Source organism: Castanea sativa, chromosome 8 (assembly GCF_040712315.1).
Source record: "Castanea sativa cultivar Marrone di Chiusa Pesio chromosome 8, ASM4071231v1".
NCBI classification, from domain to species: Eukaryota; Viridiplantae; Streptophyta; class Magnoliopsida; order Fagales; family Fagaceae; genus Castanea; species Castanea sativa.
In genome coordinates, this window is record NC_134020.1 from 38381258 (window position 1) to 38525436 (window position 144179).

The window sequence follows — 144179 nt, forward strand, 5'->3', positions numbered from 1 at the left end:
CTCCATCAAGAGACTATGAATTCTATCTTGAGAATATATGTTCCATCAACACTAAAAGTGGCTGCCCAACATACTGAGGTTTTGATCGTCATTTTAGATCTCACTCCTGATATATCAAAGCAACCTACACCTCATGATCAGGTCCATTATTCTCTCAGGATTAAGAGTTCATGCAAATAGAAGTCGTGAGATTTGTTATTCATTTGACAGTCATTAGGAGAATAATAAATCTCACAGCGGTCCTGTTCAATATGTTTTAACTCTTAAAACATATCAACATATCAACTAGAAGTCTCCACTTCCATGATCAAGACAAATCTTATAGTCTTCGCAGATGAAATGCCCAATTTCATCACCGACTACGAACTATAAATTCTGAGTTTACAAAGAACTTGTGATTTACTTCTTCTGTGACTTTTCACATAAATCACATACAATGCATCTCATGGACTATATGATAATGTCCCATATTCATGTTACCATTATTTTAGATGATAATAAAATAACTTTATCAATCACAATATTAAGTCATACATCATGTCATACATCATGTCATACATAATATCATCAATAACATCATACAATAGGATTTAAGGGCACTAATCCTAACACAGGTGATCACCAAATTTCTGGAGTATGATCGCTTCTTTATCTTCAATTCTTGCAATACTTTAAGGGCTTCGAGCTTCTTCGTAGGTGGATGATGAAGCATCACAACCAAGTAGCAGACCTCACAAACCTTGATTTCGAAGCTATTGACATCGAGATCCTTGCCGAGGTGACCAAAGAGAAGGAAGGTGAAGCTATTGCCGATGCTGCCGAAAGAGATGATATAACTGTATGTGAAGTTGCGAATGAAGATCATATGAATGAGGGCCATATTAAAGAGGCCATCTAGGCTCCTTGAAAGAAGTTTTTAAGTAATCCTTTTTTTTTAAGAAATTGGTTGCCTCATGTTTTGAGGCTTTAACTTAGAAACAATGGATGTTTTCTATGCCTTCTATTTTGAGGCTTTTGCTTTTATGCACTTGTTTAGTGCTTTATTTACTTATTTCGCTTTTGGCCAAGAAATTTTGTTATGGTTTAAACCTCAAAGTTCCCTTTTAATATCGAACTTTGTAATTTGAGGTTCTTTAAACCATTACATAGTATTTCTTTGAAAATACATGACCTAAACTTGAATTTCTTGTCATTGATGGTGTACTTATGATTTATATTCATTGTTAGAGCTTATGATTTAAACTCATTATTTGCGTTTTTACCATCCTTATGATTTAAACTCATTATTTGAGTTTTTATCATGTTCTATGATTTATACTCGTCATTCGAGTTACTACCACGTTTATGATTCAAACTTGTCATTTGAGTTTTTATCATATTCATGGTTTTAAACTCATTATTTGAGTTTTTAACCACGTTTATCATTTGGTTGCAGATATCCCCTTCTTGTTTATGACCTTAAAGCTTTGTCAAATTTATTGAAAAAGGGATGGCTTATAGAGCCTTATTATTTCATGCATTCTCATATACGAGGGGATTACAAGGAAATTACTGAAAATAACTTGATCAAAATACTTGAAGGGAAAAAATACTTAAAGAAAAAACAATGAAATCTTGCTTATCTAATGCATCGTCAGGCGAGGTGCTCCTATAGATAGAGCTTATTAATCCAAGTACTTTTCATTGATAGTACTTCTTAAAATGTTCCACGTTCCAGGGGCATGGCAATGGATTGCTGTTGAGGTCCTTCAGGTAGTAGCTTCCTCTTCTGGAGTAACGGATGACCTTATATGGCCTTTCCCAAGTAGGGCCTAACTTTTCTTGAGCTGGGTCTTTAGTAGCTTGTGAGACTTTTTGCATTACCATGTCGTCGGGGTTGAACCTTCTAAGCTTTACCCTCTGATTATTGTACTTTGCCATCTTCTGTTGATACCGAGTCATTCTTAGGGCTGCCTCGTCTCTGACTTCAGGTAAAAAATCCAAGTTGAGTCTCAGCTCGTCATTATTTGTACCTTCATCATAACGAGCTCGCCTAAGATTGGATACTCCCACTTCAACGGGAATGACTGTTTCTGTACCGAAGACCAATTTGTATGGGATTTCTCCTATTGGTGTTCTCGCAATCGTCCAGTAAGCCCATAGTACCCTAGGTAACTCTTTCGGCCATGCACCCTTTGCCCCCTCAAGACGTGCTTTGATGAGTTCGAGCAAAGTACAATTGTTACCTCTGTCTACCCATTTGCCTGTGGGTGCTCAGGTGATGAATAGTGGTTTTTTATCCCTAGTTCTGCACAAAATTTTCTGAACTTTCAACTATCAAATTGTCGACCATTATCAAAGATGATCATCCTTGAGATTCAAAACCTGTAGACAATGTTCTTCTAAACGAAGCTCTGTATTTTGCGTTCTGTGATTACTACTAGTGGTTCTGCTTTGGCCCATTTGGTGAAGTAATCAATGGCAACAAGTAGGAACTTCACCTATTTCTTCCCCCGAAGGAGTGGGCCTACAATGTCGATCCCCTATGTGGAGAATGGCCAAGGTGAGGAGATGCTCGTCAGTAATTCCACAGGTATATGCTATACATTTTCGAACCGTTGACACTTATCACATTTCTTGACAAGTTTAATCGCATCTTTCTGCATAATTGACCAAAAGTAGTCTGCCCTGATTGTCTTTCCTACCAAGGAATGAGGTCTTGAATGGTTTCCACATACGCCTTCATGGATTTCTCACAACACATACGTTGCTTCCCCGGGGGTCAGGCATTTCAATTATGGCAATGAAAATCCTCTTTTGTAAAGTTCACCATTCATAATAGTGAATCTGGCTGCCCTAACTCTAACCTTCTTTGCTTCTGACGGGTCAGATGGGAGTTGGTCGTCTTTGATATAAGAAAGGATCGGGTCCATCCAAGTGCTAGGTCGCTGGATTGAGAGGGTATACAACCTGTCAATACTAGGACTTGTCTGGACTTCCATGAGCAACTCTGTCATTGCTGAGGTAGCTTCAATTAAAGCCAATCTAGCGACCTTGTCAGCAGCTGAGTTATTCTCCCTCGGGATTTGTTCGAACTTGTCGTCATCAAATTCGTCAGTAAGTTGAGTTGTCAGCTTGAGGTACTTCTTCATTCTCTCTTCCTTCGCTTCATATTCGTTAGTTATTTACCTAGCAACCAGCTTAGAATCAGTCCTCAATTTCAAATTCTTGATCCCCAAGGCTCTTGCAATTCTTAGGCTAATAAGGACTACTTCATTTTCTGCTTCGTTGTTTGTTGCTGGAAATTGGAGTTGAACTCCATACCTAAGGATATCCTTTTTAGGTGATGTCACAACGACATTGACGCCTCTGAGCCTTGCAAGAGATGAGCCGTCAGTGCAGATTGTCCAATACTCTGCTTCCTAATCTGTGTTTGGAAGTGTAAATTTTGCAATAAAATCTGTCAAAGCTTGAGCTTTGATTACTGTACTTGGCCTGTACTCAATATCAAACTAGCTTAGCTCGACAGCCTATTAAATCATGTGCCCTGCAGCATCTGGCTTGCTTATTGCTTTCAGGATTGGTTGGTCCGTCATTACCATGATGATATGAGCTTAGAAGTATGGATGAAGCTTCCTTGAAGCCACGATTAACGAGAAGGCCGTCTTCTCTATTTGTGGATACTTTGCTTCGGCTCCTTGAAAAGCCTAACTTGTGTAGTATATGGGTCGTTGTACCTTGGATTCTTCATGAATCAATGTCGAACTGATGGCTGCTTGTGATATAGCTAGATACAAAAATAGCTCTTCTCCTTCTATCGACGGACTCAGCAATGGAGGCTTGGCTAGGTACTCCTGGAGGTTTTGAAAGGCTATCTCACATTTGTTCGTCCAATGGAAGGCTTGTTTAAGAGTTTTAAAGAAGGGAAGACACTTATTAGTGGCCTTTAAGACAAACTTGTTTAGTGTTGCCACTCACTTTGTTAACCTTTGAACCTCTTTGACTATCTTTGGGGAAGTCATGTCAAATATGGCTCTAATATTCTCTGGATTGGCCTCAATTCCTCGCTAAGATACCATGAAGCCTAGGAATTTTCCTGACGAGACCTCGAAAACACACTTCACAGGGTTGAGTTTCATTTTATACCTTCTTAAAGTGTTGAACATCTCCTTGAGGTCTTCCAAATGGGTTTTGGCTTCCTTAATTTTTACAAGCATGTCGTCCACATAGACCTCCATATTCCTGCCTATTTGGTTGCTGAACATGTGGTTCACCAATCTTTTGTATGTGGCACCTGTATTCTTCAGTCCAAATGGCATGACTTTATAACAATATAGGCCATGGCTAGTAACGAACATAATTTTCTCCTGATCTTCCTTTTTCATTAAAATCTGGTTATAATCTGAAAAGGCATCCATGAAGGTTAGTAGCTTATGACCAACTAACGAGTCAACGAGCTGGTTAGTTCTGGGAATGGGAAAACTATCTTTAGGGCATGCATTGTTTAAGTCTGTGAAGTCCACACACATTCTCTATTTTCCGTTGGACTTTTTTACCATGACAACATTGGCAAGCAACTCGAGGTAATAAACCTTTCGAATGAATCCAAAAACTAAGAGCTTCTCCACCTCTTCCATAACTGCTTTGTTTCATTCTGGGGAAAATACTTTTCTTTTCTGTTGGATGGGTTTCTTTGTTGGGTCGACATTGAGACTGTGCTTTATTACTTATTTGTCAATCCTTGGCATATCTTCGTGACTTCATGCAAAGATGTCCAGGTTTTCTTTCAAAAACTTCACCAGCTCATCCTTTAAAGACTACTAGAGCTCCTCTCCTACCTTGGTGGTTTTGGATGGGTCTCCTCTCATCAGCTCTATGTTTTTCGCTTCCTCCGTGGGCTTGGGTGGTTCTTCCTCTACCATCTAGGTGTGATTTTCTCTAAACGCCAAGATTGCTTGGTAACATTCCCTAGCTAGAACTTGGTCACCCCATATTTCTCTAATCCTGTAGGGGGTCGGGAATTTTAATTTCAAGCAGTACATGGAAGTTGCATCCTTAAGGTGCTTAAGGGTTGGTTGTCCAAGAATCACATTACAAGATGAAGGGCAATCGACGACCAGAAAGTCTACCACCCTTGTCACCTGAGCGGGGTAAGTCCCTGCTGTAATCTGTAATGAAATGAGGCCCTTTAGATAAACATAGTCAGCACTAAAACTGACCAATAGGGATTTGAAGGGTCTAAGGCGTTTTGGATCCAACTTCATCTATTAGAATGCCGTCATGTACATTACATTTGCTGAGCTTCCATTATCCATTAACACTCTCTGGGTGTTGTATCCTTCAATGGTTAGCATAATGACAAGGGGATTATCATGTGGTTACTTGGTCCCTTTCACATCTTGCTCGGAAAAAACTATGTCGTCATACCCAGTACAATGATGTTTTGCTATTGGGTGTTTGATATAAACACTGTTTACTTGCCTTTGGATTGCCTTTCTCAGGGACTTGTATGATCCCCCAACGATTGGTCCTCTGGTGATTGTCCTTATTTTTCCCACGATCTGCTTGGGATTGTTTCGGTCTTCTTCCTTATGGTCGTCAGTGGTCTTTTCTTCCATCCACTGGTGGGCCTGATAATCTTTCTTGACAAACTTTTGAAGTTTTCCCCTCTGGATTAACTCCTCTATCCGCTCTTTCAAATCTCAGCATACGTTAGTAATAGTGACCATGGTCTTTGTGGAAGCGACAACATTTTTTTGTATCTCTTCGTTTTGAGGACGAGCTTAATGGTTTGGGCCATTTTAGTGCAAGGTTGTCCTTTATCTGCATGAGGATTGTCCATGGGCATCAGCAAAGGATTTCGTCCTTAATGAAATTCACCTTTTTCTTTGACGACGTCTCTAGACCACTTTTGTTGGCCTTGGCTTCTGTGAGATTATCTTTGCAATCCCTCTTCTTGCCCTAGGATTTAGCGCTTTCTTCCTTCTTTCGCTTACCCGTCAGTCCCTTTACAGTTAGTGCGTCTTCCCCATTCATGTATTTTTGCGCTTTGAACAGCAGATTCGTCATTGAAGTTGGAGGAGTCTTCCCTAGAGAGAATATGAGGTTAGGATTGTTCAACCCTGCTTGGAAGGTCGTCATTATCACCTGATCATCTGCTTCGTTGATTTCTAGAACTGCTTTGTTGAAACGTTTCACATACACTCTTAGAGTTGCTCCTTCCTGCTGCCTCACAGTTAACAGATATGAGGTGGGCCTCTTATGGCATTGGCCCCCAATAAAATGACGGACGAATGAGTTGCTCAACTGGTCAAAATTTGCAATAGACGCCGCGGGCAGTTTACTAAACCACACCCTTACTGCTCCCCTAAGGGTTGCTGGGAATGTCCTATAAATGACTTCGTCTGGGGTCTGTTGGAAGCTTAGAATTGTTTTGAATGCCCCTATGTGATCCAGGGGATTGTAAGCGACCGCAACCCTAACCCGCCAATTTTTTCTCAAACTGGGCCTAACCTGCGCGAACGGGTGGGATCGTGATGCTCAAAATGTACGAATTCACTGTAAAATGTACTCCCCCTAAGATCGAGGGTTTTACATGGAGTCGCCACTTATTTAATTTAAATGGAAAAATAAGAAAACCTTCAATATAAAAAATGCTTCTGTTGTATTAATATATATGACAATTTACATCAATTGTGTAACAAAAATTTATAATGCTTTTTTAACCTAGATACAATCTAAGAAAAATAAATTACATTGCTTTATTTCCTAGTTACATTCTAAATAATGTGAAATTGCATATACAATAGCATATTCTAGAACCCTTGATCTGAGTTCGGAGGCTAATTTACGAGATGGGAAGGGATTAAGCACCCATCTCGCCAGGTAAAACCGGTCTCCTAGGTTAAGGTGGCCAACACCATGTCATGTCAAACAAATACAAACAATATGTCATACTAACATGTTAATTTGCAAGAATTGTAAGCAAATATGTGTTAGGGGAATCTAACATAAAGATAAACAAAAAAAATGAAATTTGTTAGATAACAATTTTAATGTAAAGAAAGCATGAAGGTAATGGCATGTTCATCCAAGAAATCAATGTAAACAAAGAATTCCTAGCCTAGCCATGTTCATTTAAGCATGTGAAAAAAAGAAAAAACAAAGTTGTCATGTTATTTGTCATCAACATAATTGCAAAGAGAAAAAATAAAAAATAAAACATTTAAGCATATTTGATCATCTAAGCAATTATGAAAAGAAGTAAAGGAAATCCCTTAAACATGTTCATCTAGAGAAAATCAAAATACGTAGACACGTTTGTTCAAGCATTTGACAAAGTAAAACAACTACCTAGACATGTTCATCTAAGTATTCAAGAGAAAGTTGTGTTTTAGCCTATAAGTGTTCATCTAAGCATTCAAGAGAAAATTTGTGTATTAGCCTAGAAGTGTTCGTCTAAGCATTTGTGAGAGTCATTTTTTTTTAATTGTATCCAGGCTCAAGCTTTAAACAAGGACCTCGGACCCTCTAGTTGTAATTTGAAGGGACTGGGCTTGGTCTACCGGGGCTAAATGGGCCGTTTACAGACCAAGTGATGCACAATGCAAGACTCCTACAATACACATACACTAGCAAACGAGAATATATGTATTGATTAACAAGAAAAATAACAAATTCAGATAAATGTAATAAAGAAAACACAAAATAATTGCTCGAGATCCTCAAATTAGTAGGAAATATTTCATTAGTTTTCTTAGTTGTTGATTACAATGAGCTCACTAAGACTTAATACAAGGTTCAAATAAGCTCAAAAATTACATATTTAAATGGCCCATTAGGCCTCTAAGACTTGTAAAATTTGAATCCTTTTGAATCCAAGCATGTGCTATAGCGGCTGTTTTTGGGATACTAGGAGATATTTCTCTGTTTTTTTTGAGTTTTACAGAGCTTTTTCTTAATGATTCTATACGATTTATTTCTTGCTAAATCCCCTTTCAACGTTGGCTGCTTCTTCCTTTTATGGTGTCACATTAGGGTTTCGGGGTATCATTGATTCTTCCCTCTTGGCTCCCTGGACACTAGAGCCCCCTGTTTGTCTCAGCCCCTCTGTCAACTGATCTTTTCCTTATTTTCCATAGTTCTCTTCTTTTGGTGTTTTTTCTTCAAAAGTGTCTTGCTGACCTTCTGTTCTGAGGTGCCTTTGGGGGAGCCGAACCTTTAACTTTGCTCTTTCTCCAATCCTTTCTTTCTCTGTCTTCTCTTTTCGGGCTTACCTCCTTTTAGCCGCCCCCCCCCCCCATTTTGTCATTTTTCCCAGTAAGTAGAGTCTTTTTTTGCCAATCCAAAGGTTTCCCCAGCCATTTCCTTTTGTGGATCTTTTTTTTTAGGTTCCCTGAGGCATCGACTTCTTGCTCTTGAGTCGTTACTCTCCAAGTCCTCAGGTTTTGTGCTGCATCGCTAGGTGCTTTGAGAAGGGCCCATCTGTTTCTCATTCCTGGTGCCTTTTGATCTCTCTTTGAGCTGTCTTAATCTCCCTTTAGCCGTGCTGCACACCCAGAGATCCCAGGCAGCTTCCGGCGTCCTAGCCAAGCTCCCATTTTTTTTTTGTCTTTCTTTGGTTTCTTCTTCTTTTCTGATCAAGCTGACTTCTTTTTCCCTTTGTTTTATGGGCTCTAAGCCTTGCCTCTTAACGGATCCAGGGCCCTAGGCCCATCATCCTTCTTTCATTTGTAAGCCTAATTTTCTTTCCTCAATTCTTTTGCTCCCTATGGGTTGGCCCGATGTGCCATTTGTTTGGGCCTTTTATCATGATTTTTTAGACCTCAACAACATTTAAAAGGAATATCAATGAGACATATAGGCATGCTCATCCAAGCATATCATGAAAGAAATAAATGATGACTTGTTAAGCATTTATTCAAGCATGTGTGGAAAGTTAAGAACATAATTAACTACTTACCAGCATAGGACATAAATTAAAAGGGAGAAGTGATCACTTAAAGGGCTAGGGAGAAAGCAAGGAAGTACTCAACTACAACCAAAGTAAGAACAATGGTTGCATAGCAGCTTTTCTTTTCTGCTTTCTCACTAGCTCTCCAGAGGGAACTTCCCGGTCCAGAAAATGGAAGAGTTCTTCTCTATTTATAAGAGAAGGGATGGCTTAGCTTTAAAACTAAGTTATTAGTTTTATTCTGAAGCTAAGGGAGGAGATAAACCTGTTTAAATGAGCTGGAATGGATTTGGTGTTGATCCCCATTTGAATTTTGAAAGGAAGTTGAAGATGATGCTGAACTTGTGTTATCTTTTGCACCTGTTTCGTATTTTGGCCATAAATTTCTGTTCAAAAATCCAATTGATTCGGGATTGGTGTTTCTTGAAAGGAAATTTAATTCTCTACAACTTTTCTAGAAACAGAGAAAATCAAATTCCAACGTTTTCCAGGCCAAAAATGCGATTCAAGTTTCTGCTGAAGATAATAACGTTTTTTTGAGCTTTTTAAAAAAAAAAAAATTTTCATGCATCATATCTTTCTCTCTCCAAATTGTTTTTGAAAAGAGCAAGTAAGATGCCATAAAGGAAAATTTTTTTTATTAAATAAATAAATAAAATGAAATCCAATCAAAATTCACACTTTTAAATTAATTCTTGTTGGAACCAATCAAAATTAAGTGTTTAAGATAGGACGTGATCGGGCCCATCGTGTAGGTGAGCCATGATCATTTGAAATTCTTTGTATGATAACTTTTGATCAGGTGGTCCGATCAAAACCCATGACATATCATTATGATCGTTAGAGCATCAAGATTTGTTTTGTATCACAAATCTAAAGATCTACCGGTTGGTTAAATGCAAATTGTAAAATGGGGTGTCAATAGGGATCTTTAGTTCCATCGTAAATTTCTAGCTGATGGAGATGAAATTTGAAAGGCAAGGAGCACTCCAAAACGCTAGCAATGAAGATGAGTATGTCCTTTTGATCATGCCATCAAGGTTTACTATTGTCTTACCCTTCATGGTAATTTTGACTTCGTCTAACTCCTTCCTCATGTTCTTCATCATTTGATCACTGCCACGAGTTGACTGTGCGATGTGTTCTAACGTTTCCCTTCTGCTATTCCCTGGGCTCTGGGCTTCGTCGTCATTGTCATTGCAGTTACGTCGAGACTGCGACATACTCGTGCCCTTGGGACATGCCTTCCGCTTCAACTCTTCATTCTATTTCATCAACTCTTGCACATTAACTGTCAGTACTTGGATTTGTTGAGCCATTACCACCGAGTTCGGTGGTGTAGTCATGGTTGAGTCCATCGGTTCTAAGGAACTTAGTCAGTAGAGAATTCAACGGCTTATGGTCGTTCCCCACAGACGGTGCCAAACTGATGAAGTTGGATTTTGCCTCGTTAGTATGCGCTTCGTTAGTATGATGGATGACCCGGAGATCTTGTTCCAAAGAAAGCATTAAGCAGATGATGACACGGGTTTAGGGTTTGCCAAGGACACTCTGATGCTTAATTAGCTTAAACTCTTTAGAAATCTGAAATTTGTGGAGTAATTTGTGTGTGTGTTCAATATGAATCATTTACCTGTTTCTCTTGGCTTTTTATAGCCTTTGTGTGAGTAAATATTTAGTACAACGTTACACTGCAGCTGGAGGATTTAAAGCTCAATGATGGCCATTTAATCCCAATGTTTTCTTTTTTGTAACAATCCTTTAACTGCTCATTATTGGACGAAGATAACGGTTCTGTGCTTACTTATTGCTCGATCATTGAATGCTGTCTGAAATTAATGCACTTACACTCGTCCATACTCTTACTCATCATTGTTATGGACGGTTTGCAAGTGAAAGACGACCATTTATGGCTACTCGTCAGTTTCCTCCATAGCCTTGAAAGAAAATTCGTCATGTAGAGGCGCCTCTTCTGCATATTGTTTAAAACTCTCAATGACTCATTTTGCACTTTTTTAGGGTGTGTCATTTTTCAACTTTTTCTTCAATGCAAATAAAAAATAAACTTTCCACAATATCAAGTTTGAAAGGATGTGGGAGCAGGATTGGAAGTGAAGAGCGATGGAAAGTGGTAAAAGCCATAGCTTGAACTTTAACAAAAACAATCATCACTACGATAAATTTCTTAGCCATCATTCTTGTGAGGATAAACGAGCCGAGCAGTAGTGTTGGGCCTTGGGCCATGCCCGAGGATATATAGGAGCTCGAGGATGGTCAAAAGGATTGATAAGTGTTAGGGGTCAATGAGCCAAGGACAAGGAAAGATAATATCGAGCTGATGGTATCTCCCGAGGAGCCGAGCTTCCTAGGGAAGGTATTGTGAAAGGTTAGAACCCGGACGCCTAGAGAATACTGTGCAAGAAGTAACTATTCTTTGGAGGATAAGCTTTAGGGACAAAAGCCAACTATAAAGGAAGAAATATTTGAGAATAAGGCTGCTATCACCACATTATATGCACTGCATCTGACCAACTGACCTCATTTATGTGAAAATTATACTTGAGCAGTGATATCTCAATTTACAGCTATGCACAAAGCTTCCAAGAGGTTTTGGATGGGCCAAGCATCCAATAGATCACCTACAAGATTAGCAATTGGAAGGCTGAGATAAAAGAAGAGAGGACTATAAAAGGAAATGGCCCTCACAAAAAAATGGGGCATGTAATCGTTGGAAAAAGGGAGAAAAAAGAAAGAACACCTTGTACTTAGACAAAACTTGAGTAAATATAAGAACAATTCATCCTCGGACTTGACCGAGGAGTATCATTCTCAAATTGTGTTTTCTAACTAGTTTAATCCCTCTCAATTAAGACCCATATTTGACTTGCTGAAACACTCTCTCTTGTAAAATCCACTTTCTAACAAATATATTGTGTTGGGCTTGTTGGGCCATCATCTATTGTTAGCAGGTTAAAGGTCCAATTTGGGTCCTTACAATTCTTCTTCCACCAATTTTTAAAAAAAAAAGAAAAAAGAAAAAAAGAAAACAAGCTGGACCAAAATTTAGAACATTTATTTAGACTTAAACCCTTATGCCTTATATATAGCTCAATGATTAAAAAAGTTGAAAATAAAGAATGCAATCCTATATTCGTTCTTTTTCTATTTCCCACTCAAATAACTATTTTTCAGAGTTACGACTTCGAAATATATAAGCATTTTTGAAGTTAATTGGCTTCTAGTTCAAGTAATGCCTTTTTGTTAATTTTTTATAAAATTAAGTTTTTTTTTTAAGAATTGTGACCATTAGATTTAGGGTCATTGTTAAGTTAATTGGCTTCTAATTTAAGTATTGCCTTTTGCTTATGGTCATACGTTATCATGATTTATGTTAATTTTTATTTTTTGGCCAAGGTAAAAAATAGCCACAAGAGTGCAAGTACTTTTAAATGAATTGTGAGAAGGCATAATCCACTAGTAAAATAATTTGCATTAAATTGATCATCAATTTTTTAAGACTTAGAAGAATATAGTGGTCGTAAAAATGATAAATGAGTCATATAAGTGTATTTGGATTTCCAATAAGCTTTCTATTCGTCTTATGAAAAACAACCTATATACGCATAGTTATATGTTGTAGTTATTATTTAAAAACTTGTGTTTAGGGACAAGAAAACATATTAGAAAATTAGTTGTTGCAAATTATGATGTGACATTTAATTTGAATCCAATATAATAAACAAAGTTGATCAAATTGAAACATATTAATTGCAATTGTAAAAATTCTTTAAGTGTGTGAAAGATTGGAACAGGTGAGCTCTCAAAAGAGTATACGTTGTACCTCTTTGGGTTTAATTTATGTGGAGTCACCACTTATTTTTATTTACAAAAAATAAAAAAAACAACAAAATACAAAACTATATAATTGAATTGCCTAAAATATTTATTAGTCAAAATATATACAATTGGTAGAAATTACATTCCTTTGGTCCTAGTTACAATCTAAGTAAAAATTACAAAGCTTTGATCATAGTTACATTCTACCAAAGGAAATGATAAAACACTAATCTATGAACCTAAAATCCTAGATTCAGGAGCTAGGTTATAGAGTGGGAAGGTGTTAGACACCCACTCTACCCGAACAGAGTTCGATCTTCTAGACTATGAATGACCTTTTATGTACCCACATACAATATGCAATATGATATATGCAATTATGAGTGCAACATGCAATTTGTTAGTTCTAGATCTAAGATTAGATTTAAGCTTAGATTTTGTAGATTTGTTTTTTGAAAGATAGTTTTGAAAATTGATTAAAAGACAAAATAAATCTATATATGAAAAATATTCATATCTAGTTGTAGACACCTCATTTTGTTCCGACCTTTATCCGAGCCTCCCAGTCCTAATGTCGAGAAATCAAATCACTACCAAAATGATTAGCATCGTGTGTGGAGTCCGACAAGGATGAGAACCCTAAAAGTGGCCCAATACAATCCAAGCTGAAGCCTAACTATGAATTAGAATAACTCAAGTGCCAATTAGAAGCAAGATTATAGTGGAAAAGAAGGGTTATAAGGTTTTTTTGATGATTTTTTTTAATGAAAAAGAAGGGTTGTAAGGTTGTGAAGGAGCAATATGTTAGTAGAATTGGCCAAGCTGAGTACCAACTTTGTTGTGGAAAAAGACACTCTCATCACTATTGCTTCCTTCAAAGTAGGGGTGTAACCATAGCAAGAAACCAAGAGAGAGAATCGGTGCTGGAAGAAATGAAAAAAATAAGATCACGGTATGTGGATATCAAAAAAAGAAAAAGATGATTATTAGGGTTATAACTTATAAGTTTATAACTTATAAGATGTTGGGGTTTAAAAAAAATTTAAAAAGGCTCGAACTTGTGATTAAGAGGATGAAACACGCATGTCATTCCACTAAGCTACTCACTCTATTATGTTTTAAATTTACATAATATATATATATATATATATATATATATATATATATATATATATATATATATATATATATATATATATATATATATATATATATATATATATATATATATATATAGGTCGGTTTGGTCGGTATCGGGGTGAAAAAATCTAGCACTGAAACTGAAATCGAAACCGAAATATTTCGATTTCAAGAAATTTAAACCGTAATTGAACTGAAAAATTGGACTCAGTTCGGTCGGTTTCAACTGATTTTTTCGGTTTATTAGTTTTTTGCACACCCATACTTCAAGGCATTAAGGCCTTTCACCACCATGCACCCAAAAATTTCCCCAATATTGAATTTTTTTTTTCTACACAATGCCTAAGGATTATACAACTTCATTGGTAATGGATGATGGGGTCCATAGGGATGGTAAAATCCAACACGGCCTACAAACATGACATGAAATTAGCAGGTTATGTTTTGAGGCTTAACAGGTTTGTGTTATATCGAGTTGATACAGTTAACTCATTTAATAAACGGTTGTGTTCGTGTCCAACCAATGGAATTTGTTTGACCAGTCTAACTCGTTTAGCGAAATGTTATTTTACCAATATACCTTTCAAAACCATAAGTATATAAACTTATTAGTTGTTGTAGTTCATTTTGTTTGACATATTGCGATTGATTATTTGTGATTTAGGATATGCTTTAATTTTGAATGATTATTTGTGATGCAGTTAGTCATTAGTTATGAATTTTGTATAAAAAAAATCTATTTGTTTGGTTTTTCATAATTCAGATCAATTGGGTTAATACTAAAATTTGTATATTTTATTGTTTGCTTTGATAAAATCTGATAAATAGGTCGACACAATTGCCTCGTTTAATAAACATGTTGTGTTAGGGTTGAGAAATCTTGACTCATTTTATAAACGTGTCGGGTTAGTGTTGACATATATAATCAAATCTCATAAGTCGACACGACATGAATTTGACACACGAACACGAATTGACGCTCCAAGATAGGGATGACTAAAACTTATGCACATATATATTAGCACCAATGAAACTTAACACCGTTTATGTTGATGGGCATAGTGGGATATTAAAGTCGTTGAATGTATGTTGGAATTGTTAGAGTGAGATATGACTACCTATTGCTTGTCCACCGTTTGTGGAGTAATCTTTGTAGTGCCCCCTTTGCCCTTGGGTTAAAGGGCACCCTACCCGCTACAAGTGGGTAGCTATCTATAAATTTTGATGGGGAATATTCTTAATATCAATTGTGCTATTTTCCCCCCAAAACTAATTTGTGGTTAGGTTACTAGTCATGTTGCTCATTGCATCATGACTTGCATCCTTTCTAGCCATCACGATTGATGGTAATTTTGAAATCAAATGCGTTTAAAGTATGTTTTAATAGTGAGTTAGAATTAAATCTCATCAATGAACTTGGATTCCTTTGTATATGTCTAAAGACTTGGTCTTGATTGCACAGGTTTGACCGTGGCTGTTTTGGGTGATTATATGCACAAGTGAGTATTTGAGTAGCAAATGGTAGATGAATATCAGCAAAGGGATTGAGAAGTGGCAAACTTGGAGGAGCATGAAAACTTTAAAATACTGTTAAGTGTTGTTTATGCTTAGGTTCCAAGAGTCTATTTTGCTAAACTTTTCGAGAGCCTAAAATTACCTTTTTAAAACCAAAAACTCTGTTTCGCAACAGAATCCCCACGCAGTTTTTTTTTTTGTTTTAATGTTCGTTTTAAACCCAAAACACGGTTTTGCAATAGTTTATACAAATACCGCCTAAATTAGATATTTAAAAAAGTCTCGTATGAGATTAATCTAAGCCTCTATTTTTATACCTTATTAATAAACTATTCACTTGCCAAAAAATAATAATATAATTCGACAATTAGCATACCCAATAGACTTATTTCATGGATATTTGTTTCTGAATATTATCAATATAAAATAAAGTTATATTTTTTTATGGGAAAATAAAATATCATTTGTTTTATTATAAGATATTTTCTTTTTTTTGGGCAAATTTATTATAAAATATTTTCAATTGTTTATGTAAGTGCACAATTGCACCTGGACCCCAAAGACAACTACGGGCTCAGGCCCAATAAGCCTTAAACAATCAAATTTGTAGAGTGTGGGCTTGAAATCTGGGTTAGAGGTACTGAGAACTTGATAATAGGCTAAGAGTTACAAACACTTGTAAATAACAAAAAATAATTGCAAATAGGCCTCCTCGGACATAAGCCGAGGACTACTTCTGTATTATTTCTCTTTATTTCTTAAAAATTATAATTCTTAATTTCTTTCTTAGTTACAGACCGCCCCTTTTCTTTGGCGTTCATCCCCCTTAAATACTTCTTTCCCTGATGCTTTATCCACGTGTTGCTCCAACCCCCTCCCTCCTAGATATTTCTTTTCTTAGTGCCTTTGAATAGTGACCAGAAGTTTCAGTTCTACTGTTCAGGGGTCACTTCCCCATTAATGCGGCTAGGGAGGTAGGTGCAGAGTCTTTAATGTGAAGGTGGCAGCTTTTGCTTTTGGTATTTTTCTAACACCGGTGTACCTCGAAGGTTCAGGGTTTTCCCCTTTTAACCCACAGTCTTTCTGGAATATTGCCTTGACCTTCATAGTGAAGCTCCGAGTTCTCCTGGGTCTATCTGAGGAGAAATTTACCCTCGGATGTGTCCTCAGACCCTCGGCGTATGAGCCGATTCGCAGTACTAACAAATTCTTAGCCCAAGGCAGGTCGGCCCTCCTTGCTACAGTCCAAAGGCCCATATACCCACCTGGATCTTTTTACTCCCACAGTTTATTTCGTTATAAAATCTTAATTTTTTATTATTATTATTATTATTATAGAAGAAGGTAAGAAATAAAACCTTGGTTCAACTCTGAAATAAAACGCATAATTTGTTTGTACTGTCCAAATTAACCCCGACCCATTTGGAGCCCCGAGACTGGGCGTCATTGGATTGGACGATTGGTCATTGGTAGGCAGACCAAAATCCTGGGTAGTGTTCGATTCTCAGCCTTAGCTGTCACAGTGGGAGAAGATATAAAAAAAAAAAAAAAAAAAAAAAATTGTATGTATTTTTAAAAGCAGGTAAGAGAAAGAAAAAAAAACATTTATTTATTCATGATTTTTATAATTTTCAATTTCTTTCTGCCAAATCTTTAAAGCTTTTCTTCGCCTGGGTTTTGTGCTGTGCTAATCATCAGGGTTCTAGCTAGGTCTCTGGTAAAGCTATTGTCTGTAAGTTGTTTCTTTTTTTGGGCTTTCGGGTTTTGTACGTTTTGTGTTTGATAAAATGCCTATGAGAAACTGGTGGGAATTTTTTTTTTTTGAGGTATATGCTTGTTCATGCATGTTATGTTGTATGTCTATGTGTGTGCACAACCTGAGGTATAAGCTACCAACAGGATTTGATGGTGGGTATTGGGTATTTTTGATATGTGATAAAGTTTTGTTTTTGATAAATAATAAAATAGTTATCTTGATTTATGATAGAGTTGATTGGTGTTTATTGTGGACATTTGTTTTGAAACTTAAAGAATTTGGTAACATGGGTTTTTTTGATAGTGTGTGGTTGAGGCATTTGTTTGTTCCATTAGATAAATTAAACTGGTTGAGGTTGGTGGTGCCATGATAATGATATATGCAATAATGCAAGTGTTTTAAGTAGTGTGCTAATATGTTTACATTGGGTTCATATATATATATATATATATATATATATTTTATACATTTTGAGTAGGGGAGGGGAGATTGGAACCCTGTATGTATATGTTGGAAACATCAAGAGGTGCCATTGGACCTATCATTGACCCTGTTGGGTTCATATTAATTGCACAAGGAATATTGAGGGATCAGAAAGGATCCTTTTTGTCAGTGGAAGTGAAAATGAATTTCTCCTGAAAAGTTCTCATATGAGATTCTTCTGGTTGAATGATCTTTCACAAAATATTTGGAAAAATGTAGGTAGGCAGTTTTTACCTAACACTTCTCTTTTGGCAGAATTTTGTTTTCAGTTTCTGCTGTCAAAAAGGTTTCAAATCTGTGCTTATGATCATCGATCTTTAGTTAAGGCGTATTTGATGCTAAACACTGGTCTCTTCATGTCCATGAATGAAATGCTGACTTTTAATTTTAGGCTTTTATGGAAATAAAACTAAAATGTGAATTCCAAGGTCTTCTCCAGTATGCGTGTTTACTAGTGGCTTTTATGTTTGATAGGTCTCTCATTCAAGCTGCATTGTTAAGTTAATAGTAATGAGACGGCAAGGGCAGTATGCCGATTCAGGTGTCAATACATATGCTGGTGGTCAGATGCATCATATGTCCAGTCAGAGGATGGAAAACAAGCCTGTTCATTTCCAAGGGCGACTAGAGGCCTTCACTCCTGAGAGGGAGCATCCGTATGGGAACTCGAAAGCGGAGGGACAATGGAGATGGGAAAGGGATGAGTCCAAAATGTCAAATTCAATGGCATCTCATATGTTCAATGAAGGCAAGTGGTAATTGTTTTCTGTGTGTGTGTGAGCGCATTCCCATATGTAATAATAAGGCTCCCTATGGGATAGATGGAAATTTTGCTTATTTATATGTTTACCGTGAAGAGGACAGGAGTAAAAGTTTTTAATTACATTGAGATAAACTGTTAAATCTGATTTGTTTTTGGTTGATCTTTGTAGTCTTAGAGATCTGGGTTTTATCTTATTTAAGTCCTTGCCTAAGGCCAATGTATAACTTATTGCCTTTGAATTTTCTGTTTTAAGGGTTTATGTCAAGTTTTTTCTACCAAGAAGGCCAAATTGTGATGTTGACCCTATAAGCTTATAACATTTTTTACTTAATTGAGTAGTTTAAATACAGATGAAAGAGTAGAAATATATTTACATAAAAGGGAAAAGAATGTATTTACATGTGCATCCCATACACACCTATGTTGCTATAGAGGACCTGAAACCATTTGATTCTATCTTTAAAATATGGATACAATTTTTTTCCCTTATTGGTAAGTTACACTCGCACCCAGTGGGTTTTAAATCCAGGAACTCACCACCCACTCTTGTGAGAGGAGGAAGTGCCATTTGTGCTAAAGCTCGTTGACTTCAGAATATTGATGCCTTGCCACTGAGCTCTAGCTCAAATGGCATCTCCTTCCCTTAAAAGTTCAAGGCGGTGGGTGAGGTCATGGGTGCAAGACCCATGGGATGCCTATGCAACTTATCAATAAATAAAAAGATGCACTTGTATGAAAGTTTATCCTATCAATCTTCATGTATGCGTTCCTTATCTATATTGTATTCTTTGTGAGTAGGGAAATAAAAGTCTGTTGGATCCTTGTTTAAGGAGGTGAATCATGGTGTTTAAATTATAAATATAGCTGATTTACGCCAATGATCTATAGCTTGACCAACACTTCCTTCTCCCATAATAATAGGATGAAGGGTGAGGTCGTGGGTTCAATACTCAATTGATGTCTCTAATAAACGTCATACTCTTTCATTCTTGCAATCAATGTCACCTTGCATATTAGTTTTTTCATGCAGTCTCTGAGTAGATTCTTAACTCTTAAGAGTTCTGATGCAAATGTGAAGCTGTTGTGGTCTTGTCTCCTTCCCCCTGTTGGCCCCTTCACAGCCACTTTCTTGTCTACCGCATTACAGATTTACAGATGCTTTCCATGCATTTTAGTTCCATAGATGTTTTTTGTTTTTGATAACTAGTTCCATAGATGTTGAATCTAAATAAGACAATAATTCTTGCTCTTGTAGGACATTTAGATATGACTGTCACCTGTGGAAAATGGGAAGATGTGGCTATCATGTGGTTTGATTAGACAACAAGAGGATACCATTTTGCAAGGATTTTATTACTAGTATATATATATATATATATATATTTTTTGATAGGTAAAAATAAGTGCATTCAAAAAATACTACCTTATGCAAAAGACATAAGGCAGAGAGATAAGTACACAGGGAAGAGAAAGAGAAAAAAGAAAAAAGAGGAGAATAAACTAAGAACACAGAAGAGAACTAAGAAATATAGGGAGAGAATCACTAGAGGTGAGTCCCCAAGCCCTAGACCAATCAAACAGAGTACCACTAAGAGAGGCCAAAAGCTGGTCGTCTGAGCTTTCCATGTCCTCAAACGTCCTCCTATTGCGTTCCCTCCAGAGACACCACATCAAGCATAAAGGAGCTAAATTCCAAATGCTAGACGAATACTTTCCAAGCCAATTCCACCAACTGAATAGAGTATCCGCAATCGATCTAGGCAAGACCCAGGAAAACCCAAAAGATCTAAGAACCAAACTCCACAGTCTAGAAGCCTTTCCACAATGTAATAACAAATGATCCGCCGTCTCCCCATTACTGCGGCACATGATACACCAATCGACAAAATCCAACCCTCTTCCCCTCAAATTATCCCCTGTAAGGATCCTATCCCAAACGTGCGGTCCACACAAAAAAGAAAGAGACACGCCGAGGAGCCTTAACCTTCCAAACCCCTTTCCAAGGGGAGATAATAGGCGCGGAGCTTCTCAACTTATTGTAAAACGAACGAATATCAAAGACCCCGTTCTTTGTCAACTTCCATCGCATACGATCTACATTTTCGGTGTGAGGAAGATTGGAGCCCAATGTTTGAAGAAAATCATCCACTTCACGCATCTCCCAATCATTAGGACTCCGAATAAAACGAACATTCCAGCTTCTCCGCTCCTCAATCCCCAACCGTTCAAGAGAAGAGGCCACCGATGCCTCTTTATTGGATGCAATCCCATACACGCTCGGAAAAGACAACTGAAGAGGAGACTCCCCACACCAATGGTTAGTCCAAAGCTTCACTCTATCCCCCACCCCTACCTCAAAGTAAGTATTCTTGCTGAAATCCTCCCATCCCATGCGGATACTTCTCCACAAGCCACACCCATGCGCCCCTCTACCTAGCTTGGACTTCCATCCCCCCCAATCTTCCCCAAACTTAAGGGCTATGACCCTTCTCCAAAGCCTTGTCTCCTCAATCCCAAACCTCCATAACCACTTCCCTAGTAAAGCTTTATTAAAGGTAGTTAATTTCCTTACCCCTAACCCACCATTTTTTAAAGGTGCACACACCTTGTCCCATCCCACCAAATGAAGCTTGGAGTCCCCCCACAAGAAATCCCTTTGCAACCTCTCAATTTTATTGGCCACATGCGTAGGGATGGTAAAAAGAGACAGATAATAAGTGGGAAGACTAGACAAAGTGCTTTTAAGCAACGTTAGTCTTCCACCTTTTGACAACAGATACAACTTCTTCCAACCGGCCAACTTACGCTCAAAATTCTCCAAGATAGGATTCCAAACAGTAGGGGACTTGAAGGACGCCCCCAAAGGCATACCAAGATAGGTCATAGGCAAAGATCCAATCCGGTATCCCAAAAGCTCTGCTAAGACATGGATATTAGGAACCTCCCCAATAGGAACCATCTCACTTTTCAGCACATTAACCTTAAGACATCTTCACAGTCTGAAAACAAAGAAGAAGCATCCGAATATAAAGAATCGCTCCTCGACGCATCGCAAAAGCAGAATCGTGTCATCCGCAAACAATAGATGCGATACACAAACCCCTCCCCTCGTCTACCGTGAGCCCTAAAACCTCGAATTAAACCAGCCCCTTCGGCCCCGGCATCTTGCCTAGAACCTCCATCAAAACCAAAAACAACATGGGCGACGGCGGGTCCCCTTGTCTCAACTCCCTCGAACTCCCAAAAAAATCAGCCGGGGTCTCATTAAACAACACCGAGAATTGAGGCGTAGATATGCAAGTGCGGATCCACCTACACCACCTCACCCCCAAATCCCATTCTCCTCAACAAATCAAGAAGAGTCTCCCAATTCACATGATCATACGCCTTCTCAATATCTAATTTGCGAGATAACCCCCGAGAATCTTACTTTTCACCCTACTATCTACACACTCATTAGCAATGAGAGCGGAATCAAGAATCGTCTACCGCCCACAAAACCGTTACGAGACTCGGGCAGATATCAACTGATCCAAAACCTCTTTCATGCGATTTGCCAGCACCTTGGCCAAAATCTTGTAGACACTCCCTACCAAACTAATAGGTCTAAAATCTCGAATATTGGAAGCACCATTCTTCTTAGGGATTAAGGCTAGGAACGTTGCATTTAGAGATTTTTCAAACTTACTGTGTTGATAAAACTCTTCAAACACAGCTAGGACATCTCTTTCCACAGTTCCCCAACACTGGTGATAAAAAGCCAGAGAGAAACCATCAGGACCTGGAGCTTTATCTCCTTCCATCTCTTTGACAACTCGAAGAACCTCCTCCTTTTCAAACCTCCGTTCAAGCCAGTCCTTCTCCAACCCCTCTATCTGAACAAACTCCAATCCTTCCACGAAAGGCCTCCACTCCTCAGTCTCCTTGTACAAATTTTTATAAAGCTTCGGCAATGGTCGGCCATCTCGGATTCGTCTTCATAGGTAACCCCATTCACTTCCAACATACTAATATGGTTATACCTTCTTCGAGAATTGGCCATCTTGTGAAAAAATTTGGTATTGTTATCTCCTTCCTTAATACAAAGCATCCTCGATTTCTGTCTCCACGAAATCTCTTCCAAAGAGAGAAGATTCTGAATTTGGGATCTCAACCCAAACCCTCTCACCTAACTCCACTTCAGAAAGACCATGCTCCCCTTCCCTAACGTCCAATAATCTCAAAGCCTCCAACAATTCTTTTTTCTGACGCTCTACATTTCCAAACTCACTCCGGTTGCACTGAATAATATCTGCCTTCAATGCCTTTAGCTTCTTGGCAAGAACAAAGCTGGGGGTACCTGAGACGAAATATCGATTCCACCAAGAATGAACCCTCTCTTTGAACCCATCCGACTTTAGCCACATGTTTTCGAACCTAAAAGGACTTTTCCCCCTTACAATCCGTCCTGCCTCCACTAAAATGGGGAAGTGATCTGAAATAGGACGAGATAAAATCCGTTGGGTCACATCCGGGTAGTGATCCTCCCAATCGAGGGAAACCAGAGCCCTATCTAACCTAGACATCGAGGGCTGATCCGAACCACTCGACCAAGTAAAACTCCCTCCTTCCAAAGGCAAATCTATCAAGCTAAGCTCCTCAATGAACTCAGAAAAGTTCTCCATTGCCGGGGTGAGACGAGAACCCCCCAACCGTTCACTTGGGAACCTAACAATGTTGAAATCCGCTATGTAACACCATGGGACCTCCCAAAGTTGCTGAATACCAATTAGTTCATCCCACATATGCCCCCTCAAGTTATTATCATTCGGACCATAAACCCCAGAACAAGCCCAAATAAAACCGTCCCCCAAGCCCTGCCACCGGATTGAAACGGAAAATTGACCCACTAGAACCTCCAACTTTTCTAAAACCCTCCTATCCCACATCATCAAAATCCCACCAGCTGACTGATCCGCATCCAATCCCGTAATAAATTTCTAACTACCAAATGCTTCCGCGAGTCGTTCAAAATTCGCACATTCCATGACACCATTCTTAGCTTCATTAAAACTAAAAAACTCCCTACTGCAGCCTCAGACAAGCAATCAAGGAAAATAAAACTATCGTTCATCATAATTAACCAAGGAAATCAAATTCCTCAACTCCCTCTTCCCTTTATTCTTGGAAGCAACTTTACGGTGAGCTACATCTTTCCTGTGCACCAGCTTGGTTGCCTCAATCTCCGTCTCAAGTCTTTGTAGGAGCATAATGCACCTCTTCTCATGTCGACCCAAAGGAAGCCCCATCAACTTACTGAAACTGGGGAGTCTCTGTTTCACCCAATTAGACACCGCCAAAGTGTTATCCAAGCCCCAGTATTTTTATGGATCAGCATATTACTAGTATATATGCTGATCCATAAAACAAAGTGTCCAATATCATATTTAGATAAAGGAGAAAAGAGAGGGTTTTTTTTTTTTTGTTGGGGGGGGGGAGGAAAAACATCTGGGTTTTCTCTAGTCATTCTTAGATTTTCTTTCTCCAGTTACAGCTGAATTAGGAGGGCTGGGTAAGTGGGTAACTTTAACTTTTTCACCGCTCTTAGTAATTTGTGATTGTACAAACCATTGTTTGCTTAACTTGCCTTTCATTTTCTAAGTAAGTTTCCTCTTTAGCACTTAGAGACTCATGCTTCTTGTAATTCAGGTCAAGGGGGTGATCCTCCAAGATCCTATTTGCAGGGTCAGAGGCCTGATCCGAAACTGGCTTTGGAGAAACAAAGCAACAATGATCACAGATCTCAAACACGTGAAGAAAATATGGATATTGGATATGAGGGCAATCCTTTGCCACAGACTTTTGAAGTTCTTGAGCAGAAATTCCACAATGACATTATGAAACTAGCCAAGGAACAGAATGATGCTGAGGATTCTGAAAATGCTAGACATAAAGAGGTCAGTGCATATTTCAAAGTGCATTTTCTTTTTACCTATTGTGGTTGACTTATTCATGCATTTTGGGTAAAATTCACTTATGGTCTTTATAGTTTGGTGTTAGTTTCAATTTCTTTGCAGCAGTTGTGATTTTTTACAATAAATCTTTTAATTATTTAGAGGGGAAGTTATAGATTAGCCCTTGTGGTTAACCCATATTTCAATTTACCTTGAATTCTCGGAAATGTTACTAAATCTCCCTGAGGTTTGGACTAAATTGAAATCATGGGGTTTCAGTCAAGCATAACAAATTTTACCTGTAGTTAAGCCATATTTCTTAATAACATAGTACTTATAAAAAAAAAATTTCATAATAACATAGCACATGACTTAAGTCAGTACAAAGAAGAATTTTATTTCTATATTTTTAAAAGTAGACATATGACTTCATGTAGACTATAGATGATGTGTACACAGCAAGAGAGAGAGGAAGGGAGATGGGTTTTTTTAGGGAGCTCAAGTCCACGCTTCTCTGTGAAACTGAATGGGCTTACCTCAGCTGCAAATTTTAGTCGTCAGTTTAAGATGCAAAACTGATTTTCTAGGTAATGGATGCAGTTTAATTAATAAGATGTCGTTTCAGTGAAGCCACAATCCAATCCTGTATTAAACATTGGCTAATATCCTATTCTTTTTTAAAGAAGAATGCCCCTTTAAATTTAGTTTAAAATCATTTTGGGCTATTTTTGAGGCTTGATATTCTTTTAACTTCGAGGGCCTAGACAAAGTCAAGCAATGGGGTTGGAGCCACTCAATCTTGTCTCAAACATTAGGTGATTTGAGATGGATGTACCATCCCTACTCCCACCTGAATTAGAGAATAGTGCAGAGCAGTTCAGCAAAGGGTCCTACTCTCATTCCTCCATTGGAACGTGATGTTGGAATTAGTTGCTTTCCAAAGTGAAGGAAACATGTTGTCAAAACAGCCTAGTAAATTGTCATAGGCATACCTACATCAAAATTGTCCAGTTGTCCTCCTATAAGAGACTGAATTGCATCATGAGGGATGTAGTAAAAGTAGGAATTTCAGTATCTTAAAATGTTCTTTGGGCACAGTAGTTAGCATAAAATTCACAAATCCACAGTAGTTAGCTGCCAACTTCTTAGCTAAGATAAAACCTATTTGTTCCAAGGAACTCCTAGTTTTATCTTAGCTAAGAAGTTGGCAGCTTTGAAGTTGGATCTAAAAAAGTGGAATGAAACGGAGTTTGGCAATGTCACATATAAGAAACAGCAGCTTTGGAGCAAGTTGAATGATTTGGATGCTAAAAAGGAGACTCACTCATTAACAGCTGAGGAAAAGTTAGAAAAAGTTAATCTCCGTACGCATATTAAAAAGTTGACTCTTTTAGAAGAGATTAGTTGGAGGCAAAAGTCTAGGGTGTTGCACTTGAAGGAGGGAGACACCAATACCAAATTCTTTTATAGAATGGCTAATTCTAACAGAAGAAATAATAGTATTGAAAGCCTTATGGTTAATGACAGCTTGTCCTCAGATCAGGGTGAGATTGCAGATTGTTTTACTCAATTTTTCAAGAAGTTATATTCTGAACAGCAAGTTGATCGACCATTTCCAAATGTATTAGTTTTTCCAATGATATCCAATGACAAGGCGCTTTGGCTAGAGAGACCTTTTGAGGAGGGAGAAATATTTGATGTTATACAAAATTTTAATGGCGATAAAGCTCCTGGACCAGATGGTTTCCCAATGGCTTTTTTCCAAGCTTGCTGGGGGGTTCTCAAACCTGATCTAATGGCTATATTTCATCATTTTTTTGCTATAGGTCAGTTTGAGAAAAGTTTAAATGCAACATTCATTACTTTCATCCCTAAAAAAATGCAGCAAGTGAAGTTAAGGATTTTCGTCCCATTAGTCTTATTGGGGGGGTTTATAAAATTATTGCTAAAGTCTTGTCCAACCGTCTTCGCATGGTTATGGAAGATATAATTTCATCATCACAGAATGCTTTTGTGAAGAACCGACAAATCCTTGACCCTGTACTTGTTGCTAATGAATGCCTTGATAGTAGATTGAAGGCTGGTTTGCCGGGTTTACTTTGCAAACTAGATGTTGAGAGGGCTTTTGATCATGTAAAATGGGGTTTTCTCTTGAAGCTGCTAGAACGGAGTGGGTTCTCTGCTAAGTGGAGACAGTGGATTTTCTTTTGCCTATCTACGGTTCTTTCTCTATTCTGATTAATGGCTCTCCTTGTGGATTTTTTGAGAGTGCTAGAGGGTTGAGACAAGGTGATCCATTGTCTCCTTTATTATTTGTTTTGGTTATGGATGCCCTTGGAAGAATGTTGAATAAAGCTGTCCATGAGGGACGTATGTCAGGCTTTAGGGTGGGTGACTTAGAGGGAAGATCCTTAGCGGTGTCTCATCTACTCTTTGTGGATGACACCCTAATTTTTTGTGATGCTGATCTAGATCAGATTTTGATTCTACGTATGATTCTTATTTGGTTTGAGGCGGTGTCTGGTTTAAAGATAAATTTGGGCAAGTCAGAATTGGTCCCTGTTGGAACGGTACATAACATTGAATTATTGTTGACTGTACTTGGCTGCAAGCAAGGTACTCTTCCAATGAAGTACTTGGGTCTTCCTCTGGGTGCTAAATTCAAGGATAAGACCATATGGAACCCAATTCTAGAGAAGATGGAAAGGCGATTAGCGGAGTGGAAACGTTTGTACTTATCCAAGGGAGGTAGAGTCACTTTAATTAAAAGCACTCTATCTAATTTACCCACTTACTTTCTATCTCTTTTTCCTATGCCTGCTGTTGTGGCTAACTGGATTGAGAAACTTCAGCGGAATTTTTTATGGGGTGGCATTGGTGATGAACCTAAATTTCATCTAGTTAAATGGGCTACTGTTTGTTCCCCCATTTCTTCGTGTGGCTTAGGGATAAGGAATGTAAGACTTTTTAATGAAGCTTTGCTTGGGAAGTGGCTATGGAGATTTGGGATTGAGAAGGATGCCCTTTGGAGGCAAGTGATAGAGGTGAAATATGGATGTGTATGGGGGGGCTGGTGTACCAGACCTATTAATGGTCCATATGGTGTTGGTTTATGGAAAAATATCAGTCGGGGATGACCTTCTTTTTCACGCCATATTCTGTATGATATTGGTGACGGGTCTAGGGTGAAGTTTTGGCAAGACCGTTAGTGTGGTGAGACATCCCTTGCAGTCAGTTATCCTGAGTTATTTAGATTTTGCAGGGATAAGGAGGCTAGTGTGGCTGCACTTATGAAGTACACCAATGGCGTCCTTGTTTGGGATATCAGTTTCTTTAGGGGTGTGTATGCTCGGGAATTAGAGTCTATGTCAGGCTTCTTGGATACCATATATGGTTCTCCAATAAGGGGGTTTGGTGAGGATAAGATGTGTTGGAAGCCTAATAGAGATAATGGGTTTAAGGTTAATGATTATTATAGAATTTTAGTGGGCTCTACTGACTTCTATTTTCCTTGGAAAAGCATTTGGAAACAGAAGATTCCTTCTCGAGTAGCTTTCTTTGTTTGGACTGCTGCCTTAGGGAAATGCTTGACAATTGACAATTTAAAATTTAAGAAAAAAGAAGGTTTGGATATTGGATTGGTGTTACATGTGCAAGTGTAATGGTGAATTAGTTGACCATCTCTTCCTTCATTGTCCGATTACTATGGACCTGTGGGCTATGGTTTTGGGTTTATTTGGAGTAAGCTAGGTTATGCCCCAATCTGTTTTGGGGCTCTTAGAGTGTTGGCAAGGTAGGTTTGGTCATCATCGAAATGGTTTTATTTGGTCAATTGTACCCCATTGCTTAATGTGGTGTCTTTGGAGAGAGAGAAATAGTAGGTGTTTTGAGGATATTGAGAGATCCATACCAGAACTCAAGTCATTTTTCTTTAACACTTTATTGGATTAGTTGGTTGCTATGCAAAACTAATCATTCCCTTCTTATTTTGATTTCCTTGATTCTTGTAATTTTTGTCTTTGAGTTGTTGACCCCTTGTACACTCCCTGTGTACTAGGGTGATCCTATTTTGATATCAATAAAACTTATTACTTATCAAAAAAAGAAAAAAGAAAAAAAAAAAAGAATGTCTAAGGCCTTGGTCATCACCATCTACATTGTTATAGTAATGGAAAAGAAATAAATTGTTTTTTTGTACTTTCTTATTAACTAGCAATATAGCGGTGCAATCACGGGTTGATTAAAGGACACTAAGTAATTTCTATATTTCTAATAAAGCTTTCTTTAATATTATTAAATTGAATCATTAAATAATCTTAAAAAAGAAAAAGAAAAAGAATATCTTAAGTCACATAATGTAAATATATAAGACTGAGTATTTACCAAAACAAAAAAAAAGCTTATATTTGATGATTACTATGATTTATTTTAAATTATGAAACTTCTTTAATTTCTTGAAACATATGGTAATAAAGTTTTAATTGGAGTAGTTGATATAGGATAAATTATGGAGTCATGGAATTTGTTTATGCATGCATGTGGTGGGTGTAAGGTTAGGAGCATTTATGGACCTAGGATTTAGAGTTGAAGAAAGGGTCACAACTCAAAATTGATTAGAGAGTGATAAGATGGGGAAAAGGGAAAGAATACTATATATTGAAGCAAACAAGTTCCAGGACAGTGAATGTTAGGAATCATAGGGTGGTTTCATGAGTTATTTGATGGCTATTTGGAGGAGAAAGAATGAGGGCTTTTTGGGTTTTGTAGGTAAGAGGAAGGGCTTGATTTGGGTTATAAGGATGAAGAAAAGGGAGAAATTTATGGTGTTCAGTGGCTTCAGCCAATGGGTTCTAACTCCACTGACACTTCCTTCTTTCATTAGATGGATGGAGGGTGAGGTTGTGGTTTCAAAACTCACTGAGGTCTAGTTATATGTGTTCGATGGTTAAAATAGTTTTTAATTTGGGTTTTTATTTAACTAACAAGTTATGGTCAATTCTGTATTAAGGGGCAAAAGTTTAATCTTTGCAACCACTATGAATTAAAATGTATATTAGTTGTTTATTTGAGTCTAAAATTTTCTAGGAGATAAATTTTTTTTTTGATAAATAATTTTCTAGGTGATAAGTATATTAGGTTTTATTTTAAGTTAGTCTTTTATTAGTTATGATTTTATTAGGTTTTTAGTTTATTAATCAAACTTTTTTACTTATATAAAAGAAATAAAAATATTAATTTAGTATTAAGGCACATTAGCCTTATTATTTATTTTCTTGTTCTTCTTCTCTCTCGTGGTACTCTTCTTGAACACTTTAAATTTCTCTCCTTTCCTTACAAATCCTCCTAAACATTAACCCACCACAAGCACATGTAGACAAATTCTCTAATTTGTCCTACATCATTCTAGATATTAACTTTTTTCTAATAGGTCTAATTTTGACTAGTAAACTAAAACCTAATAAGGTAATAAAAGACTAACTTAGACTCAAAAGAAATAAACTTAAGATACTTAACAAAATATAACATTTTAAGTTGTCACCCTAGTTATAAGTTGATATAAAACGTATGTCCTAATTTTATGGAATTTGATTTTTTTATTTTTACTTTTTAAACCTTTTTTATTCAATCTTTTATTTTGAGAATATGGTTTTCTTATCTGTGTGTGTGTGGGGTTGTTAGTTCTTATAAAAAAAAGTGTGGGTGGGTTGTTGGTGGGATTAGATTGAACAGTTTAAAATTTCTTAATTTACCTTTTTGAACCTTAATTTGTCTTATTGCTGTATCACTTTCAATTAGGTAATAGGGTCATTTTCAGAAGTATAGAAAAGTGGGAAAATTTGAACACCAAAATTGAACAAGTCATCACACATATGTATGTACCTGAACTTGGGAAGAGACTCGACCTGGTCTGCATACTGCCTCCTACCAACCAAGATGCTGGCAATCTTTGCAGGAGGTCGTCAAGAAAAGGTTGGAGGACAGGATGCTGGACTCAGCTCAATTTACAAAGTCATATGAAATACGTAGTTCTGTTTCATTTCTAGCCAAATTTTTTAAAATTGAAGTGAGCATGTCAACACTACATTCATGGAATAGTTACCTAAAGTTTAGTTTGAAACGTTGTTTTAGTGTTACCAATCTGATACAAGCAACTGAAGCAAGGTATTCTGAATGTAGTGTGTAAAATGGCGAATTGACAATTTGGCCTCCAGTGACTCAATGTATTTTAAGTTTTGGGGAGTTTGTTATGCCCCGCACTACGAAATTGGGATGTCTATGGCCCATAGTTGTGAGCTTTGGGCTTATTGAAATAATAGGTGAGTTTTATTAAGTTTATCGGTTAATAGGGAGAGCCTTGTGGGGGGTGCTGTGGTGATGGAGAGTTGCTTTTGCCAACTGCTTTCTTATATGATTTTTGGAGGTGGAAAGGAACAAATCACAGTAGGAAATGTAGCTTGGATTTCACAAATCTTGGATCCTTGGGAGGTGACGTCTGAGCCATTGATGAGAGTTTAGAAAGTGGCTGTTGGATGGGAATTAGGAGTTAGTGAGGATCACATGTGGGTGATGTCTGATGGTGATTCATTACGGAGGTGAGCACTAAGCACCCTGTTTGATAGATAGCTTGATAAGAGTGGTAATAGTTATGAGTGGGCTATCCTTTTGCAATCTTTTTTATAGTACAATCCTATTTGCAATGTTTGGCTCTATTTTAATCTCTATTGACTTGTGTACTATTGCGGCAATACCGAAATAGTACACAAATATTGAAATATTTTGTTCTTGTGGCCAAATAGAAGCGACCGCTATAAAAATATTTATAATATGGGTTATAGTCCTATTAGAAAACAGTATTTATCAAGTTTCCCTCTTTCTTGTCCAACTTCTTAACAGCCCACCATTAAGGAGGCAAGGGGCGTAGTGACCTAAAAGGGGGGTCTTGCAACCCATGGAATCCCACATTGCCTAGAGAAGCACATGGGGATGTGTTTATAAGGAATGACTTCTCTTAAATGTGCAGAGGTCTTTTCCCCCCATTGCTGTGTGCCTTGGGGGGAGAACAAAACCGTGAGGGGTATGGGCCTCAAAGCGGACAATATCTATGCAGTTGGTGCAGGGTCGTTACAAGGGGTCTTGGTTGCATCCTTGCAGTTGAATTCAGCAGAAATTTTAACATGATGTTCTTGTTACCTAATTTTTCCAATATAGCTTATATTTTGTAAAATGGTCTTTCATTTTTCAGAAAATAAATGCAATAAATGCTCAGTATGAGGAACAATTAGCAGCACTTCGTGCTCGGCATGCCAGTCGTAGGGATGACTTCCTACGTAGAGAATCGCAGGGGCGGCAGCATCAGTACCAGCAAGCCATGATGGACCAGTACCCTAACAGTGGCATGGGCTCTGGTGATCCTCATGGTTACAGTGGAGTTGCAACCTCAGCTGCTGCAGGAGAAGCACATAGAGGCTACAATAGTGATAATTTTGATTCCAATAGAGAACGGGCTCGATTTCTTGGGGGTGCCAGGGATCATGGATTCGAGCCAAGAGGTTCATACCCTGGAGGTCGTGTTTATGATACTGGCTCACGCTACTACTAATTGAGTTGCTTAGATCAGAATTGCCTGCTGGTTTCTTGTGTCAGGTGTATGCCGCACTGTTTAGGATGCTTGTTCTAACATGTTACTGGTGTAATCTGTTTCTGTAGCAACTATTTCTTTCTTGTTTCTGTTGCTCTTATTTACGATATCAAGTTCTCTTTGTTTCAATCAATGGTATATGTCAGCATTGTGAAGCATATCAAAAGTCAATGACTTGTGTGTAGCATTTTCTTGAAATTGAATCGGTTGTTGTAAATCTGGCTTGTTGATAAAAGCTACCGATTTGCAAAATAGATAGTTATATTGGTTTTACCATCTAGTAGTTGGTAAAATGCTTTTGAAATGTGTAATTCTTTGAAGGCTCCAAAATTTAATATAACGAAAGAGTTGGAGAAATGTCATAATAATGAAACTGACTCCTTGAGGGTGTTTTGCATGTCTCTTGTGACAGGTAAGAAATTAGCTTTTAGATGAAAGATGTGAGATGTGACTGAACTCATTTGCTAACACAGAATTTTGACAAGACTATAACAAAGGTATCCTCTCATGTCTGATTTGCTTTATCTACATCTTTGTTAGCTGGTCTAAGGGTGATTTTTTTTTTTTTTTTGATATAAGATAGAATTTTTATTCTAGCTTAATTTAAGTGTATGTGTGTGTGAAACTTCTTTTTGGAGACTTGAACCCCAGCCTTAGTCTTCCACACCCCACAAGTATTTATACTTGTGGAGTGACCACTATACTAAGGGTGCACGCGGTGGTGAAGGGTGATTTTTCTTATTGTAACTTAAATTAGTTGCCACATTTATGATTCTTTACTGACACATAAATATTTTTTTACTCCTTTATTTTTTGTGAAAGATGTACAAATTTGCTTTTAATTCTTCTGTTCACTGTTTGGCAAGAAACATTCCTACATCTGCATAGGTCAGTTAACCAAAGAGTAACGCAATAGACACAATAATTTTTACAATAATTGAGTTGAAGATATTTGAGCTCACAATTGGCATCACTTTATTATTTACCGTTAAGAACTTGTCATCTTGACAATTGTGAAATATTTTGTGAAAAATATTATGTCTTTAGAATTATTCCTTTAACCAGACAATTATTTTGGGACAAAATAAAACATAAATCACACAAACTTACTGCTAGTTGCTTTTGTGAATTTTTCTCTAGGTATTTTCAAAATACAATAATGTGATACTCCAAATTAACCAAAAAAAAAAAAAAAACACTTATAAGTTATTTAATATAATTTTTTTTTCACACGACTTTTTCAGCTTATGTCATATTTTTGTATTTGACTTGTTTTTATTGATGTGGAGTAACATGTGAGAGTGCCTAATAATTACTCTATTGATGACTCAATACATTAAATGATGTTATCTTAAAACATTAAATTTGTGAAAGGAACAGTTAAACGAATTCCTAAACATATATATAAATAAAAAGGAATTCCTAAAGGCATTGATTTTGGAGTTAATTTTAGAAACATTTTATGATAAATGATAAAATAATTAATTTTTTTAGGCTTTTTATATTTCATATGAAAATGATACTAAAATTCTCTTAAAATGGTTTATTAACATTTGTACTAAGGGCATCTGTTAACATGAACCATTTTACTTAAAATGACAAAAAAAGAAAAAAAAGATAGAGGGTTTTATATATCCTATTAGGAGATCATGATTATGTAAGATCTATTTATGAATGAGTTGATCTCTTCTTAAAATAAAATGCAAAAATAGAAAAAGAAATAATCCTTGAGTTTAGTCATATACCACTATAGCAGTAGCATCTTTTAAATTTAAGGTTTATTCTTTTTGGTATATTCTTTGAATTTAAGGTAATATACGTTTTAACAAATCTTACACACCGTCAAATGGTAATTAAACTTTGAACGTTACTGAATTAAAACAATTAAAAATTTCAAAAGTGATATTAATAGATATTAGAATCCTTGATCAACTTTAAGGCAATACATACTATAAGATACACATTAAAAGATCTTAGAAAAATTCTTAACGTATCATCTTATTGTGAGTTTTTTTTTTTTTTGAAACAATATATTAAATGAATTTCTTCTTTTAGTAAGTTTCCCAAAAAAAAATACTATTATTATTTTTTATTTACACTCCAACTTGTGCTATAAATTAAAACTTACTAAAACAGAAAAAAAAAAAAAAAAGCTTCAAAGTCCTATCATCAAAAATTGTACCATGTCTCCAACTTTTTCTAAAAAAAAAAACATTTTACTATTATCGTGATCATCACCCTTCAAACAAATTAAACTGTACTCTTATTGTTAAATTTTTATAATATTTTTGGTCAAATTAATATTAAATTATTTTTCCATGTCTTAAGCAAGAAGCAAAATCAAAAGAAAATAAAATAAAAGAAAAGACAAGAAAAAAAAAGACCCCTTTTTCTTTGTTTCTTTTATTAACCCGTTGTTTTCTCCGCAGATTTTTCTCTCACAGTCCTCTTATGTGTGCCTTAATTTTTTTCAAAAAAATATTTATTATTTAACAAAAAAATAGAAATAATAATAATAATAAAAACACATGCACACACATGTTAATAATTATTAAAAAAAAAAAATATTTTATACATTTTTTCCCTCCTTGAATCCCCTTCACAAAAAAACACTACATTACATAACACACCACGCCTTTTGTTTCTGTCTGCAAATCCGCCATTCTCTCTCTCTCTCTCTCTCTCTCTCTCTAATGATGTGCATTTTCCAAATAAAATTCTGAAGCTTTTTTCTTTCTTTCTTTCTTTATCTGACTTCAATGGAGGGTAACTCCGAAGATCTCTCCGATTCCACTCAGCGACCCGACTCGGACAACAACAACAACAACAGCAACAACGACCAACGAGTCTACTTCGTTCCCTACAGGTCTCTCTCTAACTCACTCACTCACTCCCTTTTCACTTCTTTACTTCATTCATGGAATCTATTAACCCAAACTCCAATTGGGTCCTTGTGATTTTCAATATGGTAATCAGTTGGGTCTGAAAATTCCATTGCATTGTTTTCTTGCTGCAACCAAGCTAAGCTTTTTCTTGCTTTGTTTTTTGATCTGGGTGTGCCTGCATTGCTTTGTGTGAATTGGGTTTTTTTTTATAATGTTGGAATTGGATTTTTTTTTTTTTTTGTGCGTTGTTCTTATAGGTGGTGGAAGGATGCGCAAAATTCAATGCGAGTTGATTCGGATTCGGGTTCGGATTCGGAATCAAAGAAGGGGGTAGTGTACTCGGCTTCGCCAGCTTCTTCATATGCAGGTCCTCTGAAGCTCATTAACAACATATTCAGCTTGGATCTTGTTTTCAATCTGAGAAGAGAGGAAGATTCAGATTCAGTGCACAGGGAAAATGGTGAAGTGGGTGTCTCCGGCCGGGACTATGCCTTGGTCCCTGGCCAAATGTGGGTTCAGGCACTCAGATGGTGAGTGCTCTTGCTTGCTTGTTATTGTTGAACTTGTGTTTGATCATTGATGCAATGCCACTTATTATGGATACGGTTTGAGGGAAAATTTTCAGCTACTCCTTGAGTACAGCGACATTGTATTAGTAGCACCCTCTATCATGTGAGTGGAGGGAGTATCACGTCGGTGTACTTCCAGATTACTAAATATACTCAATCATGGTTAAGATTCAAGATGCTGCTGATTTTGAGTAATTTAATGAGCTGGCTTGATTGTTTCTTTGTAATTGAGGTACATTATGTTGGAAACTTGATGATTTTGGAAGTGCCTAATGAATTGATTAAATTTTCGTTTTGAGCAACTGCTATATGTTTTGTTTCATGTAGAGGTGACTACTGACTAACTAATGTCACTATAATTGCCAATTATTTCCCGAGTAATGCTAGGGTCACAATGTTTTTCACAACTGACATGGCATGTTGTGATTGGAGCAACATTACTTTTACTTGGTTCCATCATTGACACCACTTTTTTTATGCACCAATCATAACAAGCTATGTCTGCAGTTGTGGAAAATAATCTCTCTAGATTAATTGTAATTTCCCTTATCTAGGATTTTTAATTTGGAAGAGTATCACTCTTTTGCACATTGGTCACTGTTTTCATTCTTAGCATATGGCTATATCGATTTCTAGATTGGGAGCAAAATTTTTAAAATATTGAATCAAGCCGTTGTTAAATCTCAGCCTGCATGGTGGTTGATTAGTGTTATGTAAAATATAATGTGTATTTGGAATATTTAAGGTTCTGGTATGAGTGGAAAACCACATGTGTGGGATTCTCTCCTCTGAGCTGTCTACATTCTAAATTGGAATTATGTTTTATTTCGTTACATTTAGCATGCACCTTATGCTTTCAAATGTTTATGTGGTGGCTGTTGTCTTAACAAATAAGGTTTCCTCCACCTGACTGCTCCTGTTTTTTTACCAATCAGTAAAAACAGGCATTTGATGAGCATGTAATTTCAGTTGCCAAGGATATGGTATTCTGGATTCTCTTGTGAATTCTTGTTGGGAACTCCATTTTATGGATTCTTTCCTTTTTTGTTTTGTTGGTTGCTAACTTTTTCATCCTCAATCCATGGCACTAGATCATATTAGTAGATTTATGTTAAAATTTTCTTTTGGTTGATTAAACAGGTTGTCTGTTGAGCCCTTAGGTTTTGTGGCATTGGTTAATGAATCAATGTGATGAATTTTTTTCTAATGCTGTCTTACAATTAAGATGACATGAATGCCTTCATAAGCCATTGTGGAACATCATTTGTCTGTCTCTAGTAACTGAAGCTGCTTAGTATCTGAATGCTGGTTTTTTGTACTCTACTCTGTAGGCATAGTGATTCTAAAGTTGCCATGAAAAATGGGAAGAGCTTTTTAGCTTCCAAAGATGATATGACAGATGTCTATCCTCTAAAACTACGACTTTCTGTTCTGCGAGAAACAAATTCGTTGGGAGTAAGAATATGCAAAAAGGTCAGTCTATTCAACTAACCCAATCTTTCCATTTTTGATTCTTTGAGATATGGAACACCAATCCCTATTGATTTTATAATATTTAAACTAAGCAGCAATTCTATGTATATCATTATGGATCTATTGTTTATTATAATTTTTCCCCCTTCATGCGTGTGCATAAATGTGTCTATTAAATAAATGCAGTTTTGTGACTTTGATATGTTGACTGATATTAGAGTTTATTGAAAGAGTGAAGCTTGAGTTTTCAATAAATGAATAAGCCCTGTAGCTTTGTGTTTTGCTAAAAATGTAATGCTTTCAAAATTAATTTCTTTTTGATGGTGAACTTTGATAACATCTCCAAACATCTCTTTGACCTTTTTCCTTATGTTTGGAGGAATTTTTATCCTTCATTTATACATCTCTCTCTCTCTCTCTCTCTCTCTCTCTCTGTCACAAATTCTCTCATTTTTTTTGGAATGGTAATTTCAGTTGATGTATGGATTTGAGATTATATACCGTTTTGAAATATTTCTGCTGATATAGTTAGCTGAATAACAATGTCTCGATTTTGCTAATCTCTCATCAATCAGGGATATTACAATATGAGTATGGATGTGTTTAACTTTAGTTTACTAATTTTACACTAAAGTGTAAACATGTTATATTTATTTTTGTTTCTGCATCAAGGCAATTGAGGTAGTATCTTCATGTATGGGATGGTAATATACACTCTGGCTTTATGACATTCAATCTTGAAATGGAGGTTCTTTTGATTTCTTGCATAGTTTTTTGTTATTCTTTTAGGGTATGGAGTGCTCATCATGAGCATGAAGTAACCTGTTTATTAATAAATTTTATTACTTATCAAAACAAAAGAACTGGAGGTTATATTTTACTTATCCAAAAAAGAAGTTATATTGCTGAATTTGGGGGTTTAGCTCAATGCTCCAAACGTGTCCTGTTCAATCACTGGGCTTGTGCACACTATTTTTAGTAGGTTAAATGTTGAGGAAACAGATTTCATGTAATGTGCTGTAATAAAAGCAAATTACTGTAAGGAGGCTACTGTTGCATAGGTATAGCTTAATTTTTTTGGTTAATTTTCTTTTAATTAGCCTCTTTAGTCTTTACTAATGATGACCTCCCCTCTGTATCTTTACTATACAACTAATATTCACACCTCTCTTTCTCTCTATAAAGTAATGAGATAATTCTTGAAAGGAGGTTGGTCTTTTCACGTTTGTCTTCAACTGAAAAGCTAGTATTTGATTGTTCTGTACCACTGATTTCAACCCAATCTAAGGAAATCTTTAAGTTGACCAGCATTTCCTAAACTTGCCTAGGGGCTAAATTTCATAGTCATTAGTCAGGCGCTTCTCCAAGGTTACCAAGCTTTGACTCATGATTTTTTTTTTTTTTTGGGGTTAAAATCAGGCACTTTAATTTGTAAGGGCCTGCATCAACCTATCTTTGATTTAAAAAATCTGACTTCAATGGTGGATGTGACTTTGATGCGGGAAGCGCAAGCAAAGATTTATTTTAATTTAGTTTTATCTCTTTTTGGAGTCTATTGTAATTATATTGGTCAATTGTATTTTTATTTTAGGTCCTATCATTTTATTAGGTTTATTAGTAATTTTTTTTTTTATCTAGTCTAGGACCCTAGACTCTGGCTGACTCTAGGTGCTGACTCTTAGAGACAAGACTCCTAGGTTATCTAACTTTATTTTTCTGTTGTTTAATTTTCTTATTGCATTAATTTGGTTTGTCTTACGTCAGACTTGGTTGAACATAGGCTACAGATCTCGAACAAACATCCAACCCCTTTATAGCTGCCATCCAATACACACACACACACATACATAAGGAATTGAGCATTGTAGATATCATCATATCTTCTCCTCTCTGTTTTCCTTTATCTTTTTGGGGGTTGGGGATGGTTTGCACTTTGCAACCATGTTTTCATTCCACCTTCTCTGCTTTTGCTGATGAACCAGCTTCCTCATAGGGGAACACATTTAGCATTGAGTGGCACTATTTTCATGGTTTGGTTTGTTCCATAACCTAATAACCAGAAAATCAAATTTTAAATTGTCTTTTAAAGAAAAACTGATAGACATATGTATATTTTTAAATTTATAATTGCATGTGCATTTAGAGCTTGTTTGGCATCAGCTTCAACTTTTAGCTTTTAGTTTTCATGTACAGATTCTTAAAACCTCACTTTTCCTTCTTTTTTTCTTTTTTTTTTTTTTTTTTTTCAAAAATTTTCAAGGTACAAGTGTACTTTAGTACACTTTCAGCAAAAAGCTAAATAAGCTGTTCTCAAACGGACACTTAATCAAAAACTCAACAATTTGACTTATCAAAAAGAAAAAGGAAAAACATAAACAATTTGACACCTCTTTGTAATTGATATGAGATAGAGGATATTCCATATGTGGAACATTGAGTTATTTTGTTACATTCCAAGTTGGGTGCATCATGCCTCATTGTGTGCATATGCCTTGGCTCAAATTGTAAAGGGTGGATGGATGGCATTGGGGACCTTGGAGTAGGATACCCAATGGAAAAGTGGAGATCCTGCTCTTTGTAGCCTGAAATTCCGTGATAAGTTAATCCTTAAGCATGGGCTTCTGTCATGACATTTTAGACATTCAAATAGCTTTGGGAATATCTTTAGGACGTTCGAAATTTTTATTTTCTTCTTTTCTCTTACCGTGATCTATGCCTTATCAATGTTGCATATATTTTAATTATGATGCTTACGTTAATATGCTGTTCTTTTGTCTTAGGATAATATAGGGGAGCCCTTCAGAAGAGCCTGCAAAATCTTCACTGTAGAGTCTGAGCTGGTAATCAAGTATAATTATTAGAAACTATATTGTTTAAATAAGTGAATGGCTTCTAACTTCTGTTTCTATGCAGTTTCGCGTCTGGGACTTTTCTGGGCAGACAAACCTGTTTTTTACAAATGAAAAAAAAAAGTTTCTAAAAGATTCTCAGCGGCAATCAGATCATGATGTAAGTGGTTGTTCTGTTTGATGACATTTTTTGTTCACTTTATAATGCTCATTAATAATTGTGCATCTGACACCACTCTGTATTTATACTGTCACACTGCTTTAGATCTTTGAAAGTGAACACTAGCCCTGTTGTATTGGGAATCTGGCAGGGTTTTCAAGTAAACTGTGGTATGAACTGCTGTATTCCGCAATACAATTGGTGATTTATGTATGTTGATGTACTGAGCTGCAATTTCTGGCAGTTTATATTAAAGGCTAAGAGCTCTGTTGATTTGGGATACTTCAATGGGCATATTCCCAATTAAAAATAAGTATATTGAAACAAGTAGCTTCTTGTATTATTTTCTTACTGATAAAAAAAAAGTAGCTTATTGTATTAATTGGTGGACATTAAAAAGAATAAAGTTTCAATATATTTATTGTTAATAAGTTGGCCCAATGTCTACTCAGTGACATGTTCCCTTTCATTGGTTGGAGTCTGGTCTGGAACTGTTGACTGTGATCTCCAAATTGAATGGAGCCAAAGTTCAGCACTTTATATGTTAAGGGTTCTTTGCAAATTGTTTGGTTTCTTAACTGTTATACAGAACCAGTGTGCTAAATCTTATGGATGTCTCATATATTAATGATGCTTTGTTTAATTTCCTGATTGGGAAGTTCAGTGGGCAGTAGCTATTGTTAGTCCAGAGTACTAAATTATTTCTTAGGTTAATGTGATATTCTCCAGTCATCTTCATATTGGTCTTGCATGGAATGTTTGATTGCAACAACTGATCTTCTGAATTATTGGCCTTTGTTCCGTGTGATGTCTTATTGACTTATGGGCTCTAATGTTTTGCCAGTTGTGTTATGCATCTATACAGATTGTACTGGAGTTGCAAATTTATGGGTTGTCAGACTCTGTGAAGTGCAAGGATGGAAAAAAAGATGAGAGTGTGGCAAATTCATTTTCTGGCCCTTCACTAATGATGAATGGTAGTGCTGGCAATATGAACTCTAATTTCGTTCGTACAAGTTCTGGTGAAGCTGGTTCTTTGGGATTGGCTGGGTTGCAAAATCTTGGAAATACTTGTTTCATGAACAGTTCTCTGCAGTGCTTGGCCCACACGCCAAAACTTGTCGACTATTTTCTTGGAGATTATGGTAGAGAAATAAATCATGACAACCCATTGGGCATGGATGTATGTTATCCTTTATTACAGTCCTTTTGAATGCATATTATTCTGATAGTAACATGATTTATTGTGAGTATTGTTCTATGAGAAGGTCCTCATTTTGCTTAGAGTATCTGCCTTCATGTTTCAGTCTATTAAGTATTAATAAGTAAGCACTTCTTCACTAGGGTGAGATTGCTTTAGCATTTGGAGATCTGTTAAGGAAATTATGGGCTCCTGGAGCAGCTCCAGTGGCACCAAGATTATTTAAGTCAAAGCTAGCTCGATTTGCTCCTCAATTCAGTGGATATAATCAGCATGATTCCCAAGTCAGTGAAGTTTATATGTCAAAATAGGGTTTTGGTTTTCCATTTTTGTATTCTTGGTTGTGGGTTTACAATAGTTGTTTTGGACATAGGAGCTCCTGGCTTTTTTGTTGGATGGACTCCACGAAGATCTCAATCGTGTAAAATGCAAGCCTTATATAGAAGCCAAGGATGGGGATGATCGACCAGATAGAGAAGTAGCTGATGAATATTGGCGGAATCATTTGGCTCGCAATGACTCTATAATTGTTGATGTATGCCAAGTAAGTATTTTCTTCCTTTTTATTTTGGTCCCTCTCTGTCTCCCCCTACTTTAATCATCATTACATATACATGACATGCGTTCTGATGAACCTCATAGGTTCTTGGGTGATCGATCAAGCTTTATTATTATTTAGTAACTTTGAAACCTAAGCTTAGGGTTTTTAAAGTTTAGAAGTTTTATTGTTTGGGACTTATGAAAGACCCTCTCCCACTAGTTTGAGTGGCATCATACTAATGTTGGATGCCGTTGGATCAATTCATGGCTTATGCATATGTTTGGGGAAATTGAGGTGTGATTGGCTCTGACCAAACCTAGGGAGTGACTAGCAAATGAAAAATGGGAAGTGTTTTTTTTTTTTTCTCAAGGAAATGGCATCAAGTTTGAAGTTTAGCTCATAGATAGAGATAACATCTTACATTGAACATGACATTAAGTTTGTTTGTATTGAAGACTGAAAACTTGAATATCTCAAAATCATTTGTTTATTAAATTTCTTTGACCCAGATGTTTATGAATTTTGATCCAATCAGATAAATCTGGTAACAATGAACATCATATGACTTGAATGAATGGAATTAATTGGAGGATAGCTTGATCAGATCAGAACATAGTTTTGTAACCGTTTATCTAGTGATTCAACCCTGGTAGATTGTCTGAATAATTAAAACAATAATTTTAATAAAAATTGGATCGGATATATTTTGAAATAGGAATGGTTCTTCATATAACCTTGAACAGATCTGATTCCAATCCTTTTGGAGTCCTGGAAGACAGTCTTTTGTTTTCCCTTAATTAAGAGTTGCAATTATGTGGTTAGTGTGTTTTATATAGGTAATAATCTTGTTGGTCTTATTGACATTGCAGGGTCAATATAAATCAACATTAGTTTGTCCTCTTTGCAGAAAGGTTTCTGTAACATTTGATCCATTCATGTACCTATCTCTACCTCTACCTTCAACAACAATGCGGACGATGACTTTAACACTTTTGAATACCAATGGGAATACTGCACCGTCTCCATATACTATTACTGTGCCAAAGCATGGAAAATGTGAAGATCTTATCAAGGCTCTAGGCAGTGCATGTTCTTTAGGGGCTGATGAGACTTTATTGGTGGCTGAGGTATATTGCTATGTTTTTGGACAGTAAAGTCTTGCATGTGATTGCTGTTTGATTGGTGACTACTCTCTATATTGATATCTATATATTTTCATTTTGATCTTTGACCTTCATAGTTCTGTACAGATCTACAACAACCGGATTATACGCTATCTTGAGGAGTCAGCTGATTCATTATCCTTAATTAGAGATGATGACCGATTGGTAGCCTACCGGTTATCAAAAGATACTGGGCAAGTCCCTTTGGTTGTATTCATGCATCAGCGGATGGAGGAGTAAGTTCAATTTCTTTTCTAAATTTCTTTTCTTTGGTTGATACCCAAGAGTTATTACTTTTACTTGGGGTGCGATTTGCAATCTTAGGTATGAAAAATAGAATGTAGGAGATTTTTGCTTCTGGGCCATTACTTAAGGAAAAAGGTGATAATTAGATTAAAAAATGCAACTTTCAGAAATTTGGTAACAATTGTATCTATTTAATATGAAGCAGCATTTGTAAATGCACATGTATGAACTGATATAGTTGCAAATTTAATACATTAATGAAGAAGACATGATATACAGTTTTGTAGTGCAGTTAGTGCTAATTTCACATTTACACTCATTTCTTCACATGATATATACTTTTGTGATCCACTCATGATATATTATTGATGTAATTTCTTGTAGTTCAGAGAATGCAAGCTTTACATAATATGGTAAGATTTTAGGTGCTGGACCAGCTCCATGATATTTTTCAATGGTGTGCTTTGTTGCGTTGATGTGATTATTTGTTGGAAGTCTAATTTAAGAGTTGGTGTTCCTGACCATTCTATGGCCAACATACTGTGGTTTTTGCATCTTTTCCATAATGTATAACAACTGATTTCTATTCTTGAACTGGAAACATGGTGCCCCCCCCCAACTCTATAGAACAATGTATTTGTTTAGTATCATTATAAGATTGAAATTAAGGTAAGTTGACTTATTTATAACTTTTATTTGACAGAAAGTTTCTAAATGAGATTTTGATAAATTTTGGAAAATTCAATTTCAGTTTGTAGAGACAACTGATATCAGGAATCTTGCGTCTAATTCATTTATTTAGTTTTCAGATCTTTGTAGTTTTAGATTTAGTTCTTTGGTGGGGCTCTTGTATAGCCCCCATGTACCAGGGCTCCCCCTTCTTTCTTTTTAGTAATTTTTTAAACAGTTATAAGAAATATGTTTATGAAGATTTTGAGTGGGCGTGCTAGGTGTATGAGGTGAATGTAGGTGCTGAGATTGAACATCACCACCCTTCTTTGAATTTGAGACTATAATGTTTTCAAATTGCGTCAGCCTTTAAGGAAAAGTTGGTAGATTTGTCTGATACACCTGGAATTTTCCCTTGTAAACTATAAAACTACATAGGTTGAACATTTGAGGCAAACAAGCATGTTCGCTCCTTGCATCCTCAATATTACCTTTTTAAGTCCTCCTTTGATGTGAATGCTTACCCCTTATTCCAACTCTATTCAATACTGTCAGGCAATACATCCATGGGAAACTAACTTCAAGTTGGAAGGCGTTTGGAATTCCTCTTGCAGCTAGGCTTTGTGAATCTGTTGATGGATCTGATATCTACAATCTTTATCTAAAATTACTTAGTCCATTCCAAATCCCTGCGGAAGGTGCTATAGAAGATTATGATATCTCCAAGGGCACTGCAACTGAAGAAGTTTCAGGAAAGGAGGGTGCCAAAAGTCCTGCTATAGGTGTAGACGTGAGCCCCTCCAATGTGAATGGAGTTGACTCACCATCAGATGTTGAACTGCAGTTTTATTTGACAGATGAGAAGGGAATCGTCAAGCACTCGAAGCTGGTAATGAATGAACCAGTGGCAGTTACGGGAGTGTCCAGGTTGCATGTGCTTGTATGTTGGCCAGAAACACAGATTGAACATTATAATTTAGGCCTTCTTAGCTCATTACCAGAAGTTTTTAAGTCTGGGTTCTATGCAAAGAGACCTCAAGAGTCTGTTTCTCTGTACAAGTGCCTTGAAGCATTCTTGCAGGAGGAACCTCTTGGGCCAGAAGATATGTGGTCAGTGTTTGCATCATTGATTTTTAACCTGAGCTTCAAAATTCTTCTCATGTTGTATATAGCCTGAGTTTTTTGTCTGACATGAGGTTAAAATATATATTTTGATTGGTAAATGGTTTCTGGTTTGTTTTTGCTTTTGCTTTTGTTTTATTATTATTTAGTTTTGTATCATTTTTTTTTTGCTAATATTTAGTTCTTCTAACATTCTATGCTATACTGGCTTGCTTTCTGGTAGAGTGGGCATTCATGCATATCCTGTCTTAACGTCTAGATTTTAATCTACTCATCATGATACTACCGACCACTTTTGACAGTAGAGATCTCGTCATCATCATTATCAAGAACTGTGCTTGGCTGTTTTTATACGCTACTTTGTTCACACTCACTTGCCATTGGCCTCCCTACTTTTAATACTTTTGACTTGCACTCTTGCCACCTTAGATTGCAGATGAACAAAAATACTATACTTTATAGATAGCCTTTCCATGTTCATTTGAGCAACTATATATATTTATTCATAAGTGCAGCCCTTTATTTCTTATATCCATTGTGTTGCAGGTTGTGCCACTAAGTTATCTCAATAGTTTCATTTAAATGTGCTATTAGCAGTCAAATTATTTGTCTGTTGCTTGACTCATGTTGTAATTGTTGAAATACATTGGACTGAAATACTTAAAAGGTGATCTACTTGAGTATAGTTTAGGTTTTCTTGCTCAGTTGCATATGTGAAATTTGCTTTTTCTTACCTTGTGTGAACTTTGGCTTGCTATCACACTCTTTCTAATGTCAGGCTCTCTTTCATCTAATGTTAGGTACTGTCCTGGCTGCAAAAAGCACTGTCAAGCCATCAAAAAGTTAGATCTTTGGAGATTGCCAGAGATTTTGGTTATTCATTTGAAGAAATTCTCGTATAGCCGGTTCTCAAAGAACAAGCTAGAGACTTATGTCGACTTTCCCATTGATAATTTTGACCTATCACCTTATATTTCCCAGATTAATGGCATGTCATGCAATCGTTACATGCTTTATGCAGTTAGTAATCACTATGGAAGTATGGGAGGTGGTCATTATACAGCATTTGTCCATGTAGGTGGTGTTTCTTCTTGTCCCGTAATTTATTGTTATATTCTTATAATGAGAAACTTAGCATATATACCATACATATATCGTAACTTGTGGAAGAAAAAGTTTGACATTCTATCTGTACTAACATTAGTGGTGATTTACATGATCAGGGCCTTGGTTTGTGTTGAGATTGCTGTTATGTGAGACACATAGGACTTTATGCTTTCCCTTTTTTGGAATGTCATTCAGGGTATAAACTCATGTTGAGCATGCTGTTGGGTATTTCAGATATTTTAGATTTTATATTATTTTTATAAAAGAAATGTTTTTTGCGGTTGGTGTTAGAGTTAGAGGCAAATGTGCTGTGCATAATCTGATAATTGTTAAGATGGATCCAGTATCAAGGTTTTACTGTATGGTAGAACAAATTTATCAGTTCTTATTTTTTTATTTCCCCTTCTTGGTGAGGAACTCTTATGTCTATTTTATATAGTCCCTGTTAATTATTTTACTTCTATGTCTAGCCTACTTAACAGGCTATATGCAACTGACTCTAAAGGTTTTTCAGCGGCTTCATTTAGCAACATTCCATGGCAAGCAGTTGTTGGGCTTACTAGCATCAAACTGCTGACTTATTTTTGTTAAAGGAAATTGGACACTTTATCTTTCATATGATTTGTTGTGAAATGATATTATCTGTGGTTAAGCTTCACTCTGAGAGTATTAACAGTCTTTGTTCTGATGTAGCATGGAGGTGACCAGTGGTACGATTTTGATGATAGCCTTGTTCATCCCATCAGCCAGGAGAAGATAAAGTCTTCTGCAGCTTATGTTCTTTTCTACAGAAGAGTTATAGAAGTATGACATCAGAGTAGAGTTATTAATCATTGAAAATCCTATTGAAGCAAGATATCTTCAACATTTTTGGAATCTTATCTTACAAGTTTCATTGAAGTAGCATTCTTTTATCTTTGGCATTAATTAGTTAATTGATAGAGTTTCCAGTGTGAACGAATTGGAGGTTTAAGCTTAGGGAAGGGGCTGAGGATGAGTGTAACATAGTAACAAAGCAGAAATGAGAGACATATTCAAGGGTATTTTTTACACCTGTAAGAATTTGTGAAAGAAAGATCTCTTTAGCTTTAAGTGTAGAAAGTTTTTTTTTTTAAGGGGATTGCATTCAATCCCTGTGAAAGTGTATTTGTTGATATCTTTTATGTAGCTGGTGATAGAAGAAGATGAGGAATTTTTGGATACGCAATTAATGAAGTCTTGCAATTTGGTGTTCCATTATTTCCTACATTGTGTCATTTATTGTGTTTTGAACTTCCTTTCATTTTTCGTTAGGCTTCGTTTGGGAGTTCATAAGGAAATGAAATGGAATAGAATAGAATGATCACAAGGGAATGGAAATGAATGTAATGGATTGGATTTAAGAAAGAGAAAAGAATGGAATGAAATGAAATTAAGGGTCTGTTTGGATAGAACTTATTTTGCTGAAACTGAAAACTGAAAACACTGTAGAAAATAAGTGAAAAAACGTAGATGATTATTTTTTGATACGGGTACTGTAGCTCAGTTGAAAAACGCAGATGAAATTTTTTTTTTTTTCACTCCTCGCCTACGCTAACGCTTGTCTTCAAGAAGAGAAGCCCACGCCCAACAGAGAAATCCACAGAGGAAGACAATCTAGTCCGACGCCGGTGGAGGTTCCAGTCGGCGCGGTGGTCGGTGTCCACCTGCGAAGTCTATCAAACCCATTACAGATCCAAATATTAAAACCCAAACAAACTCAAGATTCTTGGGACTAACCATCGATTGACTCATCTGCGAAGTCTAATCGAGTAATCGACCACCAAGCAATGGAGGTAGAGACAACAACTTGAAGATCGACCCTGGGTGGCGGCAAAACAGAGGTGCTTGAAGATAAAAAGTTGAAATCGCCGGTGGGTTTTGTGTTGTGGGTGGGGATGGAAATCTTAGATCTGACTTGAAGGGGGTAGAAATCTCAAGTTTTGTACATATATAAGCAAATCGGTGCGGTTCGGTGTTCACCGAATTCAAAAATCTTTGCCGACAACCGTACCGGCCGACTTTGGTGCTTGAAAATCGCCAACCACCGTGCCTAACACCTGCGGTGGAGGTTTGAGGTGGCCGGATCGGTTCGCTCCGGCCGGTTTCGTCGGTGGCGGGCGGTGCATGTACGCCTTAAAAAGAACCCGGTCCAACGCCGCGAACCTTCTTGGATGATCGTTTTGGTGCGCACCGAAGAAAAAAGCTTGCGTTTTTTCTTCAGCTATTTTCATCTCTGCGTTTTTCGTTTTGTCTACTGTAGCGTGGGTCCCAGCAGTTTTTAAACGCAAACGCAAAACGCAGTTACAAAACGTGGATCCAAACGCCCTCTAAGTAACCTTGATTAGATGTTTTAAAATAAAGGAATGGAAATGAATGAAAATGAATGGAATGTAAGTAATCTTATTTGGGAGTAACATGGAGGGAATGAAATGCAATTATTTTATGACAATATTACTATTAGACCCCTATTTTAAAATAAAGAGTTGAATATATATGGGTATTTTGGGAGTTTTAGTAAAAAATTCGTTAAATCTAATTCCATTCCCTCTCATTCCTCCCAATTTTGGGGGGAATGAAAATTTGAGGTTTTAAGAGAATAGAGAGGAATGAGTATTTCTTCCTACCCATTTCATTCCCTCCCACTTAAACTCCCAAACAAGAGAATGAATTTTCTATTCCCTCCATTAAAACTCCCAAATAAGGGAAGGGAATAATATTTTAAAATTATTTTTTTCATTCATTTTAATTCCATTTCATTCAAACAAGGCCTAAGGCTTGTGAGAGGAAAGCTGAGTGCTGTGTAAAACAAAATGAGGGATCAAGCAATTTACACAAATATCTCCTTGTTCAAGGCTTGTTTGGGGTTGAATTTTGATCCACACTTCTAAGATATACATAACATATTATTGGCAGGTCAGAGGTGTTAGAGGAGCTATTGGTAAATTTTTGTTTGTTTTTAGCTTGTTTAGAATTGCTTACTACTACTCAACCTTTTCAACCCCCAGATTAGAGAGGTGTGCCAATAGACCATCTCTTGTTTATTTTTATTTTTAGCTTGTTTAGAATCGCTTACTACTACTCGACTCGAATCCTTTCAACCCCCAGGTTAGAGAGATGTGCCAATAGACCATCTCTGTGGTCGGCGGGCGACTGGTAAATTTAAGACTTAGACATTGTGTATATCTAGACCATAGCCGACTCTCTAACCATTGACTGAGCAGGTTTATTTTCATCTATGAGCACATCATCGTCATCCCCCGGTTTTGGTCTTCGTGTGATTTCTTCCTAACACAAACCAACTTTTGAAAGCTCACATTTTTTCACACTATTAATTTAATATTTTTTCTTAATTGAATTTATAATTCTGTAAGGATCACACAACCACGTTTGATCACAAGCCATGAGACCAATGACAACAACTCATATTGCAGACATGTAAAACCATCAGTTTCTTAAGCATTTTCTACATTTGCTTAATTTATTGTTTATCTGAACGAGGAGGTGTAATGTTATGGTTTCATGTTTGGCTTCAGGATGAAAATAATTCTGTGTCGTCCTGCTTTGAGTATTTTTTCCTCTTCAAAGAGGTGACAAGACGAAGATAGATTTGCTCACCTTATCCTGCCCAAATAAATTTATATTTAATTATCTATATATATAAATTTTATATATATATTCTTATCTTTAATACACACACACATACATATATATATATATATATATACATTTTTTATGATCATTTCCAAAATATTTGTTTTTTTCTTTCTCTTGACACTCTCACAACTGTATTTTCTTTTTTTACTTTTATCTTTATCTCATTAATTTTAAAGTTATCTAGTTACGGATGAAAAATGCTTCCAACCTGTCTCATCCTTAACCCATCTCACCCTCATTGCACATGTAGTTTTCTAGCTCTAAAGAGGAGATGGAATAAGAGTGAGGCAATCTTGATTTGACACTACCCTATCCCATTACCATCCTTATCTCTCCCTCATAAACTCCCTTTTTATTGGATATTCTTGGAGGCTAAAAAAAAATTTACCATAGTTATCTTATTCACAAACTAAAGACTAAAAAATGATTATGTAAAAAAAAAAAAAAAATCAGATATTTGGGCGCGCAGCCCTTAAAGATAGATACCTATATTCACGTTTTATGGAGAGTACCCTAGTTTTTGCGATTTATTGTGAAAAGCTCTTACATAAAATCCTCGTGAGAAATACAAAATAGATAATCTAAACTAAATTGTAGATGTTATGCTTGAGTCAATGAGACAGATTCCTTGTTTCCCGTTTTTGATAGGACCTTTAATAAACAACAATGACAATGAAAATGACTCTGTTGTTCTCACAATTCACAAAAACTACTATTTCCAATTACTATTCCTATTTCCTAGTGATTCTTTCATTTTCATTGATATGGTTAGGGAAAACAATCAAACATTTATTGAGGTTTGAGGAGGAAGAAAAAATTGACTGGCAGTTCACATCCGAATGAGAGAGATATTGAGAAGAGAATTGAAGAAATGCTCTTCACTTTTCCCATACATAATGAGTTTATATATCTAGTCTGGACCACATCACTTCTCTTTCCACTTGGTGTAAGATGTGACCAGACCATCTTGCTTGCTTGTCGTAGTACCATGATACTCACAGGTCACAACTCACAACCCCAGTTGATGCTTACCAGGACCACTATGACTTGCTAGCTAGAGTCTTTGGTTCACATTATTATGTGGTCCTCATTTTAACACATTCTTTTCAGTGAAATTAGAAAGTAGTCTTCTAATAATTGAACCTAGATTGCTGCAGCAGCCACTCCTGTGTCAAAAAATTGTGTGAGAGAGAGGGAGTGATAAATAAACTTCTTGTAATATTTTTTTTATAGGAACTTCTTGTACTATTGATTGTGTGTTATTTGCATCTTATCTCTTCCCATCTATATGTTAATACTTAATAGCCAAAATTCAGAAAAAAAATTCAATTAGAATATTTTAATTAGATTCTTAATTTTGCATTACGTGTCCTATTTAATTTTTAAATTTTGTGTCAAGTGAATTTTTTAGTGTAAAAATTGAAAAGTTCAAATCCAATTAAATTTTAAATTGGATTTCAATTGGAGTCCAATTTTCTGCCATATGTCCATTTTTTAAAAAAAATTTGTGATAAGTGAATTATTGGGTGAAAAAATCGAAAAGTCTAAATCCAATTAAATTTTAAATTATATATATATAAATAATGAGAAGTCATTACATATTTTAGAAATGTAGGGTTTAAAAAAAGTGTAAGTTAATACTATGTATAATTTGAATCTTTTCTAAAAAATATATATATATATATATATAATTGTGATGGTTTTTAATTGTATTTGTGTATATGCACGGGACTGCACACTAGTATATATCACGAGGAATCACAACTAAAAACGGCTTAAATAAGACTAATCAACTAATTAGGTCACCTTAGCTTGACTAGAATTTGAACTAATTAGGAGTTATAAACTTTAATTAGGATCCTTAATTTCACTCTTAAGCATTAAAATTTTTCAATTTAGTGTCCTAAAAACCAAAATTTCCCAATTTGGACATAAAACCATACTTTTAAAGGAAAATGTTATAGGTATTATAAATTTTACTACTAAAAACTTATAAATTGATATAACAATGAATATAATTGATGAACTTCAACGACCTTATAATAAATATTTGAATGGTCTCTTTGGAATTGATGACACATTAATTTGTAAACTCAATTATTATAAAATTTACAGTATCTGGCACTACTCAACCAATCAAAAATAAAATTCTAATTATTTAATAGATCATTAAAGCATAATACTTTCATCAAATTGAGTGTTTAAATCATTAATTAAAGATCCTAATTACATTCTATGTTCAGTTAAAAAAATTAATAACTTAAATGTAAACACCCCCCCCCCCCCCAAAAAAAAAAAAAAGCCAAAAAGCTAACCCTAACATTAAAATTTCTCAAATCCAACCAAAGCACTTAAAATTAAGTAAAATTGATATCAAATGTTAAATAATTGGCTAGAGTAAAAATGGAAAATGGTTTAATCCAATCAAGAAGCAAGGAACCTTGAATTGAGTCAAGAACAACCAAAAATCTCAATCTTTCCTGAGAGATTAGGCCGGAATAATCCAACTATAGCACGTTGTCCCAAGGTTGGCCAACAACTTTTTTTGGGCAGAATGGGCCAAAAATCCATTGGTTTCCTCAAATAGATCAAATAGGGGTTGATTTAGACTGTTTTTGGTGTTTTATTTTAATGAGTTTTTATTGTCTTCCTAGTTCCTACGATCTTTTATGACAATGAGTGTGTATTTATTTATTCATACTTAGACCAACCAGTCGGTCGAACTGGTGAATTGGTGACTCAAGTACTCAACACCTAAATTGGTTCGAGTATTAATTAAACAACTTAAGCATATGACCTTATGGGTACCCGTTCAACATGGACATGTTCTTTGAAATTTTTCAAGTTTTTTCATAAATTTCAAATCAATTATCTACCTAATTTTTAAATGTTTTTAATTTTAAATAAATACCTTAACATTCAAAATCACAATATCTTCCATGATTATGTTTTGATTATTTTCATAATTTTGTCTCTTAATTTATATAAATTTATTGTGAAGAATAAATGAAATTTCAATGATTCAAATTATTTTCACCTTGTTGACCTGTTTAAAAAAAATATTTTTCTTTTAATAAATTACTTCTATTTCTCTCTTTCTCTCAAAATTTTTTTTCTTTTTCTATTTCTATTTGTGTTGACCTTCTTAATTAATGTATGTCTGATTGTTCTTTTTTTTGTTTTTTGTTGATAGGATGTCTAATTGTTCTGTAGACTTTAGTAATTTTGTCTTTTGATTATATATATTTGTAATAAGTTAAACTCAATGTTCTTTTACTTATCATCATCTAGGAATATATTAACTAATATATATATATATATATATATATATATATATATATATATATAGACATACGATCCATTCCATATCTTACCTAATCTTTCATGGTTTAATCCTTTTGGTAGAAAATTAAGGCTATCTTATCGAGATTGGAGGACCAATTGGCAGGTCAAATTCTCTTTTCCCCATAAACTACGCCTACGATGAATAAATGAGTTAAAAAAAGGAATCAATGCTAAACTCTTGTAAATAGGCTTAAAAGGGAGTGAAGTGATTCATTGGTATGAGGCATGAATGCTCTCAAAAGGATAAGTAAAGCTAGAAGTAGGCTAAGATAGAGCTAGGGCAAGAAAAAGGAAAGCAGAAAGGTGCACTGTTTCAATTGGCAGAATCTCACATTCTCATTTAAGACACACGGGGCTAAATCTTGCAAAAACCTAAAAGAAATATATTAGTATATTAGCCTGATAATAAAAATTCAATAGTCTCAAATCCTACTGTACTTATATAAAAAAATCCCTAGCCCTCCATTTTTGGCTTCATGGTGATCTGCTAAGCATTGAGCATTGTAAGTGTATATACGCATGGCATAGCCTATTGGGCTTAAGCCCAATCTACTTTACCTGTAGAGCACATTACTTGCTGTACACAGCTATTGCTTGTATAACATTTTCTCAATGTTCGTAAATAAAGGCAATTTATTGTACTGTTACAGACACGCATAAATATACATATTATTACTTTATTCTTTTTGTCCTTATTTTCTTAACATGTTAGTGTATTATGTATATACGCCTAGCCCATTAGGCTTAAGCCTAGTCTACTTGTACAGTAAATTTATTAGGCTTAAGCCTAGTCTACTTTACTTGTCCAGTAAATTTGTACAGTAAATCACTTGCTGTACACACCTATTACTTATATAGCACTTTCTTATGCCTATATGTACATGTAATTGTACAATTACATAAATACACATATTATTATTTTAATTCTCTGTTTTTTATTTTTTCAACAAGTATGTATGATGGACAAATTGGTGATGTGAAATGGTTGAGCTCGGCCATGATCCTCAGCTCAACTTCAGTAAAGGTTGAGGCCAAGCAAAATAAATCAATGATTGAGTTTGAGTAAAGGGCAAGAACTGGGACCAAGCAACTATTCTAGAAAGCAATCCCTGAAATCAAAGAGCTTTAATATACTCTAAAAATCTCTTACCAATTTGAATATTGAAGATGGAGCAAGGGGACATATCTCAGGGTCTGGTTTTATCTTAGGACCCCCCCCTTCCCCCCCATACAAGGATTGCATCAACATTCATTAAAGACATGAACAAAGAAAAACCTTAGTCACTACACAGTTTCTTATTCTCTAAATAATTATCCCAAACACCAACTTAAGCATCAGAGAATCCTGGTCTATAAGATCACTCATCCTGTGCTTTTTCTTCTTTCATTTAGGCATGAAACTTGTATATCAAGATCATTGCATCACCAAAGCGCGAATGATGTCTCTTTTATCTTTATCAAGAATATGATGTGCTATATCATAGATATTCGTCGACTCAATTATTCAACAAAACATGAAATCTAATTATAGTTACACTAGTTATTTCCCTGCCAACTCCATCTACCGTCCAACACCCATATATTTTGGTGTATCTCTGGGGCAAACCGATGCCTTTTTCGGATGAATCAACTATTTCATTCAACTAAATAGAGAAATACAAGAAGCTTTCAACACAGTATAAATCTATTAGCAAATTGTAGACTAAACTAAACTCAAACATAAAAAAAAAATCCTATTCTAGATGGAATTCTTGATTGTAATAATAATAATAATAAGAACCACATCGTGTATAACGTAATTTTTATTATATAATTTATGATAGAGTATATCATATGATTTGGATATGAGTTTTTGTAATATGTACTTCTATTATTGTGTATTTTATAATGATACTAATTAAATTAATTGCTCAGTGTGTCTTAGTGAGAATGCAAAGTGAAACGATTTAAAGGTTTATTATTGAAACTTTATAAACGTTTGAGTTTAATTTGAAAATTTCCCAAATTATAGAAATTTTTTGTAATTAACTAATAAGTTTTTAATAAATGGTAGCAATTTGGTACAAAGAAAGTGTACTACTTATTTGATAGAGAAAATAGTAAACTTAACACATTTGCGGTTTCTAAGACTCTATTATTATAGAGTGCATATTATTTCTGTTTAAAGAGTTCACACTTTACAGCCCAGAAGATAAGTTTCTCATTCCAATATCTCATATATTGCTAAATATATATTCTGCCTGGTGCAGAATAAATTTAACTTTCAAATCAGTCTATTTCTAATTGAAAACCAGCATATATAGAAAGGAATGTTCTGGGATAGAGTTGGATCAGTTGGTAAACCAGACAAAGCTTGCTCCAAGCAACGATAGGTATAGCGGTTTCCCAAGTGGCTGTACTAGAATATTTACCATCTTTAGAAGGCAGCGAAATAGCTGAGTCTTCAGTACTCAAAGGTGACCCATTTCATGTATAGAAATCTAGTAGGTGACAAAAGTTTAATTGTCTTGTATATTTTCTAGAATATATAATTAGAGACACCCTTTGTCTTTGTGAGTAGTATTGTCTTCCTTTAATACTGAAAGTCACCTGTCTTTCCTTTTCTCGGTTTTACAACATTCTACGTCATTTGTAGGAGGCAGTATTCAATGGCATTTATTTAGGGGTGGTAAAAAAAAAAAAAAAAAATGTTGTTGAACAATCATTTTCAAAACTTCATTGTGACCTAAATTACTTGTTCCCTTTCTATGTGAAAAATGTCATTTTCACACATTTGAAAGGAAGTTTCATATCCACCAGTATACGGCATTGATCTTTCAGATTCAAAGGGGCCAACATACTGTTGTTTATATATGTATAATATTTTATGCATTAACGACAAAGATTTCACAAGAAATAACATCTGCCAGTGATCTTTGCACAATATGCATGCTGTTACAAAATTACACAATGTTTGGGGTTAATCAATATAAATATATACATATAGCTACTAGCTACTAGCTAGTGACAAACAACCAAACTTACCAAAACTAAGCATCTGGGAACCATAAATATGTGTTGCTTAAACTCATTTTAACCTGCCAATACAATTTCTAAAGTATTTGATTATTGGTTTACGTTGACATTGATAGAAATCTTGTGAGACACTAGTTAATAAGATATATAGTAGCTTAATTTGCTCGTTTTTGTTGTGTTTGCACTTGTTAGTTTGGGAAAATGACCAGAAAGGAACACCTTGTAACTTACATTTGTAAGCTTACTTGTAGTGACGGAGCCAAAATTTTATTTCAACAGTGACAAGATTGAGTAGAATTAATTCTAGAAGAGTAATCTATTAAAAACAAAATGATAAATAATTAAATAGACATGTAATTTTTATACAATATTAAGTGTACAACATATTTTATAATATTGTGTTCAAATCGGCTGTCATGTTCTTGAAATTAGTTCAAACTTCAATTGAAGTACTTGCATTGCTTTAAATTATTATAACAACATGTGTTGATGTGTGATCGACTCTTAAACATTCTTTATAATTTACATTTAGTGATTCTTGCAAATTTCCGTTAATTAGTCTTTGAATGGCTAACGTAAAACTTACTAATTAAGTAGTACATGATACTTTGAAATTGGCAATTCTAAATACACTACATGGACTTGGTACTATGATGTAGCAATTTGTGATTAGTTTTCCTTTCTACAGTGAGAAGATAAGAGTGCATATTAGAAAGATTGAGTCGAAGCTTGAAAAATTGATTCAAGAACCTAGATTGGTGATTGGAGGGCACAATCTCTCCATTGGCACTCTATTTTTTGGTTCAACACTCTTAACTCTTGGCGTGATACCTTGAATTGTGCTAATTTGATTGTTTGCAAGTTTGTTGTGCAGGCATGTGCTGAGTCCTATATCAGATTTTTACCAAGTATATCTTGGATTTATAAGTGATTATGAGAAGCTCCAATTGCAACTTGACTATTCCTTTTGAAATATATAAGCACAAATGTAGCTAGCACTTTCCTCAAATTGTTACAAACAATACGGACCAAACTTAGTAACAACATGTAGCTTAGGGGCATTGCAGCACAACATAGACCCTAACAAGGACAACATGAATTTAAGTGGGTATTATTGTGATACCTTGAGGTGTTTTCTAAGTAGATTTTGAGTTTACAAGTGATTACGAGTAGGTCTAGGGCACTATAATGAGCACAACAATCTTTATGAATAGGGAACAACATCAAGGATGTGTGTAGGGGTTTAAATGAAGGAAAATTTATGGTAGTAGTACCTCAAGACTAATGCTATAAGATTTAGAGAACGTCTACAGACAACTTTTGTGCTATAATTTTTACGACAACTCTAATGTGGTAAATTATCCATGCATGTGAAACTAATTATTTATCACTCACAGTCGACCATATCAAAGTTGTACAAAAGTTGTGGTCATACAAGAATTATAGGACTTATTCCATAATCACAATATTACATGTATATATTGATGCCGGGATGTCTTAACACCAACATGTCTCAGAATTAAGTGACTTTTTTTTATATGAAACCGGAGAACCACCTAGTTAAGGTCTTTATAAAGACCTTAATTGGAACTTCATTTTCCCATTATAAGGATAGATTGGACCAAACAGAAGCTCTTGACTTTACTAACAACAACATTCTGTAATGAATATTAACTCAGACTCATTCTTATACACGGGCAGTATTCATCATCTTTCCCCACTTTTTCATTTGTATACTTCTCTATGTACAGATTCTAAAATATATGGTTGATGCACCTCTCACTTTTTTATGAGCCCAACAATAACTGGACCTAATTTGCCTTTTTGGGGCAATTTCTGCTCTTTCAGGATCCATGGTGATTAGGTCTAACTTGCTCATGAGGGTAATTTCCATTCTTGATAGTGTTGGATCTAACTTGCTTAGTGTAATAATTACTAGTATATCCCAAAAGAGTACCTTTGATGAACTATATAAAACTTTCAACGACATTATCCTCTATGATTTAAGTTTTTAAATGACAAGACTATATATATTCTTCCTTTACTTTTCTGAAGACACTAGAAATTCTTATAACTTCAATGTGTGGTCACCAGTCAAACAAAAATCAAACAGTCATCATTTGAAAAATCCACGGGGACCATCAATGTTTTATAAGATGTGTGGCATATATGTTTAAAGGCCAATGCCTACCCATTGATCCAAAAAAAGAGGTACTTTTGAACAACTTGGTAAAGTTAGGCTTTAGTGATTAAAGCATATGTTGATTGTTGAAAAGCATCTACCTAAAATTTATCTTTATAATTTTTTCTTAAGGTAAAAGTAGATATACAAATTTTGGGTGCTTTTACGATCATCAATTGGATTGTTCGTACATATTAGCTGACCTAGCTATAATGATTACAAGGGAATATACAATGTATGAAGAATAAAAATATAATACATAATAAAATATTTTGAAAGAAAAAGTCATGGTCACTTGATTGTCAATGCTTCCAATTTTAATTAACTTAATCTATAAAGATTTATAAAACCTCCTAGCTATTTGTACACCTTTCATTAGAATTTTGTATTATTATTATTATTTAAAATGGTAAAATGAATAGTTTATATAAGAACATAATCACAATACATGCCTATTAATAACTACCAATCATCAAATTTCATACTTTAGAAAAATTAGAATAGAGAGAAGATTATATTTTGTTGAATTTTTCCTTAAATTGCATAGGTTATTGACTAATCTATTTAGTATTTATGAGGTAGAGAGTTGGGCCTAGCATCCTCCTTAGGATTAATTAATTAGTGATGTTTGATTGAAGTTTGGCCTCGTTAGGATTAATTAGTGAAGTTTGACCTCCCAAAAATATAGATTGGTGATAACATGATTTTAAAAGATGGATCAAACCAATCGATTTTTTTTTTCTTTTTTAAAGAGAGTTTCAACCTATGGCGTCCGCTCCTAATGATAGCTCTTTATTATTAGACCAAGACATTAATTAGTGTTTGATGTAGGCGTTGATTGAACTCCAGATTTCTTATAAAACCATAAAAAACTTTACCAGTTGAGTTAACTGAAACCCACAATCAAACTAATCGATTCAACTATGAATTGAGACTGAAATCAGTCTAGTACAATTAAAAAAATTTAAAAAAAAAAAAACCAAAGAAATGTCAAAGTGGGTCAAAAATGGTCAAAAGAACAATTAAACCATTGTTCGGGGGCATTTTTTCGATGCTTGGCCACGTGTGGTCCATTGGAGGGGTGACCTTGCTAAGCCCGGGTTGTGTTTGATTGAAGTTTGGCATCGTTAGGATTAATTAGTGAAGTTTGACCTCCCAAAAATATAGATTGGTGATAACATGATTTTAAAAGCTAGATCAAACCGATTGATTTTTTTTCTTTTTTAAAGAAAGTTTCAACCTATGGCATCCGTTTCTGATGATAGTTCTTTATTATCAAACCAAGACATCAATTAGTGTTTGATGTAGGCGTGAATTGAACTCTAGATTTCTTATGCAACCATAAAAAACTTTACCAGTTGAGCTAACTGAAACCCACAATTAAACTAATCGATTCAACTATGAACTGAGACCGAAATCAGTCTAGTACAATTAAAATTTAAAAAAAACCAAAGAAATGTCAAAGTGGGTCAAAAATGGTCAAAAGAACAATTAAACCATTGTTCGGGGGCGTTTTTTCAATGCTTGGCCACGTGTGGTCTGTTGGAGGGGTGACCTTGCTAAGCCTGGGTTGTGTTTGGGGAGTTGCGTCCGGAACTCAACATTGGATCACATGGTCCAATGACTACCGACGTACTTTTAAGCCTACAAAACCATTAAAGCCAAAGTGTAAGAATCATGATAATGGTTGAATAAATATAATATGTGTTTGATATACTAGCTTTGATGGGTAGTTGTAATAGTAGTTGAAACAAAGTAATATGTATTTAAGCGTGAAATAATCATGTATTCAATGATGTAAATTTAAAAATATGTAAGCAGAGTCACTTATCTTTGTATGGTTTGTAGCTCCAACCGTATAATATCAGTGAGTTGATAGCATTCCAGTAGAATGTCTCCAGCAATAGAGAGGCAATTTGCCATGATAACTTCAAGATTGAAGGAGAAAATGGGTGCAACTGGAGGGAGGGAGAGAGAGTATGTCCAGCTGTGTGTAGAGGCTGGTTAGGCTTGCCCATTTTATCATGCACTTAAATGAGTTTCTCCTTTGACAATACTCTTTTAGTTGTTGTGAAGTTATAAATAGTGTTGTCTTCCATGAGAATGAGCTTTTGTATGGAGTATTTGTGTCTTCTAAGAGAAAAGCTTTATGTAAGCTAGATTTATGTCCTCTAGGAGAAGGGCTTTGATATGAGATCTTTGTGCCTTCTAGGAGAAAGACTTTAGTTATAGAAGTTCATACCTTCCATGAGAAAGACTTTTAGTATGAGTGTTTGATATCTCTTGAGAAGTGTGGAGATGGTAAAAGATATAGATGTTTTGTGGGATGTAGTATTTGTAATATGTATGATATATGGAAATATGAGAGATATGGAGGTTAAAGATAGTAAAAATATGAGATTATAATTGCTGGAGAAGTTGTAGAGATTATTTTCCAAGAGGAAAGATTTTGTAAGAGAAGAGTATGGAGATGTGTTTAGGTATTTGGAGATAGGAGCAGTAAGATATATGTATTCTCTGAATGTGGAGAGTGAGAGAATGAACATAAGAGAGTAATGGTGTTGTAGCATGTTTAGCAATGCTGCTAGGATTTTCTACTGGAGGATGTATGAAGGCTTATGAAGGGTATTTATAGGCTAAGGGCTAAAGAGTTTAATTCCTAATTTGGAAACTAAAAACTCAAAAGCTCAGAATTTCATTAAGAGCTTAAGAAGATTATTAGAGGGAGAGAGAATAGAGAAGTTTATGAGAGAGTTGTTCTTCTTCATTGGTGTCTTTTGGTGTGTTGATGAAGGACTCTATTTATAGCTGAGTTTAAGGGGGGTTTTTTAGAAAATAATTAATCTCAGCCAAAATTTTTAGAAAATCCATCCTAAGATTTGGCCAAAAATGGTATGTTTAACTTTAAGGTATTCTTATTATCTTAGGTAATAGTTGCTGGGGGAAGAGAAGTAAAAAAAGAAAGTATTTTAGCAAGAAATAGATAGTTGGTTATAGTTCTTAGCCCAATAAGGAAAATTAGTAATGTTAAGGTTGTTGGGTCAGCTGTCACAGCTAATCTGAAAAAGTTGTCCCAACTATTAGGAAAAACTGTCACAGCTGTCATGAGACAGCTGTTGCTTGGGGCAGAAGTAGATGAGGTCGGATGTTAGGCTGCTGGGATTTCAGCATTTAATGGTTCATGATATCAGTTTCAGCCAAGTGTCAAGTGCTGAGCACACTTCTGTTGGAAATGTTTCCTTTTTTGGGTGTTTGTATTTTTGGTCCAAGGTTCTATTACAACACATTTTTAGTAAATAATAGAATGATTGGTTGATAGTTAATGAAGTTTTAGAGATCTAGTTAAGGTCTCATTGTGTTGTGACTTAATCTTGGTGAGTAAGAAAAGCATTTAATGCTCTGCTCTAGCAATTAGTAGATGAATATTTGGTCTGATTGTGGCAGACAGCAGCTGAGTATTAGAGATATCATGGATATTCTATATATTTGGAGATTAAAGATAACCAATCAGATTAGGCCACGTGTTTGAGTTGGATTTTAGCTGAAGTAGTAATGTAGTTTATGTAGAATAATATAATGAAGTTTCTAAATTCGTATAGTAACAGATGGAGATTGAATGAATAGCTATTTGTTTAGTATTTAGATGGCTGGAGATATTGAGTGTTTATCATATGATGAATATTAAGTTTTAGAAAAAGAGCAATGAGGAGTTTTATCATTTTAAGTTCTATGTGATAAAAGATGTTTACCATATGTTACCTGCTACACATGGACTCATCAGAGTTAAGGGAGTTGGAGAAGATACGCCAAGCAACATGTTTCTTTTATCAACTTTAAACCGCTGAAGCTTTATTGAATAAACCTCTTGGCCCTCCAAACCACGACTCCCAAAATTTCCCCAAAGAGACTCATGAGCTTGAATCATAAGCAGAAGATGAGATGACGTACCTTAGGTTTTGTTGTCAATTTACGTAAGTATGGGCTTTTGTTGAAGAAGCCGCTTGCCATGAGTGTAAGAGAGGTAATATGGGCCGTGAGTTTTGATTCATTGCTTGAGCCCGATCTATATGTTGATGTTGATGATATCATGGGGTTATAGTCCCAATTGATGAAGAGGAAATGTGGACCATGAATCCGCCTCTTGAAGTAAGGATCTTGTAGGCCATGTGAGCCTAATCCATGAGATATAAGCTTATTTTGGGCTTTAAAGAAATTTACTTAAAAAATCAATAATATGTTGATGTGGCATGGGTTGCCAATGAAGTAGTGCCATGTGGGGTGGAAAAAGAGTCCTCAACAACCGTCGAAATCGTTTTTTTCCTTGGTTTGATTACTTTGATCGATTTTGATCCAATTTTTAATTACAAGAAATTTAACTTATTAAAAAAAAAAAGCGCATATGTTAGGCCTATAAAAAAAAAAAAACTAGCCCAACATTAAACTAAAAAAATATTACATCCACACAAAATAAGTTAGGCCAATATTGAACTAAAGAATGTTAAGACCGTACAAACACTAGCCAAGACATTCATGTTCGAAATTCTTGAAAGGACAAGAAAATATTAAGTCCGCACAAACTTTAGGTCAACATTGAACACTAGAATATTAATTAAGCCTACACAAAAACTAGCTAATACGTACATTCATGTTTGAATTTTTTTTTGAGAGAGTTTCAACTTATGGCGTCCGCTCCTGATGATGCTCTTTATCAGAGTTTCAACCTATGGCGTCCGCTCTTGATGATGCTCTTTATCATCAAACCAAGACATCAATCGGTTTTTGGTGTAGACGGGGATTGAACCCTAGATCTCTTATTCAACCATCGGAAACTTTACCAGTTGAGTTAACTGAAACCCACCATGTTTGAAATTATTGAAAGAGTGTTTTATTTATAGAGACTGAATGGTATAGCTATCTCTTTCATTTCTTTTCAACGTGGAACTTAAAGTCTTTCTTACAAAACAAGTCTCACATTGGAAAAATAAAATGACATTAAGAATGTCTTTACTTACAAATGTACAATTTTCCCCCCTATCTTCCATTCTTTATTCGTAGGAGCAATAAAATTTATCTAGTTATTACTTATAACTAATATCTCTTCTAGCTAGGTTCAAAAATAAGAAATATCTAAAGAATTTTGGGGCATCCCAAGAAAAATATAAACCATATAAATCTATTCTATTTAATTATATTACTAAATAATGGTGATTCATTTTTTAAATGAATTAAATTATTTACGATGTCATTGACACTACCACTGGTCAGACCAGAAAATAGAGAACAACCTATGTTTTTGTCAATCCTTTGTCAAGTTCAATTTTTAAAACCATGGACATTGATGCCTATGTCTGGCAGTAATTTGAATTTATTGAATATCATTTATTTTGTCCTAGACTTTTGGTTAATGATTTCTTGAAAAAAAAAAAAGGTGCAGCACAAGACCCAGTTGAAGTGTAGGGTTATAGATCTTGCAATTTTAACTAAATGTAGTGGGGGCAAAAAGGGAAATATAAGGGTATGTTTGGTAATTAGCTGTTTTTTTTCCCAGATTTTCTGTTTCCAAAAACAATTTTCTATTTTTGAAACTAAAAAATTGCTTGGCAACCCAAAATAAACAGAAAACAAAAACTGTTCTCAAAACTCAATTTGTAAAGGAAATTGAAAACATGCAAAAAGCTGTTTTCAGTTTTTAATTTTCAAAAGTCAATGAAAACACATATTTAATTTAATGAATTTGTCTCATTTAATGAGTTATCATGAGAGTTCAAAATCCTAGAAACAATTTATTTTAGTATTTTTTTTTCAAAAAACTATATTTATAATTTCAACTAACCAAACATGTTTTTCATTTCAAAAATACAAGAAAATTTTTTTTTCTTTGTATTCCAAAAAACAAGTTTTTGAAAATAGAAAATAAAAACTGTTTCCAAACATAACCTAATGATTTTTTAAGTTTTATTTGCTAGATAATACATCACCTTAAATATAGGTCTTTTCCTTTTATAATAAGTGGAGATGTAGGTTTTGAAACTAGTTTTTTTTTTTTTTGGGTATAAGAAGATCATGGAATACTTCTAATCTACAAAGCCCTTGATTCCTTAAATGTGGTTTCAAAATTTGGTGAGCAATCATAATTCATTTGAATCCGCTTATGAAGAAGCAATCTAATAGCAGTCTGACCTGAAAACATAGGTGAATAAAATTTCAAGTTAATTTAAAATTTACAAAAAAATTAAAATTCTTTTCAAAGTAAAATTTAGACTAAAAGTTTAAAGAAATTTGGAAATGTTTATTTAATTGAATGAAAGATTTATGATAAACAACTTGAAACATTTCATGTTACATAATTTAAATGATGAACCATATTTACTAGAAATGCACACCTATAAGTAGATATGCCTTAAAAAAATTTATAAGTAGACATGCATGAATTATTTTAAATTAAGATTTTATTGACACAGGTACAACAACTTAACAGCCAAATTTCATCTAAGAGAGAGTAAAAAATTAACAACCTATTTTTTTCAAAGTGATTAAATTGCACCGTTTTTTTGTTGAATAAAGTGATTAAATTGCACTTGTACGATTTATACCACCTTCTGTTACAAATCCATGGGCAGAACTCATCCTCAAAATTTCAAAGTGATTAAATTGGACTCTTTTTTTTTTAGCTAAATAAAGTGATTAAATTGCACTTGTACAATGTGTACCACCCCATGTTACAAACCCAACTCAACATTGAAAAACAGTTTGCAATGAGAGGGTGCCCAAAAACTTATAAACACATGTTTAAACTTATACTTAAGCAATGTGGGACACAATGATCAACCCTTTCTCTTTTGGTGGCTCTACTTACCTATCAGTTATTTTAATTTAGTCTTTAGGTCTCCCCCTCCGGGATCCGACCCTATACTCAGTGAGCTACGTCCGCTGTAATTAACATCCACGATGGCTTACTCTAACGACACTGACCCGATGGTATCCCTTTTTCTTTTGGTGGCTACACTCACCTATTAGTTATTTTAATCTAACCTCCAGGTTGCCCTTTTCGAGATCTGACTACAAAACCGCAACTTATTTAATTCTATACTCAATGAATTACATCTAATTACTCGAAATGGTGGTTGGCTCTAATATCAAATGTTACAAACCCATGGGTACAACACATCCTTATAAACCGACTTACAAGGAGAAGGTGTCAAAAAGTTTATAAACACATGTTTAAACTTATACTTAAGTAATGTAGAACACTAGAACTATAACACCCTCTTTAATTTGAGATATTTTCATTTTCAGGTTTTTAAAATTTTAACTTTATACATGATATTTGATATCTTTTATTAATTTAACCTTTCTATCTAATTCCATAATCAATTGATGCAGTTATTAAATGAAAGATAAGAGCTAAATAAAGTGAAGATAATTTAGTTTGACATGATGTTTATTTTTATTTTTCTGAATATTTTTAATTTTTATTTTTCATATAAAAAGGACTGAACAATGTATATAATAAATTTCAATAAATGTTTGCCTCCCTCAGAGTCTCAGAACCTCACTTATTGATTGGAAAGAGGATGCAATTTGCATGGCCTCTAATTATGCGAGACAGTTGAGTGGGGTAGTATTATCACCTTATCTATCATCATCATCATCATAATATATAATACCAAAATATTCTTACCCGCGTGGAGAGTGGGAATTATGGGAATGTATCTCTCTAACCAGCTTGCATTGATGTTAGGCTTCAACAAGAAAGAAAAAAAAAAGGGTTAAATCACAACCAGACTGACCTTCTCTGTCTTTCTCTGCTTGCTGTTTCTGTTACTATTGCCAGAGTCTCTTGCTTCCCCTACTCTCATGTAATATGTATATGTGACATGACAGTCCGATTCAGACATATTTATTGTTTTTATAAAAAGCTAGGGAAAGTTAAATCATTCATCTATCTTTTAGACATGACCCACTCACAAAGAGCCACCACATACATCCAAATTACCAACCACATGATTTGACGTTTCAGATTCTGTACTCTTAACCCTTTTCCCAACAAACAATGAAACGATAAAGAAAGAAAGAAATATAAAAAAAAAAACCCCATTACATAACAAATGGAACCGTATCTCTTTCTCTCTCTGGGTATCATTTCACACCCATTTTATACCAAGTTGATTCCTGCTAGCAAAACACAATTGGGTTTTTTTGTTGCCACATATCACAGTTCTGTCCACTTTATCATATGCTTTTGCTTTGGATATAAATATACAACAAAAGGTGACACTGTACAAGTGGTGGTGATATACCATGCACGACACACCAGTCAACCTGCAAATGCATCACACACACACACACACTTACTTTACTTCAAATCAACGGTACAAAATGCTCACAACCATCACCCACTGTGTCACTAGGTTTTCACCTCGTCAGCATGACAAAAGCAATATGCATTGATTTGTGGGTCTTGTTAGTTGTTAGGCAATTGGAACTGTAAAAAAAAGTTCCGCCTCAAGAGAGAGAGAGAGAGAGAGAGAAATGAAGTAAAAGCGTTACTGGCTTAGCTATTAGTTATGCAAAGTTGCTTGAGATGCACTTGTTTGATAATTTGAGACTTGAGAGAGACAACTAGTATAATTAATTAAATAATTAATGACTCATTAATGATTAATTAAGATTTTGCGGCTATTATATTGTATAGTTTAACTATTGTTTTTCCTTTGGTAAGAGAGTGATTGACGTTTTACACAACAACCGACTGTTTTGGTTGGGTAGATCCTAGGTTTTCATCTTAAACTACAACTTTTTTTTCATTTCGTTTTTGTTTTCACTCTCTTTATTTTACTTTATGCTAACTTTTGAAAAAGCAGATTGATTCAACAAGGTATTGCACTAGTCAACAATCTGTGAAATGTGATGGATATAAGTAGAGATGGCTTTCAAAGAATATTTGTTTGGTTTGGTTGGCCAACCTGAGCCTTAATAAAAGTTGTTTTCGTGTATCCCAAGGTTGCGTCGTCTATGTCTATCACTCTGCATGCTTTTCGTGCCCTCAAATTCGATTTTTAATTTCATTTTCAATTAGTTATCTTTCTTTTCTTTTTTTATCATATTCATATATATACTATAAAATATTTTATCTCTGCTATCGATCAGTGAACGTGACAGGTGAGTGAACACATGCAATGCAAAAACTTTATCTATCATCCCCTTCATATTGCTTCACAAAGCTTCCGAGTATTGGACGGGACATGAGCTAGACACGTGGCGTTTTTGGATACGTCCCGTGTCTGTATTCTGTGTAATACACAGTAGCACTAATATTGCATTCTTGTCCCTCTCTCTCTCTCTCTCTCTCTCTCTCTCACTTTGAGGACCACGTAACCCTATGTGTTTGTTCCACGATCCATAGAGTTATGGCTTAATTCTTAACACATTTTGAAATGTGGGTTTTGTTATTACCACCATTTTGGCCAGAAGAGAGAGAGAGAGAATATTGTTGGTAAACAAACAAGCGCTCATTATTCGATGAGATATATAATGTATACTTAAAAAAGATATGAAGTACAAAGATAAGATAATAAATGCAATCACAAGAATAGCAGTCATCATTTCTCAACAGTTAGAAATGGAAAACACACAATAATAAAGATGGTGGAGGTTCAAATAGGGGCATCCTGTTTGGTTAGGACACTTTCATCAACCTCATAATAATTTCAGTAGCTACATAGCACAGAGGAACTAGCATGCTACTCACAGGGTACCATTCGGCTTTAGTAGAATCCATTAGACTTTTGACTTCCCTGATCTGTTCCGGCTAATGCCTGGTCCAACTTTCCCTGCTTGTTATTGCCATCAAGCTTTAGCCCAAAGTGAATGTGAGGAAAATGTGCCCACTGCAAATAAAAAAATAAAGTTACTAGCATCATTCACAGCATTTTATATTGGGAGAGAATTTGCTACAACCTTGTATGCTGCAATTATTGTATAAAGGGTATTGTGACAACTAAAGAGAAGTGACAGCAAATCATGAGTTAAGCTGAGTATGTGTACCGCACATGATTCTTGAACACTTGTTACTTCTCTTTGACTGCCACATGACTCTATATGTAGCAATTACTGCATACAAGGTTGCAGTATATCTTTTCCCATTTAAATTTTGATTTAAATTTTGCATTTTTATCAACGATCACATTGTTTGACTATGTTAAGTAAAGTTTAATATATGATATTTTTAACATCTTAAATGGGACATAAAACAGACCCAAAATTTAAAACTAGAACTGACTTTGATACCATGACTAACAAAGTGTGGTATATGCCAAAGCAAATGATAACTATAGAGTGGTGATGACAACAGTAATGACTTGAAGTAAAAAAGATACATGAAATTTACAGAAATCGAAGTAAATTTCGTCAAGCAATCATATTCCTATGGCTAGTTTCTCTTTGTCTTGGTCTTGCTAAGAATATTCATTGCGTATTCAATAAGAAGATGCACTTAAGAACATCTTAAAGCAAGTGAAGTACTGGCAAAAGGTTTATTTACTCATGCTATTAGTCCCTCTATGAAAACAAATGCCATACAATAAATCATTTGGCACTGCCTTCATTGTCTTCGACTTGATCATCATGTCTACAAATCAATGGGTATGATCCAATTTTACAAACTTTGGTTACAATAAGTACCAGTGAGATCATGAGGGATCATACCCATTAATTGTTAAACAAATGTACCCATCTAATGTACAATGTAGTCAAACGATCATAAGAGGTGCAGGTAAACCTAAAACATAAACTTTACTTTTATTAATGCATTGAACAACATCATATGAGCATTAAATCTAACATAAACCTTTTGTCCCCCCTAATTTCTCACATGATTTGAACTGTTGACCTCACACATTGGCAATTTTAAGTTTTAACCCCTAGATGTGATTTAGCCAACAAGCAAAATGGCAAGAGAAGCAAAGCTTGTCCCATCACTGTATATATACGATTAAGAAAAGCAACTTCAATTCTATCTATATTTTGTGATTAAGATTTATTTCTTGAATCATGTGTACAAAGTGTTGCGTCATTTAACACAGGATATTAGATACACATTTGAATTTATAAAATTTAATCTGAACATTAAATTGATTCATTTCTGAGATAATTTTCATTGATAAAGTATAAGAGAAATTCCATGGACAATATTGTGCCGCATCATCCGAATATCTTATTTTTCCAAGTAAATAGAAACATTGAGATTATGTGAACACCAAGTAGAGTTACTCGCTAGCTCTACGAGCTGTGCAAGTTCAACAAGTTCAATCGCTTGTCATGTGATATTTATTAAAGAAGACTTCATATTTATAAACATTATACGATAGGTTATCAATATTTAGTGATCTTGGTGCAGCAAGTTCTTACATTTGTGTAAAGGGTTATTTATTTTTAGGTAAATTACCCCCAAAAAAAGATATCTTTTTATTTTATTTTAGCTAAAAAAATAAATGAATAAACTATCACCCAATTTACCATGCACTTCTTTTTTTTTTGATAAGCCATGCACTTCTTAAACCTTAAAACTAAACAATTAACCAAAAATTAACTTTATTTAAAAATGAAAATAACCTCCAATCGTTATTAATTTCTATTAAACTAAAGATAAATTTATTTAAACTATCACCAAAATTAACTAAAGATAAACTATCGCCCAATTTACCATGCACTTCATAAACCTTAAAACTAAACAAATTTTTTTTTTTTTTGAGATTTTGAAACTAAACAATTAACCAAAAAAAGTAACATTTTTCGAAAATGAAAATAACCTCCATTCGTTATTAATTTCTATTATATTAAAGTTTAATTCATTAAAGAGCCCTAACTTCAGCCTTAAACACTCTAATTCACATAAACAACCTAAACATTCAAAATTGGAAATCCCTCTGATGTACGTAAAATATATTTAATTTCATATAAATCAATAACGAAGGGAGGTTATTTGCAATTTTTGGGTAATGTTGGCGAATTGATTACTTAGTTTTAAAGTTTAGGGAAATGTAAATTAAGTGATATTTTATGATGGTCTTTACCCCTATTTTTAATTTTTTTATTTAAAGATCAGGACATCGATAACCTATAATATGTAGAATTTAATGCAAATATGCAATACTATTTTTCTTCTCCTTTTCCCCCTCATTTGCATTTTCTTTCCTATTAAGTAAGATTCAAAAACACCACTACACCATCCCCCCCCCCCCCCCTACCACCTGCTCCATGATCAAAGAAAATCTAATACCCATACAATCAATATAATATCGAACTCTAGTAAAAGCATGTGATTAGATAACTAAAAAACACTTATCAGTATAAAAAGAAAAAGAAAATAAGAATATAAAAAATAATGTAATGTAAGTGTAAATCCATTAACTCCTCTAATTTCTTAATATAAATCACCCATGAATTCATTATTTTTCTACTCTTCCCATATTGATGATTTCTATAAAAAAATTTTAAAAAAAACACACACACACACTGAAACAAACAAACAAACAAAATGCTAAAAATATGAGAGAGAGAGAGAGAGAGAGAGAGGCAATATTGATATTGAAGAGCAACACGGCCTTAGCTCCTATGGCTTGACGACACTAATTAAAGGCAAGGTCATCAATTAGAAGATTTTGTAGGGAGAAGAGTGATGGGACTTGTTGAGGTAGTCGATGACAAGGGGTATGGCCACATGGGTGGCTCGACTTCTTGAACTTGTTTGCATCAATGTCTCTTTGTTGACGGCTGAGAATCCAAGAAGCAAGGAGAGAGAAATGAGGAGGAAAAGAAATAGTAGAAGAGAGAATTAAGGGGAAGAAGGGGATTGATATATGTTGGAAGGGTAAAGTACTTAATCATTCGAATGGATCAGGTTATACGTTGTAAAAAATTATTTAACTAAAAAAATCACCTAGAAAAATAAAACTAGAAGGCCGCAACCAGCTACTCACTCATTCAAAACCTAACCATTCAAGTCGAGATAGATTAGGCAAGTTGCCGATCATCTATAGTGGTGCTAATGACACGAGTTGTTTTATCAATGAATTCTTGCAAATTGCTACCAATTACCACCATGAAGAAGTTCAAGTATTGTTGGCCTATTTTTATTGGAGTGAATTTTATAGATTAATCCTACATTAAAAGTGATGTAAGGTACACAAAATTTTCATTTTATGAAATTTAGAAGAGGTGATTGATAAACAGTCTTATCTCATTATTTTAGAGTAAATAATCTTACGATAATGATATTTATAATGTACTTCCAACTTTTAATAAAAGAACCCTAGAATTAATAAAAAGGTTGATTATTGCATTGCTAGAATTGGTGTTAAGGAAAAAAAGAAGAAGACAGAATTAACATAAGTTTTCCATTAATATGACTACCTAAGGTAGCGGAACATATATAGGTCATAATATAACAATGATGTACCACCCCTCTGCTCTCAATTTGTTAATTCTTGTAGTGTGAGTGTGACCTTTAGAGTTTGATGCATACATTATTTACAGTCATTAAGACATCTATGAAGCTAGGTTGTTTGTCTATTCCGTATGAGTTCACTGATATAACTTAAAACCACCGGCATTCATTATAGTTTACTACTTAATTTGTTTACCCTAAAGATAGAAACAGCAAGTACCTAGAAATGTGGTAGAATATTGCTTAACTTACAAGATTGTACACAAAACGCCAAGATAAGAATTTCATTAGATGGCCTCTTTTTCACCATGGTATAAGGCTTTAAATGGAACTATAGGGCTGGAAAAGGAGAGAAAGACAAAAGGGAAAGGAACTATGGAGCCCGTCATATAATAGATCTGTTTGTTTCCTATCCAAAAAAAAAAAAAAAGATCTGTTTGCCTAGGCTTATAAGTTGACTTGTTTTTTAAGATAGCTTTTGAACAGTTTTTTGAAGCTTCATTTTTCTTTGTTAGGCACAGTGTATGTACCTTTACCTAAATTATTCTTTAAGTCAAACAAACGAATTAATTTAAACTATCCCAAGTGAACATTGAGATGGTTGACATTTTGAGAGTGGAATTGTATGTCATTTTGTCAGGCAGCAAGTAAATTAGAGCGATCTAAATGGTTTTTTATTCACCACTCACATTCTTTGCAGCTGTACTAAAAGCTTCCCTGTGACTGATGTCAGGATTACTAGCCTTAATCCTTTGGATTTCCTCCCTGCAAAGTGCAACAAATAAGTTACATGCAAACTCAAGGTATATGCATGTTACTAATCTCTCAATTTCAAGACCAAATCCAATTCCTACCATCACTCATAATCAAGTTAGTCTGAGAGAGAGAGATAGAGAGTTAAAACCATTTTACTTACTTAATAAACCTGTTATATGCTGAAGGAACCCGTTGTCTCTTCTCTGGAGCTGTGATGTACATAAAAATTTAAAACACAATTTAGATTGCTTTTACCAATTGTAAGTACAATGCTTTGAATACAATTATAGGCATAGGAATTTGTTGCATAATGAACATGTGTATGATTAGTATTATTAAGCATTGAATATTGACTAACTATAATCTTAAATATACTGGGAAGTAGTCCAAAAGTTCATGGTCTTTTAACATTCTATCTGTTAACCTATGCTGTGGTCAATTGCTCCTTCGTTTTTTAGGCACTTCAGTGCAACTTCTCAATCACGCTCCATCTGTTAACACATGCTGTGTCCTGGTGTATCATTGAATCTGAATTAAGTTCTCATAGTCTAGACCTCTATAGGTAGCCTATTTATTCGAGTTCTTAGTGAAAACAAAATTGGAACTGTAAAAGACAATGAAGGTTCTTACGCTACCTCTGCTATGATTTAATGATGAATCAAATTAGTTAGGTAAAGTCACCATCTTTGGAGGGTCCATGGATCACGTGCTTAATTTGGGCACTTAAAGATTTGCAAAACTAATAAACTTATATTATATGACCCATGGCCTCGACGATGAAGTGGTTCTGCCTGCTTATGTACTTTTGCCAGTTGGGTAGAGACACTGTGTTCAAAGCTATATTGGCTATCATTAATTAAGCCTAAGAAGGTTGTTTACGCATTTAAACTTTATTGTATTATACTATTTATTATATTATGTTCCTACAAATATGTTTCATACCTATGAATTAATGTCTATATATGTATACACATTAGTATAAACTCATGAATATGAACACAGAAAGAGAGAGAGAGAGACTTACGGCGAATGGGGGCCATTCTGGGTTGTTCATGCTCTACAGTCTCAAATGCAGAAAACTTATTGCATTTGGAAGATGACCCACAGTCATCAGAGCTTATGTGCTGCTTCTGCTCCAACAAGAGAAAGAATTAGACCACCATATATACACTTGCAAAATCTTTCCCCTTATTTTTTGCTTAGGGAGAGCTTTGAATAAGATTTTTTTTAGTCAGAATTACAACTTAGATTAATCGGAATCTTGGAGCATTTTAAAGGACTAAGTTGTATACAAAAGGAAATTAAGTCCTTTCTTAGACTAGAAAATTAAGTACTATAAACATTCTAATATTTTGGCAGAGAATAAAATATAGTCACCCATAGCAATCTCCAAGAGAAGCTCTAACTCAACTGGCACATTCTCTTTTAAGAGGAGGGTGAGATCATAGTTTTCAAGACCCGTTGAGTGACTCAACAATAAAAGAAAAAAAAAAATTTTCCAAGAAAAACTATTCCAAAGGAATTTGATAACATATGTACCTGGGGATCTTGAGGAGGAACTGCTTGAACCGTAGCTCCCATGTTAACTGACAGCAAATTAGCACAATGTCCGCATCTTACAGTCACAATGTTGAACAAACTGCTGCATGGTACACTAACCTGCCAATACCCATTTTGCAAAACAAAAACAAAAAATCATTTGTAAGATAAAACCATGTTTTTGAACTTTTGTCTTGTGTAACTTTGAAGGCCCCCCCCCCCCCCCCCGGCGGCCCGGCCAGCTGGCTCTCACTATCTCTCTCTCTCTCTTTATCTCACACAAACATACAAAGTATATGGAACCCAAAATGTTTTACTAACAGAAGTACACACCACCACACCGTATTAAACCATAACCCGAAACCTAAAGCATTACACCAATAAGTCAAGAATGTGGAGCCTCAGCCACTTATGACCATATAAAGCTCCCAAGATTTAAAAAAAAAAAAAAATGAACAAGCAGTAAAGAAATTCTTACAGTTCAACAACTAGCCAAAGTGCACCTTCTAGTCTATGAATCTAGAAGAAAATATTAGAAAATATAGAAGAAGAAGAGGGCTGGATATGCATAAATTTCAGCAACTTGATTATATATGACTTTCATTCATTCTTTTAATAATATATTTTTTTTTTTCTGGGCAAGAAAAATGTGTTGAATTCACTCTGCAAAGAGAGCAGCTACAGCGCTTATTAGCATTGACCTCTAGAACTAACAGGCCTCACATGGGTAATAACTATAAGGACTTCTTGCCCTTCATTCATTTTAAAGTCTCAGACTCTCTCTCTCTCTTTTCCTTTCGGTGCGTCTCCTGACTTTTCTGCTCACTGACACCCGCAAGCAAGATTATGAAAAATAGAAAATATAACTTTTCTACTTAAAAAAAAACAAAAACAAAAACAAAATTGACAGAGAGAGGTAGATGAAAACGACGTGACTGGAACGAAAACCATAAAGGCCATCAACCATTAACCCACATCATTATGAACCAGACTAATTTACTGCTCTTTACAGTGTTTAAGAAATATCACAGTTTTTTTTTCCTTTTATTTTTCAAAAAGAGAGAGAGATATACAATACATAGGAGAGAGATGCATAAAAGGGGTGGTTTGAAAGAGGCATCCTATGATGAAAGAGAAAAGCATTTGCTATGGCTATGATTTTCTTTGACAGTTCTATCTCTCTCCACAAAATTCTTGTAGAAAAGAAAGCAAAGTACTCATTTTTCACCAGAAGCAAAATGCATACACGAATCTTTGCGAAAACTTTGATCATATCTTTGATCATAATAATGCTTCACTGGCGTTGTATAGGTGGGAACAGAAGCACCCACCACCAGGAGATAGCAAACCAGAGAGAGAGAGAGAGAGAGATCTACAATGAATGAAGTAGTGCATCACGAGAAACAGTGACAAAAGCTGTGTAATTACTATCCTAGAAACAGTAATTGAATACTCTTTCATTGTAGAGTAGCGTGAATCTGTGTTGAGGTCTGCAAAGCTAATTCAAAGCCTCCACCTTGACTTTTACCGTGACTTTGGAATTGGGAAGAAAATAACCCTAATAGCCTAATATCAACCTAGCTCAACCTAGCTCTTAAAGTTGATATATATCTTCGTATATCTAGCTGCAACCCTAGTTGGTCATAGCTTCAAAATGCTTTATATATTGAAGATGATAGGGATCGCTTTCTTTAGCTGGCAGCAATCGCTTGTCACTGTTGAATTTTTTTTTTTTCTTTCACTAGCTAACTTTGTGTTGCAGGAGAGCGAGGTCTAGAAGATCATCAAGAATTTTTCATAGTACCTGAACTGTAAATTGTGTTTCTTCATTTACTTTGGGCTTAACATCCCAACTCATATCTAAGCCCAGTCTCAACCGTACATGAATTTCTCCTTGTTTGCAATGGAATCTTGATGCATATTTGGAAGCTTTGAAGGAAAACCCAGTTCAAATTTCTCATAAAATATAACACATGAGACAAGAATCTTTGGTTAATTCCATGTAAATCAAGAAACACACGAAAGAATTTTAATTGGGATGGAAAATTGTTACTAAAAATGGAAACTTTTAAAAGATTGGGATACAATGTAAAAACTACAAAAGCACATCTTGCATCTAAATTCTTGCAAGTTGTCTAAGTTGGGTTTGGATTTTATAGCTAACATAGCTAGGCAGCCCAAAAAAAAAAAAGCATTTTGATGATAATCATAAATCGAGCTAATCAGAGAGCTCGGTTTGGTGGATTCAGTAGTGGGAAAAGAAAGCTAGTTTGGGAAGGATAAGAAAATAGAAAGAACTAAACATAAAGAAAGAAGAGAGAATTGAGGGCTGTACCGCTAAAATGGTGTTGCAGAAGTTGCAGTGAACATAACAAACACGTTCGGAGGATGCCATCATGTCCAGTGACATAGTTTTTGAGCTCAGATTGTGAATTATATAGCTGGATCAAGGAGAATTCTTTAGCTTTCTATAAAGAAAGAAAGAAAGAAAGAAGGAAGAAAGGTGAACAATTATATAGGAGGAGGATTGTGATCAATCAATAAGATGGAATGGGTACAAAGACAAAGAGAAGAAAATGTTTTCTTTAAAAATATTTGAGAGAGAGAGAGAGAGAGAGAGGTGTACAAAAATCTCAAAGGTAAGGATATGAGATGACTAGTCTGGTCGGGAAAAACAAGTGAAGTGGGACTGTAGAAGTGGGGATAGTGGTTTTTTTTTTTGTAATGTGAGGAAAAGATGGTTTATGGGAAAGGTCGATTGTGGATTTATGGGAGAGAGAGAGAGAGAGTGAGAGAGAGGAAGGGTGTGTTGGGGTATGTGTGTGTTATGATTGAAAGAATGAGTGGGTGGGAGTGACCCATCTCTAACCATCCTGGCTTTCTGTAGCGGACGAGGGGGGCGAGTTATTAATGCTTGGAATGTTTAGAGATTATCACAGAAGTAAATTTTTTTTTCCTGGGAATCTGAGACGTGCTTAATTAGAGCTTAAGTTAAAAATAATAATAAATGTTAGGATTTAGTTTTGAGAAATGTTAAATGATGTATTTAGGGAAATTGTTAATAGCCTATTTAAAAAAAAAAAAAAAATTTTGAAAGTTTTTTCATTTTTAATATAATAGATTATTAATCATTGTCCTAAGGGCACCTGTTAGCATCACTATGTAGTTTTTACTAATGTATATATAAGCTTTGTAGTTGAATTGATACTTTTTTATGTATAAATTACTTTAAAGTTCAGGAAAAAGGGTTCGAGCTGTGAAATTAAAAGCATATTATAAATATATTGTAATTATCTCTAAAAAAAAACGTTTAGGACATACATTAATAAACCAATTTAAAAAACATTTTATGAGAGACTAAAAAAGTGACTAACTTTTTTTTATAATTTTTTCAATTTTGTATAAAAAATTTCTTAAAATTGATGATTAATGTATGCTCTAACATGACATATTACTTTTTACTACTAATTTTATTATCAAACATTTACTTATTTAAAAATTTATTGATCAATAATCTGATGAATAAATAATTTTCTTTTTTTGTTTTGTGTTTAATAATTACTCATCAATTTGTAGAATTTACTAACATCATTCATTTTTTTTATCAATGGAGTTGGTTTATTATATTTTTATTCTGTTGTACTTTTACCATATTCCTTCACTATGACATTTTTCTAGCTAAGTTATTCTATGGACACACACTTGCACATATTTGACACAATTTGCACATTTTTCTAATGTGTAATTTGATTAGACCACTTACACATAAGAACTACCACGAGTATTTCTGAAGATTAATTCAATTATCACTTGACATGTGTACTAGTTATGGTAAAATGCGTGTAAAAATATGACCCTAAAATTTTTGTTTTGAGTTGTTGCACACAAATTGTTTTACACACTTTTTAAAAAATAACTGAAATTTTAAATTGAAAATTGTGACATTTTAAGTAACCATTTCAGTTACTTTTGGGGGATTTGGGGATGTGTAATAAACACTGCTATTTTGTTTTCTAGCTTCCATTTTCAACTTCAGGCTAGACATCTTACCAGAAGGACTGTCCAGCGTTCCAAATACCTATTAACCAAGCTGTCTTGGAACTATTAATCTTAATCAATCTATTCAATTACCAACTGCATGCATTTTGGTCTCAAAAGTTGTCAAAAACCTACATTGTCAGTGAATATAGCAAGAATTTTTGAAACTACATCAAGTCAAAACATATTGGTTATCAATGATAATAATAATAATAAAAAAGCCAACCTTTTCTTTTCCTTGTAATGAAAGTCATTCTATTATAACAGCTTTTTACACATCTTTTTTACTTTTAGCAATTTTTTGTCATCTTTATGATAATTTTTTAGCAATTTTTTTTTATCTTTTTTGGCAATCCTTAATAACTTTTTATCCTTTTATTAACATAATTCATTAAGAGAAATCTTAACAAGTATGACACAATGCTTGTTAATATTCTCTTATTATAATTATTTATTGGGTTGTGTCAACGGGCACCGTAAGGTGTCCGTTAACAACAACTTTTTACCGTTTTTTATAGCATTAATTTACTTTTTGTAGCTTTTTATTTTTTTAATAGTTTTTTTTAATCCTTTTTGGTAACATTTCCCTTGTTTATCTGATTAAAACTAGCCACTGATCATGACTTCTTTGAAGTCTTTTCAAAAGAACATTACTTTTGTCTATTTGTAACAAACTAATATTCTCAGCACGAATTCCTAGTTATTAATAGGCCTGACTGGGAATCAAAACTCAAAAGGAATAAGTTCGATGTAAGAGCATTCTCATCAAGTATCTCAAAAGTCAAAAATGCTATTTTTTTAGTATCTTATTCCAAAAAAAACATACTACAACAAAGATGTTATTCTTAAAATTATTAGCATCTGAGCTACCGTGGACTGCTATCTATGACAGTCCATGTAGCTCAAATCTTATAAATATTATAATATTATAATACTACTTTAATTAAAATACCTTTTCTCTCTCACTATTCTACTTTTCTTCTCACCTTCTTTCTCTTTTTTTTTTAAATAATAAAAATATTAATATTTTAATAAAGTGGTAAAAAATAAAAAACATTTGATGTTGGGTGTATTGTAAAGTGAGTTGCTAAAATAAATAAAGTAGGTTTTTGAGATGCTAAATGCTAAATTTTTTGAGTTCCTTGATGAGAATGCTCTAAGATAGACATGCCACTTCATCAAAAAAATAAAAAATAAAAAAAAGGTTAAGAGACATGCTACTTCACTACTTGAAGAAAATGAGTATAAATGGTAATATTAAAGGTGGCCCAATTTCATGCTAAGGAAGAAAAAATAAAATCATATTGAAGTGGGAGAGGGGATTTGAATCCAAATTCTTATCTTGGGGAGAATTGAATAATGCCATTGACAAGGTTCTTGGCTTTTTTATATGCTCACATTTATTTGATTATATGCCAATCTTTATAATCCCCACAAAAAAAAAAAACGCCAAATCATTATTATTATTATTATATCTGTCATATTTACCGCAAAAAAAAAAAACTATATATTGCCAGTGGTTACCTTATTGTAATACTTAGCAAATTAAACTATAATTAAGCACCCAATTTTGTTTATATTATTTTACCCAATTGATATGCGATATTGGTCATAACGTGGAGTCACACGAACATATCATTTAGACAAAGCAAACTGATTTGAATTCAGATGTAATAGACTCACAAATAAATAAATTATATATCGAATAAATTTTAAGTATTGCCTGAAAATCATACGAGAAAATTGAATGTAAGAAAAAAAATAATTGTAGTGACTTTAATATAATTTATAATTTTTTCATGTCAATAATATACCCCAAATATTTTGATCTGAATTTTTCAATCTAGTTGTGCAAGAACACACTCCCAAATATTAAATGACAATATAGAGAAAATAAATTAACAAGCATGCACACACAAAATGAAAATAAGAATTTACGTTGTTCAAAAAGATGTCTCTACATATCCATGAATAAAGATTGGGAGCAATTTCGATTATAAAAATAGGTATATTATGATGGCATAAACGCTCTCACAATATCTCAAAGATAAGAAAAATCATGACTGCAACGTGATATGAAACCCTTATAAGAAAACTTGCATTAACTTGTGTAATAAAAAAATAATAATGAAAAATATTATTTAAATAAAATAGAATATAGAGTAGATAATCTGATGTGAGTGTCTTAGAAAAGTGAATATGTAAATTAGAAAAAAGTGAGTTATTATGGTAAAATAGATAGAAAATTTTAGAAAAAAATGACATAAATGCTTACACCCAAAGACTTATGAGGAGATGGATATTAATAATTGCCTCTATAATTTGTTGCAAGTCCGAAAACATGGAACCAAGGAAAGGGGGAACTCCCAACTCTTAACTCTCAAGTCTTGAACTTAATTCAATAACCATATTCATTATTCTTATAACTTGGAGTAATCAATTATGTATTCTTATTTGTGTAGATCTTTGAAATAAATATATCCGCCAAGTAAATTCACTCTAATTTTGTCATACTGCACATCAATATACTTTTTCTTACGCGTGATTCTTCACCAACAAAATTGTACTCTAACTTTGTAGTACAACACTATCTTGTTTAAAACCAAACTCATAACTAGTCTTCAAAGCCAAACTATTTTTGATACCTCTATTAGTGCCATGTATTTTTCCATGTGGTAGATTTCTTATACTTCCAGCATATTGGGCCACCAGCAAACACAAACACCTAGCATATCATGGATATCCAATAATCAAAATCCCTTAGCAGAATGACCCATCCACATAGTCTATAGCTTTTGTATAAACTCTTTGATCAAAGATCATATACGGTTCCCCCTCTTCCAGGGGTGGCTTCTCAAAAAAAAAAAAAAAGATCATATACGGTAGTCACAAATGCCTACTAGATATCTAAAAATCCATTTCACTACATTCTGATGCCTTTTTCCCCCTAGATCTATCTTATACTTACTAATCACACTGACATGCATGAAAAATATCATGAATGGTGCACACCTTTGAGTATATGAGACACCCAATTAAGTTAGCATATATCACTTTAGACATATACTCTGATTCTTCAAATCAGGCATAATTGTGAGGACAATATAAAGTAGACAACAAGTGTGTACTGACAAGTCTTGCATCAGCCACGCTATTCCAACACCTTAGGATAACCATAATTACCAGCCCATCTAGCACAATGAACTTCTATCCCAAGCATCTTCTTGACAACTTCAAAATCATGTGTGCCAAATTCACTAATTAAGAAAGATATAAGAACCATTAGCAAGTACTTTATAATAAACAAGTATTCATACTCAATGTGTTGTACCCATGCGTCAACATGAACTAGTCAAATCACAAGGCCGGCTCAAGCGTTTCGGAGGCTTAAGACGAAATCTTTAAATATGGTCTTTATGTTATCACTTAAATAATATTTAACTAACATTTTATATAATATTTTTTTTAAATCCATTCTTATTACTTTTTAATATGATTTTTTTATTTTAGAAAATGCTAAAGTTATAACAAATTTTACTATAAATTTGTATTGTGATGAATGTGATCAATGACATGAGACTTACAAAAATACTAGAAATATTATAAAATTTACAACATGAGAATTACAAAGATATATCACCAATCACAAATATTCATTAAAAAACGCATTCAATAGTTTGTTGAAATCCACCTATCATATTCATTGTCACATCAAATTATAAAAGTTATGGAGACCACCATGCACTCTTGGTGCAGTGAACACTCCACAATTATAAATTCTTGTGGGTGTAGAGAGTAATGATTGAAATTTAAGTCTCTAGAAGAGAGTTTTGCATAGATACACACTTAGATTAGACTAGAGTAGAATTTTTATCTCGTATAAAAATAATTAAATAAATAAAAGTTATATAGTAAAATTTATAGTATTTTTAACATTTTCTTATTTGAATTACTTGTGATTAGTAACACGTCTATTTGTAAGACCTATTTATTTAAATTTGTCTTATCTCTATCTCTAGTATTACTAAATTTTTTAAAGCTTCTTAATAGTGAAAAAAAATGTAATGGGCCCTAGGCAATGGTGTAATTGGCATAAGCCTAGGGCCGGCCTGTCAAACCATATGTACCATTACTTGGAAGACTGCCTCGAGAAGTGTAATGACTTCTTAAAAAGACAAACTTTTTTTTTTCCTTTCTGGTTCCTTGAAATTTTGGGTTATTGCATATAAATTTGCTTTTCCAATTCTCCATGGAGGAATGTTATCTTCATATAAAGTTGCTATAATTCTATGACATGCATTGTCATGTGGATAAGGTCACATTAATGTCTTCACCTTCCCAGGTGACATATAACATTTTTCAAACTTGTAGTTGGGTTAGCTTTCAACTTTCTAACTCTGTTGGGTACGGGGAGAAAGAAAAGCAAAACAATTTTCCTTATATGTAAAAGTAAACAAATTAACGTAAACTTGAGAAAGGAACCTGTAATAAACTTAATGCTAGACAAAGTCTTAATTTCAAATATACAAATGTGATTAATTGTTTTGATTTGACAAATAAAGTAGAATAAAACTATATGCATGTGTACACGATTTTTGATACTATCATTTCTTCAATACACAGTCACACCAAATTTATCTATCATTGAAAACGATAATACAATTTGTGTGTTATCGATTGATAGTGAGATACAGCTAAGAATTTAAATTTAAATGAAGAATATAATGGATTGCACTTAAGATAATACTCTACCTAAGTTTATCCTAAAAAAATAACTGCATGCATAGTAAATAAATCGGGGATGGCAAAAATGCCCTGCCCCACCAAGCTATTTCCCCCACAGATTTTCTCCGCCTTGAACAAGTGCAGTTTATGTTCGCTCCTCATCTTTTCTTACCTGTTTTTTTTTAGAAATAATCTTGACTTAGCTTGAATGTATATATGAATGTTTTATTTGGTGAATATATTTGATTATATATATATCCTAGTTATAGTTTATATTTTTGCATACATATTCAATTACACTTGTCTCCTTTCTCTCTTGGTATTCTCAAGATATTTCCTTTTATGTTTCAATTACCATCGCCAAAATATTTGCTCAGTGCGTGTTTTCTTTATCTCAAAGAGAAGACGAGACATCTATGATCCGATCCTGCCCTGCCTCCTTGTCATCCCTAAAATTAGTACCACTTCTTAAATTATCTCATAAATTGTCTTTACAAAAAAAAAGAAAAAGATAATATAATATAATATAAAAGTTAAATTAAAATTAATAATGATATTAATCACATAAATGGTCAGCCTCATTAATTTGAACCGTACAAATTATCAAACGAGGGGGAAAAGGAAGAGCCTACTTCTACTGTTATTAAGATGGGCCAAACCATGCCCCAGCCTGGCGGAAATCATTTAAAGCCTATGGGCCATGCTAGACCAGGCCTGTTGACCCTCCAGTCGAGCCTAATTCATTTGATTTATAATAATCGAGACATGGCCCAAACCCCAGGTTCTTTTTCTTCTCTCTCTCTCTCTCTCTCATGAATTTTTTTTTTTTTGAGAACCTCTCTCTCATGAAAATAAAGCCCTTAATCAATAGCATTTAGTCAAAACAAAAAATAAAATGGTACTTATCTAGTTGTGACTTCGCGCAGCTATGATCAACCAGTGGAAGTAATCAATAGCATTGTTCATTGTAATAAAGAGAATAAGAACAAATTATATAACAGATTGAAGATCAACTGGAAACATTCATGGAATAGACCTGATTATAATTAGGTAGATCTATGAATTTCTATAAATAAACTTAATTAATCACTGCCATTGTTTTTTTTTTTTTTTTTTTGACATCATGAACTAGAGAATAGAGATGCATATTTGTGAATATTCTTTATAGTTGTATTAACATGTCTTTTGTGGATTTCATTTTTTTGCTTAATTGAAATTTCTATCTTGTTATTTATAGAGTCTTTGCCATATGAGTATATTTAAGACGAATACTTGTGAATAAGAGTTATTGATCTAAATACACCATTAAGTTCTAAGAGACTAATCGACGAATCAAGCAAGATGGGTGCTCTTCAATTTCATCTTAGTTTCATAACTTAGATCATGGTGTCACTATAAATTGGTGTACAATTTAAAATGAAACTTCTTCTTTTTTTGAACGGTAAAGAGTGTGATTTTGTTATGAACCGAGATAATATGCTAGATAATTTTTAATTGCATTAGAAGCATTTAAATTTAGGCTTGGTGATAGATCTTTATTTGAATAAGGTAGTAGTAGATTAGTATTGTTATTTGCTTGTATTTAAATTGATCCCTATGTTTTAGGGTAGGATTATATCCTGATGGTGGGCAAAAATAGCTAACTCCAATTTGTCCACAGAAGTCGTCCATAGCAGAATGACCATCCCAACATTGGGTGGTCGTCCCTCTTAGGACGGTCGTCCGTGGGAGCAGGAGTTGTTCATCTGAAAAGTCCCTGGACAACCTCCTAACCCTTAAGAAATTTCCAAAATGTGGACTTCCTTACCAAATCCTGTGAATCAGACCACATGGTACAATCTTGAAGCATTACCAAGGTCTTTGTTCATCTCTCTGACTTCATACTTAACTTCCCGAGGATGAGACTAGATATTCTAACTCGTATGGCAGTTAACAAAAGTTAAGCTTCCACAAATACTGGGGAAGTTACAAAATAAATAACCGCCCTGAGATTTACTATATAAGGACTCATCTGCATTGAATGAGGGTAAGTTTTTAAGAACTCCTAAAAAGTTGGAACTCTAGAATTTGAGAAAGAAACTAACTTTGGCATCGGAGGGTTCTTGGTTGGTCCACCCCGGTCATCTTTGATCGTGTGTTCTTTTTTTCAGACCTTCTAAACAATCACTAGCCCTTTGAAGTTCAAAGCATCTAACCTACTAATTTTCCTTGCATCATCATTTCCTATGTTTTAGGATTTGTTTATGAGATGCTATCTATGTACGTTGAATGCATTAATGAAAATAAAGCAAAAACTTAGCCAAAAATGTCTATTCCCTCTCTCAAATTTAGGAGGCTAGTCACCTCGATCTGACTAATCTATCTTTAAATTATCTCAATTCAAAACATTTGGTATCAAAGCATTTTGATCCACATCTCCATCAAACCAACCTTTTTTTCCAACCAAATCCCAAACCGCCACCTAGCCCACTTGCCAAAAAAAGAAGAAAAAAAAAATCACACCAATCCCCACAATAGTTTTGAAGAAAAAAAAACTTTTGTAAAAATCAATTTTTGCATCAAGCTCAAAGTTCATAATGTCTAGCACATATCAAAGTTTTAGTCCCGAGGAACAACAAACAATTTCAAAGCATGTCAATGGAATGTTAGAGATTCACAAGGACATGTCCAAAAGCATAGCAAGGATGGAAGCAATGATACAAGATTCGTGGGATCAAATGATAAAGGTCTTAGATAAACAATCTGTTGGAAATAAAGGAGAGATATTACCTGACTTTTTCTTAGAAATTATACAACATGATTTTACCAAAATAGGTGGCGGAGATGAGGCGTGGACCAAGTCACTGTCTTGAAATAAATTGTGCCGTCTACGGTATATTCGATGTAGTTAGACAATAGTTTCTGCACGTTGTTCCCAGGATACAACACCCCAGCCACCTTTGCTAATTATCCTTATGAGCTTACACTGCTCATAGGTTATAAGCTCTCTATAGTACTTTCTTTTCTTAGAAAATTTAGTAAAAGATAAAATATTTTTTGTGAATAGTAAAAAGCAGTAGATGGTAAGTGTTTAGAAATTAATAGCCAAATCAAGAATGGAAAGCAAGAATTGAAAGCAAGTTGTAATACTATGAACAATCAACAGTAAAATATATAAATATATAGTTGTATAATTTTCTGATACTTTCCATCTATAACGTTACTATTAAATATATTAAAAAAAACGTTTTAAAGAAAAAGTTTATAAAAGAAAGTATACTAAAAGCTAGCAATATATGGTATTAAAAATCAAATTAATTTTCAAAAGTTTTTCTAACTAAAACCATTGACAATAGCTATTCAAATTTTGAATTATATTTTAATTTCAAAATTTAGCAATCAACGTATCTGACATTAAGGGATAATTAATTTCATGAATTCACATAAATGAGTATTAAAATAAAATATGATATTTTTGTAAAAATATCCAAAAATCCCCCACTTATTTTTATAAAAATAAATAGGCAAATATATAAGAAAATTTTTCTAGGTTAAATAGAACATAATGCATAATAAGAGTGCCAATGGCTTGAAACCTCCTTTAGTGTTTCAACAACATTGTTCCAAAGTTAATAGTGAGCTAAGTCTTGACCTATAACTTTTTGTATGAAAACAAAACATTACATCACACACATAATATTCAAATGCTCTATTACAAGCTTCTAAGCCAGCACATTACGACCTTGTGCTTAATCCCAACATCCATGAGCTATTTAGAGAACTAGCTGCATTATCAAAGGAAGCGGCCTCACTTCTATGCTCACTTAGGTGTGGCTATTAAGGATGTTCTTGTAACTCTAGCATCCCACTCATAAGAGCTATAGTCCACATTAAGAGTTTTTTAATAAATAAAAACTCATCCTATATAACATTACAAGATACATGCACGCACATCATAGGGAGGGACATGAGTATTAGTACTCATACATATATTTAGTGCATGTTAATCAAACTACTCTATGATTAGTTTTTCCCTTTGAACCTAGTTCTTGGGATCTCCAATCCCTAGGTAGGGTATCCTCATAGGTAGTTTATTCTTCTTTGGACTTAATTTCCATCTCCCTCAATGCTATCCAGATCTTTTCTCTAGCTAGAGTTTTAGTTAATGGATCTGCAAGATGATCACTTGTACTAATATAATCAACATTTATGGTACCATTTTTTATGTATGATCTCACAGTATTATGCTTTCTTCTAATAGATCTGGATTTACTATTATAGTATTTATTGTGAACTCTACCAATAGTGGCAGTACTATCATAATGAATTAAAACGGGTGAAATAGGTTTCTCCCACATGGAAATATTAGATAATAAATCACGTAATCAACCCGCTTCTTCACTAGCTAAAGATAAGGCAATTAATTCTGCCTCCATGGTGGGTTTAGCTATAATCTGTTGTTTTTTAGATTTTCAACATATTGCTCCACCACCTAATGTAAATGCATAGCCAGTGGAAGACAAAGAATCACCTAATAAGGTGTTCCAACTAGCAACATTATATCCTTCAAGAACAGCAGGATATCTTTGATATAGCAAACCATAGTACGCTATTCTTTTTAAATATCTCATTAACTGAGTCATGGCATTTCAATGTTCAAAATTAGGTTTGCTAGTAAATCTTGCTAGAACTCCTACGACATAAGTAATATCAGGTCTAGTATAATTAGTAGCATATCTAAGACTACCAATAATACTAGCATATTCCTTTTGATTGTAAATATCATTTTCATCTTTAGTAGGAAATAGATATATATTAGAATCAAAAGGAATACTTGCAGGTTTGCAATCAAAGTAATTATATTTTTTCAAAAAAATTTCTGTATAATGATATTGATCTACAATATGCCATTTGAAGTTCTAGAAATTTTCATGCCACGAATCACATTAGCTTCTCCTAAATCTTTCATATCAAAGTTATTTTTAAGAGGCATTTTGGCAGCATTTATAATATCCATATTAGGACAAAAAATTAGAAGATCATCAACATATAAACAAATTATAATATGAGCATCATCAAAAGTTTTATAATATATACATTTGTCACTTTCATTTGTTTAGAAAGCAAACATTGATCAAATTTCTCATGCCACTGTCTAGGTGCTTGTTTTAAACCATATAAAGATTTTAATAATTTACATACCTTGTGTTCATTACCTGGTATTGTAAAACCTTCTGGTTGGTTCATGTAGATTTCTTCTTCTAATTCTCCATTTAAAAATGTCGTCCTTACATCCATTTTATGTATCATCAAATTATGAATAGCTGTTATAGCAATCAATAATTTAATACATGTAACTTTAGTAACAAGTGAAAAAGTATTAAAAAAAAATCAATATCTTCTTTTTGTTTAAAACCTTTAGCTACAAGCCTTGCTTTGATTTTTTCAATAGATCCATCAGGATTTAATTTTCTTCTAAGTACCCATTTACATCCAATTGTTTTACAACCATAAGGTAAATCTACAAGTTTCCAAGTATTATTAGAGATAATAGAATCCTTCTCATCATTGATCGCTTCTTTCCAAATCCTTAAATCAGGAGAAAATAAAGCTTCTTCTAGAGAAGTAGGGTCACCTTGTAAATTCTACACATAATATTCAAGACCAAAAACCTTTTCAATTCTAGGTCTTTTACTCCTCCTAGGTTCAATCTCATATTCATTAACATTTTTTAACTTAGATGTTGAACATTCATGTAACTTGTCCTTAGCCAAAGAATCAAAACATTTGCTAACATTTAAATGGTCATAAAGTTGTTGAAATCAATATATGATCAATAGGTTTCTTTATATATATAAACCGGTCATCAAAAGTCTTTGCCAAATGTATATATGTTGAAACAAATTAATAGCCAAATCAAATTGTCTTTTGGTATCATAATGCTATTGAAAGCAAATCAACAGCCCATAACATGGCTAACCTTTAGTTATCAATTAATGTTTTCCTTTGAAACTTTGACTATACACAATATATACAACTAAGAATGGAAAGCAAGTTCTAATGATATGAACAATCAATGGTAAAATTTATAAATAAATAGTTGTATTATTTTCTGATACTTTCCATCTATAACGTTTGCGAGTGCCTGAGGACCAAGGATGAAGTTGAAGAGCTGCAATACTAGAGTGGGGATGTCATGGCCCGAGAAGGAAAGTCGTTCGAGGAGAGTAAGGGATGAGTCAAAGGACTCTAAGGCATTTCAGGTGGAAGAAGGGTCTGAAGAGAGAGAATCAGCGATAATAGAGAAAGTTTCCAGTTTGGAGTAGCCTGCTGCCTCCACATTAAATGGTGGGCAACAGTTTTATTAATTGCATTGATGAGGAAGTGACCTGAACAATGTAAGTCACAGCTAAGCAGACTACTTCTACCACTTTCTTCAGATGCAAAAAGGGACAAGTGTCATGAGGAGAGATTTGTTAGATAAAGATAGGAGGTTAGGATGTGAAGAAGGGAGGAGAATAGGGTTTTCAGAGAAAGGAACCATATACAAGTATAAAAATAGAGAAAGAAACAAGAAGAATACTGGGAGAAAAGAGTGAACAATACCATTTTTTATGTAACTTTGGCCTCCTCAGGCTAGCTTATATTGAGATTAATTCATCTATTCAAGAATATCAACTCTTTCTTTCTTATTTTCATCCTCGGGCAAAGCCCCCTCTTATTGTTTGTTTCTATCTCTTTTACAAATTTATTGATTTGAGCTAAGGTTGAACTGTACTAGTTACTGTTCTAATTAGGCTTGGGCTATCTGATTTTGTGGCCCTTACAATTGGCGCCGTCTATGGGAACATCAAGGAGTTGTGGATTTGCTCTAAGTAGTTATAGCTAACATGGGCTAGGACAAGGAAGAGTCGGTTGGCTCACAAAGGGAGAACCAGTTTGTAAACTTGGAGCGCAGGAGAGATAGGCAACATACCCCAAGTGTTATGGTGGAATCTTACCATACTGAGCATATTGTGCGAAGTCACTCCAGGACTAAGAGTCATGTTTCGCAGGAACAAGAGACACGAAGGTTGTAGTTGGAAGTTGATCGCCTGCGCAGGAAGTTGAGGCGCAGGATACGTGATAGAGGGAGTCCATCTTCCACATCTAGTGATGGTTCAAGGGGAAGCAGGGATCGCTTATATCGCTCCAAGTCTAGAACTCTATCTAGTGAGTCCTATTCTGCTTTTTCATGCCAAGACAAGCTAGGGAAAGGTAGTAGCAAGCGTGAGAAGGGGTCTTCCATCGTGGCATGGGGAATGATGCGATGAGTAAGGCCTTGCGGCAAATTTCTAAGTCACCTTTAGTTAGGAGAATTAATAAGGCCAAGCTCCCTCGTCAGTTTTCTCAGCCAACATTCACTATTTATAACAGGAGGACTGATCATGTGGAGCACGTTAGCCACTTTAATCAGAAGATGGTAGTTCACTTTGGCAACGAAGCTCTAATGTGTAAATTTTTCCCTTCCAGCCTTGGACTTGTGGCTATACGTTGGTTTGATGCCTTAAAGGAGGGGTCAATAGGGCCTTTTGAGGAGCTGACAATGGCATTGGGGGCTAGATTCATAACATGCACCAGAGTCCCCAAGCTAGTAGATTCTTTGCTGCCTATGGCGATGAGAGAAGGAGAGACCCGCAAGACTTACTCGGATAAGTATAGGGAAACTTATAATGAAATAGATGGGAACTGTAAGGATGTGGCTGTGAAAACCTCTAAGGTTGGGCTCCTTACCGAGCATGAGTTGAGAAAGTCGTTGACAATGAAGTCCGCTTCGAACATGTGCCAGCTTATGGAGCATATTGATAAGTATAAGCGAGTAAAAGAGGACCAAATTCAGGGAAAAGGCAAGGCTAAGATGTTCCCGGAAAAAAGGGATCCTCGGGGAGGAGGATATCAGGGTAATCGCCCCAGGAGGGATTTCCCTAACCAGACATCATCCACAAGGGCTCAATTAGTCAATTCGCTGTTTAAAAGGCCAGTGTATCAGATACTAGAGAAGATAAAGAGTGAGCCTTATTTCAAGTGGCCTAACAAGATGGGTGGGGACTCATCCAGGAGAAACCAGAGCCTCTATTGCCATTACCATCAGGATAAGGGACATACTACGGAGGATTGTAGGACCCTGCATGATCATCTGAGCAAGTTGGTGAAGGCAGGGAAGCTTAATCAATTTTTACATCAGCCTATAGGGCAGTTTAGGCACTCAGGGGTTAAGTTTCATAGGGGTAATGTTCCTTGGCCAGCATTGGGCACTATTAATGTGATCTTTACCAAGCCAAGAAGTGATGTTGGGGCTTGTTCTAGGGTTATGTCTGTGGGTGGGGGCCCTGACCTAGATGCCAGAGATCAAGCTCCTAAAAGAGCTAAGGTCATGGTCACCCCTACCTTGGGTTTCTTTAAGGAGGACAAGGAAGGAACATCCTAGCCACATGATGATGCTTTAGGGGTTACCATTAGGATCGGTGGATATGATGTAAAAAGGGTTCTAGTTGATTAAGGAAGCGGAGCAGATATCATGTACCCTAATTTATACAAAAGGTTGAATTTGAAGCCCGAAGACCTAGAAAGGTATGATTCTCCATTGGTGGATTTTGATGGGAAGATAGTGATCCCCCAAGGAATATTAGGTTACTTGAACAAATTGGGGATGAGGAAGTGCAAGTCAACTTCATTGTTGTAGGGGCCTATTCCCCCTATACAGCTATCCTGGCTAGACCCTGGCTTCATGCTATGGGACCGGTCTTTTCAACCTTACATTTGAAAGTTAAATGTCTCGTGTCGGCAATTACACGACCTCTTACAGATCCTATCGTAGAAGTAAAGAACCCAGTCCCATAGCAACGAAAGGGCCCTACAGAGGGGCAAGAGGTCGAGGCAGGTGGGGAGTTATCTGAGGAGTTGGAGAGAGTGGTAATAGAACAGGACAAGGAGAAGTATTTTCAAGTTGGATCCAAGTTGCCGGAATTAGAAAAGGCTACGTTGGTAGGGTTTTTGAAAGTTAACAATGATGTGTTTGCTTGGAGCATTTACGATGTACCAGGGATTGATCTTGGGTTTATATGTCATCAACTGAATGTGAATCCCTTACACCACGTAAGCAGCCTCCACGGCACTCATCCAAAGAGCATGCCGAGGCAGTAACGGTAGAAGTAAATAAGTTGAAACACGCTAGAGCGATTAAGGAGATCTTCTACCCCGAGTGGTTGGCTAATACGGTGGTCGTGAAGAAGAAGAATGGGAAGTGGCATGTCTGCGTGGACTTCACTAATTTAAATAAGGTTTACCCAAAGGATCTCTTTCCCATCCCTAGGATTGACCAGTTGGTGGATGCAACAATGGGACATCCTCGTATGAGTTTTTTGGATGCCTTTCAAGGCTACCATCAAATACCCCTATCATTGTCTGATCAGGAGAAGACACCTATTTGTGCTCCTAATGTGAACTTCCATTATCGTGTGATACCTTTTGGCATTAAGAATGCAGGATCCATTTATCAAAGAATGGTGACGTAGATGTTCGAATTACAAATTAGGAGGAACAACAGGGGAACGTCCTTTTTCAATGACTTATGGGGCAGAGGCTATGATTCCCCTAGAGTCAATGTTCCCAACCCTAGGAACTGATTAGTTCAATGTTGAGGAAAATAACCATTTACTCTTGGGCAGTCTTGATGTGGCCAAGCAAAGAAGAGGTGGTTGCGGTAAAAATGGCACATTACCAACAAAGGCTTAAGCGAGGATATGATAAAGGGGTGAAGTTAAGACCATTAGCTCCTGGAGACTTGGTTTTACAAAAGGTAGTGGGGACAGCAAAGAGCCCCACCTGGGGAAAGCTGAGCCCTAACTGGGAGGGGCCGTATAGGATAACTTCCATTGCTGACATTGGGGTTTATTACTTGGAAGATTTGGATGAAAATGTAATTCTTTGTCCTTGAAATGTAAATAATTTGCGGTGTTACTATTGTTAATGCTATGAACTCCTTGTTTATTCATATTTTGTTCAGCTGTGTTTTATTATGGATGTATTGGGTAAAGTAATCAGTGTGTGTGAAAAATCATAAGTGTTAAACAGAACGTAGGCCTTGTTCGACTCCTCAGGTCCCAAGCCTCGGGTAAATTAACATTGTGTGAAGAATTTTAAGTGTTAAACAGAACTTAAGCCTTGTTCAACTCCTTGAGTCACAAGTTTAGGGTAAATTAACATTGTGTGAAAAATTTTAAGTGTTAAACAGAACCTAGGCCTTGTTCGACTCCTCGGGTCACAAGCCTAGGGTAAATTAACATTGTGTGAAAAATTTTAAGTGTTAAACAGAACATAGGCTTTGTTTGACTCCTCGGGTCACAAGCCTAGGGTAAATTAACATTATATTAATGATTCTTAATGTTGAGCGGAACCGTGGCCTTGTTCAACTCCTAGGGTCACAAGCCTTGGGTGAATTAACAACTCTGGAAAAAGTTTTTGAGTGTTGGCCAGAATTTAGGTCTGATGTGGCCCCTCGAGTCACAGATGGGGAACAAAGCGATCTTTGCAAGAAGCTATCTAATGAACAGTGAAGTTAAAGGCCTTAAGTACTTCCTTGGGTTCCAAGGTCGGTGCCAATGGGTTTGCTTTGGGATTCCAAGTCCATTTTAAAGTAAGTGCATGTTGGAGTTTTTCTTAAGTTCTCTGAGTCAGTTTGTTAATTGTATTACAAGTCATTCTAGATTGAACAGAAGTATAAGAAGTATTGCATAAGAAAGTCAAAGGTTAGTGTGCTGGAATTGTTATAAGGGAAAGAATGGAGCATGAGATATAAACTGACAAGTATAAATTGAATAGCTAAAGAAGCAAAAAGTAGGTTTTAAATTCTTTTTCATTGATGTTTAAGAAATGAAGTACAATGAAAGGAAAAAGGAGGCACCAATTACATCTAAGCCTAATTACAAAAATGATTATCTATTTCTTGGTCTGAGGTGGAGCTATGCTGAGGTTTCTTTTTCTTTTCCTCCTTTCTTTTCTTCTTCCTTGTCTTTGTTCTTCTTCTTCAATTGGAGCACCTCTGTCGTTTCCTCTGCCTCCACATCCACCATTTCGGCTGGAGAAGGCTACTCTTCTCTTTGTCTTTAGTGAGGACAGTAGATGGAGTAGAAGAAGTAGAGGCTGGCTGGGCTAAGGAGGAGGTGGGAGCAGAGCTAGGGTCCAAGGGAGGCTAAGAAGGGCTGGGAGCTAGGCGTAGTGCAGGAGGGAAGTATACCCTATCAAGAGCCCTAATCTCTGATTCAGCACTGAGCCCAGCTGCAATTAACACCTAGCCCCCATACTTCTAGGCAAAAGGCCCAAGCAACTTCTTGGAGTTGGGCGGTAAGACTTTCAGCAGTCTTAGTCATGCTTGCATCATAGGCTGCCTGCTCGACCTTGGCCTCCAACTATTTTTATGTTTGTTTGAGCTCCACCACAGTTAAGGCCATCTTGTTTTCTGCTTTTCATTGGGCCTTCAGAGCATCCGCAGCTTGTTTCTCATAGCTTTTCAAGGCAGAGTCCGCATTTTTCTGAGCTCTCTTCGCCTCAATCAATTGGGCAAGAGTCTCTTTAAGCTTCTTGTCCGCCTCCGCATGGGCTTTCTCAGCTGCTTCTAGCTTGGTCTCGGCTTTCCTTGCCAAGTCCAAGGAGTGGTCCACCCACTCTTCGGCCATAAAGGCAGCTTGGACAGACTGAAAAAAAAAAATGGATGTCAGATAAGGTGTGTATGATTTAACATTATATACCTTTTCTAAGTCCTGTTTCAGAGTGAGGAAGACTTCACGCTTCCTGAAAGACCTTAGCTCTTGCATGTCTTCAGGCAGGCATAATGCCTTTTCTAGGCATTCTGCCACCAGGCTTGAACTGCCTTTTTGGTGGTCCCTTAAGTTGGCATCGTCTAGCACTGGACTGCCAGAGCTAAGGGTGAAAAAGGGCCTCTAGACAATGGGCTTCTTTGGTTGGTTTCCCCCAAGTTCCTTGGAGGTCCCAAAAGATGTGTTTTCATTCTATTGCCCTTTCCATGTTCCGGCTTCTTTGGCTGGGGCTGGTGGGAGGATTGAGTGACCTCTCCTTCCTCTGCACCTTCAGTGCCTTTGCCTCATTGGGCCCTCTTTCGTTTCTTGTCAGCTGCATCAACGGAAGATGCACGTGTAAGGGTGGGAGTGGGTGGTTGAGGCACCACTACTATGGCTGGAAAGGAGCCCCCGGCGTGGGCTATGAGCAAGGCAAGCAGGTCCAGAGTTTTTTCTCGAATCTCATTCCTTCTGGGATGTTGGCAGCCTTTTGGTTGGTACTAACTTGGGCGAGGTGCAAATGGCGTAGAGAGGTACTGGAAGCGTCTTTGGGGTCTTGCTGGTAGAAGACCTCGAAGTTCTTATCTGTCACTTTTGGTTGGGTAGGTTCTAGTGTGGGCTCCTTGGCTTCATCGTCCGAAGGAATAGGAAGTTTGTGAGAGTAGAGAAGCTTGGCTGCTAGTGGGACTGGAAGTTAGGCGTCCTGAGTTCCAGTGGGAGGAGGTTTGGATAGCAGGAATCCCAGGACAGTTACATCTATTAAGGCCAACCGAGGGTCTCTGGCTTTAATAACGTTCCTCGGGCTTTGGAAACATTTGGTGGAGGGCTTGTATCTGAGAATGACATGCGGCTTGGAGTTGACTGTCCTTGTGCAGAAAGATCTCAGACTTTAGGATCCAGTTTAGGTCTGGGAAGTTCACTAGGTGTTTGGCCAGGGTAGTATGGTATTCGTCTGCCAATGAAAACAATGAGAATTAAGAGTTAGTAAAAAAAAAATTCCTCAAAGTTATACAGTTTGGTAATATCCTATATGTATATATGGTCCACGGGAACCCTACCTGGTTCCCCTTCTTGGGTGGGACAGTGTAATCCGTCATGCTAGTCTCCAGAGACGATGAGGAAGTCCTCGTCCATACCCTTACTTGAGTCAGGTAGGCAAGAGATTAACCTAACGGAGGGGACCCTACATTTGATGTAGTATTTGGTCTTTTCTCCTTTTTGGCAGTTGTATACCTAGTTTACGTCATGCCAGGTAAGATTGGTCTCCATTCTTCGATTTAACATGTCAAGACACCCGAGGACCCTAAAGATGTTTGGAGAGCATTAAGTGGGGGTCAGTCTATAGTTCATGAGATAGTCTCTAGTGACCCGTCCCATGGAAGCTCCATCCCGCCTTCTATGAAGGCAATCATTGGAATAACTACGGATTCTGGAGGTCTGTTCTTGACCAGCCATTCACCACATTTGCAGTGTTGGATTTCAACACTGTTGGGAATCCTATATTGCACCCTAAAGATAGCCCTAGCCTAGGGAGTATTTACTACCTTAGCGTATCTACCCATGGAGTTTTATGGTATGAAAAGAATAAACTTGTGCAAGAGACAAGTGAAAGCATGTTCCCACGTGAGAACGCGTGTGGCACGTGTGTAATTTGCTCGTATAACTAAAACTATGCTTTTACCTCAGGGTTAATAGCAAAAGTTTTAGGGGGCTATTATGGGTGCCCAAGGACTGAGGATGAAGTTGAAAAGTTGCAATACTGGAGTGGGGATGTCATGGGCTCAAGAAGGAAAGTCGTCCAAAGAAAGTAAGGGATAAGACAAAGGACTTTAAGGCGTTCTAGGTGGAAGAAGGGTCTGAAGAGAGAGAATCAATGATAATAGAGGAAGTTTCCAGTTTGGAGTAGCTTGCTGCCTCCGCATTAAATGGTGGGCAACAGTTTTATCAACTGCATTAATGAGGAAGTGACATAAACAGTATAAGTCACAACTAAGTAGACTACTTCTACCACCTTCTTTAGATGCAAAAAGGAACAAGTGTCATGAGGAGAGATTTGTTAGGTAAAGATAGGAGGTCAGGATGTGAAGAAGGGAGGAGTATATAAGAAATAATAGGGTTTTCAGAGAAATGATCTATATACAAGTACAAAAATAGAGAAAGAAACAAGAACACTGGGAGAAAAGAGTGAACGATACCATTTTTTTATGTAACTTTGGCCTCTTCGGGCTAGCTTATATTGAGATTAATTCATCTATTCCAAAATATCAACTCTTTCTTCCTTATTTTCATCCTCGAGCAAAGCCCCCTCTTGTTGTTTGTTTCCCTCTCTTTTACAAATTTATTGATTTGGGCCAAGGTTGAACTGTACTAGTCACTGTTCTAAGTGGGCTTGGGCTATCTAATTTTGTGGCCCTTACAACGTTACTATTAAATATATTAAAAAAACATTTTTAAAGCAAAAGTTTATAAAGGAAAGTATACTAAAAATTGGAAACATATGGTATTAAAAATCACATTAATTTCAGAAAATTTTCTAACTAAAACCATTGACAATAGCTATTCAAATTTTGAATTATATTTGAATTTCAAAATTTAGCAATCAACGTATCTAACATTAAGTGATAATTGATTTCCTTAATTCACATAAATGAGTATTAAAATAAAATAAATTATTTTTGTAAAAATATCCAACACAATCCAATGTAATTTTGGAAATCAAAGAACAACCAAAAGTTCAAGGATCCCATGAAACTTCGGAGAATCAAAAGAGTAATATGTTGAAGGATGCACCTGCCATACAATTTGCATTTAAAGATCAAAAGATTAATGAAGTGGGAAAGAAAGATCATAGGAATCTTCTCGTGATTTCGAATAAGCCTAGGCTAATTTTACAAATTGAATTTGTCATTCCTGGTGAGTTCAAAGATGTGAAAATCAAGGTTTTTCTATTCATAAAAATGCTTAAAGAATTGGTGCAAATATCTATGGTCCAAATTCTTATCCTTCAACTATTTAAAGTTCAAGGTCAAGTATTCTCTAATCAATATGAGCAAACATCAATTTTTATATCTCGGAATCTTAAGGACACGATTCATTTGAAGGGGAAGGGAATGTCATGACTCGAGATAATGTGCTGCATAAATTGTTAATTGCATTAGAAGTATTTAAATTTAGGCTTAGTGATAGATCTTTATTTGAATAAGGTAGTAGTAGATTAGTATTGTTATCTGCTTGTATTTAAATTGATCCCTATGTTTTAGGATTTGTTGATGAGATGATCTCATTCTTGTCTATTTATGTACGTTGAATGTACTAATGAGAATTAGCTAGAAAATTAGCCAAAAATGTCTATTCTTCCTCTCAAGTTCAGGAGGCTAGTCATCTTGAATTGACTAATCTATCTTTCAATTATCTCGGTTCATAACAAATTTAAGTTGAAAACACCTTTAAATTTAAATTATAAAAATCTAAATATAAATTGTTAATAGTTTTTTATATTACAATGCTATACCAAATCCCCATTTGAATAATAAATTTCTAGCACAAAATAATTAAAATTGAATAAATTACATTACACTCCTTTCAAGTTTATCGAAAGGAAACTGTCCCCTAATGTTTATATAAAAGACACTTCTCCCTCAAGGTTTGTAAAAATGCAAGAGCTAAGTCCATACTCAAATTTGACATTCAAGTGAGCCACTCTATGGTGTGGTACATAGTGGGTTTAGTACGCCCAACCAAAATGGCTCCAAAACAAACAATAAGGTGCATGCTGCACTGATGAAGGACTGCCAGTGATATACTAGAAAAATGTGGGGATAATATCAAGTTTGCATGGCCCTTATGGCTAGGTCATAGACGTGCTACAATGGCAATTAAAATGAGAAGTAAGGTTTAAAGGTAGAGCAAATTCGAAAAGATTGCCTCAGATCAAATTGTTCTTTGCAACTTGGTAGCATGAAGTTGGAATAGTTACTAATCACAAATCACCATATGCCGTAGTCAATATGTACCTAACCTTACACACACTTTTTAATTAAACTAACACAATATTCCATTTTAAACCCCCCCCCCCCCCTCCTCCCTCCCCCAAACTATGAATGAAATGATACTTTCCTCTTTTGAGGTTTATCCATTTGTGGATGCATGACATTTCCACCTATATGTATAAATTTTTATGAATTTTTTTTAATTGAATATTATTGATGAAAACTTAAATATTGTATTTATATACAAAAACTCATCTGAAGTGTTATTTCATGAAATATTTAGCAATATCATTTTATAAAATCTTAAGGGAGGTTAGTATAATTTACCCTCAACAGTAAGTTTGGTGGCACAAATTTTTACTTTATCATTTTTGATGTGGCATGCTATAGATATATAATTGATTTATAGTTTTTTTTTTTTTTTTTTTTTGAGAAGGAAGCTGACTTGGTTTTATTAATTTGAATCAACTACATCCAATTGTACAATCGAAACAATATGTGATGGGACATTTTTCATCCATACTTGAAACTCTGGTATGCATAATGCATTTTTCGCCAGACTATGAGCTACCCTATTGTCGTTTCTCTTAACATGAGAATACAACAATCTTACATAACTATTAGCAACCCTCTTCACATCTTCTATCAGCAAACCTATTGGAGATAGGCTACACTCCGCTGACTTCATAGCTTTAATCAGTCCAAGTGAATCCCCTTCAAGAATAGCACTTCGGAAACCCAATTCAAGCGCAAAGGACACAGCCTTCAGAGCAGCCAGCGCCTCAATCTCCTCTAGCTTATATGCTTGATGGAATTTTTCTGAACAAGAAGCCAGCACAACTCCATCAGTATCCCGGATAACCACTCCAATTATGGATTTATTAGACTCACTGAAAACAGCGCCATCAAAGTTTATTTTCACCAACCCATCTTGCAAACTTCTCCATCTCAAACCTCCACTGTTGCTATCTGTGACCTGCACTTTAGTAAGCTGCAGATTTGCTCTAAATTGTGCCATCATTTGCTTCACTTGGTCAGCCAAGAGCGGAACAGCTTGTTGATTCACACGAGTTTTATTTCTTTGATTCCACACCATCCAAGCCGTATATACAAACAACTCTAGTGACTTTCCTTCTGCAATCAGCCATGACAGCAACTCTTTAACATCTGTAAACTCAACCTCAGACCTGAAACACCATTCTTCACGATCACCCCAAACCACTTCCAACTTCGGACATGACCAAAGAGCATGCTCGGTCTCCTCCACAACAGAAAGACACCTCTCACAGACCAGGTCAGCTGTGATTTTCCTCTTCATCAGCGCCTGTTTTGTAGGGAGAGCATTACGACAAGCTCGCCAAAGAAAATTTATAATTTTTGGTGGAACTTGCAGCTGCCATATCCCCTTCCAGACCTCTTTATCACGATTTGTTGGGACTTGTGGGATTGCTTCCATCTCAGATTCTTGTTTGAGGAACATACAACCGAACTTGCATGTGTAGTTACCCGATGTGGAGTATGGCCAATACAAGGTGTCCTCAGTTGCAACTCGGCTAAGGGGAATCTTTTTGATCAACTCAGCATCCTCTTCCAAAAATAATCCATCAATCAGCTCCTCATTCCATGTTCTTGTGTTTGGGTTTATAAGCGAATCCACCGTATGGTTTTCGAAACTCTCTAATGGACAAGTTGGCTGCCTTGGAGGGTGTTTTCTTGGCAGCCAACATTGCTGCCATATATTTATTTTTTTCCCCACTTCCAATCCTCCAAATTGCCCCCCTTTGAATAATGTCTCTCCCCCTAAGGATACTCTTCCAAGCATAGGAACCCAACCTTGAGTCGGCAACCTCCATTATTGAAGAATTTAGGAAGAAACGAGCTTTAAATACCTTATAGAAGAGTGAGGTCTTATTACGCAGGAGTCGCCAAGCTTGCTTAGCTAAAAGAGAGTCATTGAATATGGCAAGATCACGAAAACCCATACCACCAATGGTTTTGATTTTGTCATATCCTCTCACTTAACCCAATGTTTTTTTCTACAGTCACCCAGTTGTCCCCACCAAAACTTCTTAATAAGGGACTCAATCTCATTGCATAAACTTATTGGCAATTTGAAGCATCCCATAGTGTAAGTAGGGATAGCTTGAATAACTGTCTTTAACTGTCTTATGTATATAAAAAAAATTGAATAATTATAATAAAATCACCTACCTTAACCAATGTTTCCAAACACTCATCAACCAATCCCATAAAAATAATATTGGGCAAATTACAACTTTTCTACCTATGGTTTGGCAGAAATTTAAGTTGTCTATCTGTGGTTTGAAATTTGACACGGAATTAACTTAGTTAGAGTTTTGTAATTCACTTATGTTAAAAACAACACTAAATATATAGAGCCCGTTTGTTTAGGCATATTGAGAGACAAAAACGTGCGTTTAGCAAATCGTGAAAATCTTGATATGTTTAGCTGGGCGAAATTTGTGAGATTATGTTTTTGAATCTGCAGATTTTTGCGTTTCAGGAAACGCAATTTCCCGTTGTGATTTCAAAATCGCACAATTTGTAAATCATGATACCGCTATTTTTTTTTTTTTTGGCTCAAAACCGAAAATACCTCTGGCTCCATGCTTATCCTCAATCCGCTCCCTTCACCATATATATATCCTCAGTCCTCTGCCTTTAAACTCATCAGTTTCACAAGGATTGGCTCTCTTCTTTGTTTTTACTTTGCTCCGTTTATCATCGTTCTTCATCGTAATTCCAGGTAACTATTTTGTGCCTCATATGAGTCAAATATATTTTAACTATTAAAATCTAGTTATGCATAATATTGGGCCTATTAAGCTGAATCACTTAACCCATCTCTGCACTTGATATGAATCAATTTTGCCCCCCTTTTTTACTTAAATTTAGCTAGGCAATAGCATGATTTGGTTCATTGTTTTTGGTCCACTTGAGATACCATAGTTTTGCAGCTGCACATACTTTGATCAATGGATGCTGTAATTTACAGTATTTGCTATACATTCATTTACAAATCGGTACTTCTTTGGGCTTTTGGCATATTGGTTTACACTATTTGAGATACCATAGTACTCCATGGTTTTGTTGCTGTACAATGTGAAATAATGTCTCTATTAAGTAACTTTGATGCCATGGAATTTCTGCCATAACTTTTCATCCTTTTTGAAATGCATGGGATAATGGCCTTGTATTTTGTTTGTCCTTCCTTAATTATGTGGCCATAGTGATATAAGGTATCAAGATTGTGCTTGTCTCTCTTAAAGAACATCTATTTTGTGGAACAAAATATTGTCCTTAAAACTTGATGTGATTTCTAATATTGAGCTTGCGCATTGTAAGTGACTATACAACCAGAATTTCTTTTATGAAGTGCATGTTTGTCTAATAAGCGTGATGGGTAAGCCATCCCAAAATATTAACATTAATATTAATATTAACAAACTTTTTTTTTTTTTTAGATGGGTAAGTCATCCCAAAATAGCTCAAATGTTAGAACTTAATGGCCATCAAGAGTAACAACTATCTTTTGTGAAGCTTGTGTGGATGAGGTATTTAAGGGTAATCGACCTAATACCCACTTTAGTAAAAAGGGTTGGACAAATATTATAGTAAATTTTGAAAAGAAAACTGGAAAGGAATATCCTAGGGTGAAGTATAAGCATAAATGGGATAGTTTGAAGAAAGATTGGGTACTTTGGAATAAGTTGAAGGGAAGTGAAACTGGATTGAGATGTGATGCAGCCAAAGGAACAATAGCTGCAACTGATGAGTGGTAGGGGAGGAAACTAATGGTATGGTTTGTATAACCCATTGTACATATTTTGTATTAGTAGATAAACCATGCTATTTGAGTTATTAATGAAAATATTCAAAATTGTAGGAGGTTCCTGAAGCTGCAAAATTTCGAGAGAAAGGTTTAGAGAATGTTGACTTATTAGACATTATGTTTAAGGACATTGCGGCCACAGAAGATTTAGCATGGGCCCCTACTTCAGGTGTGTTACCTGATGATCTTGAGACACCTAAGGAGGGGTTAGATGATACTTCTGCTGACTCATCTTCTCCAAATGATGATGATGACGTTCATGAAGATGAGACTTCTAACCTCACACAACCACCTAACCCAACACAAAAGAAAGGAAAGAAGCAAGTTTTACCATCATCCACATAGAGCAAAGAAAAGAAAGGAGGAACGACATTATAGTTGACACAACAGCTTAGTCATATCTGTGATGTTGTGGAGTTAAAGAACTCAGCTTTTTAAGTGGAGCCAAGTAGTACTATTCGTAATATCATGGAATGCGTGTGCACCTTAGATGGCATTGAGAAGGGTTTCGAACTCTACCTCATGGTAGCACGTATTTTTCAAAAACAAGAGAAGAGAGAGATGTTTGTCATGATGGAAGAACCATATTTACAACTTCAGTTTCTTCAAGAGGAGGCAAGATTGTTAGGAGGGCACTACTTTGGCACTTAGGGTGTTTTATGTTTTATCCTATGAATAATGATTTATGGAAGAAAGATGTTTAATGTTTTATTATTTTATCCTTTGAATAATGTGGCTGTTAGGGAGGTCACTACTTTGGCAATTAGGTGTTTTATGTTTTATCCTTTGAATAATTTTTTATGGAAGAGAGAGATGTTTTTAATAATTTATTGTTTTATACTTTGAATAATGTGGATGTTAGGGTGTTTGAACTTGTTGGGTTGTTAGGGTGTTTGAATTACAAATATAGAAGCTTGGCTGTATGCCAAAGAACTGCGTTGTTTTAGCCACTACCCTCTGTCATTCTTTCTTAACTTCTATCCCTGCACATTTTAAATTCCCCATATGCTTTGTTTTATGACGTTCTTTTCTATATTGATTCAATTGTCTGGTTAGTGCAGACAAAATCTCAACTGCCAGTGCTACATGGTTCGTATCAACAGTTGAAGTATTAGTTATAAATTTCAAAGACACTAATAAGAAACTCTAAGAAATGACAAGGATGGGTCTTAACTCTGCTTGGACATTGAAATTTTAGTAGCACTTAGTTTTCAGGTTGTTATAAGTCCATATGGTTTACAATCTCCCTGACTTGATGTTAACTAGTATTTTTACTATTGTACTCTATTAGGGATCATACTAAATTTTTCCTAGGTAATAAAAACAGTGATCCTTTAACTGACAGATGCCAGTTTCTTTACTTGACATACAAAATTGCTTTGCACTTTAAAAATTCTGTTAGTGTGTTCTTTTTAATTAGCTCTAGCTGATGATTTATTTCTATTTAGTAATTTAGTGGATAAATTGGATTGAGAGGCTCAAACAGAGGCCCATACATATATATATGGTCTCAGGTGCAGCCAATACATATTTTCCTTTCTTATGCGATGTTCATACTGCTTTGTGCATAAATCTTAACTTGTAACTGATTGATGTAAACATAGAGCAATCTGACAAGAATAAAACCCAAATTTCATTTTTAGATGTACCATTTTCTTTTGTATTATACCTATAAAAAATGCTTTACTATTATTAGTTTTTCATGTGACATTGAATCACCTTACATGTAAATTTTGATGTTGTTTGTTTGGTTGATACTGTTTTGGTTATGCTACATCACTACCTAATGTTATTATAGAAAGGTTGTTCCCAAATGTTGATATTTGGTGACACATTGTTAATTATGTTCTGGAAACAACTTGTTTATACGTTGTTTATTTATTTTCCACCCTTCTACTTGTCTAATGCCATTATTTCATAATGAACAACGACCATCACTATACTGATCTCTGTTCATTCTCTCCCTCCATCTATTAAAAATTTGTCACAATGTTTCATATTACCTGGTTCATACTCTCATATGTGTGTTATTGCAACTACTCATCAAGAAACTTGCCTTTTTTTTAAGTAACAAGAAACTTACAGTTCTGTAAAGGAAACTTACATTTTTCCAACTTTATTGATTAGTATTTTTCTTGAATGGTTGTGCTACCATCCTCACAAGTAGTCCATAATAATTTTGACGAATATATATAAGTTTGACTAATATAATTTTGTCAATTGTTTTCATTCGGGATCAATTGGGCACTGGGAGACTAGAGCACCCTATTGCATATGATCATTAATTAAGCCTCTCAATCTATTCTCCTGTCAAATTTGTGTGGATGGCCAGTTAACATATTAATGATTATATATATATATATATATATAATCTATTCTTTGGATCCACTAGGGGTTGTGTTAAGCATTTGTGCTTAAGTTATGTGATTCAACCCACAATAGCAGTACAATCCATTTTGCAGTACAGTCCAGTCACTGCACACTCAGACGCACCCTCATGTAGGCACACACGCACCCCTCTGCAGCAATATACGGACCACTTGTGCACACACACACGCACACTCCCCGGCACACCCTTACACACACAGCTGTCACACCTATACACACACACCCTTGCAGCAATATACGCACCACCTGTGCACACCCTTACACCTACTTACAAATATCTACATATATCAAGTCTACAATTGTCACAATGCCTATTTACAAATATCTACAAATATCCACCCATGCATACCTTTACAAATATCTACAAATATCCACACTGTCACCCTACAGTACCTATCATTTAAATGTTTACTCATTTTTTTTATTCTGATTTATCTAATTTATTACTATAATATTTTAGGTGATATTCCTATGGATTACAATTATCATATTGATAATAGTGATGAAGATCATTCTTATGATGTGGAAAATGATGAATATGATGATGAGGAATTATATGATCTTGTTGTTGCTGGATGTCATGTTGCAGTGATATATTATATGAAATATATTGATAAACAACCTTGTAGAGATTCTGAACAAACTGGCTATATGTGGTTGATGGATTGTTTGACGGGTAATGAAACGAGATGTTATGAAATGCTTAGAATGAAGTCACATGTTTTCCTTCAATTGTGTAATGTTTTACAACATACATATGGGCTTCAGCACACAAGGCATATTAGGCTTGAAGAGTCAGTAGGTATATGTTTAATGATACTTGGACAAGGAGCTTATTATAGGATGGTTCAAGAAAGATTCCAACATTCTAGTGAGACTATACATAGACATTTTCATAGAGTTCTGAAACGCCTTAGCATAATGTCAATAGATATCTTCAAGCCTTCTGACCCTACATTTAGTGTAGTTCCAAGACATATACAGAAGAATCCATTGTACATGCCACACTTTCAGGTATTCATTTCATACATTCTAATTTGTTTCTAATATTTGTTAGGATTATTTCCTAAGTATCTAAACTTTATATTCTATTTTAGGACTGCATTGGTGCCATTGATGGTACACATATCCAAATTGTTGTTGGAGACGACAAGAAAGCTTCATATTATAATAGAAAGGGTGTAACATCTTTTAATGTGATGGCAACATGCAATTTTGATTTACTTTTCACATTTGTTATGGCTGGATGGGAGGGTGCAACACATGATACACGTATTTTCATAGATGTTATTCGTCGACAATCTGTCAACTTTCCAAATCCATCACCAAGTATATAAAATTTTTATATATTAAATATGTATGAAGGATATTATTTATGTACATCTAACATTTTTTTTTCTCTTTTACTAGGAAAATATTATTTAGTTGATGCTGGATACCCCTTAAGGAAAGGATATTTGTCACCTTATAAGGGACAGAGATATCATCTTTCAGATTTTCGACGAGCTGGTCAAGGGAATCACATAGAAGAGAGGTTTAATTATGTTCACTCATCACTTAGAAGTGCAATTGAGTGAACTTTTGGAGTGTGGAAGAATAAATGGAAAATTTTGAAGCAAATGCCACCTTATGACATTAAGCACCAAAGAAACATTATAGTTGCTACTTGTGTTTTGCATAATTTTAGTAGAAAACATGATAGGGAAGATGAGGGATTCAATTGGGATGAACATGGCTTGGACAGACTAAGAAGCAATAGTAGTGGATAAGGTAGTAGCAGACAGGCAAACGTTGAAAATATACAAGATGAGGAGATGAAATTTGTTCGTGACAAAATAACTCGATCTATTTGCGGGTTGTAAACAATATTTTTATTATTTCTATTTTGGTGTTTTGGTTTTTAATTTTTTGGATAAGAACTTTTTTATTATTATAATGGATTGTCTAGTATTGATATTGTTGGCAATTAACATTTTAATATAATTATTTTCCTAATTAGTTTAATATCTTTTTCTTGATGAGTTATTTTTAATATTTTAAATTTGATAAACTTCTCTCCGTGAATTTCAACAACCAAAACATTATTATTGTTGTTATTATTAATGTAATTGTTAAGCTTAATTACATATTTTCAATAATAAAAAAAACACTGATCACAGGCTAAATGACAATATAACCTTCAAAAAATAGCTAAGTCTTTTTTTAGAATTTACACTCAAAACAACTATTTTTAAATCAGCTTATCCAAATGCTTAATATGGCTTTAAAAATAGAAAACACATATTTTTACATTTTTATCAAATACTTATCTGTGGTTTTTAAAATAAAGTTTTCAAAACGCATGTTTTAAAAATGCCACACATTTTAAAACAGTTTACCCAAATAGTCCAAATATTGTTCCCCTTTTATGTTTAATTGTTTATTTCCTCCAAAAAGTACAAATATATATAAATACAAAATCAAATAAAATAAAAAGAAAGGATTTCAAACAAGTAGGCTACTAAGACAAGGTCATTGATATCGACGTCCCTTATCTACCAGACTACTACCACTACCAGCAAATGCTTCACCTACTCCTCTTTTACACATCTAACTGATGAATTTTTTTTCCAAGTACAAAGACTCTCCCTCTCTGCCTTTCTTGCTTTCAACTTTGAACCTGTAACAGCCATTCTTTAACAGGGAGTGCACGTGTTGTCACGTTGCTTCTGTTTCTCTGTGTCAGCGACAATGTCACCGTTCGGAGCCTTGGCGGGGCTCTTCTTCTTGCTCTTAGCCTTGTACTGTGGCACAGACCCTCTGAGGCACAGTGCAATCTCTGACTTCCCAGACTTCGAATCGTACAGAGTGGACATGCCACCTTGGTCCCAGGTTCCCACAGATAAAGATAGCCAGAATTTGCTTCAGAATTCGGAAATTAAGTTCCTCAACCAAGTCCAAGGCCCTGAGAGTGTAGCCTTTGACCCTCTTGGCCGTGGACCCTATGCTGGTGTCGCTGATGGCCGGGTCGTCCTCTGGAATGGCCAGTCCTGGATTGATTTCGCTTACACTTCGCCTAATAGGTCAGATTTTTTTGTTTTTTGGTGTAATGGGGTTTCTGGGTTTTTGTCGGTTTATGAGTTTCTGAGCTGGGTGGTATGTTGTGTGGGTCCCACATCACCTGTGAAGAAAATGATGACTCATAATATCAGCTTTTATATTGTATATTTAGTGAAATTACACGGGTTGCACCCTTTTCTGCCTTTTTTTTTTTTTTTTTTTTGGGTAAGAGCTAGTAGTTTAAAGCTTGATTCTTGACATGAGAGAGCATTTAGCCTGAAAATACTGAATTTGCATGTTAAAAAGAAGGGAATAGAGATGGAATATATAGAAGAGCAAACATGTAAAAAGTGCGACATGGATAACTTATTTGAATCACATTTATATAAGCGCCGTGAGCGGTTATGGTAGGAAAGCCCCACTAGTTGCCCTCCTAACCATTTATATTTACCCAAAAAAAACAAAACGTTTGTGAGGGAAATGTGAAATATTATATTAATTGAGATGTAAGAATCATGTCATATGTTTTGATTATCAAAAGAAGTGTTGTGTTCACGTTCCACACTCATATAAATTATAATCTCCAAGATGCCAATGGTTGGATTTTGTAAAGGAATTATTTCTTGGTGGATTCTTATTTAAATTTTTGGTTTTCTTCATGTTTGTATTCTTCACTCTTCAGAATACTCTTTCATCCTCCATCATGTTGGTTATAGTTTGTCTTTTTATTCGCTGTTTGGTAGTCTTCGTCATATGGCTCAGACCTATAAGCAAACAAATTATGAGAACATGTCACATGAGATTAGAAAATGAATGGTTCCATGTAATTAACAGCTTCCTTGATTAATAGAATTTGTCTGAGTCATTCTCCTGTGTTTTGCTACTTTGTTAAAAAAATAATTCCCAGTTGTGTTTTTTCCTTTTGGTTATTTATCTTTGCAATAATGCCTTTGGGAATGATAATTTGTAGTCCATCTATTATTTGGGATTCAGGTCAGAACTGTGTGATCCAAAACCATCGCCTTTGAGTTACTTGAAGAATGAGCACATATGTGGCAGGCCTTTGGGGCTCCGATTTGACAAGAAAACAGGCGATTTATACATTGCAGATGCATATTTTGGGCTACTGAAAGTGGGACCAGAAGGTGGTTTGGCAACATCACTAACAACTGAGGCAGAAGGGGTTCCATTGAGGTTCACCAATGATCTAGACATTGACAAAGAAGGGAATATTTATTTTACAGATAGTAGCACCAAGTATCAGAGGAGGTAGGCCATCTAATTCTCTTCCTTCTGAGAAGGTGACAATGCATTTTTTTGAAGTTGTTACTTCTTTGGATGTTAGTTAGTGATACATGATTCGATAGTAGGCCCTCTAATACTATTCCTTCTGAGAAGGTGACAATGGATTTTTTTGACGTTGTTACTTCTTTGGATGTTAGTTAGTTATACATGATTCGAGAATGTCAAAGAGACCCACTTATTTTGTTGTAGTGTCCCACTCGCTGCTGAAATGCCACTTCCCCTATACAGTGCACAATAGAATGCACAACCCTTAATTTGTAATGAGAAGCATTAGAATGCTTATTGTCCTTTAGGGCATAAAGAAGAATGTAGTTTCCCTTTCTTCTATTGCAGTGGGACATCGACTTATTCTGAAAGGCATTAAAATGACACTTCTGTGCATAAAACTAATGCTGTTAGAAAAAGGACTAATATTTCTTAATAGCAATGACCAGCATACCAGGGTATATGGTTTTTAACTTCATAGATCAGTATGGATGATAATTTTAGGCTAAGAGCCTTGTAGCTGAACTGGCACCTCTTGGTATTTACAATGTAGACATCTAGGGATCAAATCATTCTTTCCCGAACTATCGATTTATCAAAAAAGTATCGATGATAATTTGAGAGAGTTGATACTTCCCCTGCAATGACCCTTCAGATATTCAACTGATTTGAAAGAGTGATTGTGAGTAACTTCTTTCTGTTAAACTAGTAATGATGGATGGTGCAGTGACCTGTCAGGAAGTGATATAATTTGGTTTGTCTAATTATTGCGTTTGTACATGTTTATTCAAAATTTGTGATAATTGAAAATGTTGTATTTAAGTTGTCATATCAGGTCCCATTGAGTGTCTATTAACAATTGAGAAATGAATAAAAACCCAAGTTCCACGTAGAGTTTTTCTTGTATAATGACTCTCACCATCCACTTTTCTCATTTTAACCTGCATATTTGATATGATGGTATGCATGGATAATTTTTAAGTGGCAATGAATTTCTTTATCCAAATTTACCAAATTATATGAATTTCTTAAATATGCAGATTAGACCACCATATCTCTATCAGATTTACATTCTGAATGATTGTAAACATGGTAATATCGCATCTTCTGCAAATTTTTCACAAAAAGATTAGATATATAAGATTGCTGGTTTAATATCCACTAGGTGCACTTGTAACTTAGCAATAAAAAAATAAAAAATTATTGGCAAATATTTCTTAAAACAAAGACGATGTTCTTTCTTCTTTTTATGCATTAGTTATGGATACACTTACTAGATTGATTCAAGATGAAGCTTCATGGTGTATGGTTTTTGCATACAATATACTTTAGTGGATGAAACTAAATGTGGAGTCAAAGCCAAGCTTGAAACTTTTAGCTTTAGAATTTAAAGGCTTTTGGTTAAGTAAGTCTAAGACAGAGTATATAGGGTGTAAATTCAGTAACAAGAGAAACAAAGATGAAGGGGATGTAAAACTTGATGGCCAAGAGATACCACGGAGTAAGTGATTTCAATATCTCAGATTAATAATTATAAGAATGGTGAGATTGAAGAGAATGTGAATCATAGGATAAGAGTAGGATGGTTGAAGTGGAGAAACGCATAAGGAATAATGTGTGATTGTAGAATACCTACTAAATTAAAGGGAAGGTTTTACAGGACTGTTGTAAGACTAGGCATGCTATATGATATTGAATACTAAAATATGTTTATAAAATGAGTGTATCTAAACTTAAAATGAATATGTGAAAATGCAAGGAAAGATAGAATATGAAATGAAGAAATTCAATTAAAAATAGGGGTGGGTCCCATTTATGAAATGATGAAGCTAAATCACTTGAGATGGTTTGGTCATATGCAAAAGAGAGTGATTAATGCACTTGTAAAAAAGAGTAACTTGATCAAAGACAAGGGAATGAAAAGAGGCAGAGAAAGACCTAAAATAACATGTAGAAATATTAAAAAATGACTTTGTTGTTGTTGTCTTGGTTCCATGAACATTTCAGATTTTGAGAGGATATTAATTTTCCTGATCTTATGTTATTTTAACTACCAAAAATTTTGGAATCTTGAATTTGTGACATCTCCATTTTTTCCCAATGCTTGAATTTGTTCTTGAATCTTGAATTCTTTCCCTAGTATGTATAAAACTCTTGTATCAACTTGTTTTCATATAATACCCAAATGCTTTCAGAATTATCAGTCAGTTAATTTCTGAACTCTGAAATTGTATAATGCCAAAGATGGTTGCAACCCAGCAAATCATTGGTTTAGAAGTAATTTAAGACTGCTGCTGTCAGGTGTCAAGTTGTCTGGGTGGCCCCTAATAGATTTCTCCAGCTCCTTTTGTGTTCGGTAGAACTCCTCAGTTTTTTCTGCTAGTTTCTTAATGATCATTCGGCCTTTTCTTTTTAACAGCGTGAAAACCACTATGCATCAGTGCTAACACGGTTATTTCATGCAGGAACTTCATGCAGCTGGTTTTTTCTGCAGAGGATACTGGGAGGGTACTGAAATACAATCCAACTACTAAAGAAACCATTGTCCTTGTTAGGAATATCCAATTTCCAAATGGTTTGTCTTTAAGCAAAGATGGTTCCTTCTTTGTCTTTTGTGAAGGATCCATTGGCAGGTGAGGACCCTCACTGTGAATGTATGCCACTTATATATAGGAAATGTCTTTGTCTAGAGTCACATGACATGGACCCTCATTTTGCTCAATTGTTATTCATTGCATTGTTTGCCTTTTAAATTAGTAGTCAGTAGTCACAAATTTAATTTATTATACGATTATTGGAATTGAATTGGGACTACTTTGGTATACTTTTCATCATGAGACTACTTTGGTCATCATGAGACTATTTGGGTATACTTTTCATGAGAGAGAGATAGAGATAGAGATAGAAAATATTGCTTGCTTTTGGCAGAGTTCTATAAGAAGTTTTAACTCTGAAGTTGCCAGATAGATGTTTCTCAGAAAATATTTTCCAAAGTACTGTACTCTTTCCTTGACATTTTTCCCTTTGACAGAAGATCTATGAGAAACATATAACTCATCTGTATTTTTGTCCATATGTTTTGTTCAACAGTGTTTAGAATACCTTTATATCAAATTGGTACAGCTGAACAATTTTAAAGTAAGCTGGTATGTTATGATCATCAATTGATATAGTCCGCATGCATATATCCCAAGTAGGTTTCCTGAGAATAGTTTTGGGTCATTGAAGCCATTGTTATCAGAAATAATTTTTGCAGTAATCTTTTGGTTATTAGTGAAGTCTGATATCATCTTGATTATGTAGGTTAAGCAAGTATTGGTTGAAAGGCGAGAAAGCTGGGACTTCAGAGGTATTAGCAATCCTACCTGGATTTCCTGACAATGTCAGGACAAACGAAAAGGGCGAGTTTTGGGTGGCAGTCCACTGTCGACGAAATATGTATACTTATCTATGCGCATTATACCCACAAGTTAGGAAATTTTTACTCAAGCTCCCAGTTCCCGCAAAAATTCAGTTCCTGCTTCACATTGGGGGCAAGCCCCATGGAGTTGTTGTCAAGTACAGTCCAGAGGGTAAGCTTTTACAGATATTGGAGGACAGTCAGGGGAAGGTAGTTAAGGCAATAAGTGAAGTGGAAGAGAAGGATGGGAAACTGTGGATGGGCAGTGTTTTGATGCCTTTCATTGCAGTTTACAACTTGAATTGAAGCAAAAAAATCTGTAATCCTGATAAAGGGCTTTCATTGCTCATGCTGGGGGTGGCTCCTACGTAACACTTCCCCCACTAAAAAATGTTTTTTCCCATAATTTTCCACTTTTAAGATTCCGAAATGTTTTCAGTAACAGGGCTAGAATATGATGATTTTACGATGGTATTCCATGTTTCAATATGTATCAAGTATATTGTTTTCATGGACTGACTTTGACTTATGTCGAAATTTGTTCATTTTGCTTTCTTCTAATGCTACAATTAAAACTTAAAAGTAAAATGATGCAGATTGGTTAAGGAAGAATAATGTATTTTAATATTTTATATTGTTTATTCTTTCCTAGTGAAATTAGGATCTATTTGCTTTTATAAGTTCAATTAAAATCTTTTTTCTAGTTGAATTAGGATTTTAATTGTTTTTCTTTTCTTAATTAAATTGTTTTTCCTTTCTCAAGTAGAAGTATGTTTATTATTACTTTTCCTAGAAGGAGTGGGAGAAATTATATTACTATAAATACTCTTTATTGAGAGGTTGATTAATGCTATGTGTTTATTAATAAAAGTTTGCTAGAGAGGTTTTCTCTATTGTTTTGCCTACTAACCTAGTGTTCTTGTAGAACTTAAGTTTCGTGAAAGAGTTGTAGTAATTGTATGTTATAGATTCTGCTTCTACATGCCTACGCTGCATCATAATATATATTAATAATGCTTTTTAAGACATGCATAAATACTTAAAAGGCATTTTCTGTGAATGCCAAAGTTATTTTGTTGCATTTCTCATTTGGCAATCACAATTCCTTGAAATGCAAATGCAAAGAACAGGGAAAGAAAGTCACTCCCCTACTTAAATGTCATAAATTACAAAGAATGCTTTAGCAAAGGCATGCTAGAAAATGGCGGCCTACGGAGAAATCAGGAGGTACTCTCTTCCCTTAACTCCCTTAACTTGACTGCATAATTACGCTTATCTACTTATTAGACTCAGTAGGACAAACTTTTAGACCTCACAAATGGATGATTCAAGATCTTGAGATATGATGATATAGATGATTGTAACCTTAACTCAAGGTGGTACCTACAATGGATGAAAGAAAGAAAAAGTAGAGCACTGGTGGGGTGTTCAACCACCAGCACTCGGATACCAAAGTTCAATCTCTCCTTTTTAGTGAAATAGTCACTCTAGAATTGAGCACCAATTTTCTTGAGGTCGGTTTGTGTTGATATTGGGCCCGTATGGCTTGAATTGCCAAGCCCAATTCGGTCATCTAAACCAAATACAAGCAGTAATAAAAAAAACCTCACTAGCCGACTTTAACATATCAAAATATATATATATATATATATATATATATATATATATATATATATATATATATATATATATTGTATTAAGAGCAGCCGTGTGTGTAGAGAATTTCAATAGCCTATTAGGTATAGCCGGATAAGAGAAAAATAGAAAAATAGAGAAAAAAAGAGACAGCCAACTTCTATTCTTATTGTTTCTGTGAGAGAGTTCCGGTGTAATTGGAATTTAGGTTTTTCGAAAATATTCTTGTGCACTATTGTATCTCCTTTTTTTTATAGTGAAATTTCTCCGTCGCCACTATGAAGGTAGGCAATTTGCCAAACTATGTAAATTCTTGTGTTCTTTGTGTGTACGCTTATTATTTAATTTCTGCTTATTTATTGTTTTTGATTTGAATCCTAAGGTGCTATCTGCACAACAGTTTCTTTTTTAAGTTGTTTTTTATTTTTTAATCCGAGTTGGCGTCTTCCACCTAGGCGTGACCATAGGGCACTCTACCTGCTGGGCCTGAGCCTGCGGTAGCAAGGAATCTAGCATGAGCCGAAATCCTTTCCATCCCAAGATTTAAACTTGAGACCTCTACCTCTCAAACCCTTATGAGCGAGCCAATGATCAATAAATGGAATTGTATTGATGGGTGGTTATTAATGATTTGTAATCACTGCACGTGGTCCGAATGTTGTGTATTACTAGCTTAATGCACATTCAACACGTGGGTGTTATCCATTCTCAAAAAAAAAAAAAAAAAAAAAACACATGGGTGTTATCCATTTACGACGAACATGGCTTGTGGTTTGGGTAACGAAAGGCCTCACGTGGTATGTTCAACTTTGTTTTTTTTATCTAGCTAAACACCATGCCTAATATGCCGAGTAGAGTGGTCCTCCATCTAGTTTGTCAAGCATAGGTTACTATGTAATGCTCACAAAGCTTGATCTCCTAGCCCACCCCATTGTCATTAAGCAAACAAAAAGGACATATGCTTGAAGAGTAACTTTGTTAAAATAAACTAGCCTCATCACACGAGCTCCGCATGTGCGATGGGGCGTTTTTTTTTAGTAGTCCTATTTTGTAGAAAAAAAAATTGTATTTAAGTATTATATATATATAATTTTTATTTTAAAAATCTAATTTATAAGTAAATAAATCAATTTAACAATTAATAGGAGAGTGATCTTATTTTTTAGGCAATGTTTTAGCGAGAGTTAGAGTTGCATTTTTACCGGATTGTCCTTTAGTTTTATCCCTACTTAAACATAAGATTGTAGGGGCATTTTTGAACTAAAAAATGAGGAATCCAAACAGGGGAAGCCCTTAAATAGTAGTGTAGATACATGTTTCAATGGTGGAAAATAGAATATAAGGGTATGTTTGGTAACTGTTTTTTCTCCTTATTTTTTGTTTTCAAAAATAATTTTCTATTTTTGAAACTAAAAAACTTGTTTGAGAACCCAAAATAGACATAAAACAAAAACGATAACATACAAAATGCTGATTTCAGTTTTTAATTTTTAAAAGTTAATGAAAACACGCATTTAATTTAATAAATCTAACTCATTTAATGAGTTAGCATTAGAGTTCAAATCTTAATAACAACATATTTTAGTATTTTCTTTTTTCTTTTTCAAAAAACTATCTTTTTTTTAATTTCAATTAACCAAACATGTTTTTTATTTCAAAAATACAAGAAAATTGTTTTTTTCTTTATATTCCCAAAAACAAATTTTTGAAAATAAAAAACAAAAACTGTTACCAAACATAACCTTACCATTCATACGGAAGTTAAGTTTTTGAAAATACTTGGCAAAACCTTTTTATATTTATTTATTTATTTACATTTGGACTTATTGTATTTTTTTTTTTTAATACAAAAACATGAACCCTGATTCCAAAATAGGTGACCAAATAGGCCCAAAATTTTATTTGCAATCACAATATTAATTAATGCAGGCCAACGATGAAGCCCATTAAGGTTTGGGCCGGATCCATAAAACTTTAGCCCAGCTCATTGTACTAAAACCCTAAACTATAAAATCCACGGAGAAAATATTAAAATAGCATTAATTTTCAAACAATATAGTTAGTAGTTAAGTTTTACAAACTATATTTTTTACTAGCATCTCGAGTTTAAAAGACTCGATTTTGGGGCTATAAATCGAGTCTTTGATGCTCGATTTTTATGGTCTGATCTGGCATTTTTTCCACGTGGCGACTACTTGGAAATTGAGTCTCAAATACTCGATTTACAACCAAAACAAATTTCTTCTGCCTCCCAGAGCAAAACCCACTGCAAAAAAAAAAAAAAAAAACACAGTCAGCCCACCTGGGTCGCGCGGCCTGGGCGCGCGACCCAGGCCACCGCGCGCCAGTCGCGCCGCACAGGCGCACGACCCGAGCCACCGCGCGGCTGGGCGCGCGCTGCCTGGGCGCGCAACCCAGGCCACCGCACGCCCAGGTGGGCTGACTGTGTTTTTTTTTTTTTTTTTTTTGCGGTGGGTTTTGCTCTGGGAATGGATGGAGGCAGAGGAAATGTTTTTTGGTTGTAAATCGAGTCTTAGATACTCGATTTTCAAGTAGTCGCCACGTGTAAAAAATACCAGATCAGATAGAATTAGACCACAAAAATCGAGCATTAAAGACTCGATTTATAGCCCAAAATCGAGTCTTTTAAACTCGAGATGCTAGTAAAAAATATAGTTTGTAAAACTTAACTACTAACTATATTGTTTGAAAATTAATGCTATTTTAATATTTTCTCCAAAATCCACGGCACACTTTTGTACTAAAACCCCAAACTATAAAACCCCCTCGTCTTGCTTCTCTTGCATACTTTCACCTCACGCTCACTCACTGTTACAGTATGCTCTCTCTCTCTCTCTGGTGCGTTTTCAGAAATTAAAATACAACAAACGAGTTTGAAACTACCCTAAAACTAAAACAAAATTAAAGATAATCAGCCATTATTTTTTTAGGCTGTGAGTGGAGACGGATAGCAGAGAGGCTATGAGTGAGACTTTGAAATTTTCTTAGGCTCTGAGTATGGGTCTGTGAGAGAGAGGGGGAGGCGGAGAGCACAGAGCCGAGAGTGAGAGGAGAGCAAAGATCGAAAAACAAAAGGGTAGAGACTTTAGGTTTTTCCGTTTAAAGCTTTGGTTGAAACGGTGCGTTTCGCACCCTTTTTTTTTTTTTTTTTATGTTTAACTTGAATTTCGGCCTGAATCGGCCGTATCGGCGCCGGTACGGCCTGAATCGGCCTATTTCGGCGGTTTCCGCCGATACGTCCCGATTCGGCGCGTATCGGGAAACGGAAAAAAAAAAAAGCAACGTAGCACCGACGAGCGGGCAGCACGTCTCCCGCCGCACGCCGCGTCGGGCAGCGTCGGACTCCGGTGCGGCGGCACTGTAGCCGCGTCGGTGCTTCTCTCTCTCTCTCTCTCTCTCTCTCTCTCTCTCTCTCTCTCTCTCTCTCTCTCTCTCTCTCTCTCTCTCTCTCTCTCTCTCTCTCAACTTAGTGTTATAATAAGAACCGTTACCCATATCTACACTCTCACACACACACACACACACATATATATATATATATATATATATATATATATATATATATATATATATTTATTTATTTATTTATTTATTTATTTATTTATATTTGTTTTGTTCTTTTTAAAAGTAGAGGAAATTTTTAGTTTGTAAGTGCCATCGATAGCTTTGCATGCCTGATCATTAGTATGCCATAGTCGTAATTCTAACATTTTTTTAACATTATTTTTAGATAAGTTAATCCTTCAAACTCTTGCTCTTTCTTTATGTTCTTAACGACAAATTAAACATTATCTATTATTTAATCAATAATATATTTTTTTTATGCTTAGTTTTAGAGTCTAAAAACTTAAAATTTGATTGATGATATAGCTATTAATCTTTTATCAGTATGAAAAATATAGTAAAGAATATGCAATCTAATGGTTAACTTTTCAAAATTCACTTTCAAGAAAATGATGTTTTTATTGGATAAGAGGAGTTTTGGAAAGAAACCTTTTTTTTTTTAATAATTTTTTTTATAGGGAAATCAATAGGTTTTGCAACTCAGAATCTTGCTTTGTGTTATTGGCCAGATTGTGCTTCAAACGTGAAATATAAGGCAAAATCGCGTGGTTTTGCATTCTGGATCCTTTGTAAAGTTCAAACATGGTGAGTTTGCAATTTTATTGAGGAAACACAAATACAGTGCTTTAACAAATATGAACTGAAATTTACTTATTTAAATTAAAATTTATCTGTATGAACCTGTTAGGGTTTAATTGCGTTGTTATTAATACTATAATATTAGAGTTCGCAAATTTGACGTGTTGGGTGTTTTGTTGACAGTTAGAGAATAAGCAGACGGATATAAGGAAGTGGTTTATGAAATCCCATGACAAGGGCAATGGCAAGGAATCCAAGCCTGCAAATCCTGCCCCAACCAATAAATCACAGCCCGAAGAACCAGTGGGTATCCTTACATTTTTATCTTGCATCCTTACATTATTAGTAGAACTTGTAAAAATAGGATGTGTTAATTAAGGAAGTAACAAAAAATATGAGTTCAGATAAAATAGAATGAAGAAAAATAACATATGTGGCTGACTCTGAATAATTTTTTGAGGTTTTATTGCCGACCCAAAAATTTTGGGACTAAGGCTTTGGAACTTATTTGCGTATGTACAATTTTTTAAAGTCTCATTTTTCTAGGGTACAACCATCATTTAACCAACTTTCAGCAAATGAGTGATAAAAAAAACCTGCATCCAATCCAAATGCACACTAAGTTTTGTATAAAAACTTGTTTTACTTTTAGCTGCTTTGGTTCTGGTTAAAAATGGATTCCTGTATTGTGTTATGTGTGTATGTGTTAAGGCCGAGTTTCGAGAAAAATTGGGAAGATAGAATAGAATCCAACTTTTGATGTGTCAGGTCAAAAATGAAAAATATATTTTTGTGGATTTTTTTTTCTATTAAGCGGATAGAAACTGAAGGTACTGAGCATCACCTAGTGCACAGTTTTAGTTTGCTATCTTGACTTACTAACACATGAATGCACCAATGACAATGAGCTTTGGCTCAAATGGCACTTCCTCCTCCCATAAGAATATGGGAAGGGTGAGATCATGGTTCAAACCGAATTGGGTGTGTCCATTACTTACCAATTAAAAAAAAGCTTACTAACACATGAATGCTATCGACAAAACAAGAAAACATGAAGTATGCATGACTATATGTTTTTTACCTTCTCTCCCCCCCCCCCCCTTTTCTTTAACTGTTGTGAAGTAAGTTGATAACATATCTACTTATTTATTTTATATTTGGGACAAATGCAGGCTCATGCAAGCCAAGAAAGTTCAGGCAGAAGGAAAACTAGCAAGTATTTTGTTACTGACAAACAAAAGCCAAAAGATGAAAAGGAGACACAGGAACTTCCAACAAAACGAAAGTGTCAAAAGCATAATGATGAATCAGTTAAACCCCCACCTGCTAAAAAAGTTCACATAGTTGATGATGATGACGACTTTATCTTCTCTAGTTCTAGGAAGAATTCAGTTGATGTGACTCCTAGGAAGAAGTTGAAGAGTGGGTCGGGTAGGGGAATTGCACAGAAACCTGTAGACATTGAAGAAGGTGATAAGGATGATGATAAAGATATTGATACTCATCTTAAGTCTGGTGGAATAGGTTCATCAGCAGAACCAGCTAGTGTAAGAGGCAGAGGTAGTGGATGGGGTGGATTTATGAACTTTGGAGAAAGGAAAGATCCTCCACATAAAGGAGAAAAGGTGAAAAATATTGAAAATTTACAGATTGATCAATTGGACGGGGTTGTACCATTCTCAATGTTAATTTTGAATCTTGTTTTGTGTCTTAGGAAGTCCCTGAGGGCACTCCTAATTGTTTAGCTGGTTTAACTTTTGTAATTAGTGGAACACTTGACAGGTACTTTTGTTCATCTTTGTTTTGATGTAATCATGTTTATCTTTAATGGAATTAAACATGAAAAAAAAATCCTATATTTATGTGTCCATCAAAAAAATATGTGGTCTAGACCACAGTTTGCTGAAAGATTTAAAAAAATGATTTTTGATCTGTGAATGTCATAATTCTTTGGCAATTATTGTCTCAGCTGTGATGCTGGCCTAATTGTGGGATTACTTTCATCTATTGCAAATGTACTTACAAAAAAAACCATTGCAAAATGTCTTTACAATTGTCATATACTTTTTGCACTGTATGGGCTTGAGAGTGTATATTGAAGTTTGACTGATTTTTCAGCCTGGAGCGTGAAGAAGCTGAAGATTTGATTAAACGGTGGTCGTGTCACTGGATCCATCAGCAAGAAAACAGTTTTCCCATTTCTTTTTTATTGAATGTGCTTGGATTGATATGACCATCAGCATATGATTAACATCTTCTGTTTGCAGAATTATCTTTTATGTGATGAAGATATTGGGGGTCGGAAATCCTCTAAAGCTAAAGAGCTAGGGTTTGTAATCTGTGACCCATACATGTGATTTCTTTTGAGTTCTTTATTTGTTATAGTCTAACACATCTAGCTTCATATCTTTATATAGTACTGCCTTTCTCACTGAGGATGGATTGTTTGATATGATCCGTGCATCAAATCCTGCAAAAGCACCTGTACAAGAAGAATCTAAGAGACCAGTAGTGGATAAGGTTGCACCTCTTCCAAAGGAAAGCCCATGGAAAATAGAAGCAAAGGGTATGTCCCAAATTAATATGTGCACTTGTTTTTAATCATTTTGTTATTAGTTGAATATCTCAATGGCTTTTGGTTTTGGGTTATTCTATGGGTCTGTATTCCTTTTCCCTCTTTTTAAATTTTATTTCAAATATGTGGTTTTGCTCAAAGGGTCTGCTACTGGTTTTGACCTTGGCCCTTTAATTATGGGACCTTGTCTCTATCTGTTGTGGCCTTGCTAGGTGTTCATATTGTGTTATCTTCTAATGTCTGTCCATTTATTGTTTGATTAAGTCACATTATGCGATAATTGTGAGGACAAATTGGAAGTTTATGTGTGGCATGGAGATCCAGAACTGTTGCAGGGCAACAAAATCAATGCAAAGTGATTTCAATATCTTTATGACTTTTGACAAAACCTAGTTAGAATGGATACCCTATATTTGAACCTTAATGATTTTTTTTTATTATTATTATTATTATTATTATTATTATTATTTATGGGTAGACAGTGTCGGAGGGGAAGGTGGGGTTCGAACTATAGACATGGGGCACCATAAAGGATGCCATTACAATTGAGCTATCACTTAAACCCCAACCTTATAGATTTTCTAATTAGCATACTCCAGCAAAAGCGTTGTGCAGAGGGCAAATTTAGATGTAAATTCTATTATTTGGCATAATTTGATTGTTTTGTTCCTAACTTTGTTTAATGAGGAGGAAGTCAGGCTGTGTAGGTTCTGCATTAATCCTAGACTTTGCTGGTATCAAAGATCACATTTCTTGGTTCTTCCAAAAGTTGCAAATATATAGCTCTTGTATTTTATTTAAAATTTGTGTGTGTTTTAAAAAAAGAATTATAGGAGAGTGTGATATCAAAAAGGCATTTCTTTTGCTGATTGGACTGTTAGAATGTTTATTATGGTGATTTTTTAAAGATGAGATAAAATGTGAGCTGTTGTTTGCTTGTATTTCTCTCCATTAGTCTTGCTTGAGCCTGCAAGGTGAACCTGATCTTTTCGCATGTTGGAAGTAATGGAGGCTCAATTTTTAGTCTTTTGGAATTAGAAATGCATATGATAGAGACTCAACCAAGTAGTTGAGTTATTCTTTGGGTTTTCTCTTACATATGTTGGTAAACTGATTATTCTAGAAGATAGCATTGGCAACTCCTTGGCAGCAGCTGTATCTGGAAAAGGCTTGATCTCAGGGTTGTCCCCAGCTAAGCATAAAACTCAAACCGTGGTAATGAATGCTTTGACATGGACGGAAAAATATAGCCCAAAGGTTCTGAAAGATATTATTGGAAATAAGTCACTGGTCTGTGTGTTAGTTCTCATCTTTCTGCCATTGCTTTTGGGACTAAATTTTTATTTTCATGTATTTAAATCTGGAAAAAGAATTGTAAGGACTCCTCTATCTAATGATGTGCAGGTTGATCGGCTTCAGAAGTGGTTGGCAAATTGGAACGCTCATTTTCTTGATACTGGAAATAAGAAACAGAGCAAAAGACACCTATCAAAAAAAGAAGAGAAGGGCAAAAAGCAAAATAATTCTGCTGCCAAAAAAGCTGTGCTAATAAGTGGAACTCCTGGTATAGGAAAAACTACCTCAGCAAAATTGGTTAGTCAGATGCTCGGTTTCCAGGCAATAGAGGTGGCGTAATATTTTATCAAGATACATATTTCTATAGAGCATCTAGATCATGATTTTCACCCTCAATACATATGAATCAATAGTATGATTTTTAATCTGCTCTCGTGTTCTCCCATATTTCATTTAGGTAAATGCTAGTGACAGTCATGGGAAGGCTGACGCCAGAATTGAGAAGGAATTGCTGGAAGCAATGCTAATTCTATAAAGGAACTTTTCAGCAATGAGGCCCTAAGTGTCAACATGGATCGCTTGGTTTTGCATTCTTTAATATAACACATAAGTGCATAGAAATATGACTGTTTGAAATTTCTGCTAAAGTTAATTGTTGAAGTTGCAGATCAAAGCATTCAAAAACTGTGCTGATTATGGACGAGGTTGATGGGATGTCTGCTGGAGATAGGGGTGGAATTGCTGACCTTATTGCTAGCATCAAGATTTCCAAAATTCCTATTATCTGCATTTGTAATGACCAATACAGCCAGAAACTAAAAAGTCTTGTGAACTACTGTTTGCTTCTCGAATTTAAGAAACCTGAGGAATCGCAGGTTTTTGTGCTCATTTCTATAATTGTTTTTAAAGTACTTGTTTTTGTTATGCATGAAATTCCATGTGGTTGTGATCTAGTCCCTTTGTCTGGTATTTTCTGAATTGACATTCTCTTGTGTTTTTTGCTTCTGTGATGATGTTTAAAAGACTAGAGTTAGTCAGATTATCTAAAATATACCATTCCAAGTTATGTTTGGTTTGGACTGGCCTTTTCTGGGAAATTTTGTCAACTTGAGTTCTTGGATAGTTCATGGCCTAAAGTATAATAGTTGATATATGTAGATATACTAGTCTGATTTTAATAATAGGTGCCTAGACTTAATGGAAGTGAAAGGCAAATAATATTTTTAGCCAAGAGCCTTGCAGCTAAATAGACACTTCCTAGTGTTTCCAACAGAAACGTCTAGGGTTCAAATCCCCCATCCCCCAATAATCAAATTATAAAAAAAAGAAGTATGTGCTAGCTTCAGAAAGTATGTATGGGGAGAAAACTAAAAAGAAAATGCTGAATACTATGTGAAAATCAGATGAAAGCATCAGGACTTCATCATCCTAATCTATTATAGTCAAGTTGTCCCTTGCATATTGCATTGAATGCCCAAATGCCAAAATACAGAAACTCTCATATCATAGACAATTCCTTACCTGTTTACGTGTTTCCATCTGCTCATGCAACAGTGCAGCACTGATTATAACAAAAATTAAAAAAAGAAAAGAAAAGAAAAATTAAACACCAATTAAGTTGTAAAACGTAGACCAAGTACTAAATCTTGTAATTGCAAGAGCTGAACACATACGGAATTATACACGATGCAAGGGAACCAATTTGAGAGAGCTGCCACTGTCTATATCGTCAAATCTGTACATTGATAATATCCCCATCACCAATAGATTCAGCAGCACGAGCAATCAAGCTCATACATTTGATTCCATTGTCATCCTTACCAACCGAACTTGGCCTGCAATTAATATAATTTTCCTGCCATATCATGATAAATCTTTCTTAGAAAAAGTAATTCAGAAGTAGTTGAAGTTTTAGGTCAAGTTGTCAAAACAAATGAACAAGGGCAAATTTTTCCTAAATCCAAAAAAAAGGATGAAAAGGTACACGGTTTTGGCAAACAATAAAAAAAGATGGTGCATAAACATTTCTTTAATTCCTAAGCATATGGAAAATATCATTGTCTCCTCTCTTCTTTCTCTTGGTTTGGAGGTGTTGACTAGGATGTTGAAGTGAATGGAGGAGGGACATTTCATTCGTGGATTCCAAGTGGGCCCCAATGAGCCTGTGGGTTTGAGTGTCCCACACCTTCTTTTTGCTAATGAAACTATTTTATTTTGCGATGCATCCAGGAAGCAATTATTGTATATAAGAATGGTTTTGATTTTCTTTGAAGCTGTCATAATTATTTGGTTTTAGCCTGAATCTTGATGTCAGTTGGAATCATGTCTGCAGAGAAAGAATAATTTTATTAGATTTGGAGGATGGCTGGGAAAGAACTCAACAACGGGAAAATTTTTGAAGCTTTTGGAGGATTTTCATGTTCGTCTTCTTGCTTCTCGTGAATGTAGTTTGGGGAGGTGAAATTCTATTGCATCCAATTTATGCTTTTTTTAACCTCATGTCCTCGTCTATGTGCAATTGTTTTCTAGTCTTTTATTGTAAAAAGCACCTACATGTATTTATCAGAAAAATAAAAAATAAAAATTGTAGAAAGCACCTACACGTACCTGAATATTATTCATAAGGCTTTCTTAATGATTTGAATTTTTTTTAACAAATGGGGAACTGACTTAGACATTAAATGCTGCCCCAGCATTGTTTACAGCACATGGCCTTATGAAGCTGTACACGTGCACTCTTTTTTTTTTTTTGATAAGTTGTACACATGCACTCATTACTCATCTAGTTTGATCAATGATGTTTTGCAAACGAATTTTTTTGCATTTAGCTTGATTTTTGAAACATTTTAGTTAGTTGTCATGTTTGCAAAACTATTTGGCAAACTAGCATCTTGAGGCTCTAAAACTCGAGTTCAAAAATGAAACACGAGTCTTAGTCTCTAAGACTCGAGTTGCATGTGGTGGTAATCTAATACGGAAAAAAATCCACATGAAACTCGAGTATTTAAAACTCAAGTTCCTGCGTTCACCTGGTCAATCCTCTGTTCATCTTCTTCCTTCGTGGGTTCTACTTCCTCTGTTCTTCTTCATCCTTCCTGGCTTCTTTTCTTCCAATGGGTTCATCTCTTCCCGTGGATTCTTCTTTCTTCTTCAAATTCTTCAGACCATGGGTTCTTTTTCTTCAGATTCTTCAGATCTTCTTCTAAGACTTGAGTTCCACGTGGCAAAAATCTCCATGTCAGCAATCAAAAAGCCTCTGAGGCTCGAGTTTCTTCACTGAACTCGAGCCTCAAAGGCTCGAGATGTTACTTTTCTTAATAGTTTCAAAACCTTGCTTACTAATGAAATAGTTTCTATAATCATGCTAGAGGGCAAATATCCCCTTTTGCAATTTGATACATGTATGTTTCCTTTCGTTCACAACTCAGTTACTGAGGAGATAGACCAAGGTGAAAAAAAAAAATTTGGAATTTATATTTGTTTGAGGTTGCCATGGTTGTTATTTTCCTGATTTCGTTTCCTTCTACCTCCTTTTACATGAAGTTACTGTTAGTGTAACATTCAGTGTCGATGCTGATAATACAAAATATTTTTACAATTTGCTCCAGCTGCAGCAGTTAAATATTTGTCTAGCAAATTTAACTTGTAAAATACTAAAATTCATTAAAGTGCTTTTAAAAAAAAAATCTTTGTCATAATTGTGAAATCATTCATACTAAGAAAGAAGAAATAAAAAAGAAACATGTCAATATGGAAGCTTGAAACTGAGGTCACTAATTGTCTAGTTTAATATGCAAGTTTTTTCTCCTATTACCTGTTTGTTAGAGTCAAATCCCAAAGTTTTCCTTTTGCTAATGAACTGTAACCCAAATGGCACCTCCTCATAATGATGGGATGGAGGGTGAGGTTGTGGTTCAAAACTCATCGGGTCTGTGCTTCACTTACTAATTATATTGACTTCAAGTTTTCCTTTTAGAATTCATAGGGTTCAGAATACTCCTTTCTAGTGTTAGTACCAGTATGTCTACTTAGTTTGACTTGAAGTAATTTTTACGATTTCCTTAAGAATGAATGTTAAGTATTTAAAATTCAGAGTAGATTTTTTGTGTTTTCCTCAATGTTCGGTATTCCTCTTTATCTCTTGTTTTCAACTTGATGCTGTATTATTGATAATTCTGGTTGTATATGCCAGTCTATCTATTTTTCTCCCTTGCAATGCATCTAATTGCCTTTCTTATGTACCGTGTAATTTTCACTTGGTTCTGATGATATAGGGAAACCCTGCGAGTAGAATACTTTACTCTCCTTACACCTATTCTGAAACGATTGACTGAGCCACTGCAGGAGCTGCCTAAGGTTGGAACTGCAATATGTTTATTATATTTACACTAGAAAATCCTGGAGAAGTTAAAATGAAATTTTGTTGAATTTTCATTTATTCAATCTGAGATGATGACCAGGATGGAGCTGCTCAAAAATTTGTTGAGTTTATGAATATGTACTCAATTAGTTGGGAGGATTTTGATACAATTGTGGAGCTATCAAAATTTCAGGTACCCCTACATACCTTGATTGCACCTTGGTTGTCAGAACTGCTATTAAACTTTCATGTTATTTTATGGTTGTCTTCATGTATCAGGGGCATCCAAATCTGCTGGATGGAAAACAGCGTGCTGTGAAGGCTACTCTCACCAAAGCTTACAAAGAAGGAAGAAAAACAAGAATGGTACGAGCTGCAGATTTAGTCAAGCTTCCTGGTGTGAAAAAAGCTCCTAGGAAGCAGATTGCAGCAATTTTAGAGCCATCTGATGATGGATTTGTTGATGGTGGTGGTAGCACATTGGCAGAAGGTGAAGAAGACAATTCTTCAGATATGGATGAGTTGGGTAAGCTTCAATACCTAATGCAAGTTTTTAAGCAAGACAATAAAGATCACCCAGTACAAAAGTTCTTAATATTAAAATGTTATCTTTACATCCATGACTTAAATTCTTTAGTAAGAATAGGAAAACCAAATTTGACTTAATTCTTCTCAACCTCCTTAAACTCAAGGGCCAAGGAAAAAGGGAATTTTTGGGGTTGGGGGGAATCTCCATAATCAGTTGCTATTAGGGGAGGTTTTAGGTTTCAATGCTATGATCTTTGCATAATTGATATTACTGATTTGCTGGTTCTAAAGGTCTCTGTCTGAGTTCAGGAGAATTCTGGTTAGTTGTTATAGTTTAAGGTTTTCTCATAGTTCAAACTTCAAAGTGATAACTTTTTTGTTATTAAGGTTCGAACTTCAATTTTTATTTTTCATTTTATTAAGACAGTAGATTACTTTTGTTGTCACGATGATGAACACAAAGTGACCTAAACGAATTACAAAAAATTATGCTCAAAACTTAAGTAAACCTGTGAAATCTAAAATGGAATTGCCATGTGAAAGACCCCATGCACAAGACTAGTAAAACAGAGTTTGAATCTACGATGATTCCAATTGAGGAATTGATCTCTCAGATCTTCAAATGTCAGACTGTTTTGCTCTCTCCTCAATGTCCAGGGTCCACATTAGACATAATGGAACAAGGTTTCAAATACCCGATGAGGGCTTCCCAAACCAATTCCTCCACCCAAATGAGAGATCAGCTACCCTCCTAGACCACACCCCATGGATCCCAAAAGCCTTAAAAATACTGTGTTATCCTTTTTTTTTTTTTCTCAGCAATCATTCAATTTTGTATATTTATGTCAATCTTATGTGCATATTGAATTTTCCCAATGATTTGGTGTTGATTCCAACCAACCCGAGATTCTTACTCCTAGGTTTTGTATCCCTGTTGGCATTGATTCCAAACAACCTTAGATCTTTTTATTTTTCTATACTTCATTTGCATTGTTGCATCCATTTTGGTTTTGTCCTATGTCAGTTTTGGAATCAGAGCAAAATTCCATCGCGGTTTCCGAGTATCCTGTGGATCACAACCATAACCAGACCCAAAAAAAGAAAACAAATAAAATTCCCTTGTCATAAACCCTTCCTGCTTGCACCAACTCTCTTCTTCCTCAGCCATCTTTCCACAATCAACACTCCCAACATTTAGGCTTGCAATAGATTGGTGCTATTTTATAACATGTGGTCCAATCCACGAAGTTAACACATTGTGTGTTTTAGGGTCGTGGCATGGCGTGTGTTGCTTCTCTTCATTTGTTTAAGGTCGTGGCAAATGGCCGTGTGTTGCTTCTCTTTATTTGGTTAAGTTTGTGGCAGTACTTTCTTCAATGGGCCGTAATTACTCAGTCCAGGTTGACAAAACTTTTAGCCCATTGCACATTGGAGATAGTGGAAGCACTTATTTTTGTTGATCATCAAGACTCATGAATTTTCAACAGTTGGTTACAGACGAGATGGACCAATTCTTTGAACAAGTAGGTTAATCAGATAACAACAAAGTTAGGTTTTCCAAGATGAAACTCATTGATAGAACTATAGATTACTGGAATGATATTGAGAATCTTCACCCTTAAATTGTACAAGTCTATCATAATTAAATGGAAAAAAAACAAAAAAAAACTGAGAGGAATACTTACTCCAATCTTATTGAAAGAACAATCTCATTAGGATGGTTTTCTAGATTGAAAAAACAGTTTTAGGCAAGGGAGCAGATATTCAGTAGCCCATTTCGAAGCAAACAAGAGTATTTTATCCCTTTAGCAAGTTGCATATTCTTGCCAATGAATAGTGCCTTAGCTAACTTGAGGGCCTCTTTGGTCATGATCTTCAAAAACAGTTTGTTTGTTTTTTGGGAGACTCAAAAACAGGAATTAGATGTGATTGAGAATGCAAAAATGCCATAGATTGTTTGTTTCATCTGTATTTATGCAGTAAGACACAAATTTTCCAGAACTGGCCTGTCTTCTGGGATCATCAAATTGATGCTCTCAGTTTCATTTAATGATTTCTTTTCAAGGCATATGAAAAGAGTTAATGTAATTTTAACGAAATTCTTGTTGAATTCAGTAAAGTATTATAGGAAGCTGTTTTCTCAACATGTAAGCAAACATGTCAGAGATCATTTGTTTCTTCTATTTATTTATGTAGATTGAATTCTTCTGGGTTCCCAATATGTTGATTGTTTGTTTAAGCATGGTGAGTTGATTAAGTAATTGTTTTTTCCTCTCTTGTGATTGTATTAGAAGGCTCTGCCAATGTTGAGAAGCTACAAATGGAACTTCAGAGTTTGAATTCAAAAGGTTGGTGATAGTACTTCATATGTGATTGTGATGTCTGGAGTGTTCACCTAAATACTCAATTTCATTTTGAGTCATTTGGGTGATTTGTATTCCTGATTGATCAGAATAATTGATGGGTTTTTTTACTGTGCCTCATATATTATTGGAATGCAATTGGAGTTCGATATGAAGGGCACAGGAAAGTCAAAGAAAACAGCAGTTGGCAGAGGAAAAGGTGGTTCTGGACCTTCGGAGAAGATAGGTGCATGGGGTTCAGGGGCTGGTGCCAAGAGAAGGAGATGAGAAATGATGAAAGCAGAGGCTTTGGTAATTTTGGCCATGTTCATAATCATTGTAACTTGGTTTTTCTCCCTTTTTTGGCTAAGTAATTTGGAGAGAAGAAAAATTGACTTTCCTCCTTTATACTGTTTTTGTAGGTTGATTTGAGAGTTGTAGGAGGGTGTTCCTTGCTAATATTTCCTTTTTCCGAGGAAGGCTTTGGTATCATTGATGTAAACACATGGATTATTTCTTTTTGAGTACATGACAGGGCTGGGATTTGTGGTCCATTCAATGGTGCATGATCCTTAAACCATCCCTGCTAGCACCAACTCTCTTCTTCCTCAGCCATCTCGACACCATTAACACTCCAGACATTTTAGGCTTGCAATAGACTGGTGCTGTTTCATAATTGTGGCCCAATCCAAGAAGTTAACACATTGGGTGTGTTGCTTCTCTTTATTTGGTTAAGGTTGTGGCAAATGGCCGTGTGTTGCTTCTCTTTATTTTGTTAAGGCTGTGGCAAATGGAATAGCGAAGAAGAATACAAGAGCATCCATAGTTGGCCTCACAGTTCTGGGAGAAAGACTTTGTTGTTGTTTGTTTTGAGGTAATATTTAATTTTCTTGATCTTAAGTCATTTTAACTTCCAAAAAATTTTGGTATCTTGAATTTGACACATCTCCATTTTTCCTGACACTTGACTTTGTTCTTGAATTCTTTCCCCAGTATGTACTGAATCTCTTGTCTTTACTTGTTTTCTTATACTCCCAAATGCTTTCAAATTGTTAATTTCTGAAGTCTGAAAGTTGTGCAATGCGAAAGATGGTTGCAACCCAGCTAGTCATTGGTTTAGTGTTTTCTGCTGGTTTCATAAATTTCATTGGGCTTTTTCGTTTTAACAGAGTGAGAACCACTATGCATCAGTTTTAACAGTTATTTCTTGCAGGAACTTCGTGCAGCTGGTTTTTTCTGCAGAGGATACTAAGAGGGTACTGAAATACAATCCAACTAGTAAGGAAACTACTGTCCTTCTTAGGAATATCCAATTTCCAAATGGTGTCCTTAAGCAAAGATGGTTCCTTCTTTGTCTTTTCTGAAGGATCCATCGGTAGGTGACCCTCCCTGTGAATGTACCCCACTTATATATAGTCAATGTCCATGTCTAGAGTCTCGTGACATGGACCCTCACTTTGCTCAATTGTTATTAATCTCATTGTTTGTCTTTCACTTTGCTAATCAGTAGTTACAAATATAATTTTGTATACAATTATTGGTAGATTGGGCTTCTAGGACATGCTAATATTTAGTTTGCTAGTTTTGGGTCATCATGAGACTACTTTCGTATACAGTATACTTTTCAAGAGAGAGAGATACAGATCAGTGGACATCACTATCTGTAACTCCTAGAGAGCAAATGTTGCTTGCTTTTGGCAGAGTTCTATAAGAAGTTTTGACTCTTAAGTCTCAGAAAATATGTTACCAAGTACCATACCTTTACCTTGACATTTTTCCTTTTGAACAGGAGATCTATGAGAAACATATAACTCATCTGTATGTTTGTCCAAATGTTTGTTCAGTGGTGTAAATTGGACAAGAATACCTTTATATCAAATTTGTGCAGCTGAACAAAGTCAAAGTAACTCTGTATGCGAATATAATCAATCGATACAATTTTAAGTCCATATGTCTATACCCCAAGTAGACTTCCCGGGAACATTTTTGGGTCATTGAAGCCATTGTTATCAGAAACAACTTTTGCATTCATCTCTTTGTCATCGATGAAGTCTGATATCATCTAGATTATGTAGGTTACACAAGCATTGGTTGAATGGAGAGAAAGCAGGGACTTCAGAGGTATTAGCAGTCCTCCCCGGACTTCCCCAACAATGTCAGGACAGGGCAAGTTTTGGGTGGCATTCCACTGTCAATGATCTAGTGTACTTATCTATTCTCATTTTACCCAAAAATTTGGACAATTATACTCAAGCTCCCAATTCCTGCAAAAATTCAGTGCCTGCTTTACATCAGGGGCTGGCCTCATGGAGTAGTTGCCAAGTACAGCCCAAAGGGTAAGCTTTTACAAATATTGGAGGACAAGCAGGGGAAGCTTTTCAAGGCAACAAGTGAAGTAAAAGAGAAGGATGGGAAACTGTGGATGGGGAGTGTTGATGCCTTCAATTGCAGTTTACAACTTGACTAGAAGCAAAAAAATTTTAAAAAAAAAAAAACCCTGTAATCCTGATAAGGGGCTTTCATTGCTCATGCTGGAGGTAGCTCCTATGGCACACTCCCCCCACTAAAAAATATTTTCACCCTTAATTTGCCACCTTTAGAATCCAAAATGTTGAGGCCGCTGATTTTAAGATCATTTTGGATATATATTGATATATTCTTACACTTTAATAACCTTGTTTCAATATGTATAAAGTGTTTTGTTTTCATAGACTGACTTATTTGTTCATTTTGTTTTTCTTCTTTTCTTGAGAGAATTCTGACTTATGGCATCTGCTTCTAATGATAGCTCTTTATCGTTAAACTAAGATCTTCTATAGTATCCATACTAAATGAGTTGTAAATTTGTGAAGCCGCTGGCGAAAACCAAATGAAGTAAATGGAAAACTCAGCATGCTTAGCTACAGGACTCTGTAGACTGAGTATTCTAATTCCAAGTAAAATCTCAATAATAAGGTTTCTACTATTGCATGTTTTGGAGTACATATATTCAAGCATACCTAGATATTACTACGTTAATATCACTGCAAATTCATGCTATGAAATGAGTGCAAAAATGGAAGTTAAATACATAAATAAATGAGTTCAAAGGAAGCAAGTACGAAAACATGTTACGAGGACAGTGTGGAGGAGGAATTGGAGCATGTTACGAGGTTCAAGATATCCAATTTTAAAATTCTTGATTGTGTTAGTGTTGGCCTTGGAGGGCGGGTATGAATATTTTTTAAAATTTGTTGTTTGTTTGTGCATTGGTTCTTAGGATGAATATGAAATTAATTCTTTTTAGTTCCCAACAAAATAAGCGATATTCAAACGGATCTTAATTGTACTGTAATATTTAAGCAGATTTTTACATTTGGAATGTAACTGATTGGTGGGTTCCAGTTAGTTTAGCTGATAAAGCCGCTAGTAGTTGTATAAGAGATTTGAGATCTAATTTTCTCCTACATAAAAAATTAATTAATGTCTCGGTCTGATAATAAAAAATTATTATCAAGAGTAAGAGTTATTAGCAAGAACGGATACCGTAATTTAAAACTCTAAAATAAATAAAAAATAAAAATAAAAAAATGAATGTAACTGATTGAAAACAATTTTTCATGACAGCCGCCAACTTGGCCAATGCAATTCGTGAAGACCCGCCCTCACTCGTTGCCACAACTGCTTCTTCTTTCTTAGCCTTGAGTTTCCCTCCTCCGAGTCCATCAACTCTCTTAACTCGCTTCTCCACCTCGGCCGCACTCACCAATCCTCCTTCTGACTCGTTCGTCGGCAAAGCTAGCTTCAACTCCTCCGCCAACATAGTCTTGTTAAACCTTTGCTCCGCGTACAGTGGCCACGCCACCATTGGCACGCCTGCAACAACCGATTCCAGCAACCCACAATGAGTCACGAGACTCCTATGATTACTTTTCCTTTCCCAAAACAATCTAATTTTGTCCTACCAATAAATAAATACAATAAACATTTTACTAACGTATACACATACAATAATATACAATTTTTTTTAAAAAAAAATTTAACCTGACCCATACTATAATAACAAATAATAATCTTAGTTTGGTTTGTGGGTCCAAATGTTGAGGAGATGAGAGTGACTTGAGTCCTAGTGACCAGGGGATTAATGACAGCAATCAATCCATTCCTTACCTGTCAAATTTGTATCGTAAAAAATAAAATAAAAAAAATCAAGAGAAAATTGACATTTTTTAATACAGTTAAATTGATAAACCGTCCTTACTACTGTTAAATTGACATTTTTTACTACATTCTCAAACATATTCTCTCAATTTTTGTACTGTATAAAAAATGAATAGTGATATTTAGTTTCTACCTACCTACTTTTTTAAATACATTTTTCAACAGATTCTTTATCATTTTCTCCATCTCATTTAAATATTATTTCTTCATTCATTTTTTATTCTTTTTTGGCATAAATGCACTTTTAGTCTCTACGTTTTGACCCGATTTCTATTTTGGTTCCTACATTTTATTTTTACCACTTTTAGTCCCTAAACCAATTAACAGGTAACATTTAAGTCCTTATCGTCACCCAACTAACAGAAAATACTAACGTGGCTGACGGCACAGTAAAATAATAATTAAAAAATCTATTTTGGCATTAAAAAATTGCCACATCAGCATCTAAATTAATTTTAATTAAATAAAAAACATTAAAAACAAAAAATTACAGATCTAATAACATAAGAACATAAGAACTTGTTCTTCAATGTTCTTCTTAAATTAAGAAATAAACCCAGCAACGACACGACATCAAACCCAGAATCAAAGAGCAAACCCAGATTGAATATCAACGACATCAAACCTAGCAATCACATCAAACCCAGCAACGACTTCTAACCTAGAATCAAAGAGCAAACCTAGCAACGGCATTTTCCTTTATTTGAAATCCAAATAAAAAACAAACAAAATTTTTACTTTTTTTAGTATTTAAGTTAACACCAAATTTTCACTACAAACACCAAACACAACAAATTTCAAAGCCACTCATACAAATTTTGCACAAGCATATGCCCAGACTTACCATTCCATCTGCAAATAAAAACCACAATAGATCGAGATTAAAGAAAAAGAGAGAATGGGCTTGGTTCAGAGATAGAACCACCATAGGAGGTGGTGGTGATGCTAGTTCAAAGCTCTGCCATGGAGGCCATGAGCTTCGGTTGAGAGAAATACACTCAACGGATGCAGCAGTGGAGCAGGATCTGTATTGTGATCAAGAAACAGAATTGCCGATATGAAATGGTGGAATATGTTGTACAATGTCTCCTCCTCCCCACCTCCTCCGCCGCCGTGGTAGCGGTGGTGGTGATTCCCTTTAGGCTGATTGTCATCCACGCCGATGCCGGTCACCTCCACGTAAGTACCACTGCCGTTAGGCCTCTCCGTACCGTACAACCTCTCCTCCATTATTATTACTTTTTTGGTTGAGAGAGAAGAAAGCCATTCATTGAATGTTGAGATTTATTGTTTGTGGGTTCTTGTGAAGTTGAAGACTCAGTAGTGAGCGGCCATCCCAATCAATAATTTGACATCTTCATCTACTAGAACTACCTTTTTTTAATAAGTGGGGGAACTAGGATTTATTATGATGAGGGCACAACGTCCCGGTTCTGATTTGACAACACTTTTTTTTTTCTTTTCTTTTTGATGTCTTTCAAAACTGAGGAGGATATTAACGTTCATTGATTCTGAGTTTGATGTCGTGCCGTTGCTGGGTTTATTTTTTGATTTAAGAAGAACATTGAAGAACAAGTTCTTATGTTCTTAGATCTATAATTTTTTTATTTAATTAAAATTAATTTAGATGCTGACGTGGAATTTTTTAATGCCAAAATAGATTTTTTAATTATTATTTTACTATGCCATTAGCCACGTCAGCATTTTCTATTAGTTTGGTGACGGTAAGAACTTAAATGCCACACGTTAATTGGTTTAGGGACTAAAAGTGGTAAAATGAAAACGTAGGGACCAAAATAAAAAAAAAAAACCAAAATATAGGGACTAAAAGTGCATTTACGCCTTCTTTTTTTATCATCGTTTATTCTTCCTATATTCATTCCCAACAATTATATTTTTCAATGAAAAGTGTTATATCCACAACATTTTTCACAATACTTTCACAATAATCACATCAAAATCTAATGTGGAAAGTTGTTACTAATTCTAATTTGAACCCACCGCTGAAATTATTTTTTTACTCACCAATATTAGCTAATAACAATCTGTTACTTAAAATTTATTATAAAAATATTGTGGTAGAATTTCTTAATTCTCATTTCTTATTTTTTATATTATTTTTCACTTCACACCATTGTCATCCATACATTCTTCTTCATCTTTTTCTTCTTCTTTTTTCCTCCACCACACACGTATCCCACTCCTTTCCTCTATCTACTCTTCTTTTTCTTTTTCTAGTTCATTCCGGACTCTTTCTTTCATTCTCTAGCTCCCTCTTTTTTTACTTTTTCTATTTCTACTTGATTCTAGAACACTCTCTAGCATTATCTTTTGACTTCTATTTCTACTTCTATTTTCTTTGCTCTTCAGCTCACTTCACACACACACACAGCCGACATGGCCTTCGTCTATCTTTTTTTTCTTTTTCTTTTTTCTTCCTTCTTTTCTTGTTCTGATTCACTTTCTTGTTACAATGGAGTTTCGATAGGCTTTCATGCTCTTGATATGTTGTTTTTGTTTTGATTTCAGATTTGTTGTTCTAATTAAATTTGTATTTTTCCATGTTCTAGATCTGTTGTTTCTATTCTAATTTTAGATTGTGTTTGTGTTTAGATTGTGTTATCATTTGAGAGAGAGACAGATGAACAAAGAAGAGATGCGGAAAGAGAAAGAATTTTTTTTTTATTCAGCTAGGTATTTTTTTTAAGATAAAATAATGGTTTGGAGTTGTTCTCTAGATTAAGAGCATCTTTAGCAGGCTCTTCAAATTTTTGTACTGTTTTGGAGAGTGAACAGTTTATTTTACCTTTTGTCTACCTACTTTTTCAAATACACTTTCTAACAAACTCTCTATCATTTTTTCTATTCCATTAAAATATTATTCCTTCATTCTTTCTTTAATATTTATTTTTCAATTTTCTTTCATTCATCTAATTTTAATGAGAAGTGCTACGATCTTAACATTTTATAATATTTTTATAATAAATCATATGTGATAAGTTATTACTGATTTTAATTTGAACACATCACAATAAATATTTTTCAAATTCCAAACAACATTAACAATTATATTTTTTTTAATGAGAAATGTTGCATCTATAACATTTTTTCGCAATACTTTCACGACAAAATTTTATATGGTAAGTTGTTACTAATTCTAATTTGAACACATCATTTAAATTATTTTTTTACTCACCAATATCACCTAATAACAATCTGTCACTTAGAATTTATTATGAAAATATCGTGAAAATGTCATAGTAATGCTACTCAATTTTGATTTCTTATTCCATATATTATTTTTCCTTTCTTTCTTTAATCTTTTTTTCATCCATACGTTCTTTTTCTTTTTCTTGTTTTTTCTCCTCCATACACATACACCTACCCCTATATCTATCTTCACTCTTTGTTTGACTTTTTGTTTTTCTCGTTATCTCCAAAACATATCTCCACTTTTCCCTTTCTCTTTCGTTCTCTTTCTCCCACACACACACACACACACACACACACACAAATTTCTCTCCCTCTATCTCACACAAACAAATTCTCTCTCATACACACATAGATCACTGGCAGAGAACCAAGATTAGAGTCCTCCCTACTTCCAAGAACATGCAGCTTAATCACTATATTGGTCAGATCGGCATTCTACTTTTTTTTTTTCCTTTTTTTTCTGGTTTGATTAGTTTTATTTTATTGTTCAGATTTCATTAGGCTTATGAGAAATATTGTTTTTGTGTTTCAAATCTTTCGATTGGATCATTTTTGTGAGAGAAAGTTGGGTTGATTTTGTGAGAGAGAGTTGTTTCCCTTTAGTTTTCTGATGAGAAGAGAGACTGAAGAATGAAAGAGAAAGGGAGGAAAAAGGAAAAATAATAATCTTTTATTCAACCGGTGATTATTTTAATTGAGGAAAATGTTTGGAGCTGCTACAGTGTTTGCTACGGTGCTCTCCATGTTAAGAGAGTTACTATAGCAAATCTAAAAAAAAAATTAGAGATGGAAAGGTAGTGGGAGGGTTTTTTTGTGTGGTTGCTCTCAAAATTAGGCTTTAAAGAGCCTATTGGAGATGCTCTAAGAGAACTACTGTTGCAACTTAAAAAAAAAAAAAAAATTGTTTTGGGTTTTGACATGCTGTTGGAGCATGAATTGTGAGCTTTTTTCTCCAAAAAGTAGAAATAGAGCATCTATTGGAGATGCGCTTAGATCTTATTTAGACTTATTATTAACAATTTATCACATCAGTAGTTAGATTCTCTTAACTGAATATATATGTAATAATTTCTATGTGAGAACTATACCTAACAATTTAGGAATTAATTTAGACCCCAAATTCCAAATTTTACAGTTTAATCACTTTTAAGTTACATTAACCATTAACTAATTTAATATGCATGGAGTAGCTAAACAACAAGAGGTAATCAACTTTCAATGCAGTTTTTCTCCCCCTTTTCTCCCCTTGTTTTTCTAATTTCATCGATGAATTATCCTTATCCCTCAAATAAACATGTAATTATTTTGCAGTGAAATAAATACAAGCAATTAGATAGTTAATACGCTTACTTTTCTTCCATTTCTTTATGGTTTTACTAAGCTGACAGCACTATATTCTATAATGTGTCATCAATCATGAGGTAAGGTACAAGTAGCCATAATGTTGGGGAAGAGCAATGCCTAAGGAGTCCACTAAAAGTGTGTTGATACACATGTTGGGATACCACTCACCAATCCAAAAACATAAGCCAGCTTGGTTACGCCTATGACAATAAATAGAATGTTCTTGTTAAATATTCAAACTGATGTTATTAGATGTCTGAAGGCTTGTTTTAAAGATTCTTCTTTTATGCGGCTAAGTTAAGAACTATTAAATTTAAAAAAAAAAAATTAACCATTTAGAAAGCCGTATAGATGGTAATGATATCTACTATATATATTTCAACCTTGGCAGGTTCTACCTGAGAAAAATAACATGAATAAAAAACAAAGTTACATATTTATCAACTGTTCGCTTTCTCAAAGTTAGCTCATTCATGTTTCCCACGATCAAAGTTGAAGGATGATTCAGTTTGATTTTAGATGAAGGCTCTTTTTCTATTTGATCTTCAGGCTAAGGAGATGTAAAAGAGGCTTCTGGGGCTTGTATAGCACTAGGTGAGGCACCGTAGGACTCACTGCCCTTATTGCTCTTACTTATTGTGCTACTGCTATAGTTTATGATAATTGTACCACTTCTTCTTGTGGGAACCCTCGTCACGGTTTCGGGTCATCTTCTTCTTCTGATCCTCCCATACCTTTTCATATTCGGTTTTGTGATGAGAAGGCCCAAACGAACTTCTTTGAGAACTTCCAGAAACATGGTGTTCATCTAAAACACCAAGTTATTCTGTTGGATGTAAGACACTAACCCAAAATATTTGACAAACGCATCCATAGAATCAAACCCTGGTCAGTTCATGACCCAATCAATGCAAGACAATGACTAGAAATATTTGACAAAACATAATCAATGCAAGACACTAACCCAAAATATTTGACAAACGCATCAACGAAATGGAACCCTAAGCAGTCCATGGCCCAATTAATGCAAGACAACGAGCAAAAATATTTGACAAAACATAATCAATGCAAAACACTGACCCAAAATATTTGACAAACGCATCTAAGCAATTAAACCCTAGTCAGTCCATGGCCCAATCAATGCAAGATAATGACCAAAAGTACCTTTCTTCATCATCATCAATGGTGATTTTCTCCAACTCTTTGCACCTTGCCCCCTCCGTCATAGCATCTGAGGCATGGACATTCCCAGTTGGGTTCAGCAACTTTATCCACGTCCTTTCTTTGAACACTTCAAGAATGAAAGTGTGTTCTAGGGTCTCAAAATCTACAGTCCTTTCCAAGGTGATTGGGGCCCTCTTGTAGTAGTCGTTATAGGCCATGTCTACTCTCTCTTTTTTGATTGATAAGTTCCTAATTGCTGGAAGTAACTCTGAAGTCCTGCTATTGTAACCAAAAAATTAGTTCTATTATCTGAGTCCTATCATTAACCCTTAGAACTTTGTTGTCTTTTTTAGTGGGGTGGCCAATTTTTTAAGAGGGCAACACTAGCCTGCATCTTCTAGGGTGGATTGCCTGTAAGTGTATATTGCCAAAATGGCCCGTCATCAGCAAAGAGTGAGACCAGGTTTATTGATGAGACTGTTAGTCATTATCATGTTCTTAAAGTCATAAGATGCTTTGTCTTCTATGTATTCAAATTGATTTGGAAATTATGCTATACTGTTTTCTTCGTGAAGAATTCCTTTTTTTATTTTTTTATTGACAGTATTGGTTGGCTCTTAACATGATTGAAGCTAATCTTATTATACCAATTGTCAATCATAAATAACTTTCCTTAAACTCCTCTTGGTTGCCAAGAAACTGTCGAAATGCTATTTGCTAATCATGTGTGTAAAGTACAGTCCAAAACAATGTATGTACTATTTTAAAGAGTGAGTTTTTATAAAACAGTGTTTTTATAACGTGCGTTTTGAAAACACCATTTTTAAAACCACAGATAAGCATTTGGTAAAAATGTGAAAAAAAGAAAAGGAATAGCTCACTCTGTGAGACTAAACTTGCTTTATTCCACCACTGCCTCAAGACCTAGATCATCATCATCGTCATCGTCATCGTCATTAGCATCAAACGCAGTCACTCTCTTTTCTCCAATCCCTCAACAATATGGGGGGAAAAGTTAATAAATTGACCATTAAACCCGAATGACATAAATAATGGATTATAGGCCTAGAAAATAGCGAATGGGCCTCAAAGAAAGCAAGTGGGCCTAATAAAAATGATCACAATCATCATGATGCTTATTTCATACATAAGCCCAACCCTACTTCGTTTCATTCTCACAGTCATGAAGTTTGTACTCTCGGTTCCAACTGCACGTTTGAAACCATATCCGAGTTTAGAATTCCTTTCATTTTTCATTCTATGTTTCTTTTAGCATGAAAGGACGAAGATATATCGTAAAAGCATAAAGTATACTACAGTGAAGAACTAATCAATCAAGTTAGTTCTATAGTAAAAGAAGCTAGCAGGTTTATTTGTTATATATCCATGAACATTTAGAGACAAACGTACCCGCACATTTGTTGGAAAGTATACATTTGCACACAATGTTGCCAAATAACTCCTCTTATTGTGGTAAAACAGATGCATAGACCACATACCGTCTAAAAACTACATTAAAATTGCCTCTTGGGCAGAAATACTGTAAATAAAGATAAAAGATAGACTAGGAGTGAGAAGTGGTAGCTCGTATGCTATATCGTCTACTGGTAATATTTCTTTAGGTGTTTGGTATTCCATGGGTGATGCAACTTTTGACTGTCGATTTTTTGTGTAAGCGATGATTAAAACCCAGATCTCTTATTCAACCATCAGAAATTTTACCAGTTAAGCTAATTAGAACCCACGTTCATTTTGCCTTCTTGCTGTGCTACAGTTGAAAATAAAATATTTTAATAATAATTTTGAGATATGCATAAAATCCTTAAATAGGCATGTTCTGTGAGTGTCAGAGTTGTTTTGTTGCCTTTCTCATTTGGCAATCAAAACTTCTTGAAATGCGAATGCAAATAACAAGGAAAGAATGTCAGGCTCCAACTTTAAACGTCATAGATTACAAAGAATGCTTTAGCAATGGCATGCAACAAAATGACTTATATGTGTAACTACCAAAGTAGTATACAATTTTGTTGACCGACTTGATTAGAAGAATGAAATATCTTAGTATCGGTTAATATTGGTATGTATTTATTCACATTAACTACTTATCCTTTTGTATTTAGCCTCCTGTTAATATCAGCATAGTTGAGACTTGTGGTCGACCTTTTGGACCACTTATCTTTCTTTTGGTACCTAGCAATGGTAGTTACAAAGCTCAATCTTCTAACTAATTCATTGTTGAGAGAGAAAGAGAAGATGTCACGTGTGTACACTCTAATTTGGAAAACATTAAATAAAGAGAGAAAAAACGAGTCACACTTAAGTTGGAGACCATTAAATGAAGAGACTTAGAGAACATGAAATGAGGAGAAAAAACACAAGTCCATTTGAATGCTTATTTTTTATAACTTATTTGCATAAAGTCTATCAAAAGATATAGTTTTATCTAACTTATACATTACACGTGTGACAACAAATTAAAAGCTAGTTTTTTTTTAATGAAAAAATAGTTAAATTATTTGGATGAAAAAAAAAAACTGAGAGAATAAGCAAAAAGCTTTTGCCTATTCGCCAAACCCAAAAAGATGTTTTCTGACAAATTGAGTAACCATCTTTAAAGTTACAATTAAAAAAAAAAAAAAAAAAAGGGGGGAGGCTGCATCCTTTTCGTTCGGTATATCTTTTGCTTTCCCAAGGATAGTGGTAGCTGGGGCAAAGCCTGCTTTCTTCGCAGAGCGAATGAGAGAGAAACTCAGAGGAACACATTCCATTTTGTTTTTAAAACATAAACCATGTTTTTTAACATTGTTAACCAAACAAGCCCATATACTTGTTTATATACAGTATACTAACCCTACAAAGTTTACTATGTAATAAACAACTCTAATTTCAATTTCACTTGGACCTTGACTGTCTCTGTCATATCCCCCAAGTCCAACTCTCCCAACGTCTAGGCAAACAAAGTGATATAGAAAGTTATTATATTCTAGTGCAAGTAGATAACTCTGCTTGACCAAACAAGAGGGAGTGGGAGTGGAACCCATTCTTCAATTGACTTATGCTGATATGGCAGTGTTTCTATTTTCCACTAGGGGTGTGCATAGGCCTGTCCACAGGTCGGTTCGAGTTGGGTTTCTGCCTAACCCAGAACCAACCTTACCAGATTGGGTGGTGAAAATTTCAACTCGCCGCCGACGGAAGTGGTTAATCGGATTGGGCGGGTCGGAGCTTCTACAGATGTTGGGTGGATCAGTCGGGGTTGATTATTTGGAAAATGGCGAGAATCCAGCTAAGAAAAGATGAAAAATGGCAGAAATCCAACTAGAAAATTTTGAAAACCGTAGAAATCCGGCCTGATTTCGCCAGATCCAGCAAGATCTTGGTCATTTTTGGCAAGATCTTGGCTAGATCTAGTGAAATCTCGCCGGATTTAGCTTAAATCTTTCCAAAAAAATCTCAAAAAACTCGCAGGATCTACTCCTTCTTGCCAGAAAAATGATGGGTCTGTCGGATTGGGTTTCTCGGATTTAAGAAGAGGAGATCCGATCTACGACCCATTGATCTCGGATTTTGGAGAATGAAATCCGTTGCCGACCACTCGGAGCAGTAGGTTCGGTTGGCAGCGGGTCGAGTTTGGTCGATGGTAGCGGGTGGGTCAGTTCCGGTGGGTCCTTGGACAGCCCTAACTGTGCATGGGTCAGGTCAGGTTGGGTTAAGGAGATTTTTTGACCCAACCCACCATGATAGGTTAAAAAAAATTCAACTCAATTCAATCCATCACATAAGTCCAACCCAACCTAACTTACATGGGTCGGGTTGGACCCATGGGTTAGACAGAGACAGAGACAAACCTGCAAAACAAGATAGAGAGAAAGGGACACAACAAGTCGGCAAGAGAAAATATTGTAGAGTAAGAAATAAACCTGTAAGTTAAGACAAAGTAAAAACATTTAAAAATCAGCTAAAAGAAAATTAAGAAATCAACAAAGCAAAAGCTAAACATTGATCCACCATGGCAAGAGAGATAAGTAGACAGAGCAAGAGAGAGGAGAGAGAGAAGCCAGAAAAAGAGAAATAGAGCAAGAGAAAGAAACTCAAGTACCTACACCTAACACCAAAAGAGAGAACCACCAGAGTAAGAAAGAGACCTGTGGTTGAGATAATGCAAAATCATATAAATTAGTAAAAAGAAAACTAAGAAATCAACAAAGCAAAAAATAAATACTATCCACCACGGTAGAGAGAGAAAGAGAGAGAGAGAGAGAGAGAGGCGAGAGAAAGAGAAATAGAGCGAGAGAGAGAAAACATTGAGAAGCTTTAGCTAACATTGAAAGAGAGAGCTACCATCAGAAAGATAGAACCACCGCCGAGGCGGTGATGATAACTAATGGACGACAGTGGCTCAACAGTGGGATAGAGGGTTAGGGTTCAAAAGGGAGTGAAGTGGGAGAGGGGAGTGGGAGGCAGCACATTAAGAAAAAATGTTATAGGGTTTGTGTGAACTAGTTTGCTTTTATATATAGTATAGGAAGAGTTGGTTATTTAAAAATTTTATTAATTATATAATATATTTTAAAAATATATTTTAAATATATGGGTGAGTTGTGTTGGGTTTGGTGGGTTTGAAATTTTATGACCCAAACTCAACCCGATCCACTATCAAAAAAATTTTGTAACCCAACCCAACCTACCAAGCAGTTGGGTTGGGTTTAGCAATTAGCTGCACACCCCTTATTTCACTATCCACACTCCTAAATCTCTTGAACTTGAAGGACCTCATCGCAATAAATAAATAATAATAATGTTAAAATGCAAATTGTACCCTCAGTTAAAATTCATTTTAATTATTTAACTTTAATTTCATTTAATTGGACTCTCTAAATT

The 144179-nt window shown here is 35.1% G+C and overlaps 5 protein-coding genes and 3 pseudogenes across 10 annotated transcripts; 7 read left to right on the plus strand and 1 right to left on the minus strand.

Annotated features, from left to right (window-relative positions):
• Positions 1 to 16807: 16807 nt before the first annotated feature.
• Positions 16808 to 32363, plus strand: LOC142607253 (uncharacterized). 4 transcript variants are annotated; one of them, XM_075778679.1, is made up of 4 exons: positions 16808 to 17006; positions 18138 to 18411; positions 24115 to 24362; positions 31603 to 32363. In XM_075778679.1, exons 2-4 carry the CDS (start codon positions 18174 to 18176, stop codon positions 31957 to 31959), a joined length of 843 nt encoding a protein of 280 aa, XP_075634794.1. In that variant the 5' UTR covers positions 16808 to 17006; positions 18138 to 18173; the 3' UTR covers positions 31960 to 32363. The 4 variants fall into 4 exon arrangements, with proteins under 4 accessions (XP_075634794.1, XP_075634793.1, XP_075634795.1 ...); XM_075778678.1 differs by lacking the exon at positions 16808 to 17006 and adding an exon at positions 17015 to 17156; XM_075778680.1 differs by lacking the exon at positions 16808 to 17006 and adding an exon at positions 17114 to 17134.
• A 44-nt stretch (positions 32364 to 32407) lies between these two features.
• On the plus strand, positions 32408 to 47217 carry LOC142607252 (ubiquitin carboxyl-terminal hydrolase 8). 3 transcript variants are annotated; one of them, XM_075778677.1, is made up of 14 exons: positions 32408 to 32495; positions 34764 to 34864; positions 35141 to 35413; positions 36784 to 36925; positions 39706 to 39765; positions 39839 to 39934; positions 40779 to 41117; positions 41279 to 41419; positions 41509 to 41679; positions 42546 to 42803; positions 42927 to 43075; positions 44310 to 44864; positions 45677 to 45950; positions 46677 to 47217. In XM_075778677.1, exons 3-14 carry the CDS (start codon positions 35166 to 35168, stop codon positions 46791 to 46793), a joined length of 2550 nt encoding a protein of 849 aa, XP_075634792.1. In that variant the 5' UTR covers positions 32408 to 32495; positions 34764 to 34864; positions 35141 to 35165; the 3' UTR covers positions 46794 to 47217. The 3 variants fall into 3 exon arrangements, with proteins under 3 accessions (XP_075634792.1, XP_075634790.1, XP_075634791.1); XM_075778675.1 differs by lacking the exon at positions 32408 to 32495 and having other exon boundaries at positions 34639 to 34864; XM_075778676.1 differs by lacking the exon at positions 32408 to 32495 and having other exon boundaries at positions 34639 to 34864; positions 40800 to 41117.
• A 20476-nt stretch (positions 47218 to 67693) lies between these two features.
• Positions 67694 to 76771, minus strand: LOC142608426 (putative axial regulator YABBY 2). The gene is made up of 6 exons (XM_075780204.1): positions 76278 to 76771; positions 73943 to 74062; positions 73428 to 73533; positions 72564 to 72612; positions 72337 to 72412; positions 67694 to 68090 (listed from the first exon to the last, which is right to left on the minus strand). Exons 1-6 carry the CDS (start codon positions 76350 to 76352, stop codon positions 67968 to 67970), a joined length of 549 nt encoding a protein of 182 aa, XP_075636319.1. The 5' UTR covers positions 76353 to 76771; the 3' UTR covers positions 67694 to 67967.
• Positions 76772 to 89978: 13207 nt separating this feature from the next.
• Positions 89979 to 91151, plus strand: LOC142606296 (uncharacterized). Its single transcript, XM_075777672.1, has one exon. It carries the CDS (start codon positions 89979 to 89981, stop codon positions 91149 to 91151), a length of 1173 nt encoding a protein of 390 aa, XP_075633787.1.
• A 10841-nt stretch (positions 91152 to 101992) lies between these two features.
• On the plus strand, positions 101993 to 103011 carry LOC142607367 (L10-interacting MYB domain-containing protein-like; annotated as a pseudogene).
• A 2208-nt stretch (positions 103012 to 105219) lies between these two features.
• LOC142607219 (uncharacterized) lies at positions 105220 to 106610 on the plus strand (annotated as a pseudogene).
• A 624-nt stretch (positions 106611 to 107234) lies between these two features.
• Positions 107235 to 113086, plus strand: LOC142607831 (protein STRICTOSIDINE SYNTHASE-LIKE 3-like). Its single transcript, XM_075779472.1, has 4 exons — positions 107235 to 107810; positions 108781 to 109056; positions 111543 to 111710; positions 112381 to 113086. The coding sequence occupies exons 1-4, from the start codon at positions 107479 to 107481 to the stop codon at positions 112781 to 112783; spliced, it is 1179 nt and encodes a 392-aa protein (XP_075635587.1). The 5' UTR covers positions 107235 to 107478; the 3' UTR covers positions 112784 to 113086.
• A 1787-nt stretch (positions 113087 to 114873) lies between these two features.
• On the plus strand, positions 114874 to 130241 carry LOC142606297 (replication factor C subunit 1-like; annotated as a pseudogene).
• Positions 130242 to 144179: the final 13938 nt, after the last annotated feature.

Excerpts from the sequence above, each read along its gene's own strand:
- LOC142606296 (XM_075777672.1), top strand. The coding sequence starts at position 89,979 with ATGGGGAATGATGCGATGAGTAAGGCCTTGCGGCAAATTTCTAAGTCA.
- LOC142607253 (XM_075778679.1), top strand. The coding sequence starts at position 18,174 with ATGAGACGGCAAGGGCAGTATGCCGATTCAGGTGTCAATACATATGCT. Across the intron at positions 18,412-24,114 it reads ATCTCATATGTTCAATGAAG|GTCAAGGGGGTGATCCTCCA; the intron begins GCAAGTGGTAAT and ends CTTGTAATTCAG. Across the intron at positions 24,363-31,602 it reads AAAATGCTAGACATAAAGAG|AAAATAAATGCAATAAATGC; the intron begins GTCAGTGCATAT and ends TTCATTTTTCAG.
- LOC142608426 (XM_075780204.1), bottom strand. The coding sequence starts at position 76,352 with ATGTCACTGGACATGATGGCATCCTCCGAACGTGTTTGTTATGTTCAC. Across the intron at positions 72,613-73,427 it reads CAGAATGGCCCCCATTCGCC|CTCCAGAGAAGAGACAACGG; the intron begins GTAAGTCTCTCT and ends TGTACATCACAG. Across the intron at positions 72,413-72,563 it reads GCATATAACAGGTTTATTAA|GGAGGAAATCCAAAGGATTA; the intron begins GTAAGTAAAATG and ends TGCACTTTGCAG.
- LOC142607252 (XM_075778675.1), top strand. The coding sequence starts at position 34,758 with ATGGAGGGTAACTCCGAAGATCTCTCCGATTCCACTCAGCGACCCGAC. Across the intron at positions 35,414-36,783 it reads TGGGTTCAGGCACTCAGATG|GCATAGTGATTCTAAAGTTG; the intron begins GTGAGTGCTCTT and ends TCTACTCTGTAG. Across the intron at positions 42,804-42,926 it reads AGACTTTATTGGTGGCTGAG|ATCTACAACAACCGGATTAT; the intron begins GTATATTGCTAT and ends AGTTCTGTACAG.
- LOC142607831 (XM_075779472.1), top strand. The coding sequence starts at position 107,479 with ATGTCACCGTTCGGAGCCTTGGCGGGGCTCTTCTTCTTGCTCTTAGCC. Across the intron at positions 107,811-108,780 it reads GCTTACACTTCGCCTAATAG|GTCAGAACTGTGTGATCCAA; the intron begins GTCAGATTTTTT and ends TTTGGGATTCAG. Across the intron at positions 111,711-112,380 it reads TGTGAAGGATCCATTGGCAG|GTTAAGCAAGTATTGGTTGA; the intron begins GTGAGGACCCTC and ends TTGATTATGTAG.